The 144,179-nt window shown below is 33.6% G+C and overlaps 4 protein-coding genes across 4 annotated transcripts; 1 reads left to right on the top strand and 3 right to left on the bottom strand.

The window, feature by feature from the left end:
* Positions 1 to 20,649: 20,649 nt before the first annotated feature.
* LOC143238793 (opsin, ultraviolet-sensitive-like) lies at positions 20,650 to 29,844 on the bottom strand. Its single transcript, XM_076479334.1, has 4 exons — positions 29,709 to 29,844; positions 26,120 to 26,391; positions 25,717 to 25,847; positions 20,650 to 21,950 (listed from the first exon to the last, which is right to left on the bottom strand). The coding sequence occupies exons 2-4, from the start codon at positions 26,383 to 26,385 to the stop codon at positions 21,160 to 21,162; spliced, it is 1,188 nt and encodes a 395-aa protein (XP_076335449.1). The 5' UTR covers positions 26,386 to 26,391; positions 29,709 to 29,844; the 3' UTR covers positions 20,650 to 21,159.
* An 18,596-nt stretch (positions 29,845 to 48,440) lies between these two features.
* Positions 48,441 to 87,119, bottom strand: LOC143237223 (mitochondrial inner membrane protein OXA1L-like). The gene is made up of 9 exons (XM_076476231.1): positions 86,930 to 87,119; positions 83,705 to 83,914; positions 81,711 to 81,900; positions 77,010 to 77,153; positions 74,249 to 74,334; positions 73,574 to 73,738; positions 70,499 to 70,603; positions 64,635 to 64,800; positions 48,441 to 48,807 (listed from the first exon to the last, which is right to left on the bottom strand). The coding sequence occupies exons 1-9, from the start codon at positions 87,044 to 87,046 to the stop codon at positions 48,644 to 48,646; spliced, it is 1,347 nt and encodes a 448-aa protein (XP_076332346.1). The 5' UTR covers positions 87,047 to 87,119; the 3' UTR covers positions 48,441 to 48,643.
* Positions 87,120 to 96,830: 9,711 nt separating this feature from the next.
* On the top strand, positions 96,831 to 122,662 carry LOC143236878 (protein NDRG3-like). Its single transcript, XM_076475525.1, has 12 exons — positions 96,831 to 97,163; positions 102,760 to 102,856; positions 109,462 to 109,561; positions 109,869 to 109,989; positions 110,600 to 110,662; positions 111,893 to 111,953; positions 112,931 to 113,095; positions 113,762 to 113,865; positions 115,203 to 115,268; positions 115,961 to 116,060; positions 117,040 to 117,124; positions 119,606 to 122,662. The coding sequence occupies exons 2-12, from the start codon at positions 102,761 to 102,763 to the stop codon at positions 119,752 to 119,754; spliced, it is 1,110 nt and encodes a 369-aa protein (XP_076331640.1). The 5' UTR covers positions 96,831 to 97,163; position 102,760; the 3' UTR covers positions 119,755 to 122,662.
* Positions 122,663 to 132,103: 9,441 nt separating this feature from the next.
* LOC143238294 (uncharacterized) lies at positions 132,104 to 137,209 on the bottom strand. The gene is made up of 5 exons (XM_076478385.1): positions 137,076 to 137,209; positions 135,864 to 135,942; positions 134,644 to 135,009; positions 133,650 to 134,021; positions 132,104 to 132,865 (listed from the first exon to the last, which is right to left on the bottom strand). The coding sequence occupies exons 1-5, from the start codon at positions 137,100 to 137,102 to the stop codon at positions 132,735 to 132,737; spliced, it is 975 nt and encodes a 324-aa protein (XP_076334500.1). The 5' UTR covers positions 137,103 to 137,209; the 3' UTR covers positions 132,104 to 132,734.
* Between the last annotated feature and the right edge of the window lie 6,970 nt (positions 137,210 to 144,179).

Raw genomic sequence — 144,179 nt, 5'->3', positions numbered from 1 at the left:
CGTGGAAATGAATAATCAAAATAATTATAACACAATACAGTAAAGCTTAACACTAGTATAAATGCTTATACTTTGCTGAAAAGAAGTTTACGCATGTTTTACTGTCTGTGTTCTATAGTATAAGTTGTACTGGACTTGTACAGAAATCTTTAAAAGTTTTTCGTACAAAGAATCTCCTTACTCTCTCTAAAAAGATATTTTGCAATTTGTACAACTAAATCTGGAAAGAAATGTATCGAAGTCTATACAAAATTTGACAATCGTTATGTCAAAACCAATCTACAAACAAACAAAAAGGAAAATATCATGAAATACACGTATAGTTTTTACTCGTCACGCATGTGTCATCCAAGTGACTACAGTTCACTCTTACGTTAACGAGGGGATGTCACAATCCAAGCAATCACATTTTGTCATTAGAATAGACTACTACTTGCATCCATAGCACCGTTAGTTGTTTGTTTTTTAATTTCACGCACAGCTACTCTAAGGCTATCTTCGCTAGCCTTCCCTAATTTGGCAGTGCAAGACTAGAGGGAAGGCAGCTAGTCATCAGCACCCACCGCCAACTCTTGGACTACTCTTACCAACAAATAGTGGGATTGACCGTAATATTAAAAGGGCGAGCATGTTTGGTGCGATCGGGATCCGAACCCGCGACCTTAATATTACGAGTCGAACGCCTTAACCCACCTGGCTATGTGGGGCCAGCACCGTTAATACCATGGATATCTTCTAAAAGAAAACGTGACGACTTCAGAGACTCTTGCAATCCGGTAATAACCAAGAAGAAATAACGCGGGTGTACAATTATGAATTGAAAGACGAAAGCCGTTCTTACGTCAAAAGGGAGTTCTTTTCTGATATAGATGTTCATTTAACTATGTTAAATACAACTAATAACTTATATGCAAAGCATACATTTAAAATATAATTTATTAAAGTGACAGTAAATTATAAAACTAGTAGAAAGAAACGCGTTATCTCGTGGGATGGATTCTTTTAAATTAAATAAGTCCAGCCCACATAATAACGAACTACATCCGTTATTAATAAAGGTTTGCTACAGTCGATTTCCAGCTGTAGGCCTAACGAATAAACTTTATAAGCAAAATTACATAATTAGCTGCATGGAGGTTTTCTTAAGGCAGAGGCAACTCCAAAACAAGATTGCCGAATTTGGTAAAATCTTCACGAAATAAAAGATTTAATTTATTGTCTCCTTTACGTGAAATTTGACCTTGTGATAATGCTTTATAAGGGCGTTTTATGTCTTAAATGTTCGAATATGCTTTATAAGGGTTAATTGCGCAGCCGCAAGATAATTTTAGACAGTGATCTACCGGTGGCTCTTTCAGTCTTGTTTTCGTATACTGTAGCTATTGCTACAATTTCGTGAATTGCGACTCGCAAGTGTCAGTATTCGTTTACAGTGCAATGCATTGTTTAATTTTAAATTTGCGTTTTGCTTAATTTTTAATAATTTTAATTTACATTTAACCTAACCCACAAATCATGATGGCTGAGAAAAGGAACAATAAGGATAGTAATTTAGTAGAAAGTCCGTGCAAGAAAGTAAGCCTAGTTACGAACAGAAACTTCACTTCCCACATGAGTGGCTTAATGGTCCCAAGTTTAGTTGTTTTATTCAAAGTTTGAGGGGCCCGGCATGGCCAAGCGTGTTAAGGCGTGCGACTCGTAATCTGAGGGTCGCGGGTTCGCGCCAAACATACTCGCCCTTACAGTTGTGGGGGCGTTATAATGTGACGGTCAATCCCACTATTCGTTGGTAAAAGAGTAGCCCAAGAGTCGGCGGTGGGTGGTGATGACTAACTGCCTTCCCTCTAATTTTACACTGCTAAATTAAGGACGGCTAGCGCAGACAGCCCTCGAGTTGCTTTGTGCGAAATTCAAAAAATAAACAAAGTTTGAAAAACTTAAGTCATTTTGTGAAATATGCAGCGGTAACTTATCTGGGAGTGTCACCATACTTGGTAAACATCTTGACAGTGAAAAACATTTAAAAGTATTAAAGCAAGTGCCCAGATTTCCAATATAACCGATTTCTTGTGGTCTTGTACTTCTTCATATAGTATGTCTCAAGTGGCTTCCACTGAATTGAAAATATGTGCGTTTATGGCATAACACAATCGCCCCATTTCAACACTGGACCATCTTCCAGGATTTCTAACTAATGCATGCCCTGATTCTAAAATTGCTGAGGGAACTAAATGTGGAAGAACAAAAGGAACTAGTTTTCGTAATGTCGTTGGTAAGGAATACCTTGAAATTCTTATAGCACAAGTAAAGAATATTAAATTTTCAATAATTATCGATGAATGTACAGATGTATCTGCAAAAAAAGCAATTTGTTCTAATAGCTAGATTTTATGATATTCACAAAACAGTTGCTGTACTGCCCAAGGCATTTACAATTCTATAGTAAATTTTTTGAAAAACATGGAATACCATTTAAAAATCCGATAGGCTATGCAAGTATAATGATGGGGGTCAAAGAGTGGTGTTCCAAGACTTTGAAAAGTAGAAAGTGCCATATCTCTTTGTACAAGGTTGTGTATCCCATTGAGTGCATCCTATGCACGTTCTGAACTTCAACTTCCTTACAGGAGCTAACTAGAAGTGTGTACTCACATTTGTCAAAAACCTCAAAAGAGATTATCTGAATGTGCAGAATTTCAGAAATTTACCCAGACTGATTCTAAAAAGATTTTACATCATAGCCGTAGTCGATGGTTATCACTCCAGCAAGTAGTAGAAAGACAACTGAATTAATGGCCAGCACTTTTTTTTTTTTTTTTTACTTCAGCAGCATTAGAAGATCAGATGACTTTAGGATCAACAATAGTAGAAGATTCACAGAATCCAATTGTAAAAATATACTTTGTATTTCCCCTCGATGTGGATTCCTGTATGTGGTGAGGGAACCTCCCAGGGAAGGTTCTGTTCTGTCAGTTTACCTCCTCTGGGGTCTAAACAACCACCCACATGTTTGCCGTGTGTAGCGACACGTGAAGGTGAGGAGAGGATTTTGGTGGTTTGAGAGTCCAACCCTAACATATCACTTTGACCTTGAATTCTTGTAGACGGATGGCCCCCCTTGGGTCAATCGGCTGGTCCACTTGGGCTAGGGTCAACCAAGTACCAGTGATAGAAGTTCTCAACAGGCTTTGTTGACATTGTATCTGATGAAAGTGTTTGGATATAGTGCTCACGAAACCCTGGAGATGCTGTAGTGCGTCTCCTCGTAGGGCTCCATGGTGAGTGGGGTCAGTAGGCACCAAAACTTCCCTTTTTATTATGGATCCTCCAAATAAAAACTTAAATAGAATAATGAGAAAACAGTCCATAAGTAAACGACCACGTCTTGAAATTTCTGATAAGCAATCTTCAACATCTATACCACCTGTTGTACCTCATTTTCTTATCCTACATTCTCTGTCAGACAAACCTTTAGGTCAAATGTCTCCCCCTTTTTTTTTTTTTTTTATTCAGAACGGACTGAAAGGACCTGCTTCCTCTCCAAAGTCAGTAAAGAAGCTTTGCTCTGGAAACATCCACATCTCAACACAGTGAACTCCTCTTGCATTAAAAGGAGGTTGTGGATATACCTGTTGAAGCTACGCCTTATGCCAATTTGAATTCATCACGAGAAGATATTGTTGAGAGGGATTTGAAGAACATCCAAGTCAGGAATTCCCGCTGGTTTCTCAACCCAAGGCGTTTCTGCAGCGAGGGGTATATCCACTCGCAAAGATGGAATTACGATGCCGACCAATGTTTTAATTTTGACATTTACATCGCCACATCCACCTACCACCATCAAGGCAGGTTATCTTAATTGCAAGGTACGGCCATACATTCCAAACCCTGTCAGATGTTTCTAGTGTCAGAGGTTTGGTCACTCAAAGACATCATGTCATGTTTCCTTGACGGGTGCTCGTTGAAATGGCAAGAACCACAATGCATACAAGTGTGAAACGGGCCCTCACTGCATCAGTTGCAATGGCTATCAGTTTTATTTTCATTCTTGCCCTAAATGGCTGGAAGTAAAGAAGTGCAACGTTTGAAGACGATTCAAAACATTACTTACCCCGAGGCTCGAAAGTTACGGTCTACTACTTTATCTTACGCATATGCTGAGGCACTTCGTTCTACTACTACAGTGGGAATGCAGATGGATCTCTCTGTGCCTCCAAAAGAATCGTTCTCAAACCAAATGAAAAGTCTTTTGATCTCCATAGTTATAAAACGTTGATGAATCAACTTCAACACCAATCTCTAATATACATTGCAGCAAAGCCAAAGATCCACTTCCTTTGGTTCCAGGTCCGGACATTTCCTCGGGTACATCTTCTCCCACACCAAGATGTAAAACGATCATTCGTCACGTCATCAGTCGCTAGTATGCAGTAAAGACTTGCCCAGTCGACCCAGGGGAGGATCCATGGGGGTCAATAGACCTCCCTCGAATAAAGACAATAAAGAAAACAGACGTGATCGTAAACAGAGTGACTCTCCACTCCATTCGCTTACACATAAATAAAATATCGGAGATGACAGCGAACTCGAAATTTTTAAGTTTGTCGTCGGTTGCATTTATCGGATCTTATGTTTTCACTTACGAAGAGTTCTGCACTTCTACCTAATATCATTACAGAGATAAATTGACTTATTCTCAGTTTGCTCTTGCAGAAGAATATATTAAAGAAAATTAAAACTAAAAGTTATGCAAATCAAATGAAAAGGAAAGACTGCGTTAAAAACGACAGATTCAAACCTCCGAATAATTATTTTAGTTTGTTATAACCTAAAAACAAGCCGAAGCAAAAGTAAATTAAATATAATAACAAACAAATGCTGCACTAACTGAAAAAAATTACAGGATACAAGCTATAATATGGGTATTATAAAATTACCCTAGGCTTTGGAGGTGACTGCGGAAGTAAGACCCACATTGTGGTGGGGATACACCATCTTTCATACTTTACCACCATTCACCAATCTCACATATAAAATAAAAGAGTAGCAATACACATAGAAATAGCAATTGGGAGAGCAAGATGTAGGTGCTCAAGCCCACAGTGTCCCATATCTATATCACCTTTCACTCCCTGCAGCCAGTTGTAGGAAGGTAAAGAAGTAAACATTAATTGAAAATAAAAATACGAAAAAATAAGGTACTACCATTTGGGGGTAAGTAAGTTAAAAACTTACCTCTTGAAGTTAGCATTCCAGCCCCCATTATGGTAGGAAAACATTAATTAGTAACCATGTAAATTAATTATACTAGTATGAAGAGTTCCCACCCACTTATCTAACTAAAGTAACATAGCTCCCACTTTATATCCTAAGTCTAGTGTGATTATTATGCTCTGAACAAGCCTTTATATGCGGCAAGGTGTACATCCACATAAAGTAGTGCCAAGTTGTTAAATTACTTTATTCATAACTAAAAATAGTTATATTTTTAGTAAAATTTCTGTAATTTTTGTTTCTTTATATTTATTTAATACATTCTTATATTTCTTACATGATAATTTAATAATTTTATTTAAAGTTTATTTGTTGAATACATTGACTATTAATTTTTCTTTAAGTAATTCAACATTACTAAGAAAATATTGTAATTTATTACAAATATTATATTATCTGGATAATTACGAAGTTATAATATTTATAACAGACGGGTATGGTACATTACTATCAAAAGAGGGTGAACCATAAGTTGGAAAGGCAAAATATTTTCTTTTATCAAAAATATTTACATTGATATCCTTATCAATTATTTTAATTTCTAAATATAAATACTTCTGTATTAGATGTTCAAGTATTTTCTATTTCTAATTCTGCTGTATAGTGTTAATAACATTATTTATTTCAAAATTACTTATACTAATTAAATCACCTATACATCTGTAAGTTAAAGTAAAAATATTTGTATTTTGTAGTTTTAGTAAATCTATTCTCATAATAGTAAATATATAAATCTGCTATACAAGTACACTAGTTAGCTCCCATTAAAACACCTATTACTTGTTTTAAAAACCTGGTTATTGAAAAATATATAATTATTGTAAATACAATAATTTATATATCTTTTACGTTTTTGGAGCTAATTTTTCTTTCTTTCAAGCCTCCCACTAGTGCAGCAGTAAGTCTATGGATTTACAACGCTAAAACAGGGGTTCGATTTCTCTCGGTGGGCTCAGCAGATAACCCGATGTGGCTTTGCTATAAGAAAAACACACACACTTTTTCTTCCAATTACATGAAAGGATAACAGCACTGTTCTATTTATGAATTTAAAACAAAGATTAAATCTTTTAATAGAATTATGGCGTACAATGTGGTGAAATCAAATGTTTGAATATTATTTGTTCACAATTTTTAGAAATTTTAAAATAGTTTGATTATTTTTTATTATCCAAAAAGTGTGTTTTATTATTAGCACTTACATTTTTAATTTTATCCAGTAAATATTAAGTAATATATTTAATAATATAGCTGGTTGTTTAATAATTGTCCTCATTGAATTAAAAATAAATCTAAATTGGAGATTTATGGATTTTGGTTTTATAAAGAAAGGGTAAATTTACATGAGGATTTTGTTTAGAATAAAGTTTATTGTAAGTTTTAATGAAATTATTAATTATTGTATCTTTGGATTGGTTTATAAGTTTAAGTGTTTATGTACTATTGATTTCTTTTATCATGATTAATGAATAAAATATTTTACAAATTATACCAATATTATAGTTAGCCTTATCAGTGGAAACTGTAATATATTTTTTTTCCAATTCTTGAATCTTATTTCTTTAACTGATGAAACGATAAATCTGTATGATATTTCTTTAATTTTATATTGGATAATTTTATTTTTATTATTTTAAGTACATATAACTTCCATTTCAGAAACCGCCTAGGTGGATAAGATGTAATATAGTTCAATTTTAAAATATATTCATCAGTATTTTTTCTGTAGATTTCAGAAAATTATTTTTATTACATATTGTGGATATTCTGTATTTAGATCCTGTTTTGAATATTTCATGTAATGTTTTATCCTTTATAATTTTCAAGTTACCAGTAACAATATATTTATGAAAAGTATCAATAAATAAACTATTTTCACACTCACAACATAATTATTAACTTCACCTACATTTAAAGTTGTTAAAGAAAAACTTTTATGACTTTGTAGTAATGGCTCAATTGGATCTTTGTATTTATGACAGAAAAGCATTTTAGTATTCAAATGTGTAGGTCGTGAAAACATGAGAATTCAAACAGACAATGCACCGTCAGAAGAACATTACGATGTCAATGTTTCTGCTGTTTGGGACTTTACTCCCATAGGTGCTGAGCATTCACAATTGGAAGAATTGTGCTCTATCATGAATATATCCTTATTAAGCTTCAACACTTTTCAGAAGTGTGAAGAAACGTTGGCAAGGTAAATATTCAGCATGTAAAACTGTGCATGCATTTCATTGGAATTTAATAAAGTTTATATAAACGTATATCAAACCACATAAATTATATTTTAGTATTTATAGCTCTTGTCTATATTATTTTGTTCATAAGCCAAACAATCTAACATCCATGCTTATTTGATGAAGTTTGTTGCACAATATGAGCTTTTATTATTATTTTTTCTGGTTTAGGAATGGAAAGTACTGCTCCATAAGCAAGTTATATCAGTAGATTGTGAAAAACACGTCTTACTATAGAGGCTAGTGATGAGGACATGGATGGAATTCCACATATTACTGTAATTGTTGATGGAGTAAGAGAAGCTATGGACACAAATACACAGTCAACTCAGGAGTAGCAGTTATTACTGGATAAAAGACAAAAACTATTGTTGTACTTAGATGTAAGAAATAAATTTTGTTGTGTATGTACAGCACCAGCAAGGAAAGATCAAGTACATTTGTTGCAAAAACTTGAACAAGTCTTCTAGTGCAGTGGAATTTGACATATTGTAGAAGGGTTTCAAAAGTCAGAAAAGATGCATAAGCTCCGATATAAGAAAAGATTGGTGATGGTGATTCATCTATACATAAAAATGTTATGGAACGTGTGACTTATAGTAGGAATATAGACAAAATGGAATGTGCTAATCATGCTGTAAGGCTATACATAAAAACGTTATTCCAACTAGCAGGAGAAAGTGCAGACAATTGCAAACACTTGAGCAAAGACAAAATATTGAAATTTAAAAAAATATGTTCCTGGAGCTGTTCGCCATAATGCACAAAATAGGGAAGATTTGAAGAATGCACCTATATACTTGGTGATCATAGTAAGTGCAAATTCAAAAACTGTTCCAATAAACACATAACTGACATCAAAACAAACTATTTGAATAACATACCTTATAAAACCATAAACAGAATAATGACTGCTGTTGGTGCATTAGTCAGAAAGGGTCACCGTTTGATAAGCAATTCAACAAGCATCTTAGTAGGGACAAATATGCATCTTGTGATAAGATTTATCGGTGGCAAACAGATCTGTATATCAAATCGAGGATCTTACATTAGAAGAGCATATGCTGCAGGTTAAGCATTTTAACTTGGCCCAGCATGGCACAGTCTGGCCTGGAAGTCCAGCACCACAGAAAGTCCATCTGCACTCTTAAATAAATATACACCCAAAATCCAGACTCAAAAGATGATGGTTCGCAAAAGACTTTTAGTTCCTGGGAAAAAAAAGAAGCGCTGGATATTCAAGAAACTTCTGTTTTAGATAACAATTGGGAAAAAGATTATGGACCTCAGTCAGAAAAACCTGATCTCCCACATTCAGAGCTCATATAACTGAAAAAAAAAAATTTGTTAATAAGCTATAAGTTACAACAAAAGAACAACAAAGTGAAACAAAAAACAACAAACAACCCAAGATCAGTACAACAACTATTCATGGAGGACAGAAAGAAAACAACGACTTACGGCTTCTCACTTTGGAGGAGTTTGTAAGATGATGGATACAACATCATGTGGTTACAAAGAAAAATAATATTATACAACTCTTCTTTCTCTACATCTGTAGAGTATGGTGAAAGTAACGAAAGAAATTCCCTACTTGGTTACTCTATTGAAACGGGTAATCAAGTACAGGAGTGTGGCCTGTTTGAAGACAAAAAGAATGGATACTTTGCAGCCTCCTCAGATGGAATTGTAGGGTCTAATGGTATTATTGAAGTCAATTGCCCACTAAAAGCTAAGAGAATGACTCCTTTACAGGCTGCATTGTCAGATAAAGATTTCTGCTCTACTTTACTTGATATTACTTTGAAACTTAAAGATACAAATACATATTATAACCAAGTGCACGGTCAACTTCATATAACTGGTAAAATATTTTGTGAGTTAGTTATTTCGATATCTCTCGACATAAGTATCGAATGAATCCCTCGAAATTACATTTTTGGAACGAGAAAATGCTCCCTAAATTGGATCGGTTTTATTTTCACGAAATAAATAGATCCAAGAATGACATGAAGCTCGGTTTTACAAGAATCAAACTATGTTTTTGAGGTCTAAAGAAAGATGAAAGTAACGAAACAAAATGAAATATAGACAATCTTCTAGAAGGTTTTTTTTAACCTACATTTCGATATATACCCTTCTGCAAATTAATTGAAACAAATGATCACTTTACAATATTTTCAGCATGGCGGCCAGTGTAGGCTCGCTGATTTCCTTTAATAGTCATTTTGTCACACAGACGGTGTCATTAGCTGTGTTTTGCAGTACGGGTGATCTATTTTTGGGATATATGACAAAATTTTGAGGAAAATTACGTCATACGAGATTACGTTAGAAGGGCAAGGAGACCAGTCAAAAAACAACTTCTTACCAACTCAATGAAGAAAAAACGTTATGAATGGACGCAAGAACAATGGATAAAGGTGTTGTTTAGTGACGAGACTCATTTCTTCGTACAGGGTCAAAGAAGTCTGCATGTTCGCAGATCTCCAGGTGAGAAACTTCGAGAATCTCACATCAATCAGTTCGTAAAATATCCCTTGAAGAAGAGTTTTGGAGCCTTCTCAGCTACTATGGTGTCGGAGTCTTACATATCGTTGAAGGTATGATGCGAGAACCACAGGTACATCGAAGTTTTGCAGAGAAGAGTCGTTCCAGAATTGAAAAAGAGATTTCCAGATGGATTTGGCATTTTTCAGCGAGATCTGGCTCCGTGCCACACATCGAAACTTGTGAAGAATGTTATGACTACAATGCGAATAAAGGTGATGGACTGGCCTGGAAACTCTCCGGACTTAAATCCTATTGGACGTCTTAGGGCGATTTGTAAAGAAAGACTTCGGAGAAAAGACTGTACTACGAAAGATAAGCTAATTGAGGTGTGGTACTGAGATCCAAAAATTAGTAAAGATTGCAGTCAACTCGTAGTCTCGATGCCAAAGTGGATTAATAATCCTCTGAAAAATAAAGACAGTCATATCATGTATTAATTTGTGAGTAATTTTTGGATTCTCAGAAATAAAACGCAAAAAATTGAAAAACAATCGTAATTTTCCGTCCTGTTTCAATTAATTTGCACAAGGGTGTATATGTCTTCTTTTTTTGAGATACAAAGGATCACCGGCCTTGTGATTTCCGTTTGTTTTTGTGCGTGTCTTGAAATAAGTTATATTTTTATGTATTTATATCATGAATCAATCTTTACGTTACGAATGTTTGTTGTTTTCAAATGCAAGTATTTTTTAATGTAAATAAAAATTTAAACAAAATTTGCCTTTTCACTTTATCAGAGTTTACATCACAAAACACATGACTGTGTTGTTTATTCTGAAATTTTTTACAAAGTTACGTAGTTCAACCTCACAAACTATTGAAATTTATGTTAGTTTTCATTGCGTAATATGAAAAAAATTTAAAATAAATTACGAAAATAGTTTATAAATATTTTCAATACCCTGTAGTTATTTAGATTTATTATTACAAATAATATATTTAATTAAAGTATAATCACAAAAATGAAACTTTCGAACTAGTTTGTGAAGTTAGTTGAGCTTTTCTTGAAACTTTTTTATTTACCACATAAATATTCTGAATAACAGATATTTGTAATCCTTCCTTTCGGCATTGTGTTCCGTTGCTCGTGGAGCGACCCCTATAGTTATAGCAGTCACGTGCTAAGTGTTGCAAATCGATTTGAAATTGGCAGAAACGCCTTTTCAAAAGTTACATAATCATACAAACTATTTATATGTAAAGATTTTACACATTTTTCATTTTACATTACTTATCTTCAGTTCAAACATATTGAACATATCTTTTAAATGTTATAACAACTGAAATTCTTACTGAAAACTAGCAAGTGGTTGTATAAAACAACTTATTACATAATAATGTGTTGTTAGTCAAGTTTTATCGATTCTCAAGTAGTCCAGTTTTATGTATCTCTTGGAAATGTATCTTTTTTACGTTAATCTATAATAATTTTAGTTTCCAGTGTTTCACTACTAATCAATGTAGTTGTAACTTACCTCAGGCAGGTTATTTGATCTGATTCTGTGTAGAATGGAGCATATCGTAGAGGTAATACTGTTTCTGTAAAATGTAAAAAGAAACTGATGTTACCATTCACTGTGTTCTCACTATGCAGACAAAGGTGACATTTTTAAATACGTAAATATATAAGCAATATTAAAAAGTTATTTTGTGCTGCACGAGAACTCTAAATTTAGAAAGTAGCATGAATGAATACAGCTAAGAAGGAATTTTGAACGTAGGCCTCGTTTTTTACATAGTAACGAACTCTGTTGATAATTGCTTAACAGGCAATATCTTTAATTAGAAATGAATTGTACACTTTCTGATCTTATGAGTTTTAATATTATAAGGTCCATCTCGAAATACAAGTTTATTATATTCAAAACGTTTGTACAGTATTTTCTGTTCTAGTGAAGTTGTATAAGCTCACATATCGCTGAAAATAATTATTGTTTGTAGTTGTACATCATTTATTTAGTGTACTCAGCTAGAGACTTTGTAATAAGAATTTAGATTCAATACCATAAGTTTATCTTAACTACATAATATTTAATTTGCAAGCGAATTACTTCTATCATAAAGAACAATAAACCCTGCAAAATCTATAAAACCCAAACTTATACTTCAAACACAGCCGGCGCAAGGGTATTTGGCGTCCTAGACGAGCCTTTAGATGTGCGCCCCTGATAAGTTTTGATAAGCTAATGTAGGTTTGTTTGTTTCTTTCCGAATTTCGCGCAAAGCCACACGAGGACTATATGCGCTAATTTAGCAGTGTAAGACTGGAGGGAGGGCAGCTAGTCATCACCACCCACCGCCAACTCATAGGCTACTCTTTTACCAACAAAAAGTGGGATTTACCGTGACATTATAACGCCCTCACGACTGAGAGGACGAGAATGTTTAGTGTGACAGAGATTCAAACCCGCAACTCTCGGATTACGAGTCGAGTGCCTTATCCACCTGGCCATGCAGGGCCTCTCATCTCAGTAACTAACTGATCACGTTTTATCGTATACATCCTGAAAATTTCGAAAATATTATGCCATTTCAAAGCTCTCTATAATGTTTGTTTCAGAACAAAGCCCGTACGCAGGGGGACTCGAACCAAAGATTATAACGTTTGAAATTCGAAAGCTTACGGCTGTCTCATAATTGGACTAGTAAAACATCTAAATCAAAATGTTAAAAAAACATAACCTGCAACAAAAATTACTCAAACTCCCAATACACTGAATTTTGATAATTTTGTGAGTAATGTATTATTATTTAACGAAAAATTTATATTACTGTAAGCAAACGTCAATATTTTTAATTGTGAAAGAATCGCTCCTTTCAAAGAATTATAAGGTAAGCCTTGTTATCAGATGAAAGGTCAAAACGCTGGGCCTATCAGTGAACGTTGTAATCACATGAATAAAATGCTTTCATTGTTATTAAATTAAACAGACTGCATTATATTTCTTACAAAGTAATCCTTAATAATCCACCCACAGTAGAAACCATTATAATAGTTATGTAAAGAGAAATATTAGCTTGGTACGACAAAAGCAATTCAGATCTGACTTTAATGTAACAAAACCTGTTCGAAATAAAATCGAAAAAATTATGGAAATAATAAAACACTGTGAATAAGATAAGTTGTTGTTGTGTTACGGTGAAGCCATCTACGCTCTGTCTACTGCAGGTAATCAAAACCCGAATTTCGGAAGACAATTAAAAAAAAAATAAACAGTTTAAACAGGTTAAGAAGGGCCAGGCATGGCCATGTGGGTAAAGGCGTTCGATTCGTAATACGAGGGTCTTACACTCCTACATTACGGACGGCTAGCGCAGATAGCCTCGAGTAGCTTTGCGCGAAATACAAAAAACAGAAACAGGTTAAGAAGAAAGATACAAAAGATAAGATCAAGAAAAATAAACAGAAAATTACTAGAAGGATGCAGAATTTGATAGAGGGATCAAAATAATGACATACTAGATTTACAAAAAAATTGTGAACCCAAACCTGACACTGTTTGTTTGAATTTCGCGAAAAGCTACATGCGAGCTATCTGTACTTGCCGTCCCTAATTTAGCAGTGTAAGACTAGAGGGAAGGCAGCTAGTCCTCACCACCCGCTGCCAACTCTTGGGCTACTCTTTTACCGACAAATAGTCGAGTGCCTTAACCACCTGGCGATGCCGGGTGGTTACCCGACACTAAAGAAGACAAAATCGAAAATGCACACAAAGGCTGAAAAATCATGTAAAATGTACAAATTGAATTTAGAATATTGTATGAAATGGGTAAAAAGACTTTAAAAAACAATATTGAAGAATTCGTACCCATACATGTTTTAAGTATAATAGAATTTAAATATTTTCAAACCACGGAATTTGTTTTATTTCTCATACAATCTGATTGGTGTACGCAATTCATTTCTATACAATGCCATACTGGAACATCGCATCGTTTACTAATTAAATGGCCCAGCATGGCGAGGTGGGTTAAGACATTCAACTCGTAATCTTAGGGTAGCGGGTTCGAATCCCCGTCACACCAAACATGCTCGCCATTTCAGCCGTGGAAGCGTTATAATGTAATGATCAATCCCACTATTTGTTGGTAAAAGAGTAGCCCAAGAGTTGGCGGTGGGTGGTGATGACTAGCTACCTTCCCTCTAGTCTTACACTGCTAAATTAGGGACGGCTAGCATAGATAGCCCTCGTGTAGCTTTGTGTGAAATTCAAAAAACAAACAAACTAATTAAGAAATAAAATTTCAAAAGACTGTCTCTGTTCTTCTGATAAATATTTTTCTTTGGGGGAAAAATGTACACAGGAAAGAAAAGATCTTCCCCTTTTTAAAAATATTCTGAAGAAGAATAAGCTCGCTGAGCACATAGTATGTCGGACAATAGATCCTTGATTCGATCCCAGTTAATACAAAAAAAGAATAAAAAATACCACTTCATATTTTATGGTGTTAGGTGCGTTATAAGAATGACATTCGAATTCAATGATTCAATTTGACAAGAATATCCTGAGAGATGACGCTAGGTGGTTACTGTTTGTTTTGAATTTCCCTCAAAGCTACTTGAGGGCTATCTGCGCTGGTGGTTACTACTTGTTATCTTGTGGTTTTACCACTTCTAAATTTGGAACGGCTATACTAGACTATCTTTGTACAAAAAAGTCAAAACAAACTCTGAAGATATTCCGATAAAATTGTGTTATTTTACAAGTTCTTGAAGACTAATACGAGCTGGTGGTTAGGGCATTCGGTTCCCTATTTGTGAATCACGGCATCGAATCATGTTACCAAACACGCGGGGTGGTCCGGTATGGCCTGGTAGTTAAGGCACTCGACTCATAATATGAGGGTCACGGGTTCGAATACCCATCACACCAAACATGTTTGCCCTTTCAGACGTGGGGGAGTTATAAAGTGAAGGTTAATCCCAATATTCGTTGGTGAAAGAGTAGCTCAAGAGTTGGCGGTGGGTAGTTATGACAAACTGCCTTCCCTCTTGTCTTACACTGCTAAATTAGGGTTGGCTAACGCAGATATCCCTTGCGTAGCTTTGCGCGAAATTAAAACCGAACACACTCCTTTTTTTCACGGTGACCCTTAATTGTACGAAATTCAAGGTTTCTTTGTTTATCATTTCTTTAGCTCATTTCCACCTGTTTGAATACCTTTCGTACAAGTGTTTTTGTTAAGGGCATCACTAAAATTTTCACAATCAAGTTGGAAGGTAAACTTATTTTAATTTGTCAATAACACAGTATATGGTAACTTGTTGAAAAACACTGGTCTGATCCTTTCGATTTTCCTGGAATGCCTTGGTTTCGACACATCTACTCTTCATCAGTCAAAAGGAACATGACTTGGAGCAGAGCTGAATTTTATCTTATTAATATCTTACGAGTATAACAAAGTTAAAACTACACACACTACAAGGGTAACGATAATCCGGCATTTCAATGTTAATGAACTGCAATTCTCCAAATGTCTGATTGATTGTTCTTGCATCTGTTGATTTGTTAGTGAACAATAATAAAGTATGTTAATACTAGTAACTATTTACCGTATAACATCAAACATGTTATTTTTAAGTTGAACCCTTCAGAGTGAAATAGTTTTTTAATCGATTAGATTTTATTATTTAAACATTTTAAAGCTTTATACTGTCAGTTACGATTTGTATTTTAGTGGAACATTCTCGAAAAAAACTAGTTTGTTAAACGCCATTTCATCAGCAACGTGCATTAATTAACAAAATTTCAAAATACATTGTGATATTTACGAAAACTTTTTATTTTATAAAGGGGCGTACATCCTGGAGGATGGGGTATATATATCCCCCCTTCATTTTAGGTGGGGGTATGGTTCATACAATCATCCCTCCTACAGTTTGGTCTGTTGAATTGTTTTATTGTATCACAGGCCTACAAATTATGTGTTTGTTCTTGTGATTCGCGTGTTCTTACCAATCGAATTACATAATTAGGCCTAGATGTAGGTTTTTCAGTAGCCGAAATCTACATCTTTAATATAGGCGTGCTTCTAAGCTTTTCGATCTAAGCGATAGTTCGTAAGTATCAGTCAGTAGGCCTAAGTATACATGAAGGTATCGTGGCAACAAGATCACTCTGTGATCTTTACAGCTTTCAGGTTCACGTAATCAGAGATTACCAATTTGCAAAGAGTCCACATAAATGGTTGCAAAAATCATCCCTCCCATCGGATGTAAAAAATCTACGCCCCTGTTTATAGATAAATGTCAAACTTAGTATTTTATGGTTAAATTACACATCATGAATATTTGTTTTTAACAAACCTCTATTTAATATAGAAAACTTATGTTTCATCGTAAACCGATTTAAAATGTCTTTTATACGTATGCAAAACCACATATTTGACAAGTTTACTGTAACATTTGTGAACAAAACTTCAAAATATATTAATATGCTATTTTAGAAAACTTATTTCATAAAATAATGACCGATACTTTAGTGTAATAGTATCTGTCATATATTCTTGTTGAAGTAAATTACCACAAATGAAACATAAAGAGGAAGTAATCAAAGTTTATTTATTTTATACAAAACATTGAAAACTAAACTGTCTGTCTTTCCGTTATACCTACCTTCATATACCACTTCCATACAGCTTAAAGTTGACGGAAGTAAAGACTTGTAAAACATAACCAGCACATACGTTTACTGTCTGCCATTACCTTAAAACAGTGTGTCTACCATACGTTAACTCTGACAGTGGTTTTTATCAAAATAAATTTCTACATTTTCACACTTTATGTATCATTACGAAAAGCTAAATGTGTATTCACAATACTTGATGGTTCAATAGGAAATTATTTTTTTTACTTCTAGGTTACTACTTTCTGTTTTTGATCTAGAACTCATACATATGTCGTTTAAATGTAAGTTGTATAGATAGTTTAACTTTTCGAAAGCGTAATCATTTAGGTACGTATAGAAATATCAGTATCGTCCATCTTATAATTTGGACAGTTCTTATCTCAGGGTTAAAGTCCTCTGACAGCATAATAATCTTTGATAATTACGAATAACACAACTTAAATAAGTTTTATATTAAAGAATAAATCTCATCCTTCCCCAGACACACAGCGGAACGTCTGCGAACTTGAAACGCTAGAATTTGGGTTTCTGTACCCGTGGTGGACAGAGCATAGACGTATTTTTAACGGTAAATTGGTGTATGTATTGTAACCACAGTGTTATTTCTCCCGGTTAAGAGAAAGTTAAGCTTCAGGCTAGGTAAAATAACAGACAAATACCGAGATAATCGAAGTTTCCCTTCGTTCAGAACTACAAAAAACCTATATTCAATCTAAATACATGACGACTTTCTAAATTCCAAACATATACATTTATTACCGATGGAGAGCCCAAAAGCACATACTGTAGTTCAACGATCACAAAACTATTGGATTAAAATCCTACACACGATGCTTTTGCTTAAAGCACACAGTGATTTTGTTATTTATAATATAGATCTTTGAACAGTGTCCTTGGTGAACATGTTGACAATTTTAGTTTAAAATCATCATAACAGTAAGGTTTTATTTGTCGCAAAATCCTCACATCACAAAGAACATTTTATAATTCATCTGGATAAAATAACTTTTCATGCAGTTTTCTTATGCAAATGATTTCCAATAGAAGAAATGAATCAATTAGGATAATTGGAGGTGAAAACAAATAAATATAAATCATTTAAACCTTATTGTGGTGCATCATACATCAAAACAAAGATTATTCCACTGGAAGCCTTACAAATCCTTTTGTTTGTGGACTGCTGGGCGATTAGAATAATGTTAAGAAACCGTAGAAATGTCATAACTAATTCGTCTCGTTACTGTAGTAATAGTTGTCTAACAAAATAAATACGATCAGCAGTTGAGAAATACAAGATGTGTAGAACTTAGCTTATTACGGTTTAACCTTTTAATGATTTGTGAGACAAATGCCGTTAATAAACGTAAGGCTAATGTTACGTTTTCTACCTCTTTAAGCAATTTTCCTGAAGGACCTCTTAACCTGAGGGTCGCGGGTTCGAATTTAAGTCACTACAAACATGTCTGCCCTTTCAGTCGTGGGAGCGTTATAATGCTACAGTCAATTCACTATTCGTTGATAAAAAAGTAACCCAAGAGTTGGTGATGATGATTAGCTGCCTTCCCACTCGTCTTACGCTGCCAAGTTAGGAACGGCTATCGCAGATAGCCCTCGTGTAGCTTTCCACAAAATTAAAAAACAAACCAACAAATGGGAAAAAAAAACTTGATTGCTTAACTGTTACTTCTTAGTTACACTGACGACTTATTTTATTTTTAAAAAATCATATACTAAATTGAACGCTTATAAAAATATTATGGAAATAGATTTATGTCTGTATAAGATTTCCTCCTACCGGTGACCTAGTCGTAAGTTTGAGTTCATATAATGAACAAAAATCGAGTTACATATACCCGGCATAACAAAAATAGGCCAATGTATAGTTCTGTACTTAACAACCAACAAAGTCTTTATAACTTAATGCTCCTAGCCCGCCCCTTCCGTTAGTATATATTTAAATGTTTGAGTTGTTACCGTTATTTTTATCTTAGGCCTACATTACTTTTAATAACGCAGCGTTCATTATTTTGTTTTATTGATATGAAAAAAATGAGGAATAAAAAAGCAAAACGTATAATAATGTTGAGGAACTGCACACAGTAAAACCAGCACGTTACTAAAACATCCAAAAAATATCACTAAAAATCAAATAAAATCATAAGATGTTTTCTTTCAATAGGAAGGAATTCAATTAGGCCTGTCATGTCCTGATGGTTAAGGAACTCATACGAATCCCATCCCTTTTAGTCATGGGAGCGTTACAACGTAACAGTCAATCCCATTATTTTTTGGTAAAAGACTAGTCCAAGTGTTGGCACTGGGTGATGTTCATTAGCTGCCTTCCCTTTAGTATATCACTGCTAAATTAGGAACGGTTGACCAAGATAAACAAATCAAACGAACTACATATCACGTGTTTTTAATTGTTGTTGTTGTTTTGAATTAAGCACAAAGCTACACAATGGGCTATCTGTGCTCTGCCCACCGCGGGTATCGAAACCCGGTTTTTAGCGTTGTAAGACCGCAGACATACCGCCAAACCACTGGGGGGCCGTGTTTTTAATATCAATGTAAATGATACATTATTTATAGTTATCTATTTTATAATTTCCCTTTGAAAATTAAATTGGAATAACAATGATAATAACACTTTAAAACTGAAAACCACGACTGGAAATAGTTGTGTTGAATAAAGTACTTTAGATTCAAAAATCGTTAAAATTACCAGCTATAGAACATATTTTCCAATTTCAGTTAAATATTTGTATGGTTTTGTCTCTTTGAATACCAAATACTTGCATGACGATTAATCTCAAACCTCTTAGTAAATTCATAAATACGGCCCGGCATGGCCAAGCGTGTTAAGGCGTGCAACTCGTACTCTGAGGGTCGCGGGTTCGCAACCCCGTCGTGCCAATCATGCTCGTCCTTTCAGCCGTGGGGGTGTTATAAATTACAGTCAATCCCACTATTTGTTGATAAAAGAGTATCCTAACAGTGGGTGGTGACGACTAGCTGCATTCTCTTTATTTAGTCTTACACTGCAAAATTAGGGACGACTAGTGCAGATAGCCCTCGTGTAGTTGAGGGCGAAATTCAAAACACAACAAACCAAACCAATCAATAAAGATAATGGTGCATGTAAACTATCGTAGTGGCCTAAATAATCAAAATGAAGCTCATCGAATAAAATAACAGCAGTTATTTGGACAGTCTGCTAGAGGGCTATAATGAAGCTTTTTTGTTTCATTATTTAAAAGACTTAAAGAAACTTTAGAAGTCACGTGATGGGTACGTGGTTTAAAGTTTGAAAATTTTGAAAGACCAAGAAATGAGTTAAATTAGTGTATGTATTGTGTTTGTGAATTGATGGAATGAGATTATTAGTACGTTTGTCTGGTACTTCACTTTTATGAATATTGCATTTTTGTTGTAATGAAGTACCACGTATGAGTGAAGTTAGTGGGTAAATTAATGAAAGTGTTGTGTTGTTAACTATTCAGATTTACTATCTAATTAGGCCTATCAAAAACATTAGTAGTGATAAAGTTCAAGCGTAGGAAATACTTTTTTAATCTGTTTCATTTAAAGCAGTTAACATTTATATTTCTTAGAGCATATACGATTTTAAATTTAAAGTAACCGGCCCCCGTCACACCAAACATGCTTGCCCTTTGAGCCCTGGGGGCGTTATAATGTTTCAGTCAATCCCACTATTTGGCGGTAAAAGAGTAGCCCAAAAGTTGGCGGTCGGTGGTGATGACTAGATGTCTTCCCTCTTGTCTTACACTGCTATGTAAGGGACGGCTAGCGCAGATAGCCCTCGTGTAGCTTTGCGCGAAATTAAATCCAAACCAAAGTAGCGCCCTCTTCATCATGAACATTTTCTGTCTTAATTCCTTTTTAAATACACATTTCTCATTCTAGAAAAAAATTAGGAAGACTCTTTCAAAACAACTTGAAATATGCTGTTTATTTTTCTACGAAGTTTTAAAATGAAAAAAAAAAACATATACAAGTAAATACAACTGACAAGTTACAAGCAGCTGAACTTATGACTTATGCCCTTCTTTGTCTTACTTAATAATAATACTCCTTCCTTCCTTTTGTGAAATCTATGGTTTCTGTGAGATTGTCTGCTAAACAACTTCATGAATGCTGTTTAATTTTGATCAACGAAGAAATTGTAAGTGAAGGAATCCTATACAGAAGTATAAAGAATCCGTTAAGTCTAACGATACGTCTTATATTTTTATATATATCTTAATAAATATAAATCCCTCCTTCCTTTGTAAGACACATGGTGTCACACGAATGTATGAGCTAGAACCAACAAGGATTTGGTTAGCCTACAGAAGATACTAGAAGCAATTTAAATATTTTCTACATTCGAATTGCTAGGATTTTTGTCGTTGTTGTTTTCATTGTGGGAAGAAAAAAATATAAAATGAGTTAAGTCCGTTTTACTGACCATCGCTATTGATTGTGGGTGTTGTATCGCCTGACATTTGAGTTTTATCGCTACAAGTGGATGCATTATCGGAGTAAGATTCATGGATGCATAACCAAGGTAGTTTCTTTTGTAACTCCAAACGATACTTGGGGTGGTTTATGGCGTATATAAAAGGATCGAAACAGGCAGAAGCTTTCAAAGTAAGAGCCGGAACCATGGACATTAGTGGAGTGATTAGCTTTCGTTCTTTTGGTGAAAAAGCTCCAATGAAAGCGACAAGAATGTAAGGAACCCAAGAAAAGAGAAAAAGCATGATAATTCCAAAGGCAACCTTCGCGATTTGAATCTCTCCTCGTGTATCTTTCTGGTTCTGATTGGTTCTTATGTTCTCTACGTTCATTTTCTTAGCTTGTTCACGCAACTGTTTTTCGTGGTCTCGAACAGCTGCGTAGATTCGGAAATAGCAGCCAAAGATGATGATGACTGGGATGAGCCAAGCACAGAACCAGATGCAGAAAATGAACGATCTGCCATTCAGGTCATGCTGAAGATAATCTGCTGTACAACTCGTCAGGTAGCCCTCGGGAACGTATCGGTTCCATATCTCAAAAGCTGGTAGCAACGCAAATGGACTGACGTACAGAACGATTCCCAGCAACATTGCAAGAGCCTTCTTGCTCGTAAGTTTGGAGGAACTAAAAGGACAGGCAATTACACGATATCTGTCGTAGGAAATGACAGCGTTGCAAAATGCTGACATTAACCCGGAATAGGCTCCAATAGTTCCATAGATGATACATCCTAAATTTAAAAAGACATTGTATTATTTGTGGAACTTGTAAAATGTCAAAACTTTATGAGCTGATGACCTTGCTTTATCTAAGATTCAATTAAAAGTATTACGTAACTGAAAATAGAAACAAGCATATTCCTGTTTCACCATCAATTATTATTATTATCTCAAAACATATATTATTAAAAAATACTTCTTACACTTTACATATTATAAGTTCTTAAAGTAACTGATTTTTTACCAATAATTATTCTATAAATATGCCACGAATTCATTATATGAATGATATAAATTTTATTGGCTCACAAAGTGATTTACCGACTTTTGTGTCTTAACTGCACTTTTCTGCCTCTTTATTGGTGAAACTCAGTTTCTCAAAACCTATTTGTTTTTCTTAGGTATAAAATGTGAGGTATGATTATACTATGGGGTGATTTTGGTAGCATTACCCTCCGTCACTTTTAAGGGGCCATGCATTTGTCTCCAAAATATAACATAACAGTCACTTGTTAACTTTCTCTCACATCCACGGCACACATTCAGCAAGGTCGTACAGCTTTCGCTAACACAGTAATCGATGGATAATATTGTACCTGATTAACTCATTCACACTTTTATACACTTCCTTGTCCACCTCGCGTCCCCCTGATTTCTAGTAAAAACAATACATCATATAAAGTCTAGGCTATCAGGAATTTCTTGGTCTCACCATTATCACTACATCATACTAAAAACTCCGTAGGGAAGCGATACAAAACGTCTAAAATATCTTATTTAAAAATAGCCTACAACGGTATGTTTAAAAGTCGTATCACTTTAGACTATAATGAGACATCCATCCGCTTTAACCCTGAACAGTATTTGAAAAACGTTTCTGCTCAATCTAGAAGTATTCATATATACATAGTTCGCAGGGTCTGAATTTATCTTTATCAAAATTGAGATGGAGGTTCATTAGATCTGCGCGGGGGTACATATAAATTTTCAGTTATACATTTTGCGATTTTTGTGGACGTGTTTGATTTTTGTACCACAACTTCGCCCCCTGTTGATGGATCTTTACCACATTTGACGTGAAGATTTGTTGGGTCCATTGAGAAAAATATGCAAATTTTCAGTTTTGCATTTTTTATGTGCTTTTTTGCGTTTTTACTATTACATATCAGGAAAGCAACTTTTCATATCCAAAGATAATCTTCCATTAGTCGTGAATTGACATAATGTTTATCCAGGGGATGGGTACTTCACCTAGTTTTTAATATTGTTATCTGCATTTTAGCTAGAGGGCGTATGGGGTTAAGGTAGACATAGAATGCCAAGAAAGTTCTAAGTTGACGTTAAGTTTATATTCTATTCAAAGTTAGATTATAAGCACAGGAAGGTTGACAGATAGTCAAAATATAATGAATTAAACTTGCAGTGAAACAGCGAAGCGTGAAGCACAAATTAGAATGAATCAGTCAGTGCGTTAGATATCATGGTTGCTTTGTGCAAGCAAGTTGATTTTATTTTGCGTTAATCCTAGATTGTTAGAAAGGTTTGAATACCATTTATAGCATAGCCATAGTTGGTCTACAACAACTTACGATCAGGTTCGAGTGTTCAAACTTGTAGAAACGTTAAAAGAGAAAATAAAGCAATATATTACCATTACGTTGACCGAATATGGAATTATTTTCAACAAATAATTTCAAAAGGCCTTCTAAAATAAAACAAGATGTCACAGTAATATATATATATATATGCATACACCAGTTATTGTGCATTCATTAAGTATAAACGCACATAAACAGGTCAGCATAGTTATTATTGAAAGAGCGTACAGCCCGTCAATTATGATAGGCTGTAAACCATAACTTCTCCATTGGTTATAAAGGTTTAAGTCATCCCATAAGTAATGTCCGAAAATTTAATACAGAAAGGGCATCATCATTTCTGTTTTTGTAGAAGGTTTTAATGTGTAAAATATGTAGTAGGACGTGTATAAAAATGTTCAGACAAATAAGATATACCATAAAAATGTTAAGCGCCACAGACAATGCAGTTAAACTGGCTAAAGAACAGCCCAAAATGAACCTCCGCCCTAGAAAAGTCTTGTTAAGCGTTTGGTGGGATATTGATGATGTGATTCACTTTGCGTTGCTGCCACTCATTGTAACAATTACATCAGACTTCTATTGTCAACAGCTAGAGCGCTTGAATATTGCACAGAAAGAAAAGAGGACTACTTTGATCAATCGTAAAGGTGTTGTGTTACACCATGATAATACACAGCCCCATACAGCAGGGATCACATCTGCAAAGACTGAAGAGCTAGACTAGGTAAAACTTCACACCCTCCTTATTTTCCAGATCTTGTCCCATCTGATTATCATCTATTCCGAAGTTTGCAGAACTATCTTGATAGAAAAGAGCTTGGAACACATGTCAAAACTACCCTCTCTACATTCTTTTCCTCCAAACCCCAAGAATTTTGTATAAGTGGCATTTAAAAGCTTAAAATCTTTGACAGGAAGTTTGTTTGTTTTGGAATTTCGCACAAACCCGCGACCCTCGGATTACAAGTCGCACGCCTTACGCGCTTGGCCATGCCAGGCCTGACAGGAAGTAATTGATAATAATGGAACGTACATTATTGATTAAATAACATTAAAAGCGTTTGAAATCCTTTCTCTTTTTCTAAACCTAAAATTGGACATTATTTAAGGGATGACCTGATACTTAGTTCTAAGCTAGGTGATCCTACACCACGTCTTTACTTTAGGCTTATTTTACCAACACTCACTACACATATAAGGTTTCCCGACACACCTCTCACGGACCCCTAGCAACCCCGGAACTAAAATCATAAACGACTTAAATTATGTATTAAGTTGCTATGACATCAATACGTGACCGAGAGACAGACAGAGAGGTAAATACACACTGTTTTATACTATTATATACGTAATGATACCAGATTAGAGCAGCAGAACATAATCTTTTGTAAAACGAACTACTTGAGTACTTTTTTTGTAACTGATCAATCACTAGTCGAATGAAAATATAACAGTTTTAATATCCTACTGTTAGTTAATGCTAATTATTCGCTTGTAATTAATACTCCCGGAAATACACTTATTATTTGTTATAGTTTATCTAAACTAGGATGGGAATAATTAAACATCGCTCAAGTATGGAATACTGTAGTGAAATAAATATTTCTGAAACCGTAACCAGATATGTTACTAGATGCTTAAACGATTCGGGACTCGAGCCTAGAACTCGCGGGAATTTTCGAAGTTTTAGTACGATGTTGATCATGGTTTTCTATTCTGAATTTTCAAGAGCACTGACTGGAATCGGGACATGGGCTCCATGTGCCAGCGCCTATCGACGTCTCTGAACGTAAACAATCAGTTTGTTGGAGGAAACACAAACATATTGACTACGTTTTCTTAACACCCCAAACACCGTTGGCTTTGCAGTGAGCCTGTAGGCTTACGACGCTAAAATCGTGTTTCGATACTTGTGGTGGGCTTAATATAGCTCATTTTGGTAGCTTTATTCCAGATAGTTATCAAAATAAAGTTTTTCTTAATTAATTTTGGTTAATATTCTGAAGAGATGACCCTGCATTAGATCAACAACCTTGAAATAAGTATCGGTATACGTTTGTGTCACTACACAGTGAAAAAAACGAGTTACGAACACAGCACAATACTAATAACAAAGTGTGTTAAGCCTTATTTGAATACTGAAATAATGAGACATAAATACTGTGAAAAAGCTCACCAGTGTTTCCGTAAACAGGACCAGCGTGGAAGGAGTTGTAGATAAAAACTGGAGTTTTTAACATCATCAGAAAGTCTGTTACAGCCAGGGCTACAACGAACAAGTTAGCTGGTGTCCGCAGTGTTTTAGACCTGAAAAAAATAAAGAGTTTTAGTTTACTCAGATTGATGTAATAGTTTGTGTGCATTGCCAGTCATCACAAGGTAAATGTTCACATAGTAAAAAAAAAAAAGTTAAAGAATGGTTGGAATTGTTAATTTTATGTAACACGTGCTCTTATTCCCGCGTTGAAGATGTAAACATAGCTAATAAATCTAATAACTGATGTTTTTTTTTAACGTATACAGATATAACTAGTGTTATTCTTCCTGGGTTGAATACATTAAAAATTGTCACAACTCACGTGCTGAAAACGTAGATGACAATGCCGTTCCCAGTGCATGCCACTATCATTAAACCAGTATACAAGATACCCAGCAGGTAGTGCATGAAAGGGTTTGGTGCCTCAAACTGCTTCCAATAAGGATTAATGAACATGTCTTCTGGGGCGTTCCAACCATTCATGTGAATTTCTTGTTGCAATGGCTCCGCCTGGAAGTCGAAATTCAGCTGGTTGTCTCGAAATGTCAAATTTTCAGGGACCATTTTAATGGAAAGAAACTTTGTCATCTGAAACTAAAAATTCCGTTTGTAATACAATGTAATGACAATGAACATTTAAATCAATATTTCTTTGTATTTCCAACACCATTAAATCTGCTTGTCAAAATCACGTTGCAATCAAGCGCAGTCCCTAAATACCATTAATTTATAAACTGAATTAACTACAATCCAATATCTTAAAAACATGTATATTTCTGTCTGAATTAAATACGTTTTCTGTCGTCGTTTTTAACCCTAAATGCCTGTACATAAATTTTGCTGCAGAAGGGAATTACACGTTACGTTTCTGTCGACATTTCACCTCAGTTATGGTATTCACTACATTTCTAACTATAGAAGTTCGGTTGTTGTTGTTTTGGAATTAAGCACAAAGCTACACAATGGGGTATCTGTGCTTTGCCTACCAAAGGTACCGAAACTCGGTTTTTAGTGTTGTGAGTTCGCACATATCGCTATGCCACTGGAGGGCAGAAGTTCAACTAAACACTCGTTTTATTTCAGTACACATTATATCTTAGTTTGCCCTTAGGCCCCCGGTGGATTAAGGCGTTCGACTCGTAATCTTTAGGTCGCGGGTTCGAATCCCCGTCGCACCAAACACGCTCGCCCTTTCAGCCGTAGTGGCGTTATAATGTGACGGCTAATCCCACTATTCGCTGGTAAAAGATTAGCCCAAGAGTTGGCGGTGGGTGCTGATAACTAGCTACCTTCCCTCTAGTCTTACACTGCTAAATTAGGGACGGCTAGCACAGATAGCTCTTGAGTAGCTTTGCGTGAAATTGAAAACAAACAAGTTTGCCCTCTAGTGGCTCAGCGGTAAGTCTCTAAGTTTGAGACGTTAAGGACTGGCTTTGGGTACCCGTGGTAAGCAGAGCACAGATAGCCCCTTTTGTAGTGTTTTTATTTATTAAAGTAATGCTTGCATTTTACTTTACATACATTTAGTGATAGTACACATTACGTTTATGTGAACTGCAGATTACACTTGAACCTAACTTATCTGCACTGGGTAGTCTCTAGTTATTGAGGTAAATAAAATGACGAACACTCATTCTGTACAGATTATGTATTATTGAATTCTCGAAATATGTATAAAGTCAGAATTAATCGTTATGAGCTCGTAAGCTAAAATACCACCAATTCTTTCATGGAGTTTTTGTTATTGGTACATTCTAATTTTCCTTTCATAATCTCCTTTTTTCGAAAGGAAGTACACACTGGCTCAGCGATAAGTTTGAAGGCACATAACACTAAAATCCTTATGTAAATAGCTAGTAGGTATGGGTATAGATTGTTCATTGTGTAGCTTTGCGCTTCACAATAAACAAACAAAAAATCGAAAGGAAAACTAAATTTGCAAATAAAATAACGTAATTCACTAGCTAATTATTATGGAAACAAATGTACCTCTTACCCTGCTTTAATTTATGTTAAATAAAATATCTCAAGGATTAAAAGCATTTAAAAAAATCATTATGTCAGGAATTAAGAGAACGAAAGAAACATTGAGTGATCGTAATTTAACTTTTCGCCAGTAGTTGAGGTTCGATGGTTGACATCAAACTGTTTTCATAAAAATAAAGGCAAGCCTGTAAAATTTCTCACTTCAAATATTTAAATACTTTAACAGTTGTAACGGATTTATCGTTATACGTTTATTTTAGTGCCTACGCTTGTTTCTGTAAATATTTTTTTCTTTTTTGCATGTGACGTTTGTTCTTGACTGTGTTTCGCGCAAGTTCCACCTGTTCTCGGAATTTGTAAAAAATCAACAATATTTGTTTCACGAAAACGCACTAGAATATTGTTGAAATGTCGAGAAACTCACGTGATTCTTATATAAGAATTGACGCGCCGAGAAATACAATACGATTATTACTGGTCAGCTACAGTCAGCATACTATTAGCCTTGGAAGCTATAATTGTGATTAACGTCTATTAATCGGAAAATTGTAGAATTCGACCAAGGAACATTTACAGATTTCGAATATTAAAAACCGTTTAACTTCAGTGAATTACTTCGGACATTATTATTTCTACAAGAACATTAAATATATTCCTCGGTAAAAATTGAACTTCTAATCGGTGTGAGGCTAGTCAAGAAAAACATCATTAGCTTAAGCAAGGTGTGTGACGATATTAACTCATAATTATATAACAAAAATGTTTTGTTAACCTGAAGATGACCTAAAAAGGTCGAAACGTTGTTCTCTGCTTTATTAGTAAGTTAATACCTATACCAGCCGTCCTGAGATACATTGTTACTTCAAGTATAACCGTCACGAATAATCCATAATCAATTTGCTCGTCGTGGACCTAGATCGTCAATAAAATATTCAGTTCTAGGCCGGATATCAGAATCAGTATTGTGTATAAGTTTATAAAACTCTTGTATATAAACCATCATTTGTAATAACTATTAGCAGTAATTATTATTATAAATTGTATATATTTTTTATATTAAAGTATATTTGTATTTAAAAAAAGAAAATAGTGTGTATCAATTTTGTTGATAAAATTGATACATATTAACAATTAGTTAAATTCAGATTTCTGGTTCATTGAAATACTGATACGTTAACATAATAAGTCGGAGACTCGTCTGGGATAAAGTGTAATACATAACATAGTCTGCCATTTCAGTTCCTCATACATGGTAAAGAAACGTTTTACTTTTAACACGACTCATCTTGTTACTCCCCAATGGCACAGTGGCATGTTTACGGGCTTATAGCGTTAGAAGCAGGGTTTTGGTACCCATGATGGCAGAGCATAGATAAGACATTGTTTTGCTTTCTCCTAAACTTAAATTGGTATTTGATAGTTTAAACTAAAAATTATCGTGTTAATTTATACGTCATCTTTCTTACAAAGGCATATCTTTTTAAGAATAGCGATTTTTAATGAAACAATCGTATGTGAGGCCCATATAGGTACACAGTTATAAGTCTTCACCGACACATAATTACCTGATTTGCAAATAAAAGTGACGTCATCTGAAAAGACTATTTATTCGTCATTTCATTTCAAGAAATATATCGCTTTCTCAGTATATAAGAAAATAAAAAACAACAAACTCTTGAGCAAAGTTAACGCTTAGTTGCTTCAGTTCAAAACTGCGTAATGCATTGGCTATCTGCAAGGTGTCACCTGCGGGAATTGTGAATATTAATTGGGAATACACTAAGACTTAAGTTTTGACCCTACTAAAAAAAATATAGGGTTTGAGATTTTGAGAACTTAAGATCAAAAAGAGCTATATTAACTCATAAAGTAACCGGTCAAAAATAGTTTCATTGGGGTATTGCGATTGACAGTAACTGACTTACCTTTAAAACAGAGCGGTAAGCTCACTTGTTTTCAATGCCCAATAAGGACTTTTCAAAGTTAACATCAGTGGTTAACTGAACTGCGGATACAACTGCTTGCACTGAAAAGCCTGTTTTTATAATACACTCTCGCACCTCCTAGATTTCCGGAACACCAGCAACCGGAGTCTGCGTAATAAACAGTTTTGTTTTTTTTCCTAATAAGATTACATATATAACGGGTTTTGACATATAATTTTCTAACAAGATTACGAATTTCGCAGTTTTAAACATGACAGGAAGTATAATGAAATTATCTCTTTGTTTATTACTACATCTTTAAAAAGATGCATTTCTAACACAGTAGATAAGAAATTGCAATAAGTTGCGTAGGTATAAAAATCCAGTAGAATTTATATGTCATGAACGATACCGATTCGAAACTTCTACACAGGATAGAAGAGTAAGTTGCAGAAACTACAAATCACACAAATTGTATAGAAGTAAAAATAATATCTTTTGCCGATTATTGGTTCTTTCTAGACCTGTGAATAGGCTCTAAAAATGTTGTATTTGCTTGTATAAGATATTCCGATATTAAAAGTTAATAAATTCAAACTATGCTAATCTTGTTTTATTCGTTTTAGCTTTGGGGTGATATATAAATATATAACTCCCTGTGATTCGTTTTGTTTATTTTGTTGTTGGCAGTCTTTCCTGTATTTCTTAAACCAACTAAACATGCGCAAAACAAACAAAAACGAACAGTTACATTTCATAAAATTAATTCCAGTATGTGATTTTTGCGTCTCTATACCTCCTCGCCACACCAAACATGCTTACTCTTTCAGCCGTTGGGGCGTTATAACGTGATGGTCAATTCAACTATTCGTTGATAATAGAGTAGCCCAAGAGTTGGCGGTGGGCGGTGATGACAAGGTTCCTTCCTTCTAGTCTTAAACTGCAAAATTAGGGACAGCTAGCGCAGATACTCCACGTGTACCTATACGCGAAATTCAAAAACAAACAAACAAACAAAATCTACCCGGTTTTTCTCTTCTTTGTTTGTTTCTTAAAGGATTGGACGAAAATATTTAACATAATTTGAATGTGTATGTTCAGCTACAGGACATGATTTTTTTAATGCTACGAATAAAGGACGTTGTTACCAGTACGTGGTTTTGTTTCTAGAAAACAGCTAAATAACCATCTTTGTTTGTACTAATATAGAAAACTAGTGCTTAGGGTTAATCACCCAATGCTCCCGATCCTGTTCTGCCCTTTACACATCATCCATATTGATGTAAGTGATTACGAACTATTCTCTGACGCAACATTTTGCAACAAGTTTAGGCGAAGAATGGAGATTAGTTTTGGACCACATGTAAAGGCACCGATCCATATTAGACTAAAGTGTGGTATGGTGCCAGATCTCATTGCTATCCTTTACAATGACAGCATCGTTTTCACTTTCGAAATGTGTGTTCTTTGCCTCTATATCGTTCAATAATATCGCTTTATGAATATTTTCCTTTATAAATAGTTATTTCCCCAAATATAGGCAACATTGTACTATAAAGTGGTCGAAATATTTTCACATGCACCATATCTAACCTCTATAAAATCATTTGTGTCACATCATATCACGCTTGACTTTTCTCGAAATAAAAGGAGTCACAACAGACAAAATATATTTATCCAGATAGAATAGTTCGATTACTGTTTGCCAATTACAATTTTAGTGATGCAGATGCAAAGAGGTCGTTAGGGTGTGGATGCCATGAAACCTTACAAGTGTAGTGAGTGTTGGTACAATAAGCTTAAACTAAAGATGTATAGCTGAGTACATTAAAATTATCATGAAAATAAAAATATCAGTTCAATTTTAAACGTAAATCGTTTATCAATTAAGTTATTTTCTGTTATATCACCAATGTTTTGAATACAAAAACGAATCTTTTTACTAAACGGAGACTCTAACGTAAGAAATCAAGAAATATTTTTACCGTTTTACTGTCTACACATTTAATTTTGTACTTTCATCAGATAAACTAATAACAGTATTAGGTTATACTTTTGTTGCTGAGCGACATGACATAAAAGTCGTTGATAGAACGTAGTGTTACCCAAACACACTAACTTTTCTATATATTAGTTGTTAATCTAACTGATTTCTTTACCAATAATTATTTTATGAATATACCACAAGTTAATTTCATGAATAATCTTCCTTCTGATCATCCCACAGAGGAACTTATTGATGTTTGACTGCCACAACTTCACTTTACTGACTCTTTGTTGTTGAAGCTGGATTTCGCAAAATGGATTCATTTCGGTTACTTAAGAAATGTGAGGTATAGGAGTGGTAGCACTTACCCCATAATTTTTGATGGGCTATACTCGAGAATATATATATATATATATATACATATGCTACATTTTTTTCTTGGCATGCATCTGAAGCTAAATGTCTGTGTATTAGTACACACAAATCTTTCAAAACACTCTTCAATTGTAATTTATAATTTTGTACCACAGGAAAACCTGACTAAGGCGGAATCGCACGGGACCGAGTAAAATTTTCGGTTCAGGCATAGTGAACATGCATTTCCTTAATTATATATAATTGTTGAGCGGAACGTTATACTTGCTTGACTCAAAGAAAGTAAGACGTTTGTGAATAAAATTAATATACTGTTTATGCTATAGTTATTAAAATAAGAACAAAAATATACGTTTCAAATATACATAAGTACACAAAATCTTAATAAAATTTCAATTTCCAAGTGTCCAATTTCAATTGTTTGTGTTTTTTTTAAATAGGCTTTTCATGCAGTTAAAAGAGAACGTCAATTCTACGGTCTTTTCATGAAGTTTATTTTCCTCCTTTATTTTTGTATACAATTTGATAGTGTTAATATAACTTAACAATTGAGATGAAGTAGGAATTTCTGTTTCCTCACTATCTTTTCCACTTTGTTCATCTTCTGAATCTCTCAAACTGTTACCATCTTGCGATTCTATTATACATTTTAAATCAATTTCATCAGTTTCTATTAAAACATTCTTGTCAACGTTCACAAAACTTTCAGAGTTTGAAGAATCATCTGCATCAATCTTCTCAATCAGAGTTTGGATTTCACTAGAATCGTCATAACAAACAGCTCATCCACAATCTCCACCATTACCAAGATTAAATCTACAGTTTCGAAAGCGCTTTATTATGCACTCATCTTTTACGCATTTGATTAAATGAGTTAAAAATGCAATTGTATATAACATGTCCATTTTCATGGTCATTTCAGATGCTCTCTTACAGTCGCCCATGTTTGCAATAATATACTGAAGCATCAATTTTCTGTATTTCAATTTTATACACTGTATAATTCTATTATCTAGTGGCTGTAGAACTGATGTTGTACATAGAGGTAGAAAGACTAAACGAACAATTAAAAGTTGAACTTTTGGTGATAAGTTGAATTATCTAGGAAAAGTAGAATATTCCTATTTTCTTGTTTCATTGTTTTGTTTAAGTTGTTCAAAAAATCCTCCAATACAGCACTTGTCATCCACGCTTTATTATTCGCTTTCCATTCTGCAGGAAGTTGATTCTTCCTTAAATTTTTGAAACAGCGCGGATTTTCACTTTTACCTATTACCCATGATTTCTCTACTTTTCACTAAGAAAATGCGGCTAAAGGTACAGTGTGTTTGTTTTCTTATAGCAAAGCCACATTGGGCTATCTGCCGAGTCGACCGAGAGGAATCGAACCGCTGATTTTAGTATTGTAAATCGAAAGACTTAACACTGTACCAGCGGGGTACTCAAAAGTATAATCAACCGTTCTTTCGAATAACGACCTTCGGAACACTTTTTTTTTCCCTTTAATCTGCAAAGTTTAATAGAGAAGAGCTCTAAAAAACAAAGCTGTTTCGTCTGCATTTGCAATATCCTTTGAATTGTAATGATGAATAATTTGACCCTAACCCTAATCCTAAATTCATTAAAATATTACATGCATATTTAATAGTTTGTTTTTTTTTAAATGAGGGTATGTAGTGGCTTTTTTTCAAAATGACGATATTAAGTAAAATTTCCCTAAATTTTAAAATTGGGGAAGATAAGATTTTATATTTTCGTGAGAATTATGTAAAGAGTAGAATTTTGCACTTAAAAGACAAATATATTTCTACAAGTCATGAATCTAAGTTAACTGCAAAAATATTGACGGCAGGAGCTACCTCAAAGTGATTTTCACAACATTCGTGTAAAATAAAGGTTGTCTGATAGAAAACTCTTAACTTTCAGATTTATAGTTTAATTCAACTCGTTTGTTGTTTAAAAAATAGCGATTAACAGTTATATATAAATTACAAAGAAAGATTCAAATTATTCACCATATTGTAGTTTTATATTCTGTTTTCTCAAGGGCAATATCAAGGGCCCCTTGTTCCAGTGCCTAGCGATGTTATTCACAAATCCAAAAAAAAACTAATAATGGAAAGTAAGTTAAATAACACAACCTCAAAGCTAACGTTCACAATGATACGGCCTTTGTCTCAAGTGTTTTCATTTTATAATTTAACAAAAACGTTTTGAACGTATACTTAAACAGTCGACTCAATTTAAAATACCACAATGAAGTTTTAACGCTCAGATCTCCCCCCTATTCTCTTCCGAATATTTAATGGTTACGTTTCGTACTTCGTAATTTGGGGCTGTATTTCTATAGTAGGAACGAGGCTCAAATCTCACTGTTCGACTACAACAACCAAAGACTTGCTGACGAGCTATTTCCTCTTTATTTTATCAATTAATAAATCTGGAGAGCTCGCTGCTTATGGGTTTTGTATTTTCCGAAGCAGACAAATGTGGTGGGCTTTAAGACTATATATAGGCAACAGAAATACAAACAGTTGGAGAGATTGGAGCACGCCGCATATTGTGTATAATAACTTTAATTAGATATTTCGGGTTAAAAACAAGATTAAATCAATAAGAATAAATTAAACTATAAATTAACAAAAATAAAAGCTGGATAATTTAATTGGTGAACACTTCCAGTTACAGCTGTTTTCAATCAATTTTACGAGCCGAGCGTTGCCCAGTTGATAGCATGCTAGGCTATGGATATCAATATCCTAGGTTTGATTTTTGATAATAATAATAATAACTTCCAGTTATTATAACGATGGCATTCAAGTACATTGTTCGTTAAATGTGTGTGTTATTTCCTTATATGAAAACTACATCGGGCTACCTGCTGTGTCCACCGAGGGCAATCGAATCCCTCTAAATCCGAAGACTTACCGCTGCCCCACGAGGAAAGTTTGTAAGAGTAGCAGCTTATTTCGGAGACGGTGCTGCTGATCAGTTTCTGATTAATAAAGGATGGCTACACCTGAACCTTAGAGGACACAGGCCTGGTCATTTTGACCCTGTACCGCATATGGTACCTTTAAGGGTAAAAATAGTTTTAGTCATGAAATAATAAATATTTAATAATATTAGATTCCAAAATCCACTTGTTCATTATGAACAATTTCAGTGTTTATTTTATCACGGGATACAGCTTTCATAGTAAGAACGAAGTTTTTCAAAACTGTTCCCGACGCGTCAATCACCGGCGCGATCATTTTTAAGTACGCAAATTTTAACCGAAACCGTCAAAACTCGTGTAGCTAAGAATGATTGCACCAGTGATTAAAATGTCATACCAGTTTTCAAAATCTTCATTCTTACAGTGAAAGGCCCGTCATGGCCAGGTGGTTAAGACAGTCCACGTGCAATTTGTGGGTCGCGGGGTTCGAATCCCTGTGATACCAAGTATGCTCGCCCTTTCAGTAGCAGGGGCGTTATATTGCAATGGGTCATCTCACCATTCTTTGGTGAAAGAATAGCCCAAGAGTTGGCGGTGGGTGGTAATGACACTAGCTGCCTTCCATCTAGTCTTACACTACTAAATTAGGGACGGCAAACTTAGTGCAAAAGCTGTAACTTTGATACTTATAATGAGTAAGTAAACGCAAAACGGATACAGTTGATATCAGTGTTTGTTTTCGAAAGTTAGTTAAGTATTGTTATTACAATGAAATATCGTGATGAGCAAGGAATTACACTGTTAAACTATAAAAAATATAGAAATTAATTAACACCATTATCATGATATTTTGCAATTTAATACGTTGTTTCAAAGTGTTATAGTCTTTTTTTTTAACATTCTTTTTTAAAGGCCATTCACACTTGCACAGACCAGCCAGTTATAATCTATTTCTTTTTTTTTAATTTTCGAGCAAACCGTACCCAACCGTAATTTCTTATTGATATGTTACAATTAAGGCAGTCGATCAATAATACCCACAACCAATTTTTCGGCTACTTTCTTTGACCGAATGAAAGGATTTGACTGTCACCCTTATAACGCATAAACAGCTTCCACTTGTGGGCACTTGCATAGATAAAATACGCAAATACTCCTAAAGTAGTAAGAAATCTTATACAATATGTTTGTAGTAGTAGCTGGTTGTTCTGTGCATTATCGCTCTAATCCTCCCTGGCGGTTGCGAACAAAAACTGAAGCCCTACGATTTTGCTTAGGAAGTAAAAAGTTGGTGGCTTGTGCTGACAACACTTACCGCGATGTTTTGATAAGTTTATTTAATTAACAGATTTAATGTGTTCTCTCAAACGTTCCTAATGTTCATGTGTTTCAACTAAAGTGATAGTTCTATCGGATTGATATTTATTACCAGTACAGAGCTGTTTCCAGACTGTCTTCTTTTTGTTGTAGCTACTGATGTATAAATTTAGAGATGTGATATTTGTTTACAACGGTGTATTTTATTGTTTTTTCTTTTTGTTAAAAAAGTCCAATTGGTATTTTGATTTGAACAGAACAATGGATTTCATATATATTTAGCTAAATATGAAAATATATGAAGAGAGTTCATTTGCAAACTAGTTTAATAATCTAATAAAACGTCTTACTTAAATACTGTTTGTGTTCTTTAAATGACCTTTAGAGCTTGAGTAATTCAAAACTGAGCAATACTGATGTAAAACTTTAGACAACAGCAAATTATAAAAATAACATATTATAGATATTGAATGAAAGTTAAAAATATACATTTACATAAAGTTTATGCTTTTTAGAGTAATGCCACACGGAGATTCGAACGTTGTATTTTACTGTTGTGAATCTGTAGACCTACCCCTATTACACTGGAGACTATAGTATTTATTATATCAACACATAAATTTGTGCTCCCTGTCAATGGTACAGAGGTATCTATGCGGACTTACAACGCTAGAAACCAAGTTTTGATACCCGTGGTGGGCAGAGCTCAGATAGCCCATTGTGTAGCTTTGAGCTAACGACAAAAACTACTCTTTTTATCTCCCTCTTTAACCCATTGTTGTTCACCTATTACCAAAATATCATATATTATTTTACCATCAACCCTATTTCATTTCAACGTTCTTTAACACTGACATATTTTTCTTGCCTACATAATTTTGTTATACTTATAATAGTTTTTCAGTTTTATTCTTTGATAATGATAAATGCTTTCTTTATGTTTTAAATTTTTCAAAGTTTTCTCATCTTTTTCTATCAGTACGTAGACCTTGGAACTTTCGGTTTCATCAATTCTTTTAATTCCTCTCTCCCATCTGTTTTTCTTCTTCTTCGAGATTCCGTTCATCATTATCGTTAGGTGTCGCTTTAATCATTGATGTCCCTTCCCCCAGTAACATAGCGGTATGTCTGCGGACTCACACAGCTAAGAGCCGGATTTCGATACCCCTGGTGAGCAGAGTACGGATACCCTATTGTGTAGCTTTGCGTTTAATTCCAATCAATCAACCAATCGTTGCTTTTGTTTCATCTCTTATATTTCCTCATTATATATACATAATTTTCTTCTATCAGTACTTTCACACTCAATCTAACAAACGCCACCACTTGTGATACAATTAAAGGTAAATTCCTGTCTAATTCGACAGTCTGTCATATATTTATAGCTATAGCTAAAATTTTAAAATCACTCTAGAATCAGTCAGTGTTCCTTCGTATAGTTTAAAGAAACTTTTTGAGTAATGCTACGTTGGAAGGCTTCCTGGAAGAATCTAAAAATAACTCGAACCGCATTGAGTTCTTATCTGAGAAGATAAAGAAAGTGGTTTGAAAAATAATGGATTTCACTTCAAATACTACGGCTTTCTGTGCACTTTTGAGATATAATTTTGCGGTTTCTTTGATTAAATTATGTTGAATAAAACACATAACTTGTGTTCATAATATTTTTAATTATTTCTTATTCTCACACTTATAGAGTAGTACAAAACTTTTAGCCATAGCTGTAGTCTGGATCCTTCTTAACTATTTCACTTAAATTTTTAAATGTAATAGCGAATTTCTTTTTTTAATTTCGCACAAAGCTACACGAGGGCTATTTGCGCTAGCTATCCCTAATGTAGCAGTGTAAGACTAGAGGGAAGTACAGTTAGTCATCATCACCTCCCGCCAACTCTTGGGCTTCTCATTTACCAATATATAGTGAGATTGACCGTCACATTATAATGCCCCCATGGCTGAAAGGACGAACATGTTTAGTGTAACGGGGATTCGAACCCGCGACCCCCATATTTTGAGTCGAGTGTCTTAACCACCTGGCCATGCTGAATCAGAATTGTATCTGAAACTCTGTCAAAAGCTGATTCAATTATTTTAGAATCCAATTCACAAGACGAATTATTTTTCTCCACTCTTATCACAAAAGTATTGGAGAATAATTCATTTATGTTACTCCAGTTTTATCTTGAAATTTAACTAATTGTCCCCTTTATTGTCAAAGTCCACACAGTCGGGTTTAAATACTTTAGAACATCCTTTTTTGAGACAAATCATTCCCATTATTCCAGCTAAATTCTGAAACTCACTTTAAGATATCACTGTTAAGCCTAATCACTCACATGCCAGATAACTTCAGGTTTTCTAACTTTTTTTCCTGACTGAACTTCACCTGACATATAGAGACATATATAACTTATAACTTGCTTAGCTGAAACATGGAACTTTCTACAAACTAGGAGACGAATGATGTAACCATACTCACATAACGAGAAAAACTTGGATGTTTGGAAAAAGATAACGTCAAATATACACACAAAATGTGCGACTTTTACCAAGTTACGTAACAAAATTTTTCATAACTAGCACGTTTAAAATGGTTAAGTTTTACACTCTTTAATAAAAGCGAAATAATCATTTAATATTAAATCACTAAATGAGCTCTAAATCTTGCGCTAAACAGTCTTGTATATCCAACACTGGCTATATATCCTATTACATGGCAGTTGAAACGTCTACTTATTTGCTTTACTGCATGTTACTTCTTTCATTTTCATTAAACAATTATTTAATTAATTCTATATTATCTGATGATCCTATAACTTCTAATAGCGTGTTTAGTTATTTGTCCGACACATTACTTAATTCAAGTTTCACTGACGACTGGACTATAACCGTAATGAACATCCAGTGCTAAGTGCACAGTTGTATATAAAATATCGAGTGTTAAATAAAAATATTAATTTTACCTTTATTTCAACAATTATTCAGTCATAAATATTTTATAATTTATATTTTGAAATTCTCTAATATTTAGGTAGTTTGAACTTTGTGTAGCTAGGGCCGAGAAATAAGTATATCGATTTAATAATCCGTGATGACGAGAAAACCCACTTGAAGAGAAAAATACTAAATAAAGAAACAAACATAAACAAACGCAAAATTAAAGAAGCCTTACTTATTCAACAACTCAAGCCCAAAAAAACCAATACAAAGGAACACCTTTATACCTGTATTACTAAATATAATCTAGCATCTAAGCACGCCCTAAACATTCCTACGCTCAATTACACAACCGCCTCCAAACATGTGGTCAGCTCTCAGTCAGTTACTTCTTTTTTTCTTTGTGAACCTAACGATGACCAAAGAAGGTCGAAACTTTGTTCGCTTCTCTACCCATACCAGCAGTTTTTATACACACACACACATATATACATCGATTTTGTTTTCAGGCATTTTCTATCCATCCTAAACTCTAGATTTATAGTTACCCAGACGCTGTCATTCCTTGGAACTTAGTTTATCCAACACTTTATTTTTCTCATGACGTCTCCCTTTGTAAAAAAGGTAAATTGAGGGACTTACAATGCCAGATGCCTGGCATGTCCAGGTGGTTATAACACTCATCTCGTAATCTAAGGGTTGTGGATTCGAATTCCCGTTACACTAAACATGCTCGCCCATTCAGCCGTGAGGGCGTTATAATGGGACAGTCAATTCCACTATTCGTTGGTAAAAGAGTAGTTCAAGAGTTGGCGGTTGGTGATGTTGCTTCCTCTCTGGTACTTACACTGCTAAACTAGGTACGCCTAGCGCAGATTGCCCTCGTGTAGCTTTGCACAAAATCCAAAACTAAGAATGCTAGAATCCACGGTTCGGTTACCCGCGGTGGACACAATATATATAATCAATTTGGTTTTGTTCTAATACAAAGTAACTTTGTGTGACCAGCCTGTTATAAAGTCACAGCAAGTGAGTTGGGCAGTAATTTAAATCTAAGCAGATTGAACCATTAACTGAAAGCATTGTATATAACTGTTTCTGTCTATCTATATCAATGTAAAGTAAATTAAATGATATATGGCTTCTAATAAAATAACTAGTGGAAATTCCCTTTAGACCATAATGCTTCGGGGAATGAAGGATTCTAATACGTAGTCTATAAAACTTACTAAAGCTGTCGCTATTTAAACACAGACAAGTACAATAACAATAAATATTAAAGAGAAATTGCGATTGAACAAAATACAATCGGAAAATATAGTCTTTATCAGTGTTGGCTAAACTTACTATTTCAAGCTATGTTTCTGCTGTTCAACGCTTTTACTTTTTATTGGCGTTTGATGCTATTTTCTTGCTTCAAGACAAGTAATAAATATAAACAGATGATAAACATTAAAAAGTAAGTTTTATTTCTTTCAAATTCTCATACACTTACTTTCGTCGTATGTAAGAGACAGCACAATCAGACAAAAATTCGAATATGTTGCTACTAGAAAAGACACAAACATTATAGCTTTATTGAAAAACAACACTACTGAATAGTTTTTGTTTGTTTGGGAATTTCGTACAAAGCTACTCGAAGGCTATCTGTGCTAGCCGTCCCTAATTTAGCAGTGTAAGACTAGAGGGAAGGCAGCTAGTCATCACCACCCCCGTCAACTCTTGGGCTACTCTTTTACCAACGAATAGTGGGATTGACTGTCACATTATACGCCCCCACAGTTGGGAGGGCGAGCATGTTTAGCGCGACGCGGGCACGAACCCGCAACCCTCGGATTACGAGTCGCACGCCTTACGCGCTAGGCTATGCCGGGCCCTACTGAATAGATTTATAACCTTATAAACACTGTTAGGTATTATAATTTATCTGAGGCGAGTATCCGATTTATTATGTTACGCATTACGATTTTAAATAACCAAATAGTTGAATTTAGAAGTTAAATGAATGTCGATATGGATCAAATTTATGATATTTGTCATCATAAATATATGCACACAAATTTATTTTAACACAAATATATTTTAATATACAAACAACAATACAATTTATAGTAATGGTTACTACAGATAGTAATTTATATACAAACGTTTTACAAACATACAAATAATATTAAGTTCTCTCTCCGATCTGTATTTAAATACTTTCTCGACGGTTCACGAAGCGCAAATTACTTTATGTCAATACACAGATACACTTCACTTAGCGAGAGGTTTTTAAGGCACTCGACTCTTAATCCGAAGGTCGCGGGTTCGAATCCCCGTAACACTAAACATGCTCGCCCTTTCAGCCCTGGGGCATTATAAAGTTACGGTCAATCCCACTATTCGTTGGTAAAAGAGTAGCCCAAGAGTTGGCGGTGGGTGGTGATGACTAGCTGCCTTCCCTCTAGTCTTACACTGCTAAATTAGGGACGGCTAGCGCAGATAGCCCTCTTGTAGCATCATGCAAGTTTCAAAATAAACAAACAACTCTTAACGGGAATTCTAGATAGCTTTATTCTTCGCACGTGAGTTTGTTTAAGACAAAAATATCTAACGTCTTCATAGAAATACTAACGGCCACATTTAATTCTGTGAAGTTTGAAATGTTCGAAATTTATAGTCATTCTTTGTCAAATTTCTGTAGTTTTTTCTGACTAATAAGCGTTTATCACAATTACATCTTCTGAAGTTTATAGTTTACTGACTGTAGCAAACCAAAATATTATTTATCTGTCTCTCGGCGTGTCGATTTATAAACTTTAAGACGACCTTCTCGAAAGTTCACTTGGCAACAATATTCGAAGATACACTAGTGCTTTTGTAAAACATAAATTGTTGATTCTTACACTAGAGAATCTTCTACAAATTTAGAGAACACGCAGAACTTGCCCAGTACACATTTAACATACATTTCTAAATATATATTAAACTGAAACAAACATAGATATTAAAATAATAATAAATCCATTACACCTCACTCCTTAGAGAATTAAAAACTGTCTAACAACAATTTTAACTAGGATATATATGTATAAACATTGATAACAATACATTAAATACAGTACATTGTCAGAGAATTATGCAATTTCTAACATAATGCCAGTACGTAATTCATTTAAAACAAGTAACATAATGAGAATAAAAGTACATAGCACGTGAAAGTGCTTAAACACAAATGTTATATTTTTGGCTTAATAAATGTTTCAATATGCGTGTCCGAGATTTTACTTACATAAAATAAAAATATTACATTCGTCTATAATGAGAAGTGAGTTTCGTATAAGAAAATCATAAAACTCTCTTGAATTTTATACATTTGATAAAGTGTAAATGAAAGTAACTTTTGTCACTACTTCTATGAATCGTTAAGTCTGCATTCACTGTTTCAAACACATTAAATTTGTTATGACGATTACCTAAGAATTTAGCAATGTCAAAGATTGATTGATATGTTATTGAACTCAGTCAAAATTTTATACCTATTTAGTGGTTTTCAGTGACATAGAATTTTGGTTGAAAAGTTTAATGTGTTTTATTTGTGTGATGTGATTTAAAGTAAATAAGCTGTAGAAAATGGTAAATTTTACTGTTTTAAATATCAGTGAACTAATTGTTTAAAAAATAATATGTGACGATCCCCTAAAATAGGGACAACTTATTCTTTCTAACCACTGATGACGTCATTAAGGTGACGATGTCATCATTGTTTGCTGATAGCTTGTTTGTTTGTTTTTGAAATTTCGCACAAAGCTACTCGAGGGCTATCTGTGCTAGCCGTCCCTAATTTAGCAGTGTAAGACTAGAGGGAAGGCAGCTAGTCATCACCACCCACCGCCAATTCTTGGGCTACTCTTTTACCAACGAATAGTGGGATTGACCGTCACATTATAACGCCCCCACGGCTGGGAGGGCGAGCATGTTTAGCGCGACGCGGGCGCGAACCTTACGCGTTAGGCCATGCCGGGCCTTGCTGATAGCATAAATGAGTACATCACATAATCATCTTTGACACAAGTTCAAGATCATATTGTCTCCCCTTTAGTTTCCACTAAACTTTTACGGAACATTGAAACTAGTATGTTTTGTGTGTAACTTTAATAAATCCTGATGGAAGTGTTTACGTAAACGAAACCTTTCTCGAATCTTTGATTTAAAAGTGTGGTAAAATAAACTTATCGCTGATGTTAGATAGATCAAAACTGGCCATTGTTGATTATTTTAAATATGTATAACATATAGCAACAATGTTTCTAAATATCAGACAATTGAATTAACAACGAAATCCCACATATTTATGTAGAATCGATCTTTCATTTTGTTATAAGCCGACTAAATAGTACAAGTAATACAGTCTGACAGTATGTCGGATGCAGTATAGTATAATTGTACGCTAACCGGTCAAACATTGAGAATACATAGTTAGTATTTTGTATGACTACGTAATAGATAGTGGCAATGTTTTATTATTGAAAACTGCATTTTATAAAAGTACAGATTAAATAAATTGTATTTTGATTGACATGCATCACTACATATTCACAGTGAACCATCTGTTTTAAATATATTGTAAATACATAGAGACAGTGTATTATAATTGACTTTTATTTTAATACAAGTTTCCCGTAAATATTAAATATGTTTTAAATACGTAGATAGCGACAATGTGTTACAACTAACTTGTATTTCAATAAAAGTTTCTGTAAATATAGATGTCGCACGTTTAAGTAGAACTTTTATTTTATTCTAAGTGAACAGAAACATTCTGAGAGTTTTCATGATAACTTATGCCGAGTAATAACTTTATCATCTAAACATTTCGGTAATTAAAGTCTAATGTATATATACAGAGAGCTCATTATTGAATATTTTGTGTATTACAATTAGAATCTAATTGAATTCATTTAGCATTATGTAAAAGTGAATATTATCATTATAAAAGTATTATAGTAACTGATGTTAAAAACGTATATGAAAAACACTAAACTGTTATCAGAAACACTAATCACTTGGTCTGTGAACTAACTAGCCAGTTATTGGGAAATAGATTTGGTAGTCCTAATCATTTTTCTAATTTTCTAATTTTGTATATTTTCTTAACTAAAGTGGTATGTGACATTTCAGATTGCCACACTATTTCTTTCACTTCTGCAATACTTCTACAATCCAACACAGTACTTACACAGTTTTAATCTAGCTAAATTTAAATAGACATAAAGTTTGGAAAGATGTAGAAAGAATCCTGTGATGTTCTTTTCAACGTGACTATTGAGCAAGGGTCATTGACTGAAATATCTCAGAGTCCAACAGTATTTGTTTGACTTCCTGACACCTTCCAAAGAATCTTGTCATGACGTCAGTGTCCATACTGATTGTGTCTGTCTGGCCAATGTAATTAGGCCCGGCATGGCCAAGCGTGTTAAGATGTGCGACTCGTAATCTGAGGATCGCGGGTTCGCATTCCCATCGCGCCAAACATCTTCGCCCTCCCAGCTGTGGGGACGTTATAATGTGACGGTCAATCCCACTATTCGTTGGTAAAAGAGTAGCCCAAGAGTTGGCGGTGGGTGGTAATGACTAGCTGCCTTCTCTCTAGTCTTACACTGCTAAATTAGTGACGGCTAGCACAGATAGCCCTCGAGTAGCTTTGTGCGAAATTTAAAAACAAACAAACCAGTGTAATTCTTAAACTTCTGCTTCCACATTATATGCGTACAATTTGCTGTCATTGTCTTAACTTCAGAAAATCTTAAAGTGCTGGTATTTTAAATAATAGCATTGATAATCTTTATGTATGTGTTGATGACGTCAATAGCTTCAAGCTCTACATTTGATCACGTGCTCTCACAAATAACTGTCTATATCATAAACATCTGATACCGATTCGTTAGTTTTATGAACTTAGAAGTGACATGTAGAAATCTGAATGTGTGTTTCATGATAGACAGTTGTGGCATGTTAAATATTAGTAATCAGTAATGAATAGTTCCAGAAATGTATTTAATACTTTCACAAGTTTGAAAAATTGAAATTACGTTTACCATTGATAAATGACTATATAGAAAATGGACGAATACAGCAAGTCATTCATTTATGAATTTTAACATAATGAAAACTATATGTTGACAACTTGTACTATTACGGTATATTTGTTGAAATCCTATGGAGATAATAGTGATTAGCCATATGTGAAAGATCGCCTTTGTAAATATGTGTAAATCATTTTGTCACTAATTAGAATTAACTAATTAACTAGTGCCCTGTTTAGGATAATTAATTGTAAATTAATTAGTGTTAAGTATCTTTTTTATGATAATTTAATTAATAAATTATATTCTTGTTGGGATACGTATTGTATCAGTCATGGGAACCTGTCATGACAGCTTAAAAATACGTTCTATACTTTATAGCACTATTACTTAATCATTCATCATGGCCGCCTATCTGGTATCGAACTATAATTTCAGTCCTTTGTAAAAGAGTTGCACTTTATTGAACTATGACATTATGGGCGCTCTCCCTCTTGTGACAACTTTTGGAACTTTACCGCGTCACCTTTGATAACATCAACCCCTCTCTCCCTCCCCTGAGGCAACCAATCAGCGTGAGCTGACATCCTTTGGATGCTGAAGTTGATATTTGATTCGTTTGGTTTCCTGACTACCATGATAATTTTTCACACCAGGAGGGTTTTGCAAAGGTGTTAGCACTAATGACTGTATGATACCTCTTCACAAGTCCGTTAACCTGGCTTTCGTCAATCACTGATATGTAGTAGCTGTTTTTCTTGATTTTTAATGTTTTTTGACAATGTGGTTTGCTTTAAACATTTGTCTTACATATAGGAGTAGAATTTTGCCTTGGATACAAAATTATTTACATGGGCATATTGTGACAAATTTCAAACATACTCTCTCTTCAGTAAAATCTTTAACCAAAGAAGTCCTTACGGCTCCAAACTGAATAAACTGTGTTTAATTTCATGATTTGTTTTGCATATGGTGTTCTAGGTAAAGTGATAATAGTGCTATATTCGAAGATGACATTTTCATTTGGACATAAGGTCATTGTCTTTATTTCACATCCTAATATTGAAAAGGATTGATTCACAGAGAATTTTCCCTCTCTGCATTGAAGTGCAAGAATACTGTTATTTCAATTAATATTTTATTTTTCATAAATATATACTTCATCACTTTCATCTTTAAATGTATAGCATATTTTTCCTTACACAAATTATAAATGCAACATCGTGAATATTTATTTGAACTTTCATTAAATACTATAATTAGTTCAGTGTTGTAAAGAAATGTCTACCAGCTTGTAAACTCTACCCATTCATCGAACACCTGCCCATATTGACTTAAAATCTGTACTGATTCAACGACTTTAGAACTAACCTGTTCCTGCTCATATTCACTAGCAGAGAATTTGGGATTAGCTTATATCTACTCCTTCTTACTAATGGAGATTTTAGGTTATTATACTCACTAGTATGGAATTTGGAATTAATTAGCCCATATCTACTCATGGTTTGTTTTGAATTTTGCACAAAGCTACCTGCACTAGCCATTTTTATCCTAGCAGTGAAAGACTAAAGTGAAGGCAGCTAATCATCACCGCCCACCATCATCTATTGAGCTATTCGTTTACCAATGAATAATGGGATTGACCATAACATTAGAACACCCACATCTGAAAGGGCAAGCAGTGTTTGGTGGAACAGGGATTTGATCCCATGACCCTCAGATTGCTAGTGCCCTTAGCCACTGGCTATGACAGGCCCCCAATTTAGAAGCAACATTAATGTGGTTTCATGTCTTTGTCCAAGATATTCTAATTTCTTTAGAAGTATGAATAATGCAGGATGTAGAGATGTAAATTTTGTCTTGACTATTCTATCACAATATTAATTATTTCTGTATTTTCTAAGTACTAAGCATAAGTGTGAGTAAATAAGATGACTGTTAATTGAACAAGATCTAACAATAAAAATGTATCTCAGAACGATTAACCTAAAGATGACCTAGGAAGGTCAAAGTATTGTTCTCTGCTCATCAATAAAAGTGTTAATATCCATACCAGCCTTTCTGAAATACATTATTATTTCAAGTGGGTTTCTCGTCATCAAGATCTAACAAGTTTTTTCTTTAAATAAGTTAAAAACGTTATTGAAAGACCCCACTGTATTAACAGGTAAAAGAATTAAACACAACTAAAAGAACATTATTGAGGGTTAATCACACTATATAAACCATGTTTCAGATCCTGTACTCCATCAATGACTATGATGAGCATGATCATGTGGTATTGTCAGATACCACAATTTCCATTGTAACAAACTTTTGTAGAAAACTGCATATTCAATCTTAGATCACACATCTTGACATACTTTCTCTAAAGTCATACCATATTTAAGCAAGACAAATGTAAAAAAATCCATTGAAGAACATTTGAAAAATTTAAAGGTATGTGACTGATTCTTTGGCCATTTTGTTGTCTGAATAAAAACTGCTGTTAACTTTGAGATGGGGCTAGAAACTTAATATTTGGATTGTGCACCTTTGTCAGTTTCAAACCCTGGTTGTACAACAACATATGTGAAGATTCATTGCAATAGACTTTTGGATAAAAAAGGTTCTGTTTTAATAACCATAATACTCACTTTGTGGATGAAGGCATTGTTCCAGATGGATTTAAGGAGTGGCTTCAAAAAAATACTGTGACACATTTCTTTTAATTGGAGGTTTTCAAGACAGCAATGCACTGTTGAATGGTTAGAAATTTGCTATGAATCAAATATACATGTACAATTCCACTGCATTAGTTATGTGCAAATTGTTCTAATACACAATTAAATCCCAGTATTATCTTCATAAGAAAAATATGTTGTTTCTGATAAATTCCAGTTTACATGGCAGTTGAGGGAAACACTTTAGAAACATAAATATATAGTTTGTTTAAAGATCAGCTTTATCAAAAGGACTTCACAATACTTCCACACTTGACATTATGTATCTGAGTGACGTAAGAAATAAACTGAAATTAACACACCAATATTTGTTTTAAACACACATACAGTACTCATTTTCTTTTTATAACAATTTTTAGATTGTTTGTTAGGATACATACTATGAACTTGTGGTTAATATATTATTCACAGTTAAGGGAAACATGAAAGAAATTTTTTTTTCTTTCTTATTTTCCCAAATGTGAAGAATTTATTCTATTGCATCTACATATTTTACATCAGGTTGTTATTAGACAACATTCAACTTATGCAAAAGTCTTCATGGAAAGGCTAAACATCTAATGGTGCAAATTATATTATTTAAAGTCAAATTATCTTTTATTAACTGTCTGTGTCACTCCACTATTAGGTCTCTGCTTGGTAGGATCAAACGGATACGTCTTTTTGATTGGACCTGTTCCAGCCTTACGGAACTGTATCTCATCAAACTGTCTCCGATCTTCCATGTGACGGATGTCTCTAGAAGTTTTTAAGGCTATAGAAAAAGAGAAGAACAGTTTGCTTTGTTTACGTCCATCTTCAAATTACATTTGCAAATTTTCAATGTATCCTAATAAATACCAATTAAGACACAAAAATTATACATTATTAGTTTAAAAACAAATACCAGTTGCTTTTATGTTGACTAATAAGGAAGTAACATAATCAAAACTTGAAATAAGTTTTCAATCACCTTCCCTTGGTTATTTATGGCAATATCTAGTACCGTCTAAAATTAACTTAAATGTCAGGATTTAATAACAAATTTTAAAAGCTATATGTACAAACAACTGTTAATTAAAAATAAAAATAAATATCTGCTAGTATCTAAATTAATGATTTTTTGTTTCCCACTATGACCTTAATCCAAAATAATTTTGGAGTTTGGTGGTATTTTTGAAAGCCAAAAATGTTTATATCCAGATGGTTTGCCCAGTCAGCAACCACATAGGATAAATACAGTATTTTTGAAAGCCAAGAATTTTTACATCAAGGTGGTTGGCCCAATCAGTAACCATACAGGACGTGTATGTATGTATGTATGTATAGCAATTGGGATTCAAACATATGTTCCTCAGATTGTAGTTTAAGTACATTCAACACAAGGTTGTGCCAAGCCAATTGGTGCTGTAGTATGTGTGTGTGTATGTACACACAGCATTAATTTATTGTTTGTATACAGTGTTAAAAAATGAAAATGCATCTTTCCTAAACTATAATCTCAATCATGTTGTTTAAGTACATGGGCAGTGTATGAAAAAATAAATAACCAACAAATTAAAGCAACATCTTGTTAGCTTCTCAAACCATTTTACATCTATAAACACTTTCAATAAAACACAAAACTTTCATAAAATAAAATGGTTGAAACAAATTAAAACTTCTGTGATAAGAAAACTGAAAAACCAATAAAATAAGAAAATATTACAATATTTTGTAAGAACAAAATGGTGTCAACAGAGGATAATTGATGTTAGTGAAATAGATTACCTCTTCTGATTAATACATATACATTTTGTAAAAAAATGCAAAATATAAAAGCTATGTCTCAAAGAATGTATTTGAATTTTATTATGCAAGTTTAAGCAGTTTAATATACTACATACAGGAATAAAAAAATCAATTAATATGTCATGGTAAGGAAGATTTAATTAAAACCAGACATATCTAGAAACATGTACTTTGTAGTGTACTTAGAACTTTTTCAAACAGTTTCTTCAATTTACCAATGTTAGATATAAAACTGTTTAGTGTAATGTTATTAATTTATTTTGTGTTTGTAATTCAATGATGTTGAGGCTACTGAACATTGTGCTTTTAATTCATTGGTGCCAAGGTTGATAAAACTTCTAGAAGGCCTCAGTGACAGATGCATAAACATCCATGAGAGTAAAAGTAAAGTCACATAAAAGAGAAGTTTTGTTAAAGAGTTAGAAAACAAAGTTAACATTCATGGGAGCAAATGGCCTAATGGTTGATGTGCTGGAGTGAGAATACCAGTTTGAAAGAGACAAGGAGAATATTTTATCTTGTTAAAAGGATGTTGTAAACTAATTAAATCCACTTGTGTGGACTTTAACAAAAGCAGACAAGTATTGGAAGTTTGGGATATAACTATAGTAACTTTTTAGGCAGTATGAATTAAAAACTGATATTATTGTAATAAAAATAGAGAAAAGTAGTTTGGTTTGTCAGCTGAATTCTAAAGGAATTGAACTGATCTTAGTGAACTTTTAACAACAAGAACAGAACTGTATAGTGTTTAAAACATAACTATGATCTCCACAGTGTAAAGAATTTTGTACGCATGTTTAATTTCTTTAAATATATATCTTATTCTAAAAACAAGTGTGTTTGTTGTTTGTTTATTGTCAAATTTATCACCAAGATGTCACAGATACTTACTGTTGAAGAGTCTTTATCCCACTGCAACCATATATATACATTGCTATATATGTTTAAAATTTCTGATAGCCAATCTTACTCAGAAATTAGTTTTTGAACAATATATATATTTATTTACTCCTGAATTTTAACTGTTTGCCCATAACAATCCAACATTAGGTTTATTTTAGGTCTTTCTGAATAGTTATCTACAAAAAGAGCTTGTTTTACAACAGAAACAAACAACTGAAGTATATACTATTTGTAGTTCACTAATCAGTTAGCTAATAGTAGGTGTTTGTTTATTAAATACACTTTGATACATGATACTAGATTACAGGCCAGTACATAAAGAGGATAGATAATCATATAACTTCATAGTCTTATGATGGAATATGTTTTTTGAGTATCAAATACATATACATAACTCGATATAATTTTTAAGTAATGTAGAAAATGGGCCTTCAATCATGAATGTAATAGATTTTTTATATATTTTGAGATTAATTAAAAATCATATCTAAATTCACATGTTTAACATAACATGGTGTACAATGGTGTACAAAGACAACATTATGTGACACTAGTTGTCCACCATGTTCAGGATACAATTGTGGTAACTCACGAGAGAGCACAAGTGAATAAAACACTGATACAATTGTTGACAAAATAGAGAGAAGTAGTTAGACTTGTTAACTGAATTCTAAAGCAGTTACATTGGCCTAAGTGAACTTTTGACAATAATAAGAACAGTGTTTAAAATACCTAATGGTCAGCAAGCCAATACGTGTAATTTGGTTGAGGCACAATCAGACCCAAAGATAAGTGCTCACCTCAACTTTTCTAGGCAGACTCTGGCTACAGGAGAAGGGCATGCTAGCTGTGTGAGAGGTGGTCCACACTGCACCAACAGTGTCGTTAATGTTGTCCTTCTTGTAAATGTCATACTGTGCTGAGATTGGTGAAGATTCTTCATGGTCCACCATTCTAGTGGCTAAAATGTGTCATTGACAATGGTCTACTATGCTATATTTGAAGAAGAAGAAGTAGGGAGGTGAATTTGCACTGGTAAGACTAAGAGAAGTAGCCAGATCCCCAGTTGATCACCAGCGAGAAAGGATTTTTACTGGAAGCAATGGGTGACTATATATTTAAAAGTAGGCAAGCCCAAGCCAAAGAATTGGTCATTCATGATGACGAGAAACCAACCTGAAGTAAAAATGTATTTCAGGATGACTGGTATAGGTATTAACACTTTTACTAATAAAGCAGAGAACAATGTTTCAACCCTTTTAGGTCATCTTCAGGTCAACAAAGAGGTTAAAAAATTGGTCATTCACTCACCTAGTGTTGGAATTGGTATGTTCTGGGTGGGACAAATGAGTTTACTGCAACAATACTCTTAAGTGTTTTATAGAACACTCCATCTCATAGTGGGCAATAGTAGGGCAAGGGCAGATAGGCTGAACACTTTCATTATACTGGATCAATGCAGATTTTATGAAAAAAGAATACACTGGGAGGCAACACTAGCCACCTGGAGGAATGTTGTTTGACAGAAAAGAAAACCTACAACTCATTTCAAATATAGTAGGTCAATTAAAGTATTGTGTCTGGTGAAATCCTTTGAGAGACAAAACAGCCATACGGTGAAGATGAAAGGCAACAAATATGTGGGAAATTGTCCACAGGGATGGTGACAATGAGAAGCAAGAGAATAGGAAAAAGTTGGATGCAAAGAAATGTGAAATAGTTTGCAATCATCCCCATCTGTGGAAGAATGTACCAACCAGAGGAGTTGATGGACCCATCCAGTAAGGACATAAAGAGAGAAATCCCTAGAAAAAGAGAAGTCCCAGGATAGGAACAGATGATGGAAGGAATCCCAAAAAGGTGATGACAATGATATGTAACACAAAAAGCCTGAAGAGGACACAGGAGTTGAAACTAGTCAGAACAATCATAAAGTGAGAAATAAAAGGAGAGGAGATAGGAGAGAAAGTATAATTATCACTCTCAAGCAGCAGAAGTCTGGGGAAGGAAAGACTGTTCCAGGTGGAGGACTGTATAAATGAGGTGAAAGAGAGTGCAAGAAGACTCAATAGCATAAACATTCAAAGGAGAGATAATAAGTTATAAGAGAAAAATGGTACAAAGAGCAAAAACCCAACAGATCAAACAGAACTTGCACAAAACCACACAAAACTACAACAAGGATCTAATCAGACAGGGAAATCAGGAAAGGACACTGGTGAGAAAGGGAAGGAATGCAACAGAGTGAAGGACAGCAAAAGAAAAAACTGTGGTACTGGAAGCAATAGTGGAGAACTATGGTTCATGACAGGTCAGCTAGGAAAAAAGGATTGCAGATAGTCCATTGACAGAAGACCCACTACTTTCACCGATAGATAGAGTGAGAGGGCAATAAGAATGTCACAAGACAAAGGCTACATTAATGGAAAGTTCATCCCCACAGGCAATGGACTGGACAAATCTCACCTGTAAAGATGAAGGGGTGACATCCCTTGAGGGAAAGGGGACATATGAGGTTTGAGCAAGAGTAAGTAGATATTGGGTACAGGAAGGAGAGGCCTGTATGCCAAATGTAGAACCAAAGGACACCAAGGATTGGGTGGTGGTTTATAATACAAAGCACAAAAGATATATGTGCCAGATCATTAAAAAAGGGAAAATATATAAACAATCAAAGAAGTAACATGAAACATAAAAAATGCAGAAAAAATAAAAGAGACCAAGCTGTGGAACTGTTTTACTGTAGAACAATGCTACAAAATAAATTAGAAGGAAAATGACCTACAGCTCATAAAAAGCCATAAAAGGGATCAATATGGACACTGCACAACATCCAACAACCTAGAAAAAAATGCCCAAATGGTGCCATCATTCACAGTCACAGCAAGAGCATGAAAGTAAAATGTAGGCAATAGTGATTTGAGTGTCACAAAGGGCACACATTGTTGGATCTGTCTCCTGCAGAATAAAACAATGAGCTATGGAACTATGGTCAACATGTACCTGAGACAAGATAACTTCCTCCTCCTGATCCTTACAAAAACCAGATGGTCAAACAATAACATGCTTTATATGGACAAGCTTGTTATGAAGTTGTTCACTCCAAACTAACTGCCAATTAGAGTGAAGCTGTGTCCTGATCATTGGTTGGTAATCCATATAATGGAGGCAGGGTTGTGCAATGTCAGAGTAGATGGATTTAACTGCAGTGTCAGCAAGTTCATTCCCACAAATACTGATATGGTTAGGAATCCAGAAAAACTGGATAGAAATAGATGGCAAATAGAAGTGGGCCAGTTGTTTCTGAATATTTAAGAAATGGGAAGAGAACTTGTATTAAGTAATTCCAGGATCAGCAGAGAGTTAATACATATATAGTACAATTAGTGTATTGCTTAATTTTTGTGTGATCAAAGGCAAGTAGAAATGCACACAACTTGGGTGAACACAAACCACAGAAAGGATCCTGTGAGCAATCATCAAGTCATAGCAAACCAAAGCAAAGTCTACAGCATGAATTCTCAACTGAGTCCACATGGACCCTAGGGGTCCATGGAATATTTCTGGAGGTCCACAGGCAAAACATAACAAATTGGGGGTTTACAATGATATTTTGGTGGTCCATGAAGAAAACCAACTCAGAATGGTTTTTATTATTAAAAATTCAATTTCTACTGTAATTTTGGTTGGACGTGAAAAAAGCTGAAGTAGACATTCAAACGAATTTGGATGTATTTTCTAGATTTTGAAAAATTTCCAGAAAATTGCCTTGAAAGCAATAAAAAAAAGAAAAAAAAGTGATAAGAGCTGGTTTTAAATATGCACCTCAGGCAGTCGGTTCTTTTCCTATTATATTGTCTGTCTAACCTTCGCCCTCCCATACTAATCTCCTTAGGGAATTTATTCCAGAAATACTTCGATCTGTCAAACCCTTATAGGGGAAAATCTATTAAAATGTTGACTTGACCCAAGCAGTTCACTTCAGTTTAACGTTGAATTCCATCGTGAAAAGGTAAGATACATTAAAAGTTCCTAGTACAGACATTCTTTCATATTTTTTTTTAATTTCTGCATTTCAATAATGAAAAAATTATTTCCCAGTATAAAAGTATAAAAAGACTGAAGAGAAAAATGGCAAATTTTTCCCGTTTTGATACAAATTTCAAATATCAATTCATATCTTGGCAGTTATCTGATATAATTATCAGCTTTGAGGAAGTTAAAAATGTCAATGGTGACCCTAATGATAATAATGAATGACTTGTATAGTTTTTTTTTAACCATTCAAGTTATTTTAACTATAACATTTCTATTTACCAGTTTTACCTCGAACATTTACCATGCATTCTGTTTCTAAAGATGTGTTTTATTTGTCGAAAAATTTCTAAAAATGAACAGCAATATATATAGTTAGATATTATAAAATGCAATAATTGTATTACCAGCTGCATATATATTAATTATATATGTATGTATGTGTGTACGTACGTGTGTATGTATATATATTTTTTTGCAGACATCCCATGGCTGCTCCAAGTAAAAAGAAGTGCCGACAGTACTCCGTTGAATATTTGTCTTACGGATTTATTCCAACACCACATAATGAAACAAAACCAATGTGCCTCATATGTATGGATGTACTTTCAAATGATAGTATGAAACCTTGTAAACTAAAAATCCATCTACAAAAGAAGCACACAGGAGAGAAAGATAAACCAGTAGAATACTTTAAACAACTTCGTGATGATTTCCAAGTTGGAAAAACAGTGTCTCAATTGTTTAATAACAAAGTGTGTAAAATGAGTGATGGTTTACTGGCATCATATGAAATTAGCAAAATAATAGCAAAGGCAGGAAAACCCCATAATGTTGGTGAAACAGTAATTCTACCAGCAGTGTCTGTTATAATTTCGTCAGTTATGAAACAAAATGCAAGTGAAATTACTAATTCCATCCCTTTAAGCAACTCTTCTGTGTCACGACTCATTGATGAAATGGCAGAGGATGTAGAAAAACAATTGATAGCCCATTTGCAAGTAAAACAGTTTGCCCTTCAACTTGATGAATCCACTTTAAGAGATAATGAGGCCATTTTATTAGCATATGTTAGATTTAACAATGATGAAGGACCCAAAGAGGAAATGCTTTTTGCTAGAAGTCTTGTGACAGAACAAAAGGTGAAACAATTTTTAATGAAGTTGTTACTTATTTCCAGGAAAACAATATTCCACTCAAAAATATAATTGCTTGTGCTACTGATGGTGCACCATCTATGACAGGCAGATACAAAGGTTTTATTGCACATTTAAAAAAAGCTGTCCCGGAAGTATTTTGTATTCACTGCGTGATACACCGTCAACACTTAGTTGCAAAGAAAATGAGTGCATGTTTGCATGATGCCCTTACTGTTGTAATACAAGTAGTTAACCATATTAAATTAAATTCTCTCGAGACCACCTTTTCATGAATTATGTAAGCAAAATGGAGAAGAGTTTGAGCGGCTTGTATTACATACAGAGGTGAGATGGCTATCAAAGGGGAATTGTCTTCAGCTTCAGCACTTTGGGATTCTATTGTTTCCTTTCTTGCTAACACACAACTTGGAGAACAGCTGCTTGCAAATAAATGTGATGTGTTTTTCTTATCAGATATATTTGAAAAATTGAATTCACTTAATAAACAGCTCCAAGGAAAAGATTCTGATCTGATATCTAGTAAAAGTGCTATTGCTGCTTTTCTGAGGAAACTACAGTTGTATAAGAATAATATCAGGCGTCGTGCATTTGAACAGTTTCCTTGTTTGGCCTCTGTTAGCAGCGATTTGCAAGATGAAGATCTTGCATTATATGTGAATATATGGAAAATATGCATGAAGATATGCAAACTCGGTTTAGTGATCTACTCATGATGGTTATACCGACTTGGGTTTCAATTCCTTTCGAAGTTAATGTTGCCGATATAGACATATCTTTGCAAGAGCCTCTCATCGAATTACAAAGTGATGAAATAATGCGTGCAAAATTCAAAGATGGAAAGTACAATGTATGGAAGACAAATGATGTTGCTACAAAGTACCCTTTGTTCTGGGATAAAGCACAGCTCTACGTTATTGCTTTTCCAACATCTTATCTTGTTGAATCGGGATTTAGTCGTGTTTCTCAACTGTTATCAAAAGCTCGCAATAGACTTGACATTGTGAAAAGAGGTGATCTTCGACTATCATCGATGGAACCAGATATAAGGAAACTCGCCAAGCAGCATCAACCACAGGGATCTCATTGAATAAATATGCCTATCTCTTTTTATTTTTCTTATCACACACTTAACTTTAACTGGTTTATCAAAAATTTTAACCAGTGTACATAAATAAATGCTGCAGTGAATTCAATTGCCTGAAGAGCTCTGATCTCCATGGGCTTGACCATGGAAGAAACATTATAATATTGTAATACAAGATATTGGTAAAGAATTATTATCACAATAATTTTGATTATTATTATTATTACTAATTATCATTATTATCATTATTATTATAATTGTAGTAGAATACTTTATTTGCATTAAATTAGTTTTCATTTAAAAATGAAGCTTAATTATATACTATTTCTTTGATTATTAAAACCTCAAAATTTATATTAGTGAAAAATAGAATATTGTCTTCTTATGACCAATAGTTATGAAGGGGTCCACCAAGAAAAAAAGAAGGGAAAAGGGGTCCATGGGTAAAAAAAGGTTGAGAACCACTGGTCTACAGAGTCACCTAATTTTCAACCATCTATAAAAATGGGAACAAAAAATGGTTTGAAAGATGTTCAACAAAGGTCACAAGTGAGGATGGTAATGAGCCATGGTAACAAGGCAAGAGTCTGAGGGAGGAGTCAAATGGTAGATGAGGCATATAAAAAAATGCAAGACCAGTTGTGGCTGAGAGTTTCAAGAGCTAGAACCAAAGGACGAGGAACAGGGAATAAGAAGAGTGGAAGTTTGGCAAGGCATCTACAAGGAAGGAACATGCCCAACCAAGAGCAAGTTGTCAACCCAAGAGCCAGTCCACCACAAATTTATAACTCCTGATACATGTTGATTAACAAGACCAATCCAATATGAATGAGCCCAGAAGAGAAGTTCCCATGTATGAAGGTAAAGGGTCCTGAAACAAGTATCATTTCATAGTTGATGTAGGAAATTATCATAGAAATATCAAAGTGGATTCTGACCAACTGATCTAATAAAAGGGGCAAGAAATGAAAACATGCTAGACAAACAGTGGAGTTTCAGCATACTGATGTAGAGTGAATGTTTGACCTGTGACCAAATGTCAGAAGTCATGCCATCTAGAGATGTGCCTTAGCCTGAGAGAAGCATTTGTGAAGAGACTGATATTCAGTTTATGGGTTGGTAAAGGAATGCATGAAGTAGAAGTTGCACAGTCTGGGCACCATGACAATTTCTCCAATTGAGGAGAGGGGAAGTTTATACTTGAGGACAATGACATGTGAGAAAGAATCCACTGGATCTGTAAGGCCCATCTGAAAAGGAACACATCTGTATGCTCCAAAGGAATGAGAAATTACAAGAAAGTTAAGAGTTTCTCAAAAAACAGAAGAATATCCCACACACAATGAGAAGCTCAAATCCTGGTGACCAGATACTTTATAAACTTGCAAGTAAAGAGGAGAAACCGAGCTTGAGTAAGATAAGAAATGAAGAAAACATCTAGATGTACCAAATGTTGAGTAGATATAAGAAGGGATTTGGATATCTTGACAAACCACACCAACCAAGTAACCTCCTGAAAAAGGTGTAAGAAGAGGCTACCTTCTGAAAATGGTCTAAAAAAAGTCAATCCATCAAGAAAAGGAAATACATAACCAGGTCATAAAGGTCCTCATGATACAAATAAATACAAAAGGGGTTGATGCTATGTCAAAAATTAAGCTAAGAAATGAAAGACATAAATCTGATGGCTAGAAGATAGAAACAGGTTGGTTGGTTGGCTATTTGCACCAAGCATCTGGTGTAAAACTAAAGTAAAATTATTGAAATTCATAAAAAGGAATTAAAGTAAAACAAAGCATTTGAATTAAAAACACAGAAAGCGTTAAATCCAATTTTTATATCTAGTTTACAGCAGTAAGAGAAACTACAGTAATACAAGTTGTAAAGTACTTTCTGTAGCATAATTTTAATTATCACAACTCACCAGGATGACTAATGGGTAAGTTCAAACATCAGCATTAGTCACCTGAAGTTTTGGCCATTTTCTAATTTCAAATTGAACCAGTTGTACTTCAATTCTTAAAAAGGAAACATGCTAAAAAAAGTGTCAAATTTATAAATTAAAAACTTAAATAGCATTAAAAAGATTAATGGCCTTTAAAAAAATTAAAAATATTTGTAAGATGGACAGTGCCACCATTGCCAAAGATACCGTATAACGCTAAGGATAAACCTTGGGACGAAACATGTTTAAAATGGTGCCATCATTGAGAGTCATAATGACGGCAAGACAATAAAATGTGGGTTATTGTAACATGAGTGTCACACAGACAACACATCGGTGCATCGGTTCCAGATAAAAGAAAACTACGAGTTAAAAAAACTGTTACCAATGTATAGTCTAGTTAGAACAACTTCTTTCCAATCCTTATGGAAGCAAAACTGCCAAAGTCCAATAGATGGTTTTAATCTGCAAAAACTTATTTTCACTCCAAGTCGACTGCCGACTGGCACAGAGATGAGCCTTGAATACAGGACCATAGTCCATATATGGAACAGGCACAGCAGTGATAGTGCCAGAGAAGACAGATTTAGCTGCAGTGTCAGTGAGCCCATTCCTGCAAATACCAACATGGCCTGGTACCTAGAAAAACTGGATAGGAGATTTTACAGAGAAATGGGCTAGTTTCTTTTGAATATCGGTGAGAACTAATGTAAAGCGATTCCAGGGCCAGAAGAGAACTAAGAGAGTCAGTATAAATAGTGCAGTTTGAGTACTGTTTAGCTTCCATGCAATCCAGGGCAAGAGAAATGGTATATAATTCAGCAATTAACACAGAAACTGTAGAGGGGATTCTGTACACAACCACTGAACCACAACAAACCATGGCAGAACCCACAGAATCACCTGATTTCGAACCATCCATATAAATAGGAAAGTTCGACAGACATTCAGCAAATAACAGATGGTACTGCAAATTGGGAGTATCTGCTTTTCTCAGATGACTTAAAGAAAGGTCACATTTGCATATTGTAAGAAGCTATGGTGGGATGGGCTAACCTCTGGATGCAGCAATGTTATCCAAGGATAGACCCAATTCATCCAACTGTGCCTGGAGACGAAGGCCTAAAGAAACAATGGCAGATCATCTGTTCTGTAAAACATGGCCCACTGAGGAAGGAAAACACAACCCCAGGTGGGATGCTGTGGTAAGGATCGAAGTTTCAAAGCTTAAAGTAAAGACAGTTACAAATGGCAGAGGTGTAGAGGAGGTTCATGAGCATCTGTGTATAAGCTCTGAACTGGGGAAGTGAGGAAAGCCTCAGTGCAGAGCAGAATTCCCTAATGATGAATGGGATCCAGCACCTTCAAGGCTGAGGGCCTCACAGAGCCATAGACCAGTAACCCATTGTCTAGTTTCGATCAAATAAGAGCATGATATGTCTTTAGCATAAAACATCAATCCTCTCTTCAAGAGGTGGAAGAGAGGATGGTTCAGTGCTTTTGTACACTTGATTCGCAGCTGCTTGGTGTGTGGTATAAAGGTCAGCTTACAGTCAGAAATAAGCCCCAAGAATCTCAGGGACCATAGGCAGCACAACTTTACCGATATGGAGTTCAGGATCTGAGGGAATACCCTGTTGGTGGCAAAAGTGTATGCAAATGGTTTTAGAGAGAGAAGAGTTAAAACCATTTGCTGTGGTCCACTTAAGTAAGTGGCTGAGGGCAGTCTGTAGCTGCTGCTCAATATACCTCATGTTCAACAACTACCATGAGATGTGAAAGTCGTCGACATAGAGCCAGTTTGCAACAGTATGAGAAAGTTGTTCAGTGATAGCATTATTTATATTTCAAAACACAGCCCTGGGGACTCCCAAGTTCCTGTAGAAAAGAACGGGAAAGTGTTGAACCCACATGCACTTGGAATTGCTTGTCCATTAAAAAAGTTTTAATAAAAATGGGCAAATGACCACATAATCCATATAAATAGAGGTCTCCCAAAATGCCATACCTCCATGTAGTATCATAAGCCTTCTCACAGTCAAAGAATATTGATACAAGATTATATCACTTGAGAAAGGCTTCTCTGATTGACGTTTCAAGATGAATCAGGTGGTCTATGGTGAAGCACTGTCATTGGAACCTACACAAGGTGAGCGAGAGAAGGTTCTTTGATTTGAGGAACCAAACAAGAGGAGCATTAACCATCCTCTATAAGGTCTTACAGAAACAGCTCATCAAAGCAATGGGATGGTAGTTTGAATGAGTCTTGGGATCCTTCCCAGGCTTAGAAAAAGGTAGGACAATAGCCTGGTGCCAGGCATCAGGAAAAACACTCTCCTGCCAGATCCAGTTAAAAACAATCAGAATAATAGCAAGAGAAGCAGAAGATAAATGGAACAGCATCTCATGGTGTACATCATCACATCCGACTGATGAAGAGGCAGTTTGAGTTCCACAAGTGTAAAGGGGCGATTATAGTCATAGAGACAATCAGCTCAAAAGGAAAGAGGTGATCGCTCTGCCTGAGCCTTGATGGCTAAGAAGGTGGAGGATGAAGCAGAAGTGCTAGATACCCAGCAAAAGCTTTCTCCTAGAGTATTGGTGATGCTCCAGGTATAAGCTATGTCCTGGCTATTAAGGAGAAATATCAAGAGAAGGAAAGAATTATATTACCCATTGACCTTTCAAATATTGTTCCAAAAGGACTTTAGAACTGTTGATAGAAGATATGTTGGTTGTAAATTTAATCCTAGAGTCCTTCTGGCTTTGATGTCTTATCCACCAAGCATTGAGCATGTGCACAAGCCTGCTGGAAAGCAATGTGACATGAGAGCGTGGGACACCTATGAAAAGTATCCAGACCAGGTTTTTAGCCTCCCATGCCATGTAGCAGGCAGGATTCCACCATAGACGAGAATATCATGGAAAATGTGTCAAGGTTTTAGCAATATATTGAGCAGCTACCTGTATAATATAGTCAGTTACTTCTGCCACAAAGTTGTCTATCAATGGCTTACAGACAATGGCAGGATCATGTTCTGCAAGAACAGTGAAAGAGGGCTAGTTTGCTTGATCCAGCTTCCACTGGGGCATATGGGTTGTGTGGCAACGACCATGGCCAGCCTCTCTTAAAATTATATGAAAATGATCACTGCCTCATGGAGTATTTTCAACCCTCCATGAAAAGTGGGAGAATAATAAAGGGAAGCAAACTGAGAGATCAATAGCAGTAAAGGACTGACTAGATACGTGAAAATAAGTAGAAGAACCAGTATTGAAAAGAGAAAGTTTGTGATTAGAGAGCACACGCTTTACGTGACGACCCCTCCTATCAATATCAGCACTTTCACAGAGGGGATGATGTTCATTAAAGTCCCCCAGGATTAAAAAGGGAGACAGCAACTCTTCAGTGAAAGCATTAAGGTCTGACTGATTATAGGTCTCTCTACGTGGTAGGTAGAGAGAACAAACTGTGATGATACGACTCAAGGAAAAACGGATTGCTATGGCCTCCAAAGGTGTGTCGAGTGGCAAGGACAAGGTGAGCACATGCTGATCAGCCAACAGTGCCACCCCTCCTCCATGCACTCGTCCATCACACAGCCTGTCATTTCTGCACAAAGAAAACTGCCAAAAGGTAAATGTATCAGCAGGTTTCAGAAATGTTTCCTCTAAAGAAAGACATACAGGATGGTAGGAAGCAATCACTGTTTGATGTCATCCAGATTAGAATGTAAACCTTGACAATTCCATTGTATCAAGGAGGCCATTTTATTTATGTGTAGGTGAATTGGATGGAGATCCTTTCTGTTTATGACCACGTCTTTTTTCTTTACTATCTTTATTTGAGGGAGGTCTATAAACTGCCATGGATCCTGCCTTGGGTTGAGTGGGCAGGTCTTTGCTGTTGGAAGAGGATTATGGCGACTGAGGATGTGAACAAATGATCGTTTTGCATCTTGGGGTGGGAAAGAAGATGTATTTGAGGAAATGCCTGTACCTGGAACCAAAGGAAGTGGATCTTGGGATTTGCCAGAATGTATGCAAGGTACAGAAATGGGTGTTGAAGTTGATTCATTAACTTGTTTTAACCATGGAGGTCAAAAGACTTTTCATTTGGTTTGAGAACGATTATTTTGGAGTCACTGAGAGATTTGTATGCACTCCCACTGTAGTAGTGGAACAAAGTGCAGCACCATATGTCTGAAAAGAAGTGGTGGACAGCAACTTTCGAACCTCAGGATAAGTGATGTTATCTATCATTTTCAAACACTGCACCTCTTTTTCTTCTAACCATTTAGACCAAGAACAAAAGTAGGACAGGTGAGAGTCATTGCAATTGATGCAATGAAGGTCCATTTCACACTCATAGGCATCGTGGTCCTTGCCACTGCAATGAGCACACATCAAGGAACCACGACACAACGTCTTCGAGTGACCAAACCTCTGATACTGAGAGGGTTTGAAATGTATGACTGTACCCTGCAATTAAGATAACCTGCCTTGATGGTGGCAAGTGGCATGGTTATGTAAATGTCAGAATAGTCAGCATTGTAATTCCATCTTTACAAGTGGAGATACGCCTCACTGTAGAAACTCTTTGGGTGAAAAAACCAACAAGAATCTCTGACTCGGGGATGTTCTTCAAATCCCTCTCAACAATAACACCTTGTGATGAATTGAAAATAGCATGATGTGTCACCTCAATAGATATATCTCCAATTGCCTTTGAATCCACTGTGTTGAGATATGGATGTTTCCACCAATATATCACCAGATCAAAGCTTCTTTACTGACTTTGGAGAGCTAGCAAGTTCCTCTAGTCCCTTCTGAATGAAAAGGGTAGACATATGCCGTAAAGGTTTGTTTGAAAGAGAATGTAGTATGTGAAAATGAGGTACAAGAGGTGTTACAGATGTTGAAGATTGCTGCTCAGAATCTTCAAGACATGGTCGTTTACCTATGGACTGTTTTTTTCATTATTTTATTTAAGTTTTTATTTGGAAGGTCCATTACAGAAAAAGGAATATTTCAGTGTCCACTGACCCCACCCACCATAGAGCCCTCTGAGGGGATGCAGTACAATGCCAAACAAGGACACTGCAGCAACTACAGAGTTTTGTGAGCACCATACCCAAACATCAGCATCAGATACAATGTCCACAACACCTGTTGAGAACATCCAACACTGGTACTTCATTGACCCTAACCCAAGTGGACCAGCTGACTGACCCAAGGGGGGCCACCCCAAGGCTGCCAATTCTAGAGGAATTCAAGGCCAAAGTGGTGTGTTTAGGTTGGACCCCTCAACCATAGGATCCTCTCCTCCCCTTCAGGGGTCACCATGCATGGCAAACACTTGGGTGGATGTTTAGATCCCAGAGGAGGTAACTGACAGAACAGAACCTTTCCTGAAAGGTTCCCTCACCACGTACAGGAATCCACATGGAGGGGTTCTTTAATGAATGCAAATCTCATCAAATTAAACTTGTCTGTTTAATTCTTTATAAGGAAAAGAACTAAAGTTTTAAAAGTGTAGGTGCAAATGGTTCTAACTCCAAATATAACTATATACTCAAAATGTTGAAGGGGAAATTAGTATGTTCTTGTGTTACTAATATGAAACGTAGATTGAACTAAATACACTAATGAAATACAGATTTCAAAACTTAATAGCTTACATTCTTTCAGCCCTTTTACAAAACCTTTCTTCTTCATGGGTAAACTAGCTGGATCATGGTGCACTAACTGAGGAATTTTAAAGAAATCACGAACAGGCCCAATCCTTAGAAGTCCAACTTGTCCAAGTGATATTAGATTACTTGTTGACCAGTAGCACAAGACAGCCTGAAAAACAAGAAATACTAATTTCTCACAATATTAAGAGAAACATTATTAGAATGTGATAAGTGTTCCACAAAAAGCTGATTATTTCCAGCTGTAAAAACTCTAAAAAGTTGTAAAAAAAAGATGGATTTCACTTTATCTGATAACAAATTCAAACTAAATTTATTGTCTTATCACTCAAACCTCTCAGATCTAACGAATTCATTAAGTCTTTTAAATTTGATTAAGAAACAAATTTCATTTTTAACTTTATATGACCAAATTTAATACAACTTCCCTCTTTACAAATAGTCCTGCTGATCTTTCATTTCAGATTTTTTGAAAGAGAACTTTCACTCCTTAAGGAGTAAACAAAGAGGATTTCAAATTGTTCCTACAACTTACTATTACAAACACTTTTTATCCTAAACTGAAACCTACATATTTTTGTTGGGTCACCACTTGATCTGACCTTAGACAGTAGTTTTCTTTTTCACTATGAATGTACATAGCTAAATAATATCTCACTGATTTTAAACCTGTACTTTAATAACACTGGTGACACCTGTCCTTTAATTTGTTCTTACTTCCTTATTTTGTAATTACTTAAACTCCTTCCATGTTAATGCTAACATTCTATGAACTAGAACAAAACTATTCCCTGCTGCCTTTCCTTGAAATTATAATCACACATGGAACTCACAATTTATTCACATCTCTTTACCATAAAATTACTTTTATTGGTTTGTTCTTGCTCTTTGTTAACTTCATATCTGTTAACTGCAAACAAAATATCACACTTTGTGCTATAAAATTACTTACTTCAATCACCAAGCTCTAAACTAAAACTAACTAACTTAGTAATAATTTTGGTTTTATATCCCACAAGCCTGAAGGAGTTTGAGAGATAACAAGGGGGGGTTCAGAAACTGTTGTTTCTCTTTGATCTTGTATGCAAGTTTAGAATTTTAATTCTGCAAAAGAAAGATTGATCAGTGTGTTACATACTGATAGTCAAACTAGTACCTGATTATTGTATACCATGAGAGGTAATGTGAAGTTATTAAAGATTTGACCCTAACTTAAGTGATCTATCTAATTGGGTAGCCAATCAAGCATCTGGAAAAAGCTGTCATTGAAGATCCCTAAGAAAAAAATTGGCAAGGAAGAAAGAACTTGAAGCATGTGATGACAAAACATGGCTAGTCTAGAGAAGGTACGTATTAAAATGTAATCATCACCTGGTATTCCCAGGTTAAAACTCTAAATAAAAGCTTTAAATAAAGAAATAGCTTTAACATAGAATTTTATACAACAGGATGACTTTTGTTTAAAATGTTTTTTCAATTTCTTTCATTGGCAAGTTGTTTAAAATTAACATGAAAATAATTCCATTCCCAGACCATGTAAGGAAAATAAATATCTTTTTCCTTCAACATTTCTACAAATTTGAATAGTTGTATAATGTTGTCAACCACTGTTATATTACAAGTGATATTAACTAATGCAAAAAATATCAACTTGTAGGATGCAACAGTTAAAACACTGACTAGTTCATTTTCTGTTTTGAAAATCACTCTCATATCACCTTAATTTGTAAACATTGAGTAAACACTTTACACCACACCTTAGAGTATTTTAAATATTCCAAGCCTATATTATTAAACCTTTTAACTTGATTTCATTATGAAGACCCATACCTCCCTCTAACTCACATTAAAATTATAACATTTCAAATGCAGCATAATAATTTTATCCTAGGTTAAATTTAACAGTTTCTTTAAACCTACAAAACAATATTTTCATCATGGATAGTTTATGATTACAAGTGTGATAGCTGCCATTCTACTGGTATTTGCAAAACTACTTGCTATCTAATCCTTGAATACAAAAGATTTCCTTATGCAAACTATATTCATGTAGAATCAGTAATTTACTTGCACAGTGATGACCTGAAACACCCTTTCTATAAAAACTTAAAATGTCAATCTGAGTTTGAACTGCAAATTAAATAAATACTCCTAATAAGTGAAAACACCTCAACTTTAAATAACACAGAAAACTCATTCCACTTCATTCTCTTTTAACCTCTTATGTAGCACTTAACTGTATTGTTACATTATCTGTTATTATTCACAAATTCTCTCAAAAAGGTTATTATGTACCAAGAAACATAATGTAATACTTGATTTATTGCTTTGAAATAATTATGTTGATAATGGAATTAACAAGTTCTGAAATATTTGATGATAATAAAAGTGATTTTCAACAAAAATAAAGTTATGGTAATTGCCTGTTTGGTCATCTTACATTTAATAAGCACACAATTTCTGCCTGATGAATCAACTATATAAATTGTTTTACCTTAACTTTACATAAGTTAAGTTCAAAAAGCTGAAAAATTTCTATCAATAAAACTAAGATATGTAAACTGCCTTGCATTAAATTACTATTTTTTAGCACAAAACTACAGTGGACTATCTGTTTTGTCCACCCCAGGTTTTGGTACTGCCCCATCTGGGAGAATCTTTGAAATGAAAATAGCATGGTTTTATGAAGGCTAGCACACTGAATGTTTATTAAATTTCTAACATACAGTCATGTGAAAAAGTTAGGACACCCTATGAAAGCCTGTGTATTTTTTTAACATTTTTGGATATATAGATATTTAATCTCAATTTTAACAATACTGAGAGATTATAGGAATATAACTAAACAATTAAAACTGAAGAAAAGACTTTAAGATCTTCTGTAAATGTAATTTTACAAAAATGCATATTCTAACTGAGGAAAAGTTAGGACACCCCCACATTTATTCCCATTTAAAATGGCTCAACTCACACACAGGTGTATCACACCAGGTGCACATGATTAGGAGATCATTAATCAGCATTTAGAATGAGGCTTGTCCTATTTAAACATCAGACATTTAGTTTGGAGTGCTCCTGACTATTGAAGTGAGAGTGAGCACCATGGTGAGAGCAAAAGAACTATCTGAGGCCTTCAGAAAGAAAATTGTAGCAGCTTATGAGTCTGGTAAGGAATTTAAAAAGATCCCAAAAGATTTTGAAATCAGCCATTCCACTGTCCAGAAAATAGTCAACAAGTGGAGGGCTTTCAAAACAACTGCCAACATGCCCAGGTCTGGTCTTCCAGGCAAGTTCACCCCGAGAGCAGACCGCAAGATGCTAAAAGAGGTCTCCAAACACCCTAACACATCATCACGAGACCTACAGCAGGCTCTGGCTACTGTTGATGTGAAAGTGCATGCCTCTACAATCAGAAAGAGACTGCACAAGTTTAACTTGCATGGGAGGTGTGCAAGGAGGAAACCTTTGCTCTCTAAGAGAAACATCAAGGCCAGACTGAAGTTTGCCAGAGAGAATGTAGACAAAAACCAGGACTTCTGGAATAATGTTTTTTGGACAGATGAGTCCAAAATTGAATTATTTGGACCAGAACAGAGGACATGTTTGGTGTAAACCAAATACAGCATTCCAGGGAAAATACCTCATACCAACTGTGAAGCATGGAGGTGGAGGTGTCATGGTTTGGGGCTGCTTTGCTGCAGCAGGACCTGGACAGCTCACAATCATAGAATCCACCATGAATTCTACTGTGTATCAGAGGGTGCTTGAGGATTATGTGAGACCATCTGAACGAAAATTATAGCTGAAGTGGAACTGGACCCTGCAACATGACAATGACCCAAAACATACCAGTAAATCCACAAAGGACTGGCTGAAAACTAAGAAATGGAGAGTCCTGGAATGGCCGAGTCAAAACCCAGATCTTAATCCCATTGAGATGCTGTGAGGTGACTTGAAACAAGCTGTACATGCAAGAAACCCCTCAAACATTTCACAGCTGAAAGAATTCTGCATTGAGGAGAGGGGCAAACTTTCTTCAGACCAATGTCAGAGACTGGTAGATGGCTACAAGAAGCATCTCACTGCAGTTATTTCAGTCAAAGGGGGTTACACTAGCTATTAAGGGGTAGTGTGTCCTAACTTTCTCCTCAGTTAGAATATGCATTTTTGTAGAATTACATTTGCAGAAGATCTTGAAAAGTCTTTTCTTCAGTTTTAATTGTTTAGTTATATTCCTATAATCTGTCAGTATTGTTGAAATTGAGATTAAATGTCTATATATCCAAAAATGTTACACAAATACACAGACTTTCACAGGGTGTCCTAACTTTTCACATGACTGTACATTATAACATTTTTATTGTGTGGTTATTAATATGGTTTCCTTTATAAAGTTAACTAGTTTTCTTGCTCATTTTGACTTCAATTTCTAAGATAATTCATTAGTTTTAAACTTGTTACATTTCTTCAGAACAAACTATAAGTTGTCTATATAACAGTAGAAAAACTAAATATTAAAACATGAGTTATATTTTTGTATGCAATTGTAATATCATCTAAAAATTAAAAAAAACTCGAGATATTTTGTTTTATGAAATTATGACAAATTTTAAGCAGTTTGATATGAAGTATTATTTCAAGATAACTTTACCACTATTTTTGTTTTTAATCATTTTAACAACAACAGAAGTCAATGTCACAAATGAATAACTTAAAATATTTATTACATTTAACACTATCAAAGCAACTGTTTGTATGAATCTAGCTGCTTACTTGTAAAGTAAACTTTCCTAACAAAATCCCAAGTACCAAAAATATAACAACATAATTTCTGAAAGAATCAGCACATGGTTTGGTTTGGTTTGAATTTTGCACAAAGCTACTTGAGGGCTATCTGTGCTAACTGTCCCTAATTTAGCAGTGTAAGACGAGAGGGAAGGCAGGTAGTTATCACCACCCACTGCCAACTCTAGGGCTACTCCTTTACCAACAAATAGTTGGATTGACTGTCACATTATAATACCCCCAAGGCTGAAAGGGTGAGCATGTTTGGTGTGACAGGGATTCAAATCCACGACCCTTGGATTACGAGTTGAGTGCCTTAACCACCTGGCCATGATGGGTCATTAGAATGTGAAATAAGTTACTAAGTTCTACAGAATTAATGTTGAGCAACTAACAGCATAGCTATATATAAAGCAGCTGAATTTCTTTTTCACTATTTAAAACTAATTCTAACTGAGCACATCTATGGTCTTTACAATTTCCATCCAGTTACAGCTTAAAGGCTATTTTACAGACACTGAATCCTAAGTTTTATATAATTTGTTTGACAAATGAATTTCTAATCTGAAAAGCATTGTAATTCACATAAAAATATACCTGGCTAATCAAATATCATAGTTCATGCTGCAACCAGCTGAAAAGAGCAGTTTTGAACAATGCCAGTCCTTAGCTCATCTAGATTCAAAGTGAGTAATGCCAACAAATGTAGGTTTTTACAGTATTATGTGAAAAAAAATTTATTTATGATCTGTCATTGCAAATTAATGTTTCATACTATTCAGTTTTACCTGTTAAAGATTCAAAATTCTTTGTATTTTAATTATTGTTATAAACAGATTACCTGAAATTACATAACACAACCAAAATTATCTGAATATAAAAATTATATCAATAGGTCATTAAAAAGAATAAATCCCTGCTGGAAATTAAGGCATTTTGGTCAAAATGAGCAGACTCTTAAGGTATTATTTTTTACTGATAAATTATTTCTCTATATCAGGTAAGGTCAAAGGAAGTTAATAATTGAAAATTGTAAAAAATCTTAACAGGAAACTAAAACTTACTGCAGGAAAGTTAATTGAAAATGGTAAAACAATCAATGGCATGGCTCTCAAAAAATATCTCATAAGATGTAAACTGTCACTTCTCAGTCCTCCTTCTGCTCCAAGCTAAAGAACAAAGCAGATTTTCCAATATTATATCAATAATACAAGCTTAATTGCAGTTATTAATGAATATGCTTAAACATTTTAGAAAATCTTTGCTTAAGATTAATGTTTGACAAATACCAAATCAGTATACTTGAATTATGTCAGCATTCAATTAAAAAAAACATGTTTAAAAAAACAGTAATAAAACTATTTATAATATTCACTTTAACTCGTGTTTTTTTTCAGGTCACACCATAACTTTAATCGAAAGTTGTAAAAGATAAAAGATACTCTTAAAAATTTGGAAAGTTTATGACTGGAAATCTTACAAATTACAATCTCACACTTCAAGGATAAGGTGAGAGAAACATCAAAGTACAAACACATTGAAAACAAAGTCACAAAATTAAACCATTTTTAAATAAACCCTTTTGCTATGGCCTCGATATAATAAACACGAGTTCTTGTGCACATTTGCACATGGTAAATACTTATACTGTAACTTCTGATGCAGTGTGTATATCTTTACAAAATTTGGAAGACTTCTAGTAAAGATTGCAAGTATTTTATACATAGATGTTTTTTTTAACAAAGTATTTTCACCAAAGATTAGTTTGTGAAAAGAGTCTGTTTTGTTACTAGTCCAAAAGCAGAGTTATTTCCATGCTATGATAAAAAACTATTCTGCATCCAAAAAAACCTTACATATTATTTGTGTAATCTCTAAAACCTACTAAATGTATTTCAAATGATTATTTTCATTAAGACTTTATGTTTTGTCTGTTATTTTCTCTATCCTAACTATGTGGGTTTCTAAATTTGACTGTAACCACCATAAAAGAAATTAATATAAATTTTGCTTTTTTAATTTTTTTTTTTAAATCTAGAATGACTACAAATGACTTCTCAATAATATGAATGTTTAGACTAAATAGCTTTAATCTCTTAACAATATATATTTAATATTATATTGACCTTTCAGTCGTGTCTGGCTAACATTACAGAATTTACATTGACTTGGCACACTTGCACTCACGTTATCATATCCAACAATATAAAACTGACCTTTTAGTCTTTACAGCATGACCCTTTCTTGAGTGTGTTTTAAGGGAACAGAAATATTTTGTATATATGTATGTATAGATTATTACTATTTAGAAATAAGTTATTAAACGTATTTTTTATTAAAATATAGAACAATAAATAAAAAAATTAAAGCAAACAATTATCTTTACCAGTTATGACCTCTGAACTTGGTTGATGCAGGTTGCTATGCTTTTTAAACTTTCACATGTGAAAGATATGAAACAATTTTTTTTTAGTTTTATATATATACATTCAGTTGAATAACCAAAAAATCATAAATTACTATATCAATAATTATACTGATACCATACAATTCCACCATAATTTATCAAACTTAGTAACTAATTTCTATTATTTAGGTCTTGAAAAAATATGAAATTTCAAGCAGACTTAAGACACAACTCGTCTGCCTGAAATATTGACTTGAAAGAATGAGGTGGTTTCAAAGTACTGTAAAATGGCTGAAAAAACCTCTAGGGTGCCATTCTAAGCTGTTAATTGGTTATTCATATCTCATATATTGAAGTAAGTGTGTATAAGGGATCATTTACAAAAATGCAAAGAGGTGAACTGGGCTATTATGTTTAATTCAAACATAAGCCATATCTCAGCAAAATAAAAAGATATATGGTTCTTATTTTGTATTATAACTTGTCAACATTAATAATTTAAGTTCCTAATTTGTACAAAACTATAGACTCAGTATTTTGACATTACAAATATATAATTTTAACTGGTACTGCATTCAACATACCACGTGATTCACTAAATTCAATATCTAGATGTGTTCTTTTAATATTTATTTTTAAATTAAGAAATTAACTGATGGATAATACTAAAATTCAAATTATAACTAACAACTTGATTCCAAACTTATTAATATAAATTCATAAAATAGTAGTTCAATAAAATTTTGAATGCAAGTCAACAAATGTGATGACATGGCCTTTGACCTGTGACCCATTGCAACAAGATCAAAACTTCAAGTTCTTTTAGAAGATATACCTTCTTCCACAAAATTTAAACAGGAAAATACCCCAAGTCTGAAAATTTCTCAAGTATTTAAAAGCATTTGTTTTGCAAATTTCTCATACTAGCAAAATACAAGTGTTGATGTTGGCATGAAATTTATGAGGAAGTTAACGAACAAAAATAAGCATCAGATGTAAACTAGTTAACACTATAGGAATCAAATATAAAGGAGTTAGTAATACAGAAGTCTAAAGCAAACTGTGGAGAATATTTGAGATCTAAATAAAAGAATTGTGTGTTGCTAAACCCTCAAACAGCCTTTCCATACTGGGCATTATCTGGTACTTGCAAATGCAATGTATATAGATTACTTGTAATTATACTATACATGTGCAAGGGAGAACACAATTATGGGTAAACCAGTATATGTAAACAGCTATTACACAAATTAATAGTTAGTTTCTACTTCAACAAAGGTATAGAAGTGTTTTTCAAATGGAAAGATGTGACCCCAAGTGTATCTCAAGCAAGTTTCCAGGAGAGTCATAAGCTCTCTCTGCCAAGTCACAATTTCTTTTAATCCTTGAGGTGTCTGAGAGGTGCACATATCACCTTTGTTATGAGCTATAACTGCACCAAAAAACATCAAAAAGTTGTTTCATCCTCCCAGAGATAATGGGGGGTCATGAAGACAAACACCTGGAAGCAGGGGCCATCTGGCAAATTCTGCTGAGGAATGCCAGTATAGAATACAACATAAATATGTTAAATTCTACAAAGATAAAAACATATAAAACAAATACAGCCAAAGTTTGACAAAAATGACAACAGAACACATTTCATAAGTAATAAACCATCAACACAACAATTTTCTCTCACACAAGATACAAAGAACATTATTTTATGCAAGTATTTACAGAGTTCACATACCTCAATAATTACAAATAATGTAACACAGGTTATGATTGGTAGCCCATACACTGGGTCAGGAACAGTCAAGTCACTAAACCACAGGGTTCCTCCCGTCTTCATGCTCTCCAGTGGAAGGTTAGCCATTTTTCGGAGAGCCAAGAAAAATGATATAAAGACTGGTGCCTGATAATTAAAAATAAACACTACACAAATAAACTCATCATTTCTACATGTTTATATCCATTACCATAGAACTGCAAGTATCTTTACATAATTATATATATATAATTATGTGTGTGTGTGATGGGGTCAGTACACAATCCTCCTGTTTGTGAAATGTTTTTTTTTCTAATCTGTTTATGAAACAGACTACATGTGCATCTACGACTTCACTGGTTGTAAAGTAATATAAAAAAATACCATCATTATCACAGTTGATATTAATAATTACTACTGGTCTTCTTTATATATTTCACTTACAAAATGAGTGATTTTATCAAATGCCCATGGTCACTCCTTTACATCGAGTATTGTAACAAGCAAAAATATAAAATGACTTGGTATGATGCAATATGTTTACAAAAAAAATCAGTTTTGAAGGTGAACAGCATGATCACTCAAATGTTAGTCTGTTCCTAATATCAACTGTTATTATTATTGTTTATGTGACTTCAACACAAGAAATTATCTTACCTGTACCAATGGAACTAGCATATTCTTCAAAGGATTAATTTTATTTTCCTTCATGAATATCATCAGCTCATTTGAATATTTGGCAGCTAAACAAAGGAGAATTCAAGTTACTTCAAGAGTCTTACATGCTCTAAAAATATGTTCAGATTTAAGGTTAAAAATTATAAATTTACTGTTTTGTGTTACAGTACTTAAACTAAGATATTCATCAACTAATGTTAGCTTTCGGAAAGTAAATTCGAGAAGTTCTAGTTAATAAACATACATAACCCAAAATAAAAATATGCCTATTAAGGTGAATCTAACAATTAAAAAAAAAAAAAGGCAGAGAATATCATACTTGCTGTTAAAAATACTGCCTTCCCAAACAATTAAACCATATATACTTTCCCATAAAACAAGGTTCACTTGTTTGTTACAAACACTTAAGTTTCCATTTTAAGCACTTTAATATAAGTAAGAAAGAAGTTTGAAACTCCAAAAATTTGTACAATTAAAAATTAGAATGAATTCTCAAAAATGTTTAACAGATTTATGAAGACATTAAAATTATAGTTAGACAAACATCAAAGCCAGAAGTATATCTAAACTGTATATTCAATATATAATCATCCCATTTTCCTCAATATACGACTACTTTCCTTTGGGTAAACTACGTATGAAAAATTTTAATTTCATTTCAACAACACAGATCTAACCTTTATAGAATTAACAAGAGATTTAATTAGATATTTATTTGTCAAAAAAAAAGTTAAGTATATGAACGTTAGAAGTTTAAAAATTATGAACATGTTCCATAAATAGAAGATAACTTCCCAAAAAAACACAATGAAAACTGATCATGGAGAGATCAAGATCATAAAGGGAACATGAAAGTTAAGGATCTGCCAGCAAGAAATGGAATAGTTACAGTGTTTAACCCTCTCACCATCAGAGGGTTCTTTTGTGGATTAATTTACTCATTATCTAAAGTACATGAGTAAAGATTAAAATTCAGGAGTGGTTTCAGTAGCAAAACCCTGCCAAATATCCCAAATACAGAAAGCAATGTCTTGGTCAGCAAACTATTTAAAATTACAAATGTGATTAAATAAAAGTAAGAATTTTAAGCATACATATTTACCTCACAATAAAAAAATAATTTATATCTCTCACCTTGGCCTTTTTAATTGTCTAATTTAAAGTTTAAGGAAGGATGAAAAAATACTGCAATTTAGTAAATTAAAACTGAAGTTAGATTATTATGTCCCATTTGTAACTATGTATGAACTCCATAATTATACAATTAAGGAAAAAATAAACTGCAAGTTTCACAAATTATTTCATTTATTAAAGGCTATGGTTTTGCCAGAAAAGGCATTATTAAGTACAAACTATTTGTTAATAAATGAAATATTTTGAAACATACAATACTCTATTTTATTTTCCTCAACTCTATTTTCTATATACATATAGTCTATTTTAGCCCAAGAATTATCAATAGGGTCTTTGTCATCAGTTTTCTAACACACACCATTTCTATAAGCTACTTAGGTACAATATTGCTTTTGGGTTCATGACTTTTATGGTTACACAAATATCAAATTGTGTAGTAACAGTAAGTGTAATAGTTTCAAACATATTTAGAAGTTGCAGATATAGAAGCTCCAAATATCTTGGAAGAAAAGTTTCCTGGTGTACGTGCCACATTAAAAGGTATGATTCAGTATTATCAATGCCCCCTCTGTTTAAATAATAACATCCTTAGTTTATGCACATATTTGTTATCTAAGAATAAATCCTAAAAACGTTTCATTTTTATATAGATATAAATCAGATAACATAGGAGACCTGTTTCCTCCTTCAGGTCTATTCAGATACCTAACTATTCCTATTAGGGAATTGCTTAATGATAATATCATAGCTTAAATCTTAAAATGGTTGGTTTGGGCATTAACACTTTTACTAATAAAGCAGAGAACAATGTTTTAACCTTCTTAGATCATCTTCAGGTTGAAACGTTGTTCTCTGCTTTATTAGTAAAAGTTAATATTCATACCAGCCATCCTGAGATGCATTTTTACTTCAAGTGGATTTCTCATCATTCCCACAGCTTAGTGATATCTAATGAAAACTGTAGAAGTTTTGGTAGTATGAGGCAGAAAGTCTCTTCAACTTAACTGAATTTCAATTGAAAATTACTAGATTAATTACATAAACAGTACTTCTGTTTGCTTTATTTATTTGTTTTTATACAAGCTCATTGCTACAGAATGGGCTATCTGCACTCTGCCCATGAAGGGTATAGAAACCCAATATCTAGCACTGTAAGTCCTCACTTCTGATTAGAAAACCACAAATCAGCAACTGTGGAAAGTGAAAACATTTGGCATATGAGACAGAGTATTTATTAAGGAACTTGTCACAAGTTTATTATCTTTTCCAACTTTCTTGATTCAAAAAGCAACTTTGATAAATAGAAACAAAAATTTCATGACAAACTGTTCAGTTCCAAAAGAAAAAATGCCAAAGTGTAGTTTAAAACAAAGTCACTATTCTTATACAGGGCAATTCAATACAGAATCTGGAATTAAAATTTAATGATACAAACTACTATGCAATCAAGAGAGAGAGAGAAAACTTACATTAGTGCCAATTTAAAACAAAAAAAACTAAAGTAATCTGTGAAATTAATATAAATTCAGATATTTTTCAGGTTTGTAAGCTACTATTCAGTTTTAACTCTATAAGAAATTGTCTATTGTCTGTCAGTATTTCTTACCATCTAATGAATTGCCACTTTTCCTGGCTTCACTTATCTTCAGTTGTAACATTTGCATTTTGGGAAGGTGATTGTTCATTTTGGTAACATTTTGCTGGGCTTTGACTGCCACTGGAAACATCAAGATTCGAACAATCGTTGTGCCTTAAAACATAATGAAAAAATAGTTTAACTTATTAATTAAGTATTATTTTATTACACATTACAACTTTTACAGCATGAAAGATTTGTTTTGTAGAAGAGATATGAAGCTCTGGTGCAACCTTGAGAATGAGAGCAACTGACACCAGTGATCTAAATGTTATGCCTAGTCAATAAACAAATGTGTCTTATTGTAAAAGCTGTGATGTATAACAAAATAAAAAAAATTACAATTATTTTATGCACAGAAAAAAAAAAGAGCTTATATCAACACCCCAAATAAATACCTTTACTGGGTTCAAATTTAAATATAAATTTGTATTTCCCAAGTTGAATACTACCTGGTTCAAGTAAGACAAGACAGTATGTGGGAGTAAATCCTGTGGCCAAGACATTTCACAAAATACACAAAAATGATCAGTAAATAGTTGTAAAGTCATGAAAGTCATGACCATATATACCAGATCTTTGAAAAATTACAAGTGATTCATTATTAGAAAATCTTAACTTGATTAGAAGTGAATAGAGTAACTGATACATAGAATCTATATGAATAAAAGTAATAACAAGTGACTTACCACCAGCATCAACATTTTTGAGAATTCAAGAAATTCATATCACTTGGTTTGAAAACCATGCTTGTATAGCAAAATAGTCCTAAATAAACAGCTTTTACTGACTGACTGCCATTTATTGTTCACAATAAACATGGAATGGTCTATGAAAAACTGCTACTGATTGGTCACTACTCCCATGAGTGGCTAATCACACAGCAAGTTTCATATAGATAGTTTTTCATGTTAATGTAAGCGCTAGAATGCAATAGTTTTATAACAAACTTTTACAGCAGGTTTTAATGCATGAAGTTAAAAAAGACATAGAAATACATAAAATACAGCATATAGTGCTGGGTTTATTTGATAATTTTAAGCATTGGAAATGGATAAAAAACAAGCATGACCAATTAAAATTAGTGTCTTAATAGTACAAAGGACCTAGTAGTTTGATCCATATATATATGTACACACACACATAATAGTGTTTATATGTAATTATATAAATATTATACTACCAGTAAGTTTTAAGACTGCATCTGAGCACCTTGAAATAGGTGTAAGGAAGGTAACTGAGAAATGGTACTTGTGACTGATTGACGAGAATGATGATGTTAACAAATGTAAAATATTTTTCATTTACTAGCTGTGGTTGTATTTCTGTCTAAATTATCATCCATGAATACAGACATACTTAATACCTTAGGCTTAATTTTCTTAGTAACCTGTTGTTCATTGTACTGATCTTTCTGTAGTTGTGTTTCCAAAATTGTATACTATTTCCTTTCACTATAAGAATAACTGTTGTCTATGTACTAAGTTACCAGGGGCCAAAGGACTTTGATACAGGAATATTAATTTTGGAAGCACAGTCTCCAAAATAAATCCTGCAGCACATGCATTTTGTATGCAACTGTTCTGATATAACAGTTATTGTATCATTCTGTGAATTGGCATAATAGTGTAAGTAGCATGGTCATATGGTTTGAGTTGAAACTTGAGTAATAAAAAAAATGACAGTAAATAAACTGGTACTGATACATTCATGTTTTCTTACTTCTCAAGTTACCTTCTGGCACGAGAATTGGTCAACAATGTTTACAGGATCATGGGGCTTGAATTACCTCAGGAACACATGATGCCAGCTTAAACTGACCTTAGAATGCATTGAAACTGGGCAGAGATTTGACTAAACAATTTTTGACAATTCTTTTTTTTTATGTTATCCATTTTGCACAAAACATTACTGATTTCATATTAATTTGATAGCCAGAAACTCTCGTATCAACAAGTTTTTTAAACAGCACCTATCTATCCTATTTAACTGGATTGACATGGTATGATATAAAAGCCTTGTTTTTCTTTTTTCAGGTATTCTTCTGTTTGAAACAAGGTTGTTTTTAATGATGATTGGATATTTGTTAATATAACATGAATGGTGGTGTGGATTATCATTTTGCTGAAAATTCATTTTAATGTGATAATTTCATATTTTCGATAGCTTATGGCATGAAAATTACAACTGTATTGACTTATTTTCATTTAGATATGTTTCATTAATTTTGAAATTTATGATATGCATAATGTAAGTTAAAGATACTGTTATAGATTTACCATCAAATATGTTTTAATATCATCATTTGTTTGAGTTAAATTTATATTTAGAAATGTACATAGCTTGTACTGTTAAATCCATGTTGCAAAACTCCCACCTATTCACTAAACTTGTAGAAACTCTTTTAGTATAAGAATCAACAATACATAAGTATTTAAACACTGATGTATCATTTATATTGCTGTGCAAGCTCAAATTACTAGAGACTCTCTTCCTGCATATAAATATAAACCATGCAATAAGCTAAGAAACAGTATATATATTATTAGTTTGGTGCAGTTGGTATGCTATAAACTTTGAAAGGAAAAACTGTGATTAACACTTATTAATCAGGAACTTCAGATACTTGATCAGAAATGTTTATAAATTTTGAATATTACAAATTATTGAATTTCAGTGGATCCATGTTGGATGTAAGTATTTTTTATGAACACATTATATAACTTTAGTGGCTACCTTGAGCTGTAATCAGCATGTGACCACAAAAGAACACAAAGCTAGCTAGCTCCCTGTTAAGTGAATTGTACCTACACTAATTCAAAAGTAACTTGCTCATTGTGAACACTTAATAAGACATCAAGGAAGTTCTAGACCAGAAAGAATACTCAATATTATTTGCAAGTTTGTAAAACGTTTGTACATACATCATTATTTGTAATAACCATCCTCCCTCAAACAGCTAGTGTATTACTGAAATACAAGTCGAGAATGAGTCGTTTCAGAAGAATCAAGTGAATAATTTAGTGTCTCCACTGGTCAATCAGCATTGAGTGATAAAGATATATCAGAGAAAGGAAGAACAAGATTATAATGAAACTGAAAAAGAACAAGTCTGTATCAAAGCTAAAAGAAAAAAATTAGCATTTCAAGGCCAAAAAAGCCCATACGTATTCTACATCATACTGAGGTGACTCATCATTGCTAGAAGGCATATTGTCTTTGGAGTTGAGTTCTGCCACTGGTGAATCTCTTGTTGTTCAGGGTATTGAGGGTGGCTTTGTTAAAGTTCCTCTCCATAACATTTAGTTAACATCAGACCTAGTTTTGGGACCAGTTGTGATTAGAGTAAGACCAACTTTGGTAATTAAGGGTGTATCATTAGTGTAAGGAATTCTTTTGACTGGGGTAAATGTTGTTGCTAAACACAAAATGGTTAGTGTGCTGATCACTGTTTCATCTAGATGATGATGTTGAGGAGAATCCTGATGTGTTACCCTCAGGCTAAGAAATTAAGTCAAAAACAAATGATAGTCATATATTCAGAGGATGATACAAACTCGTCTCAGACGTTTTTAGATTCAAAACAGATCTTGTGAATGATTGTCCTACAAACAATTCCTCAGTGAGTGACAATGATTGATGTAAGGGATTTGATCAACCCTCTATAAGATATCAAGGAAGTTCCAGAATAGAAAGAATACTCAATATTAATATTGGTGAAGTTCCCTTTACTAAAGGTAAATTAATCACCAAGCAAGGAATGGATCGTCAGATCTCTTCACCATTTAAATACGGACTCTCAAAAGATGAACTGGAAGAAGTTTCAAATTGTTATTCATTCAAAAATGATGTACTTATGAAGAAATGGAGACCACCACATGTGCCAGCTACAGAGGACTGAGCTATAGTTTATCAAATATTGAAATATTGAAAATTGTGGACTGCATTAGATCTTTGCCAAAAATTCAATCTGGGAACCAGTTTTTGTTGAATACCATATGCACATTCACTAGATTCCCTGAAGCCTTTCCTTTTGAGATACATCTCAGCCAAAACATTTCTGAGGCTTTGATTAATTTCTTAACTTTTGTTAAGTTACCCAAATAAATTCAATCTGATCAGGGATCAAATTTTATGTCTGGGTTGTTTTAACAAGTTGTTTATCAACTCAATGCTAATCAGATCAAACCTTGTGCATATATCATCTAGAATCACAAGGTGCTCTTGAGAGTTGCCATTCTATCTTGAAAATTATGATTCAGACTTAATGTCTAAATAATGTTAAGAATTGGAATAAAGGAGCTAATTCATTATTATTTCCTGTTCTGTTGTAATCAAGTATCCAACCAACAAAAAAGAGAAGTTAGCTAAAAAAGGAAATAATTCCCTGTAAAAATAAATAAATCCTATGTAAAATAGTGAAACAAAAAACTACACTAATAACAACTAATAAAATTAAAGAATCATTACTGAAGAGGAGAAACATAAGTTGTGCAAACTGTAAAAAAGCAACTGAAGTACAAAAAATAAGTGATGCCCCCCACAACCAAAAAACAAAGAAAGTAAAAATCTATTATGCAGAAAAATCAGGTGACACTGGAATTCTATACATAGTTCAATAAATAATACAAGTTGTGTGAACTAAAATGCTGGAATTGATTGTATACTTACAAATTACTATTGATAACCACCAGGGGATGTCTAAGCTGACATGACAAAAGTCAAGACAATGTTGAATAATACCAACTGGTGACCATCCTCCTAGCCCAGCATTCAGAATCTCTGATCCTTTCTCTTCAAGTACATTTTCTACATCAGTATTTAACAAAGGTACTTGTGGTGGCTCAGGGATGTAACCAGCCTGAGTAAAACATGCACAAATTAAAAGAGTAAAATATTAATGCTTTAAAGCATTCAGATATACAAAACTTACAGCATAAAGTCTTCAGATTTTAGACACACTCAGTAACTATTATAATGTGACACTGATTTAAAATATTAAACACAAAAGTTACTCTTATAACAAGCAGTAAAAAAAAATCACAATTGGTAAAAACAGATACAAGTTAAATATTGTTACTGGTGTTTAAATCACATATCAACTCAAATGTGTATTTATGAATGTGGTACACAAAAGAAAAAATTCATAACAATGATGTATGAAAACCTACAAAAATCAAACCTATAAAGCTATCTTGTCTGATTCTTTTTGTTATGCAAATTATTTTTGTATTGTAAAAAAAATTATATAAAAAAATAAAATAATGTGAGGTGCTCAAGTTTTGAGCTCTTCCATGAAACACATTGAGAATAATTTCTGAATACATAAAAATTGATGTGCAGCTTCTCGTCATATCTTATGAGGAGAAATACAACATTGCCATAAAAACACAGATAGCAAAAACATTATTGTTGTGTTAACAGATACTGAAATAACAGTATATGCTGAATATGATTTCCAAATGAACCACCTATAGAACAATTTTACTCTCTATTCCAAAGAAGAAAGTCCACTTTAAATTCAACTAATACTACAATAGTTACAAAAATACAAAACTTTGTATGAAAAGAACAGATTCATAATGTTTTGAAAGATGCAGAGTTTAAAGATAAAATTTAAGATAAAGTAGAAAAAGCTAATTTGAGAATTCAAGGTAATTCTAGTAGTTACAAGGGAACCTACACTTACTGTTTTAAAAAATGATTAATGGGCCTAACTAAAGAACCATACATAACAAGTTTATCCTTATCATTACAAAATAAACAATTAGAAATGAGTTTAAAGTTTGTTCACTCTAAAAAATAATCCATAAGAGCTTCTTGGAAGAAATGGATTCACAATTTTCTTAAAAACACTGAAGAATAAAAAGTAATTATCTATACAAGAAATATTTTGACAACAGTAAAATAACACTAAGCACAAAACTGTATTATAACTATATAACTCTACCCATATTGATGAACAAAATGTATAACTAAATGCAAATAACAATTTCAGTTCAGATTTGTAACTCAGAAGATTTCACTTCATTTGGTTGGCTAAATAAACTTTAAAAATAATTTGTACACAACCCTGTATTCAGTGGTTACATATCCAATAGCCAGTAGTGAGCTACAATTACCTTTCACTTAAGAGAATATGACAAGACTAATTTGTCTTCAAGCATGATGAAATAATCTGAATAAAACTTTTGTACTAGAAAAATAAATACTGATGGTCATGCTTGTTTAGTGTTGATTGTCACGTGTTTCCTACAAGCTGTCAGGAAAGGTCTGCAGAACACTAGATACTCAAAATTCCACAATTTCACAATCGTGAATAGTGATAAATTTTATCAATATGATAAAGTTATTTTATTTTATATACATACTGTAATTATATAATTTTTTTGAAAATACTATCATCACTATCATTATTACTTATTGTTACATTGTTCTTGTAGCTCACCATTATGTAAAGTTTTAAACTGCTTGGTACTGAGTATTTGAAAGATTGTTATTTGCTGCTTGGTATGAAGCCACTGCAAAACATACAAGTGACAGTAAAACATCTGGATCTTGTCATTTCTTATGAAGTTTATTTTCCCAAAAATTGCAGTGCAATTAAACACAATACAGATGGATGTTTTATAATCATAACATCAAAACTACTGAAATTATTGTACCTGTAGAGAACTGTTTGGTACTTCCTCTTGGTGATACACTGCTGATGTTGATAAGTAAGCACTTTGACCTCCAAGTTGGAAATGCAGTGGCTGCAGTTTCCATTTGCCACACAACACTAAGTTTGAAAGTGATGCACCTTTTGATATGCAAACATTGTGTGGATGAGTTTTTGTATGCTGAAGTACAGAAACATGGCTGCTAGTGTGTAACTGAAAGAATAAAAAACAATGTCTAAACCATAAAGTAACAATTTTGTCAAATCTAATATAGTATTTAATACATGATACTCAGTCAAAGCTAATTAATTTTTTCACCATTCAATCACATACTTAGGTATGTAGTGAACCTGACAACAGATATTTGCTGCACCAACTTCTTGATTTCCCTAACCTTAAGTTTTAAATTTTTTTTGTCTAAAACAAAGATCTATAGCAACACTGGCTATACAAACTCATAAACTTACAAGTACATTAAAAAATAACTGTGCTCTTGTGTTACAAACATGAACACTAATGTATTAACAGCACAAAAAATTTTCACTACAATAACCTTTTGAAATACCATTCTTGTATACAAGAAATGAAAATCTTTTAATGAAGTTCATTAAAATGAACTTTTTAAAAGTTCTAGATTTAATATAGAGATATTAAGACTCATTGAAAACAATAATTTCTTTCTTCTTAATGATGAAAAACCCACTTGAAATAAAAGTTAGTTAATTTGAAAATATCCTAGGAAGGTTGAAACATTGTTCTCTACTTTATTAGTAAAAGTGTTAATACCCACACTAGTCATTTTAAAATACAATAATTTCTTTCTTTTATGTATATGGTTTGGCATACCTTAAACACAGTTACAAGGTTCTACAATCTGATACAGAATTAGCAAAATGCAGTTGAACAGCCAACCTCACAACAATAAATGATTACAGGACAAACCAGTATAAACATAAATTGTTAAAGATAACTCTCAAGAAACTAAACCATACCATTACAGCATAGCATACAGACAACAAGGGATCATTTACTCCTTAAAAGCTGTCCCTGCATACCCTCCTTTGAGAAAATATAAAAACCTAAACTGATCCTGTATTTTGTGTAAAAGTACTGATTTCACTTTCAAGCTCCTGTAAAGTGTTGTCTCCACAGCTACTGATGATTACTCATTTTATAATAAGTCTGTAGCACAAATAAATAAAACTATCTTAATTTGAAGTCTGCATATTTTTCCCATATAAAACTTTTGCTCTTCAATGTTATTTTCTTCACAATTATTACAAAGAACTCAGACTTTCCTATCAATCCCTTAATTATCTTCTAATATTCAATAATATCACTTCTTGTCCTTGTGTTCTAAAGAGAAAACAAGTTAACATATCTTAATCTATCACCAAGAGATAATATTTTCATCCTTAGAATCACCACAGTAACCCTTCTCTGAACTCTTTTCACAAACATCAATAGTTTCTCACATTAGCAAATAAAAATTGCACACAATCTTCAAAATGAGCTGTAAATGGTGTTTAGTACAGAGAAATCAATATATCTATAAATACACCTTAAACTTCCATTAACTTTGCTACTAGCAACACAGCACTGCCTCTATTAATTTAACAGCTTTATAATGATCTTTGTCTTCAGTCACCTTATTCAGTGTATTAAACATAATCCACATTATGATAGCCAAAATGCATTATCTATCACATATTATAATTAAAGGTCTTTTGCCAAATACCTGTCCATCTAATCAATTTATCTAAGTAATTGTAGTATTCAAACATTCTCAATATGGCTAAAGTATCCAAGACCTAAACATCATCAGCAAATTTTAGTAATATATTTGTTATTCCCTATCAATATTTTTATGAGAAAAAGCCCAAGTACTAATACTGTACTGATAACAAGAGCTAGTACAAAATAAGGCCCAGTTTGAGTGAACATCATTAATAACCATTCTTTTGTTTCCTCTCATACAATAATCTTTCTACAATCCGAAACAACAGTATTTTATTTTGTCTTTTGTAAAACACCTTATAATTTTTGAAAGATAATGTACACCAAGCCAACACCTTTCCTACCTTCTAGATTAGTGTCTCTCAACCTTTTCAATCTCAGAAACCAGTTCCTTGCTTCCCTTGACTGTCACAGACAATTTAAATGCAAGTATGATAAAAAAAAAACATTACATTCTACCCTTGAATATTCTGTCAGTTTTTGTGAAGCTCCATGAGCAGACAAGGTGATTGTAACAGACTGGCACAGGTCTGTAGACTTATGGTTGAGAAACCTTTATTGTAACATGTTTTTTATATTATATAATCATCTACCAAGTACTAGGTTAAAAATAAATTTAACTTAAGCAAATGGCATTATTGACTGGCATTACACATTACACTACTCTAATCACTAAATTAATTTACTAAAATATTTTACTCTGTATTTTGGCATCATTGTTTAGCAAAGTACTAGACCAAAGATTAGAGGAACCTGTCAATATAAACCTTACACAAAACATGATGCCAACTGAAACTTTTACACAGATAATATACATAATAAATTCATATTATAAGTGTTTTACTGCATCACCATTAGTATTACACATATGTAGTCTAACAATTAAAGGTTACTGTAAAATGTCCACATGCATCTCAAAGCTATAGTCTAATACATCAGATAAAACATAATTCAACTGTTCTGCTAATTCTATATGAACTGTGTAACATGCACACTGAGTTCTGGAATGTCAGTAGATAATATTAAATATTTTATTACTTAAATAAGAGAGGTTTACTTCTCCATTTCTTAATATTTGAATGTCATTGTTATAGTCACTATACTCTTCAACCGTTAGTGCAAATTTCCCATTAAGGTATAAACCATTCATCCACAACGTGTCAAACGTGTAACTAATACAGACATAACCATTATGTTCAAAGCTACTGAATCCTGTTAAATGACTAACTTCAAGTTGAACTCTAAAGCATTCCCTCAGATAAAAAAAAAATATGTGTATCATAATATGATTGTTAAACGTTACTATTATATTAAGTTAGTATTAACTATTGCTGTAATGTCCGTTTTCAAGTTCAGTACTAACATGCGTCTTTATCATTTTTAAAGGTTTAGTTAATATTATAGTACGGGCAAACGGTAAAGCTACGAAAAACATTAGTAACGCATGGATTGGACTGCGTTTGTAATCATTTATTGAATAATATAACTTACACTAAAACGTTTAATTTCTGGATAGTTAAGAAAATTAAGGCATCGAACTTTCAAAAGACGGGTATGTTTACTTAAACCCGTTCTTAACAAAACAACATACATGCTCTTTGCTACCATGTTCACCACTTTTATCAGCACCTTCTACTCACTATATATTCAATTATTAAAACCAACGGTTGATTTATAACTGAAGTACTCATTTACACGTTAGTATAGAAATAAAATGTTTGGTCAAACGAGAAAGTAAGGAATTAAAATATTGCGAAAAAGTTGCAAATTTAAGAATAAACAAAAAATATCTTTTCAAACACTTTAAAGGTAAGAAAAATGTTAGGGTGGAAAAAGGACTTTGTAGGGAAAAGGTAATAATTAGTGAATACTGTGACTGGGTTATTAAATTTTATTTGTTTCTGCAGTTTTTACTGATAAAGATTTGAGCAATATTTTCCACCTTGAGAAATTGCCTGTCGGAAACATTACTAAATAACAGGATCACATTAATTTTGAACTTCTTAAAAAACTTGTGGGGTTTAAAGAATGAGTCGAGCGCATGAACCACTTGGCCAAGTCGGGCATTTGAAAGGGGTTAAGGGTTATTTTGATTGTTTGTTTGTTTTTAAATTTCGTACAAAGCTACACGAGGGCTATCTGCGCCAACCCTTTCTAACTTAGTAGTGTAAGACTAGAAAGAAGGCAGCAAGTCATCACCGCCACCTTATGGGCTACTTGTTTACCAACGAATAGTGGGATTGACCGTTACATTATAATGCCACCACGGCTGAAATGACGAGCATGTTTGGTGTGACAGGGAGTTAGGACTGTATATGTGAAACATTTATTATTAGTTTTTTTTTCTAATCTTTCAACAATGTCACTCGCTGGTACAACGGTAAGTCTACGGATTTATAACGCTAAAATCAGGGGTTTGATTCCCTTCGGTGGACTCAGCAGATAGCCTGATGTGGCTTTGCTATAAGGAAAAACACACTTTCAATAATGAGCAGGGTTCGTTGATGTTACTCTTTTTTTCAAAGGAGATGAGAAAAACTTTCTCATTAATTATAGGCCCATTACTTACATCACTGGTGGGAAAAGGTTTTGATAGTCCGATAAAAACCATTTAACAAAGTTTAACATTTTGGTTGGATAGGCAGCATAGTTACACCAGGAGAAAATCTTGTCTTATTTACTTCGTCACATTCTTTGAAAATATTATTGCTTAAATAGATGAGGATGTGGGTGCGGATGTGGTGTATCTGGATATTAGAAAGCATTTTACAAAGTATTATATAAAAGGCTTGTAAAAATAAGTATAAATATGGAGGATAAGTTGGCTCAATGGAAAGAAAAGTGGCTGGCGAGATAGAAGAACACATAGAGTTGTAATAAATTCGGTAAATCTGGATTATTGTCACCACACCGGTTACTCAAAACTCAATTTTTAGGATATTTACTCTTTTTGATTTACATCACTGACATAAAAGAAGAAATGGTTAATAGATTACTTAGATAGATCAGACAAACAGGATAAAACAGGGAATGTTGCTGCTACATAAAACTAATTTGTCAGTAACAGAAACTTAAATGAGCAGCAATAATTAACACAGAACTGCCTGTACCCTGCTAAATAATCGATCAACCGTTACAATAGCAGGAATATATAGCTCGCCTACAAAAAAAAATCGACCTAAATTTACTTAACAATACCTTCTCCCACAATCAAAACACTATTTAATAAACATATCAACATGGGATGCAACTCCACAAATACAAATGGAAGACTCCTACAACAATGCATAGACGAAAATAACATAACATTCCTAAATGACGACATGTATGCCACCAATACCAGTGACATACTAGACATACACTGCTGGCCAAAATCTTAAGGCTAATGCACATAAAGAAAAAATATGCATTTTGCGTTGTTAGACTCAACCACTTATTTGAGTAGAGCTTCGAAAGATGAAAATAAGGAAAGGGAAAATAAAAATAAAAACCTTTTTAGCATTTAATAGGGAAAATGTGAACATTATGAAATTAGCCTAAATACAATTGGTCAAAACTTTAAGACCATACTAAAAAGAAGCCCTAAACAGGGTAGGAAATGCCCAGAAATCTAAGTATTGAGTTGCACGGCCGTCATTGCGAATAACTGCAAACATTCACTTTGGCATGGTCGATGTAAGCGTTTGCAGAAGGCTGGCTGGAATGTCATTCCAAGTGATGAAGATGGCTTCACGAAGATCATGCACTGTTTGGAATTGACGTCCATTTCTATAGACTTCCCTTGCCATCCACCCCCAAATATTTTTAATGGGGTTCAGTTCGGGCGAACACGCTGGATGGTCCAAAATAATCACGTTATTCGCCATGAAAAAGTTCTTTGTCCTGCGGGCATTGTGGATTGCAGCGATGTCCCGTTGAAAGATCCAGTCATTTCCACACAAGCGAGGGTCTTCAGTCAATAAGAATGCTCTTTCCAACATGCCAGTGTAGCCAGCTGCTGTTTGACGCCCCTGTATAACCTGAAGCTCCATTGTTCCATGGAAGGAGAAATCTACCCCAGATCATGACAGAACTTCCTCCACTGTGTCATGTAGAAAATATCTCCGGTGGTATATCCTTATCGTGCCAGTAACGTTGGAAGCCATCTGGACCATCCAGGTTAATTATTTTCTCATCAGAGAACAAAACCTTCTTCCACTTTCCTACGTCCCATGTTTGGTGCTTCTTAGTAAAGTTTAACCGAGCTGTTTTGTTGTGTGGAAGGAGGCGTAGCTTTTGAAGACTTTTACGGTTTTTAAAGCCTTTCTGTCGTGGATGCCGTCTTATTATTCTTGAGCTGCATTCTGCGTCCGTAAGGGCCTTAATCTGGTTCGACGATCGGCTGGTATCTTGCCGGATAACCCGACGAATCCTCCTGCTCAACGCCGGCGAAATTTTCTTGGGCCGTCCACTTGAAATTCTCGTTCCGTATCCCTCAGGGTCTTTTAAGAAATTTGCAACAGCAGTTTCACTACGTCCAATCTCACTAGCGATGGTACGTTGATAGAGACCTTGCTTTTGTAGCTCAACAGTTCTGCCACGTTCAAACTCTGTCAGCTTTTAAGCCTTTGTCATGTTTTTACCCAATGTAACACAGGAGATGTCAGTCGGAAACGTTGACAAAGTTAATGCTTGAACACAAATAACTAAATTTCGTTACGTGTTTACCGATTAACGCTTCGTTTCAGTATGGTCTTAAACTTTTGACCAGCTTGTATTTCGGCTAATTTCATAGTGTTAACATTTTCCCTATTAAATGTTAAAAACGTTTTTATTTTTATTTTCCCCTTTTCTTATTTTCATCTTTCGAAGCTTTACTCAAATAAGTGGTTCAGTCTAACAACACAAAATGTATATTTTTTCTTTATGTTCATTGGCCTTAAGGTTTTGGCCAGCAGTGTATGTCTAAGCTCGTACAATATGAGCCAAAAATTAGTAACATTTAATGTGGGAAAGGATGTAGACAGTAATCATTTACCTGTATGGTGAGATCGAATTGTAGTTGAATTTTTCTTTTTATAGATTGTATATCTATAGAAAAAAAAATCGACAACAAAAATGCAAATTAGAAGGAACACCAAAAAGACCTAAACCATCGGCTACCAAACAAAAGTATGCAAACAGCTAAAAATAAAACAGATATCGATAAATACTGTCAAATAATCACGGAGTGCCTTCAGTTGGTTTGGCTTGTTTTGAATTTCGTGCAAAGCTAACGAGGCCTATCTGCGTCAGCCGTCACTAATTTAACAGTGTAGGACTAGAGGAAAGGCAGCTAGTCATCACCACCCAACGATAACTCTTGGGCTACACTTTTGCCAACGAATAGTTTGACTGACCCTCACGTTATAACGTCCTGATGGCTGAAAGGACGAGCATGTTTAATGTATCGGGAATTCGAACCCACGACTCTCGGATTGCGAGTCAAGTGCCTTATCCACCTGGCCATGCTGGGCTAAGGCCTTCAAACAGCAGCCAATAAAGCAATACCAAAACAACAACATAAATCTACAAATAATGCATGGAAACCGCATAAAAACTAATAACATTAATCGAGTTAAATGAATTAAAAACACAAATAAATTAATAAACCAACTCAGAGCAGAAGTCAAGTTATTAAAACAAAAAAAACTGGACATTTTCTGCTCCCAACTAAATGAAAAAAAAACAAACAGATCCGAAACAATTTGGGATACGTTTAAAAAGACTCAGAAACTGAGACACAGCAATAAGAAAATGCTCAACGCTAGAACACAATAATACCACAGCATATACAAGCAAAGAAAAGCAGAAGCATTAAAACAACAACTTCAAAACACGTTTTAAACACATAACGACCCATATATGAATGCATATTTTTATAACAAAGTAAACAATTATACAATGCATAACAATGAATTATATGGACCACTCTTCTAAGTTAACATAAATGACTATCAAATCAACAACACAAACGAATACACAAACACAATGCTAACAAGTACAATTCCTGTACAAGAAGTCATAGAAGCAATAAAAAAGACATAAAACAAATATCCAAGAGAAGACGACACACAAGCCATCCTCCTTAAAAAAGGCACCCCGAGATTATTTGAACATCTAACAGCAATTTTTAATTTATCATTATACTCTGATTGTATCCCAATTTCTTGGAAGCATGCAAATGTGTTAATGTTTCATAAAGAAGAAAAGCTAGCCAATAAACCAAATAGTTACCGACCGATTAGCCTGACCAGTTGGGTGGGCAGAATTCTTGAACGAATAATCAGTAACACTCTCCACATTCCTGGAGATAACATCAAAATTACCAGAAGAACAAAACGGTTTTAGAAAATCCAGACAAATTACAGATCATTTAGTTAGAGTAACAGAAGTAATAGTAGATAGTTTTGACCAAAGAAAATGCACTGTCACTTGCTTTCTTGACACTGAAAAGGCTTTCGACACTGTTTGGCATCATGGTCTTCGGTTCCAAATGAAAGAACTGGGACTACCACGGGGAATTATTTGCTGGCTATCAAACTTTCTGGTAAATAGAAATGTAGAGTCAATGTTGACTTTCTCAGAGTGTTTTACTCCAGAAGCTGGCGTCTCTCAAGGAGGAGTGTTTTAGGCTAACCAGCCCTATCTTATTCATCATGTGCGGGAACAATATGCTTCTGAAATATCTAAATCATGAATACTCCTCACAGTTCAATGATAATGAGGTAGTCTGGAAAAGTGCACCAACACCAACAATAGCAGCCACAAATTACAACCACAATTAAGTAGAATAAGTGAATATTGTCAAAAATATAGAATCAAAATAAACACAACACGTAGTATTCACTAAACACAAAAAGTACAACCAGAGATCTATGTGAATGGAGCACTCCTTCAGACTGCTACATTTGCAAAATTCTTAGAACTAACATTCGACTCTAAATTAACATGGATAATCTATCTAAATAATATTAAAACAAAATTTGGCGAAGAACAAGCTATGCTTGGAGTCTAAGTGGTAAAAATACTGGAGCAATAGCAGACAATATTTTAAAAATATATATGACTTACATTAGACCCGTAATTGACTTTGCAATTCCTGCATGGATAAATGTAAGTAAAAAACTATTACAAGCCAAACTACAAGCAATACAAAATACACTACTTAGAACAGTTTATAAAGTACCCAGAACAACATCATCAGAATTCATGCATAAATACGCACACATAGCAACAATAGCAGATGGACTCCTACATAGTACAATAAATTATTTTGACAAAAATTGGAGAAAAAACGAACTAGTAAGCGAACTAAACAGATACTGCATACATAATGAGGATTGTCCTGAACACCTTTCCCCAGTAAATATATATATTCAAATAAAACAAAAAGGCCACCTATAAACTAGACTGCCAAGCGTGTTAAGGCGTGCGACTCGTAATCTGAGGGTCGCGGGTTCGCATCCCCATCGCGCCAAACATGCTCTCTCTTTCAGCCGTGGGACGTTATAATGTGACGAGCAATCCCGCTATTCATTGGTAAATGAGTGAGCCCTAAAGAGTCGGCCGTATAATGTGACGGATGGTGATGGCTAGCTGCCTGCCTTCCCTATAGTCTTACACTGCTAAATTAGGGACGGCTAGCACAGATAGCCCTCGAGTAGCTTTGTGCGAAATTCCAAAACAAACAAACAAACAAAAGCTTTGTGCGAAATTAAAAAAACAACAACAACAATAAACTAGACTCCACATTTGTTTAGGGATTAACAAATAAACATTGAAAGAGGATTTATGTAAATGTTTTATGGTTAAGGCCTATTTAGCGATAGTGCAAATTGTTATGGAACTTTTGAGAGAAATGATATATTTGCACTTAGTGTACATATGTAGATAGTGCATGGACACTGCCTGGGTAGGGGCCTGAGTAAGTGCGAGTTACTTTGCCCTTCGTGTAACATTTATAAATACACTTGACAGTTGCGAATACCAATGCAAAGAAAGAGGAAAAGGTCGACGAAACCTGACTCTCCCGGGTATACAAGCGCAAATACTCAAATAACGATAAAAGAGAGAGAGAGAGAGAGAGATTAAAGTTCTGTCAACATACAACAGTTTTGTTGTCAGTGGAACGAAATTATGATGTTTATACTTTCAAGGGTTCTAAAAATGAAACTGGAGGAAACAGAAGAACCTGGTTTATTCCGAAACTAATTAGCTTACTTAGTCTCATATAAATGCACTATTTAAGCGACTTGAATAATTTTCACAACATAAATCCGAATAGTTTTATCTGTACACCAAACATAATCATTTCATTTTTTATTTGTGTTGAGATGATTACTGTAGTTAAATAACGGAAGCTCCACTAAGAGACGTGAAAAAAAGTTTAAAATACTTAGACAATGGACGTTGATTTTGGTCTTTTTGTCTTACGAAAACTGTCATTGGAATTCAGATAATGGGTAAAACACCGACGATAATTGCACAAAAAAGAATAAAAATTCAGGATAAATGTTCATGTTTACTTTCTGATAAGGAGCTCATTGATGATTACAGAAAGAAGCACAATGAAGACATTACAGACATTTCGTATACGTAAACAAACATACCATTTAAACTAATAAATACAACAAAGAATTTAACTGAGATAGCAGCATCATAAAAATTTGAATTTTTCTGACTCTGATTATCATACCACAGAAGAAACTACTTGTTCTGATGCAGATTCAGAATTCTCACAAAATGTCTACAGATTGAAGAACTCCACATATTTCAAATCGTAACATTTATTTAAGTTGCAATAGATATTTGGAAACCACGAATTGAGATGACGAACACTTAATAGTGAAATTTACACAGTTGCTGCATTTGCTTAGTGATTTGACGTTCATTCTGAGTAGAAAGGAAACATTGCCAACTCAGATGCTTACCACATTGTTTATATTAGCATCCTGAGAGCCAAACACTGCTAGCTTTGTGAGAACTTTACCGACGTGAATTCAAGACGAAATAAACATATTTCCTCTTCAGTATGAAGAAAATTCGAAAGTATGTCTCACGGCAGTTGATCAACTTTCTGACAGCTGTACTATACCTATCGCTCTATAGCGTATTACCTGAAAATGTGGTACTGTGATACTTGAATAGACTATGGATTTCTATCTTTTTGTAATATTATAACAATATTATTTTTAATATTATGGCTAAACAACTCTTAATATCTGAGCTAATAAGTGACTTTTCTGAGGAGCAGCATCCGAGATCTTTTATAAGACATATTCACTTGATCTACAGAGTATACAAAACTTTATGGAAAATGTAGTGAGAAACAAATATATCAAAGTGGAGACTGTGTGTAACTTTGGTATCTGACGTAACATGGAAGCCTCTTGGCCTGGTAATTAGGTACGTAACTCATAATCTGCAGGTCGTGGGTCCCAATCTCAATCATATGGAACATTTTCCCCTTTCAACTGTGGGGTATTGTAATGTTACAGTCAATCTCACCATTCTTTGATAAAAGAGTAGATAAAGAGTCGTCAGCGGCTAGTGTTGACTTGCTGCTTTCCCTCTAAACTGGACTGGCATGTCCAGGTGGTAAAGGCGTTCGACTCTTAATTTGAGGGTCGCGTGTTCGAATCTCAGCCACACCAAATATGCTCTCCCTTTCAGCCATGGCAGCATTATAATGTTACGATCAATGCCACTATTCGTTGGTAAGAGAGTAGACAAAGAGTTGGCGTTAAGTGGTAATAACCAGCTGTCTTCCTTCCAGACTGAGCCCGGCATGGCCAGGTGTGTTAAGGCATTCGATTCGTTATCTGAGGGGCGCGGGTTCAAATCCATGTCGCACAAAACATGTTGCCATTTCAGCCATGGGGCGTTATAATGTTAAATTAATCCCACTATTTGTTGGTAAAAAAGTAGCCCAAGAGTTGGCGGTGTGTGGTGATGACTAGCTGCCTCCCCTCTAGTCTTACACTGCTAAATTAGGGACGGCTAGCGCAGATAGCCCTCGTGTAGCTTTGCGCGAAATTCAAAAACAAACCTTCCAAGCTTACACTGCTAAATAGGAAATGTAAAAGCAAATAATCCTCGTGCAGCTTTGCGAGAAATTCAAAAACAAACCTTCCAATCTATGACTGTTAAATTAGAGATGGCTGTAGCAGATTACCCTCGAGTAGCTTTTCATAAAATTCAAAATAGGTCAGACCAAACTCTCTAGAGAGGACCTCATCTCGTGTTTCAATGAGTCGATTTATTAACATACGAATTACAACAGTTAATGTGTGCATGAAAGCACAAGTATGTGTAAATAAGCTGCAACTGACTTGATTAAGAGTGAGAGTAGGAGCTGTGTGAATTCGGATGAAGATGAAATTGTTGTTTTATACCACTCTAACTGGTAAGATGAAATAATGTATTTATATAAATGTTAAGGATATTTTAGGTGAGGAAGTTCAGAACTAGAAGTAAGACTCAGCTATGGTGATCCACAGAACTGATAACAATGATCTGTCGATCAGTAAAGCTGGAATTAAACCTGATCTGAACAGCTAGGACAATATCTTTAATAGTATAGCAAACACAAACTTGGTTTAGCAATATTTGGTTGTGATGAAATCCTGCAGTTTTAAGTACTTAGAAAATTACAGAAGTTTCTAAATGTGTGTTTAATATTATTTCGGTACTAAAATGTAGATTGCATCTACACTAAGTCGAGACAGAAGGTTACATTCAAGTGGTTAAGCTTTGAAAACAACGCCTTGCTTTCAGAAAAAATATGAAACTGAAATAATGTCTCTAAAGAAAAACTGTGAAAAAGTGTTAATGTATCATACAGTCAAAAGTAAAGGTTAGTATTCCCTAATCCGAGTCAGAATACAAGTGTAGGATCCAGTTTTACAGTACTGTCCCACTATTCGTTGGTAAAAGAGTAGCCCAAGAGTTGGCGGTGGGTGGTGATGACTAGCTGCCTTCCCTCTAGTCTTACACTGCTAAATTAGGGACGGCTAGCACAGATAGCCCTCGAGTAGCTTTGTGCGAAATTCCAAAACAAACAAACAAACAAACTTATAGCTGTAAATCGTTTTCATATAGAATTATTCACTGATCGTGAAAACTGAATAATAATATGAATTATATTATGTAAAGAAAGCATGTTTATACTTGTCTCTCAGCAGTTCTGTTTTTATTTGTAAAATTATTTATCAAAGTTCGTTAACCCATCAACTTTCATTGGTCTTAGTTGCACACCCAGCCTATGAAATTATACATAAATAACAAGTATTGTTTTTTAACAACTAATTAAACTGAATGTTTTATTTGTTGACTTTTTATTTTAAATCATGAATTGATTAATAAAATATGTATATTAAGAAAAAAAAACTGTCGCTTCACGACGTCAAATGCAGCATTTACTGCAAAAACAGTCACATTATTTATATATAATAGGGAAAATGTTTGAAAATTTTCTTACCGTAATCTAACAGCCTTGAGTTAGAAAAGTATATTTATAGTTTTACGTGATTTTTTCTTTCTTTATAATAATTTATAAGGTTGGTACGCCACACCCTAAGTATCTGCGTTAAAGTTAGCTGCAAGTTTTCACAGTATGCTTTAGGAGAGTTGGAAGCTGTGTGATCAGTGTTCTGCGTTGTATATTTTCTGACAACAAGAATAACAGCGTGGATTTTTGGAGAATGTAAGATATCATTTAAGGATTTATATTTTAGTCCATAATTAAAACATTTTTAATTAGTATTAATTAAAGTTGTATTCAAATTATAAATTCCATACTTGTAGTTGTACGTCTTGGTAACTAGATAAGGGAGTGAAATAACAGTAAAATTAAACTGAACGTTCAATAGAACATACAGTGACTAAACTTCCAATTTGTAGTTATGTATGGACAAGTCACTAATAATTCTATTTATGAGATATTTCTTAGTGCTAGTACTTACCATTTTTCATTGAACTTGAACATGTTGACTTGTGATAATGATATACGTGTAGTTGCTAAGTGTTTACTTGACAACCCTTCATATTAAGAGGTTATCCTTAACTGGAAATTCAGGTATTTTATAGGATAGAATGCCGCATGAAAACAAGTGAAGACATTGACAAAGTTAAGAACAGATTAGCTAGCTCATCAGTTAAGTTTAACTCCAGTTTGTTCTGAATACTGTTAATAGGTATATCAATATTTAAAGTGGCTTTATGGCTAAAATATTTAGTTGTTAATAGATTATGGAACTTTTAAAAAAAGAGTCTTAGCATTGCTTTTTGTAATTAGGTGTTAGTTATGAGGTATTTTAACTTTGGAAACGGTAACTGGGTTTATATAAAGTTAGAAATTGAAGGTGATAATTTCTTAAAAAGAAAAACAAGTAAACAAAACAAAAAAATATACCATGCAGGCTTAACAGCCTTTTGATTTGAGGCTCCTTTCTAAAATGAGATGCTATTAGCAAAGAATGATTACAAGTACAGAGAAATCATTTTTCAGGTTGAAGGGGTCAAACTTAAAATTTAAGAACACCAAGGGACTTGTAGGTTTGTACATTTTATATATTTAACTTAATTTTAAAAAAAGAAAGCAAAGATGTAAAATCTTATTTAGGTTTTAATATGTACCTACATCTCTTGTATAGGGGGTGTTTCATTGATTGTAAAAACTGTAGTACATGAATAACAATATGTAAAGAAAGCATGTCCATGTTTGCCTTTTGAGCAGCTTTATATCTCCTTGTTGGAGAAGTAAAAGTATCTTCCCTAAAGATGTCTACTATTCTATAACAATAGGTATAACTTTGTTACACCATTATTAACATTAAATATGACAAGGTGTTTGCATCAACGTAATTAATTACCTTAATCTTGAATGCCGTAACAACATTCTCTCTACTTTTATCGTGAGAAAAATAAATAAAAATGCAACTCTTAATCTGTTCCTATATGACAACCATTCCATACCAGATATCAACCTAGTAGCCTTTCTCTGAACCATTTTCAACTATTCAATGCCATTCCTAAGGTAAGGTGTTCAAGACTTAAAACAATACTTAAATTGGCTTGTCACTAGCAACAGTGTGTTACTTGGATGGCATAAGAGCAGTAGGATTTTCTTCCATAACTGTTGGTTATTTCCATCAAAATTATAATTCAAATTATGATAGCCTTCATGCAATACCTTGCACTTTTTATAATTAAAAGCTGTTTTTTTATTTACTTCCTAAACTCTGCAATGATCTAAATTATTTTATAAAGCAGCAGTGTCATTCTTGCAACGAGAAACAATAAAGACCTTTATCAAAAGCTAGTATAAGCACTTTATTGATTATCCATTCCTCTCTCTTTTATGCAAGTCAAAAAAGAGGTAAGGTCCTACACTGAGCCTGAAATTACTTCTTGTACTTTAATCTGGTTTGATTGAGCTTCAATAATAACAACTATCTGTATTTTTCCATCTAGCCACTTAACTATCCAAAGGTCCAACCCATCCCACACACCTTTTGTGGTACTTTGTCAGATGCTTTCTAAAAATCCAGTTGCACCAGATCCATACCTCTACTTTCATCTGCATAAAGAGTAACCTTTTCTAACAATGTCAAAAGATTTGTAAGGCAAGATCTCTTAGTAACTATGCTAAACTTTGTTAAATGACTTTTCAAAACCTAAATAATCACTTTCAAAAACTTTTACCACAACTGATGTTAGGCTAATAGGCCTGTAATTAGTTGTCTGATTTTTATCAGCTCGTTTGAAAAGAGGAGTAACTTGTAATCTTCTGGTACTTACTTGTCAAGAACTTACTAACAATAGTTGTAATTGGCTTGCATATTCATTTCTTAACCTTCTTCAAATTACTTTGGAAAATATCAGAGTTTGGAAGTGTTTCACCTTGACATTTCCCAAGTTTGTTTTTATTAACAAATTATTAGCATAAATTGAAGTGGAATTTAATATGCCAGCCATCCTTCAGTTATCAAATATGACCCCCTGTTTTTATTATCTCTCAAAGGCTCTGTCTGATCATCACATTTTGCTTGCCATTAATGTATTTAAAGAAGTCCTTTGTTAATTTTTACATATACCATCAATATTTTTTCATATCCATTTTTCAGTTTTTAACTTTCTATTGTAGCAGTCAATTCAGATTTCTACTTTTATAATTATTTTCTGTAATTTGTTTCTTGGGTGTGAATCAGTGTTTCTTAAATTGAGATTTGCCCTTTTTTATATGCTCATTTTAAGTATTCAAACTAGCTTTAAAACAAAAGCACTTGGTTAGTATCTCTTATCAGTTCAATGGTGACCTTTGTAATATTAAAATGGTACAGTAGTGTCAGCTTCTTAGAATTTTAAGCACTTCAAGGTTTATTTAAGCAACTCTTCAATAATATTTTAAATGCCAGTATTTTCTTGTATATATTTAATAATTTTCACATTAAATTTTTAAAGTGAAACATGAATAATACTACTCTTCAAGTGTAATATATCTGTGTAAATAATTAGTAGTTGTATCATTATGCTGAAATTACTAGTATATCTATGTTGTTCTGGAGCTAAGAGTTGATTTTTGTTTTGAAGTGGAAATTTATTTGGTTAAACTTCATAAAATAAAGTGAATTGGATGTGGTTGACATTTATTTTTGGAGAAGTTAATTATGTTTGTTTTTATAAAGTTTCTGTTATAAGCTAATGAATACTACTGCAAAAAATGTAATAAAAAATGGGTGATTTAATTTGGCAAGTGCTACTAGAAGCACTGATACAGAATATTTTTAGTTTTTGACTATTTTTCATTGTATTAATTTTCTAAAGTACCGTATTTTCTGCCTAATAAGCCAAATTTCAGGCCCTAAATTTTGGACCTGATTTTTGGGGGTCGGCTTATTGGCCCATCACTCCTTTCGGAAATTTCTTCTTCTTAGGAAATTTTTTTTTTTTTGAAAATTACCATAGGCAGTAATTTTGTCCCATCAGCAAAGCACTTTAAGACTACAGTGAAACATTGTTTCTGGAATTTCATTGGTTACCTAATTACAGTGAGTGGAGCCAATAACGAATGACATATTGATTCCATCTCTGTCTCAATACGACACGTTCTGCTTTACTACAGAACGCCAATGATCACACACAACATGCATGCTGACGCTGAAATGAGACTAAGAAATCATTTTGAAGAAACTTGTCACTTCTTAAAAATGTCTTCGTTTATTACGGTAATAAGCAAAAACCCTCATTTTCAGAGCTGAAAATTGGCCTCGGCTTATTCGGCGATTTGGCTTATTAACCGGAAAATACGGTACATTCACCAAATAAATACTGTTGGTGAATGTTTTGATAGAAATACAACCAGCAAAAACATCATTGCCTATAGGTAAAATTTAATTTGCTTTAGTAATTTGAAATACCTTATTTGCAGTAATATGAAGTACTAATATGGCTGGGTACTTGTTAGTGATTGGATATTGGCTGAGAAAAATTTTGTTGATCTCTATGTAATAAGCAAATGCAAGTTTTAAGTTTTGCTTCTCTTCAATTTTTTGACTTTGGTTACAAATTATCATTCTATTTGATTAGATACCTTATTACTTTCACTCAAAATTGTGTATTAATGTAAAGGTTATTTATATCTGGGGATGACTGAGAGTAGCTTTTGTTTTACTACATTATTCTCTTGTCTGTTTTGCATTTTTAATTAGAAAATTATTACAGTTGTTTCTGAACTGATATTTGTAATAACAGAACTGCACTATTTAGTTTGAGCACTTTTATTCACTTCATAATACAATCTGGTTATCATTGACAGGTGAGAAAGTAAGTCATGAACTATTAGACTGTTTCCTTTTTCTTCATTGTAGAAACAGGTTTAGTAGCTGGAAGTATACTTTATCATTAAGTAAATTGTTATTTGTAGTTTAACTGCATGTAGTTTACAAGTACATGTACTAGGAAACACAAACTATTTTTATATAAATGTTTTTTGTGGTAATAGTAAGATGGATTAAATAACAAATGGGAACTGTGTATGAAGTCTTAGCTCATGATGTCAATAATAATAATAATAATAAAACAAACGGGGAGTAAGCTAAATATTTGGCATTTGTTCTTGTTTAATATTCAATGGTTTATGTGGGGTGTGTCTAAGCAACTAGTAAAGACATAACGTGTTTTACTGATTAATAAGGTGATACACGTGTGACATCGATTGACTTTTTTTTGTGCTTAGTTTATTTTCTTCTGCATTATCAATAGTCAGTAATAAAGTAATGTAAATATTAAATAGGTGAGAATTTTTGTATTGCTTTTTAAAACTGTAGGTTATATATTTGAAATGTCTTAATTTTGAAATGTATTTAACTAGATCTAAATAAACTCTTCTAAATATGGTTATTACAGTAGGTTAAACCTGCAATATCTTTTGGTATCTTTCATTTTTGTGAAGTTAATGGTTACAATCACTAATTCCTGAAATAATGAACTAACAAAAAAAATACTTTTAATGTGTCAAGTGTATTGTCTTTGTTACATAATTTCCTTAGATTCCCTTTTTTTTTTGTGAGCAACATACACTAATTTGGTTTACATGCTACCCTGTAACTATGCTGTTTACAGCTGCTGACACCATAGTTAACTAATTCATATATGCAGCATGTTTACTTAGACTTGTTCAGTTTAAATACACTGAAATAATTCATAATGTTATTCTGTTTTGACAATTTTAAAGTCAATGGACATTTGTAACTTAATGTTGTCAAGGGATAAAGATGTGTAACTCTGTAAATGTTATTTGTAGTTTATGAATGAATCTGTTTACATTAAATTTCTTCTGATAGTGTTCATATTGTACTTTTGTTGCAGTAGTTAATGGTGTTTTATTAATGATAAAAGTAAACTAATTGAAGCCCCCTCCCAAAAGAAGACATTTTATCTCTATTGTTGTGAAAATGTACCATATTACAATTGTTTGAAAATTTCTAGTTGATTGTGTTCTCTTCTGAGAATTTGCTTAATGACTTTTGAATGATTCCTGGGGTTATAGACTTTACAAGTATTCTAAGATAATCATAAAATTTTATTTGCATAACAACTGCTCTAATTTACATGCATGTGAAGTTGGTTTTATAAATGGTTCTATAATTTGTGTTCTAGATCACTGAGGAAACTTGTATTTTAGTTTTCATTATTTAATTAATTTCTTTTTTATAAATGTTGGTTTGCTGATTTGTTTCAAGTACTGTTAGTTTGTAGTAAGTTTTTTTATTTTTTATTTTTATTGTTTTTATATTTAGTATGCCAACTCCCATGATGGATGATATAGAACTAAGAAATGTTGAGCTGCAGATACCAATAATGAGAAGTTCATCAAAGACTGAAACCTACAATCAGGTAGGAAACATTTAAAAAGTAATTCTTTATCAGTAAATCATTTTTAAACCCAGTGGAAAGTATGAAACTGCATTCATTGTTTCTGTAAAGTGATTTCAAAAACTTTTGTTTTTCTTACTGAAGATAACTTGTCTTATCTTTATTTTCATCCTTTTTTTTGACTATTAACTTACTAACTTCAATTTTATCTGAAGACTGCTTAATTTTGTTTTTTCCAGTTCCTTGTTAATGTATACTATTGAAAATAATTATGGAAGCTATGAGCAAAAGAGTTACCATGTGATTTGGTTGTCACCCAACTATTTAAAGTGTCTTCTAAGCATAAAGCCTATAAAATGCAACCAGTTATACCATACATGGTGTTAGTGGTAATACCACTTATTATACTACAGGCTCTTAGTATATAGACATCAGTTTTTGTCTATAGACAGGGACACTTAATTCCTGCAATAACAAACAAACCATGTTTCTGTTTGTAACCTAAATGGAGGTATAAAAACCAGAACTTTGTAAAACTAAAGGTAAATACCTCTGGGTATGTTCTTTAAGATATGTGAAAACTCAGTACCTGTCTTGCCAATGGAAAGGTACACATTAACATGACCCCACCCCTTCAGTGTGGTTTCCTGTACGTGGTGAGAGGACCTCTAAGGGAAGGTTCTGTTTTTTCAGTTTACCTTCTTTACCGGAAGGTTCTGTTTTTTCAGTTTACCTACTCTGTATCTAAACATCCATCTGTGTTTGCCATTCATGATGACCTGTGAAGGAGAGGAGAGAATTCTGGTGTTTGAGGGTTCCATCCCTAACACACCACTTTGGCCTTGAATTCCTGTAGATGATTGGTCTTGGGGTGGCCTCCAGGGTCAATCAGATGGTCTACTTGGTCTAGGGTCAATTAAGTACCAGTGTTGGATGTTTTCAATGTGTGTTGAGGATTGTATCTGATGCTAGTGTTTGGGTATAGTGTTTACGAAGCCCTGGCATTGCTGCAGTGTCCTTGTTTGGCACTCTAGTGCGTCCCCTTGTAGGGTTTCATGATGGGTGAGGTCTGTGGGCACTGAAAATTTTTTTTTTTTTATTATGGATCCTCCAAATAAAATAGTGAAATAGTCTATAGATAAACCATCATATCTCGGATTCTTAGCACCAATCTTCAACATCTGTAACACCTGTACCTCATTTTCTTATACTACATTCTTTTTCAGACAAACCTTTAGAACAAATGTCTCACTTTTTCATTCAGAAGGTACTAGAGGGACTTGCTAGCTCTCCAAATTCAGTAAAGAAGCTTTGTTCTGGTGACATATTGGTGGAAACATCCACATCACAGTGAACTCTTGCTTTCAAATGCAGTTGGGGATATACCCATTGAGGTTACATCTCATGCTACTTCGAATTCGTCATGAGGAGTTATTGTTGAGAGGGATTTGAAGAGAATCTCTGAGTCTGAGATTCTTGCTGGTTTCTCAACTCAAGGAGTTACTGCAGTAGGGCTGTTATCTTCACTTGCAAAGATGGAATTATGATGCAGACCAATGTCCTCATTCTGACATTTCCATCACCATGTCCACCTGCCACCAATAAGGGAGGTTATTTCAATTGCAAGGTATGCCCATACGTTCCAAACCTTCTCAGATGTTTCCAGTGTCAGCAGTTTGATCACTCAAAGACATTGTGTCATGGTTCCTTGAGAATTGTGGTTGCAAGAACCACAATGCCTCTGAGTGTGAAACGGGCCCCTCATTGTAATGTTCTCACCTGTCCTATTTTTGTTCTTGCCATAAATAGTTGAAAGAAAAGAGGTGCAGTATTTGAAGACGATTCAAAACATTACATACCTTGAGGATCAAAAGTTGCTGTCTATCACTTCATCTCGGATGTAAGCTGCTGCAATTTGTTCCCTTACTACAGTGGGAGTACAGACAGATCTCTGTGGCTCTAAAAGAATTATTTTCAAACCAAATAGTCTTTTGACTTCAATGGTTGAAGTTGATGAATCAAATTCAACACCCATCTCTGTCCCTAACACACATTCCATGAACCTTCCCAAAATCCACTTTCTTTGGTTCCAGGTATGGTCATCTCCTCATGTACATCTTCTCCCACCACAAGATGGAAAACAATCATTTGTTAATGTCCTCATTCCCTGGAATCCTCTTCCAACAGCAAAGACCTGTCCATTTGACCTAGGGTAGGATCCATGGAGGTCGAAAGACCTCCCTCAAATAAAGACAATAAAGAAAAGACATGGTTGTAAACAGAAGGGCTCTCCACCCAATTTGCCTACACATGAATAAATGTCCTTGATACAATTGAACTGTTGAGGTTTATGCTCTAATCTGGATGATACCAAGCACTGATTGCTTCCTACCATTTGTCTTTCCTCACAGGAAACATTTTTGAAACATGCTGAGACAGTCACCTTTCTCTGACTTGTTTCCTTGGGCATACCATTACTGTTTGTTTTCTTTACCTGTTGTCTGGAGAGACGTGATCAATCAGACCTTGATGCTCTCATTGAACACTTGCTGTCTCCCTTTTTAATCCTGGGGGACTTTAATGGACATCATCCCCTCTGGGGAAGTGCTGGTATTGATGGGAATTGTTGTTGTTTGGAGCATATGCTTTCTGATCACAACCTTCCTCTTTTCAATTGCAGTTCTTATACTTATTTTCATGCACCTAGTTAGTCTTTAATGCTATTGATCTGTTTCCTCCCCTTCACTATTCTCCCACTTTTAATGGAGGGTTGACAGTAATCCACGAGGCAGCAATCATTTTCCTATAATTTTGAGAGAATGGCCATGGTCGATGCCACCTGACTTGCATGCCCTAGTGAAAGCTGGATCAAGAAAACTGGCCCTCTTTCACTGCTTTTGCAAAACTTGATCATGCCATTGTCTGTAAGCCATCAATAAAAGATTACATAGCACCAGTAACTGACTATTATACAAGCAGCTGCTCAATGTATTTCTAAAACCTCTACATGTTTTCCATGATATCCTTGTCTGTGGCAGAATCCTGTCTGACATATGGCACAGAAGGCCCAAAAACGGGCCTGGGATGCTTTTCTTGGGTATCTCACACTCTTGTACTGGATCGCTTTCCAGCAGGCCCATGCATATGCTCAGTGGGTAAGACATCAAAGCCAGAAGGAATCTTGGATTAACTTCACAACCAGCATATCTTCTACCACCAGTTCCAAAGTCATATGGGTCCAGATTTGAAAGGTCAGTGGGCAAATTAATTCTGTCCCACTCTTGATCTTGCTCTCTGATGGCCAGGAAGTAGCTGATACTCAGAGCATTGCCAAAACTCTAGGAGAAAGCTTTTGCTGGGTATCTGGTGCTTCTGCTTCTTCCTCCACCTTCTTAGCCATCAAGACTTTGGGCAGAGTGATCACCTCTTTCTTTTCGAGTTGATTGTCTCTATGACTAACTTTTTTTTCTTAATACTTAACTGGCCCTTCATTGGTGTGGCAGTATGTTGGTGGGATCTGATGTACACTATAAAATGCTGCACCATATGTTTCCTGCTTCTCTTGCTATTCTTATTGTTTTTAACTGGATCTGACAAGAGAATATTTTCCTGATACCTGGCACCAGGCTATTGTCCTATCTTTCTTTAAGTCTGAGAAGGATCCCAAGATTCCTTCAAACTACTGTCCAATTGCTTTGACTAGCTGTCTTTGTAAGAGCTTAGAGAGGATAGTTAATGCTTGTCTTGTTTTCTTCCTCTAATCAACCTCCTCTTGCTCACAGTGTGGGTTCTTACGACAGTGCTCCACTGTGGGCCACCTGATTTGACTTGAAATGTCAATCAGAGAGGACTTCTCAAAACATAATCTTGTATCAATATTCTTTGACATTGAGAAGGCTTATGATGCAACATGGAGGTATGGCTTTTTGCAAAATCTCCATACACATGGATTGTGGCCATTTGCCCATTTTTATTAAACTTTTTAATGGACAGGCAATTCAAAGTTCTTGTGGGTTTTACACTTTTCCATTCTTTTCTACAGAAACTTGGGAGTCCCCAGGGCTGTGAATGTTACACTTTACAGTATAAAGATTAATGCCAAATGGGCTCTATGTCCACAACTTTTACATTTCATGTCAGTTGTTGAACATAAGATATATTTCTCAGCAGCTACAAACTGCTCTAACTTGTTTATTGAAGTGGACCACAACAAATGGCTTTAACTTCTCTCTATAAAAGCATTTGCACACATTTTCTGCCAACAGGATATTCACCCTACTCCTGAACTCCATATTGATGAATTAGTGTTGCCTGTGGTCCTCGAGACAAAGTTCTTGGGGCTTATCTTTGACTGTAAGTTGATTTGTTAAACCACACATCAAGCAGCTATGGGTCAAATGTACAAGAGCACTGAACATCCTCTGTGTTCTCTCTTCCAACACATGGAGGAGTGGATTGATGTTCTATGCTAAAGATATTGTGCTCTTAATTGATCGAAATGTGACTGTGGATCATTGGTCTATGGCTCTGCCAGGACCTTGGCCTTAAAGATGCTAGACCCCAATTAGCATCAAGTACTTTAGCTCTGCACTGGGGCTTTCTGCACTTCCCTACTTCAGAGCTTATACGCAGTCTCATGAACCTTTGTTGCACCTCTGCTGTTTGCAGCTGTCTTTACTATATGCTTCAAAACTTCTTTCCTTACCAAAGCATCCTACCTGGAGTTGTTTTCCTTCCTCAGTGGGCCATACTTATTCAGAACAGAAGATTTGCCATGCTCCTTTTGGCCTTTGTATTCAGACACAGTTGAATGAATTGGGTCTGTCTTTGGATAACATTGCTGTATCCACTGGTCAGCCCATCTCACCATATATTATTAGTCCCCAAATATGACCTATCTTTACGTCATCTGAGGAAAGCAGACGCAGATGGTTTGAAATCAAATGACTGTGGGCTCTACCATGGCTTGTTGTAGTTCAGTGGTTGCATGTAGAATCCCCTCTACAGTTTCTGTGTTCACTGCTGAACTGTACACCACTTCTCTTGCCCTGGATCATATAGAAGTTAAGCATTACTCAAACTGCCCTATTTATACTGACTCGCTTAGTTTTCTACCGGTCCTGGAACTGCTTCATGTTAGTTCATGCCCTGTTCTTGCCAATATTCAAAACTGACTGGCCCATTTCTCTATCACATCTACTTCTATCCAGTTTTTCTGGATACTGGGCCACGTTGTTATGTGTGGGAATGAGCTCTCCAATATCACAGCTAAATCAATCTGATCTGGCACTATCACTACTGTGCCTGTTCCATACATGGACTATGGTCCTGTATTTCAGGCTTGGCTCTGTGCCTGTTGGCAATAGACTTGGAGTGAGCAGTGTGGAAACAAGCTCTTCCAAATAAAACCCTCTATTAGGCTTTGGCAGTTTTGCTGCCATAAGGATCAGAAAGAGGAAGTTCTAGCTAGACTATGCATTGGTCACAGTTTTTTAACACGTTGTTTTCTCTTATCTGGAACTGATGCACCAATGTGTTGTCTGCGTAACGTTCAGGTAAACATGAACCTGTCCCATGGTTTATCTGTAATGTTAGTGTTATTGGCAATGGTTACACTGTCCACCTTGGAAACGTTTTTTGTATTTTAAAGGCCATTAATATTTTTAATGCTATTTAAGTTTTTTAATTTATAAGTTAGACTTTTTTTTAATGTGATTCCCGAGCTTGATTTGAAATTAGAAAATAGCTGTAATGTCAAATAACTCTGAACCAGGACTGGAAAGGCCAACTTCAGGTGGCTAATGGTGGTTTTTGAACTTACCTTTTATTCTTCCTGGTGACTTAATTACAGTTATGCTACAGAAAGTCTTACAACTTGTATTACTGTAGCTTCTCTTACTGCTGTAGACTAGATGTAAAAATTGGTTTTAATACTATTTGTTTTTTAAACTTTTTGTTTCACTGTAATTTCCTTTTATGAATTTTACTAATTTTACTTTTAATTTTAACTTTTTGCTGGATGTTTGGCACAGATAGCTTAGTTGCTTTGTGCCATAAAATGCCAAACCAACCAACTGCAATAACATAAAGTGGTCTCAGTGTACTTGTAATGCTCGAAAGTGCTACTAAGAAGAGATAATAAAAAAAACAACAAAAAACAACAACATTTGTTTATCTTATTATCTAGGGAAAGCTGTAAATAATTTATTTTGGTAATAAACCATACAATGTACAGAAAAACATTAAATTGTATCATGATGCCATTGGAGGAAGTGTTAGTGGTATGCAGTCAACATTTTTAATAAATACAAAGCCAGTATAAACCTAAAATGTTTTAACCCTAACAGATTTAACATTTTAGATGTTGGACATCAAGAGATATAACATTAATCTCTTACACTATCTGAAGAACTGAACATACAGTTATGAGAAATGTAACCTTCTCTAACTAAGGTGATATTTTTATTGTAAGTTTATTACATTAAAATTCAACTTTAAAATTATGAAGTGTTTTACTGATTTGTGAAAGTTTTGAAAACATTTACCTTTGTTATTAATGTCATTTCTATATAATGCTAACATTTAATAACTTTTAAATCAAATGATAAATAAGAAACTTGTTACAGGAGGAAATGATTGAAACAGATTTTGGAAGAATGTTTGTTGCTGTTCAGGGGGAGCGAAACAAACAAGCAATAATTACTTGCCATGACTTAGGCCTGAATAGTAAGCATTCTCACTCTAGTTACAATCTCTAAGTCCACTTTTGTTTTTTGTTTTCTTGTCTTGAATACAAACTTTTAACAGTTAACTTCTGTAATACTTTGTTGCAAGAAATTACTCTTGCCTATTATTATTTAGTCATTTTTATTAAGAAGAAACTATTCATAGCCTTGTCAGTTCTTGTTGCTTTCATGCTATCTGAGTTTAAAATTGAGTTCTCATGTTTGCTGCAGTTAGTCACAATACGTGTGGTGAATGTTAATCTTTTATGTAATTCTATATTCTTTTCATTTAACCTTTATCTTTGCAGATATATCTAACTTTCAAGCATTTTTCAACTATGTCGATATGCGTGTACTGTTGCAGAGCTTTTGTGTTTACCACCTTAATGCTCCAGGACAGGAGGAAGGAGCACAGACACTTCCAGAAGGGTAATGTTTATCTTAGTTTTTTAAAATTGTCTTTATATTCCTTTAATCTACCAATAAACAAACTTTGTGTAAATATGGTTTTTGTGAATTATTTTTATTTGTATGTATTTGGAGAATTTTATTTGTTTTGACAGTCTGTTTACCAAATACTGTGTACAAATATCTTTTCTGCTATTAGTGATTTATAGTACTTAAGGTTTATGTTGCAGAATAATTAAAACCTATGTAACAAAACTCTTGTTACTGTTGGTGAACTTTTAAGTGCCTTTTTTATTTGAAGCAAAAGTTTAATTATGTATATATATGTGTGTGTGTGTGTGTGTGTGTGTGGTAAGATTAAAAGAGGATCTGCATTGAAAGTGTTTTTATACAAATTTTTATTACAAATTGTGAACCATTCACTGCCATGGTAGGCATTGTTCGTAAATGAACTACAAAAGCACACTTTCAAGTTTTAAGATCTCTTAAAATAATATCTTCCTATATCTGATATGTGGTGCATGGATACCTTAACTAATCAGTAAATTTTAAATAGCAGTATAAAATAAGTGGAATAAAATCAGTTTAATGATACTGACTATTAAGCTAATTGGATTGTTTTTATATACAGGTATGTGTATCCTACAATGGACCAGCTTGCTGAAATGGTCCTATGTGCTGTTAAGTTTTTCAAGTAAGTAATTTCCCCTTTATTGTTTATTCTTAAAATTAACCTTATTTAATCATGATGAGCTTGGTATAACATACATGAGTTAAGTATTTATACAATGTTTGCATTATGAGTTTGGTACACTTTTAGTAAAGGTTGGAAGTTTTGTTTTTGTACAGACAAATTCAGTTTATGATAAAATATTTTTCCTAAAGATTTTTTTTTACTGGCTAAATTCCAATAATTATGAACCAAGTGTTCAGTTCTTGAATGGTATAGCATAGTTTATTTGCCAAACTCAATGAAATGTTTAAGGAAATATAAATTTTTTCACACGTTCTGAACTGTAGGAACACTTTCTTCTCCTCCTATTTTTGGTTTTGTTTATAAACACTTTATTTGTCATTTAATTTAAATAATTTATGTAGGTGTGTGTTAGTATAATATTTATAATATATCACACTTCTATTAGCTTACTCATGATACTTTTTTAAGTAGTGAGCAAAAAACCAATCAGAATGCAGGGGGTACAAACACTTTCTGTCGTAACTGTATTTAAGTGTGTTCTTTAAATATCTACTTTTCAGTTTAAAGCAATTAACTAACGTATACTATAAAATTTGATTTATCTAAAATTTTATACCGAATCTATTGACAAACTTATAGTAATTCAATTAATTTGATGCAAGTCAACAACTTTAATGATATGACCTTTGACCTGTCACAAGGTTTTAAAGTTTTTAACTTTAATATTTTCATATGTAGGATATATCAAACAGTATTTATATGTACATTAATTGTAACTTGAGTTGAACAGTACTTAAATGTATAAATAAATTATAATTTACTTCAGTGCATTAAAACTAGTTATTTCAGATTTAATATTATGTTTAAATGACCAAAACAAATTTAATATCAGCTTTATGGTAGATATCCTATAGTTTTGAACACCTAAAAGAAGTGTTGAAGCTATACTCATGAAGCAACAATATTTTGAAAAAAATCTTTAATTTCTTCTCCCCTAATAATTATAATTCATATTTCATGTAACATTATTGTTTTTGTATTTACAGTAAAGAATTGCCACTTTTTAAAGTATGTTGGGTATTTTAATTCAACAAACACATTGTTGACAATCACTATTAAACGTTGAATTTGTAACTGTTACTAACCTTAGTGTCAGAAGAAATGTTTTTAATAGATCAGAAGTATTGATTCAAATCATTTCAGAGTTACTGTTTTTTATTTATATAGCTTGAAGCACTTTGTGGGCTTTGGTGTGGGAGCTGGTGCAAACATATTGGCAAGATTTGCTGTAAGTTTGTTTCAGTGGAATTTATTTTTTTGGAAAAAATAAACTGTGAGCTTGTAACTTCAAATTTTTTTTTTTTTTCTCATTAAATGTGTAATATCAAATGTTTACAAACTTAGAGCAATAAAATCTCGCTTTTATCAGATGTATAAAATTTAAATTGCCAATTAAAAATTGAACTTTGTTCATTTCTTTTGTATTGGTAGTTCATAGTTTTCAAACAAAATGTGGTAAATGTTTTCTGAAGGTTAATGCTAATTTTGGAGTTCATTCCAAGCCTGTAGTAAAACAACTGTTTCCACAATATTTCAATAAAACTTCTGTTATCCTGAAATAATTTCTAGAACAGCAAGAATGCTTTCAGCATTTAACTAATAATAACCAAGGATGGAAAGTTATGAAACTTCAGCTCAACTAACTGGATCACTTGAACATTAACAACTTGTTTCAGCACTTACACTTATTTTTATTAAAAAGATTCTGATTTGTAGACTTGTTTAAAAAGTATTTATAGTTTTAATGGATACACATGTTGACTTTAAAAGAAAATAAAAAAAAAAGTTATAACTATGTTTGAAACTATTCAGTGTTACTTTTGACCAGAAGCAAAAGAAAAAAGGAACTCAACTATTTGTCTAAACTTTGGTCTTTTGTGGTGGTATGCAAGTACATATTTGAATACTGCTATTTAAAATATTTTGAATTTTGTATTCACCAGAAACTTTTATTGTGTGAAAAATGAATGAATAAGTACTTGTGAAACTTAAAATCTGAAATTGTGACATTTTACACTAAAATATTGAACTATATAAGTATATTATAAAACAAGAACTAGATCACTTAAATAAAAAACAAAAAAACTTAAATATTTTGACTATTATATTACATAATAATGTATTATAATTTTTAAGTAAAACATCTTGATTTGAAAACCTTGTTTAATTAAAATAAATGTGCCTTTCTTTGTTTTTTTTCTTTAGCTTCAATACCCAGATCTTGTGGATGGACTTTTCTTTATCAACTGTACTTCTACAGTAGCTGGCTGGACTGAGTGGGGTTACCAGAAGCTGAATTCCATGTGTCTTCGTTCTTCAGGAATGACTTCCTCTCCACTAGAGTATTTGTTGTGGCATCACTTTGGGAATGTTTGTACTCATTCCTATTATACTTTGAATTACAAATTTGTGATAGTTTTATTGTGGAAAATGTTAGTGTAAACAGTCTATTCAAGTTTGATCCAACTCTAGTACAACACTGTTTTATCAGAAGCTCTCGTATGGAGAAAAAAACCAAACCTTTACTACAACAGTTCTTTCCTGTTTTACAGTTGTAAATAATTTTCATTTGTATAAAAGGGTGTTTTTTTTATGAGAGAACTGACTGATTATAATATCTGTATCAAATCTGAGGTTAAACGGAAAGGGGTGTTTAAAAGGGTTGTAATATTAACTGAAACTGCCCTCCTCCCTCACCTTAAGTGTAACGACTTTTATAAATTTCTTACTGGAATATATTAAACACACATTTGTCCTTGTACACATTAGGAACTTTGTACATTTTTGATTTTCAGAATATGCTAGAAGTTGAACATATCTTTTCAAACATATTTTAGATTTTTAATTTCTGTAAAATGATTTAAAACTGCTTTTGCTCACTTACAGCTCTTAAGGCCTATGTTAGTATAGGAAGTAATTTTAATATATTGGAGTAACTTTTTTACATACTGACTGCATGAAAGAATAATCTTAACATCTCTGAGACATCTGTCACAAGTTAATGAAGTTTTTTTTTTTTTCTTTCTAATATTCTAGATAACGGAGGATAATAATTATGACCTGGTCCAAGCATACAGTCAGTATTTCACAAAAGTTGTCAATCCCTACAACCTCTCATTATTTATAGATTCCTATATCAGGTATGGCTTATTGGACATAATGTGTGAAAGAACACAAATGCTTGAGTTTGCGAACTTAAGCATTAATATTTCTTGTAATGCAATTTTATCAGTACAGTCTCTCATGTTACTTTCATTTTTATGTAAGTAAACACAAGTTTTTCAGAGAATTATTTTTTTGACAACTTTATATGGTAATTAGTTTAAAATCTTTCATCTCGATGAATAACAACTTTTGAATAATACATGTTTTTTCTAGGGGTTAGATTCTTGTTTGTAGAATGAATGCTTCACTTCAGCACTTATTATAATAAAATTCATCCTTATCTATTGCTCAAGTTTTCCACTATGTAAAAGTCTAAGATAAAGTTACAAGCACATGATACTGAATCAGTAAGTATAGAACTGTGTAAGTTGGTATGTTACTATTGTGATAAATTCTGAATAATGCAATTAAATATGAATCCTTAACAAGAACTGGAAGCTATGCTCATTTTGATGTTAAGATATGTACGTGGCAGCTACTCCAGTTGTATAATCATCGTTATTGGGAAAGAAGTATCAGAGCTATATGGGCATAACAGATTTGCTGTAACTATACATTGAAGGAAACCATCTGTCTTGTACAAGTTAAAGTTATGGTCAATCCCACTATTTGTTGGTAACAGAGTAGCCCAAGAGTTGGCAGTTGGTGGTAATGACTAACTGCCTTCCCTCTAGTCTTGCACTACTAAATTAGGGATGGCTAGCTCAGATAGTCCTCATGTAGCTTTGCACAAGATTTAAAACAAACCAAACCACTCTCTAAGTCCTAATCGTACAAAATCTGCCATGCTTTGGTGGGAACTTTGAATGAAAGATTTCATTAAACAATTGACTTATTTATCATAGAAAACTTTTTCAAGATTAAAGTTCAGTCTTTTGCTTTGATGTTGATAAATTTTTTTTTTAAAGCCACAATAATTTTGTTTTAAGGCCATTCAGTTTAATATTGACTTGGTGAGATGATAAATGCACATTCATCATAGAAGCAAGTGACTTTAATAGAAAATTTTCTTCTTGATCAAGTTAAATTTGATCTTGTAACTTGTGTAAGACTGATACCCATTACCCAAGTTTTAGTTTTATTCTTCTGGGTTTCTTTTCAAACAGTTCTTGCTTGTTGATGTTTCAGAGCTATTTAATTTCACTCTATGGGGAAATTAAAAGTATAATTACTTCATTGGTTGTAAGTGTATATCTAACACAACATAAATTTGATCTGTCATGTATTGTGGTACTGTTAGGTAAAGAACCTGTTTTTATTTAAAAAAAAAAAAAAAAGGGATTTTCTAGTGGTGTTTTTATAATGGTTTCAGGCGTACTGACTTGCAGATACAGCGGGAATTGGATAATACAAAGAGAAAGTCTGAAAGAAGATTCAAGTGAGTTTCATATGGTTCACAAACATGTGAAAGAATTATCTACTTTTTGAAACTTTGGAAAAATAATTCCTTGTTTAAAATATTTAATATGTAAATATATCCTGTACTTCATATGCAGTGTAATATTTGGTACTATATTTTTCTTTCACTATTTAATGAGTGGAAGGAATATAGATATTAATTCTGCTGACATTTTATTACATTCCAGTGTTACAAAAATTATTTGTGCCAATTGTTAAGTTATTAGTTCAGCTGTGCCTTCCACAGAGAACAAGAATTGTTGAAATAACTCATTCTTTCTATATTGGTAGAGTATATATTTGAAGGAAATAAGAAACTGTAATGCAGAACTAAATAGTCAACACAACTAGTGCCAGCCATGTTACATTGTATAAAAGTTTGTATAAAGTTTGTGGTATGTTTAAAGAAACAGTTTATTTTGATATTCTTTTATTCTCAATATTTAATTAACAGAGGAGCAGTGTGGATATTGAAAGTAAGAGCATTTGAAAATGTACTTCATCAGAATTTCTTTATCTTGAGCACCAAAATTATTCTATTGACTTGGTTATTTGCAGAATGGGGGGGAAGGAAATCAAGTTCACTTTAAGCTTGTTTTCATTTATCTTTATTCACTTGCATTATCGGCACGTGTTTTCTTCAGTAAAACCTGATTTTTCTTTCATTGACAGAAGTGGAGTGTTACTGATGTCAGGTGCATTGTCACCTCATTTGGATGATACTATTGAGATGAATGGAAGACTTGATCCTTCTAATTCTACTTGGATGAAGGTAATTACTTCCTATTTGGGTTTTATACATCATTTATCATTGATCACCCTTTTGTTAAATATGCCCTGCTGGTTGCAATAGCCTTAACCACATGTTAATGTTCAAAGTGAATACATTTATGGAAAAACAAATATTCAGCAACAAATTTGTTTATTGTAGAGCTCTGGAATATCTGAACTTAAGTTTTAATTAAATATTTGTCCTTAAGTCACTACAGCTAGTTGAAGAAACAGGTTAATTTACTTACTACAAACGTGTTTCTGTTTTACTCCTATCACCCTTGGATCACCAGTTTGTATTTCTGTCTTTCACTGTTATGCCAGTGAGAGCAGTTAAAATTTATCCATTTTCAAACAGATGGTGTAAACTTGAAGTAAGATGAGCACAGTTGTATTTACTCCAGTAAATAATAAATATTTAGATACCTTCAAACAAATTTAAAATTTAGTCCTCCATTGTTATTGGCTCCAGAACTGAAAGTGATTGAGGATAGTTTTCACCCTCTGCATGTGCAAGCAAGATTTCTGAAATGGCTAAATGGATTTTAGGAAAGTTTGTAGTCACCTGAACTATGACCCAACTTAGAAGTAATTAGTTTTGGAGGATGGTTGCAAAAATCCTAATTTTCTAACTGTTTTTCTTTTTTCTATTAATTAGTCAAAAGTGACTAGATTTTAACAAAACTTTGAGCATGTGTAAATATTCCTTGTTATCCTACCAAATAAATGGTCTGTGTCCATTGATAGAGATGGACATATGGATGATTTTCTGTTCTAAGATGGACTGGTATGATTATCACTATGGTAATGGTATGTACTCTCTTGAATTTCCTTTCTAGTTTATTATTCAAATCCAGCTATGTGTCATTATTATGATCACATGTCATTTTAAGAGTTACAACATACCTTTTGTCCTGTTGCATGTTCAGTGGCTAATTTCAAGTTATAAAGTAACATACTATCTGAGGTTTTTTCAATAGATATCAGATTGTGGAATGGTTATGGAAGAACAGCCAGGAAAAGTGGCAGAGGTTTTAAGACTATTTCTACAAGGCCTAGGATTTGGTAAGATTAAAAGGATACCATTGTTGTAAAACCAGTTTTTTATTCATGTTTTTTTTTTTTTTGGGGGGGATATACTTACTATAAAACAGAGATAAGGTATTTTGTATTTTGACAACTAATTTAAATTTTCTGTAAATTTAGATTGTTTTTTTTAAAGGAAATCTTAAAACTCAACACATACCCAGGTCTTAATGTTTTGAAAACAGGATTAACTTTATGTACAAAATAAGCTATCCTCATTTGTCCACAATGAGGAATCTAATCCCATTTCAGCATAGCCACTAACCAACTGGAGGTTATTCTATTTGAACTTATAAAACCTGAAATGCATGTTTGGGAATGTTCCTAAAGAATTAGTCAGTTCATGATGATTAGAATATTTTGTACATACACTGTTAGTCTTCTGCCACTATGGAAATACTTTAGTATGAAGTCTGTTAGAATAACTTAATTTTTTTTGATCTACCACTTCCTTGAATATGTTCTTGTACAAAATGGAAATGTAATCTAATTGTTAGGTATGATAAAATGACCATAAATTTCAGAAAAATTCTTTACTATACTTAGTACTTAAAGAATTGTTGTAACCAAACCAGTTGTTTATTACAGTTCTTTGGCTTGCCAAAAGACCATTACTAAGTTGCATGCCTTTTGATCAACAGTATTTACCTGTGAATCTGCTATAGTCTTCCTTAATCAGGAACAATCCACTGACTATAATAATGTGATCCAGCTCATCTGAGCAACATAAATGATTTTATATTGTGGAATTGTTGTGGGAAATGTCATTACTTGTTTTTGCTGTAATGTTCATGCACTTGTTATAAAAAAATGTTATAATATATTTTAGTACAATATACATGAGTTAAACATTTATACTAACTTTTGATGTAGTATGTGTATCTTCATAAAATATTGAAATTTATTTTCTTGCACACATTTTATTATGAAATATTTTTACTTAAATTTATTTGTTTAGTGGTCAAATCTGTCTAATTATTAGTCCAAGGGCAAAGTGAGTTTTGTGTTATGATTGAAAAAAAACAAACAAAACTCCAAAAACTATTTGTTCCTAAAAATTTTCTTGTAATCTCAACTTTTGTAAATACATTGAAAACATTTGTTTTCAGTAAGACTATTTTGGCTGTTATTTTTGTCTGCCCTAACTCTGTGGGGTCTGTAAATTTGACCCACCTCATAATTATCATAAGACACAATTATAAATGCAAATTATGTATTTTTTGTTCTAAAATGACAACATTGTAACACAAATACAGATGTCTTTAGTCTAAATAGCTTTGATTTGTAAAATATTTATTTACTTTTTATTATATTAAATTTCCAATTGTGCATAGTTAACATTACAGAACTTGTCTTGGCTGTCCTTTAGTGGAATAGTATTTATTAAAATAGTTGCATGTCAGTTATTATACATTGTATATCTATATAGATAATTAAATCTAACAAATAAGTTTAACTTATCTTAATGTAGAACACCAAATAAATAAACAATTATATATTGTATTTGTGACAACCTTTGGACTTGTTTGTTGCTTGTAAGTTGCTAAGACTTTATGAATTTTGCATGTGGAGGATTTGAAAATACTCCCCCCCTTTTTTTTTTTTTTTTTTTTTAGGTTCTATATCCACATTTAAAATAACCAAAATATCGCTAACTACATCAGTGCCATGTCCCTAATTTATCAAGCTTATTTTGACCAATGTGTTAACCATCATATAACCATGAAACTATATCATAACGTTAAATGTAATTTATTTTCACAAAATGCAGCAAGCTTTTAGTACATATTTAAAACCCTTGAATTATGCCTAACTACTAAACAAGTACAATGAAGCAACAAGTTCTTGTTCAACAAATGAAATGGCCCAAGTTGCATAAAATAAGGAATTGAACTGTGTAGTAATGCATGGGTCACTCAGTCCACACTTTGTTGAAAATTTGTTTTTGTTTTTCTGCAGCTTAAATTAATTCTTATTTTACTTGCTTTTATGATGTGTAATAAAATGGTATTAAGATGTTTGACACATGTGACTTAGTCTGCAGATTCAAAATTTGCTTTAACAAAACGAGCTGGCATTCCGTGTAATTCAGTAAATTAAGATCTTTTTTTCACTAACTGGATAAAACGTTTGTTGATACTTCTCTAACATTTGTTTTTGGTAACTTGTACGAAAACTCTTGATCTTCAACAGATGAAGGGTTAAGCAAGGTTGACAAATTGGAGTGAAGAAATGTCAACTGAGGATTAAGTTAAGACTTCCTTTAAGAATTTGATCTAAGCTCATGTCAGGTTTACTTGTATATATTCATAATTGAGTACAATTAAATATAATTGTGTATAAAAGTTGTGATGTGCACTTTTATCTACCCATGTCAATGGTCTTAAGAAACAGTTTATCTGGATTTTGTTTAAAATCAGTAGAAGTTAATCTGGTAATTTTTAAGTTTGTTTCTTGTAGCACCAACCATATCAACAAGGGGTGCGATCTTGACTCGAAAGCGACCATTAGAAGAGGAGAATGTTGGTGTAGGGGACCAAGTGTCAAACTTTCATCAGGAAGTTCATATTGTGGAAAATCCAATTGACCAACATACCCTGATCTGCTGAATGTGCTCAATTAGTTTGTAGACCACATGATTTGTAGTTTCAATTATCAAAGAGTGTAGGGTAGAATAAATAGTTCCAGTTGTTGCAACACATGTTAGAGTTATTGTAACCTATTCCTATAGACCACCTTAAGAAAAGATTAGTGCTCTAACACTAACTGCCATAATGCTTCCACACACATGCCTGATTTATAAAGACAACGATTCCAAGCTCATGGCCTTTAGTTGTCCAAGGTATAGAAACAAACCTGTATTAATGCATGTGCATGTTTGCATTACAAATGTAGTTAGGGTTAAACAAAAGAATATCTGCCTTGACTGTAAGCCCATTATTGCAAATGCTTTGGTGTATTTATAGAAACAAAGTAATAGTCAAGAAGCATTATTAAGGGAAAAGTAGTGATGTACAGTGATTGGTCCTGAAACATTTATCAAACTACTGGTGCTTTTCTGTGTGTTTATCAAATGATTGGTGCTTTGAAAGAAACTCTACTTTTAAGCGTGGTAGTATTTAACCTAACATAGCTGTATCTATTCAGTTACCCTAACAATTTGTAAGTCATAAGTCTTCTGAGTAATTTATGAAATGATAAGATGCTACATTGTTTGTTATATTTTGTAAAAACAACAAATATTTATAGCTATTTTGTTGACATTTATAGATTTTTTAATTTATCAATAAACTTTTCATATTTGCAATATTTCTTTTAAACACTTTTCAAAGTATATTATTCTAAATGCCCTTTTTCAGTTAATTAAACTTTGCATAAACTGTGAAAATAGGTTTTAGATTATAATTTTTCAATTTCCCTATCATATTTTCTAATTAATTTAGTGCAGGAAAAAAAGTGCAAAGTTATTAAAGATGTACAAGTCAAGTTATTTGAAAGTAGGGTTGTATTTTTTACATATTTTATTCAGTAACTAATTGGAACTAGTCATCTCTAGGTCAACTTTACTAAGTCATTTTAAAGTTCTCCATTTCTATTGTTAAATGAAGTTTGAACTGTTAAAGTTGTAGTTAATTAATGATGCAATCTAACATGATTCTGAAAGAACTTTGGTTTTATTCATTATTTATGTTAGAAACATAATTCTTAACGTGAAGGTTCAATCTTTGTTAATCCATAACATTTTATCTCCAAATTGAAAACTTAAAGGTGTCATATTAAAGGCACTTGGTGCTGTAATGGAATTGTCAAGACTTGATCTGTGTTCTCCAGAGAAATTAAAATTTCAGTATAAGTACTTTTAATATAATGAAAAAAACAAACTATTTTAAATGAGACAAAGGTGTATGGTTCTTGAATTTTTTAACTTTATATTTCCAGTAAGTTTCTTTTATTATAATGTATACTGTTGATGCTGCTTAGTTTAAATTTGGATTTTTTTTTTGTCTTTTAACATGTGAATAAACAAAGGTGAATCTCTCATTTAAAGATATCTTTGTTATAAATTAAAAATGTTTTCCAGAACAGTTGTTTAATCTTACATTTATCTTTCATTAGTGTGAATGTTTGTGCAGTTTTTTGTTCTATTGTTGTGCATTTCCCAAAGATTCCAATTTTATCTGTTCTTGCTGTAGCGAGTATAATACAATACAAAATATAAAGTACTTCTCAGTTTGAGTCATGGAAATGAGTACGTCTATCTCTAGAATAAGTTTACAAAGATCAGACATTACTGTTTTTGCCATACCTAGTAACTGTTCATGGTGTTCTAATAAATTCTATACAACAAACACTCCATCAGCTTACCATTTCAAAAAAAATTAATTTGCAGAAGACAAGACTAAAAGTTAATACAGTTCTTAAATTATTTTAATATATTGGAAAGTTATGAAAACAAGTAAACCTACTCCTTCACTTGTGAATCTTTGTACAATTATTGAAGAAAGAATGATCTAATTTTGAGATACTCACAAGAATCATTTTGAGTGTTTTTGTTTTTTTATGCAATTTTGTTGTACTTCAAACTATCATAATGTACACTGGAGGAAAAAATATACAGGCAAACCACAGATGAAAGTAGTTTCTTTAAGGCTCTGTACATAAATTAAAACCATGATGTTTGTACAGTTGATAAATGTTTACAGGTTATTGTTAATAGAAATAAATTGTGTATCTGCATATGATCTTAATGTTATATTGCTCTGAGATTTATGGTGAAAGGGGAAGGAAAACTGCACCTAATATACATGGAAAACTATATTGCACAGCAAAAACTTTTGTACCATTTTTGTGTATATATAATTCTTATCACAAAGAGCTTATTTGTTATAGTGAAAGATTATAAATGAAAGATTAGATTTGGAAATTTTAACTATCTTTGGAAGAGTAATGAATAAGAAACCATTTCATAACTGAAATGGTGTCTACTCCCACAAGAAATGCACTTTTTGTGATACATGTATTTAAGGTATTTATAAAAATGTTTATATTTTGGAGTGTATGTTTCCTTTTTGTATATTTGTTATTTAAGGTAACTATTTTTAAACTTGTGTAAAAAAAATAATTCTGTGTTGTAAAAAATATTTTAATTATTGACTTTTAATTGTTTGAATATATAAAAAAAGGAAAACTTGCATGTTAAAATGTATTTCAACTTTTCTGCAATTAATTTACTATATTTTGTGCATTATTCTCTGTTTTTGTCATCTAATTTAATAAATAACAAAAATAGGGCTTTGTACATTCTCCAAAGTCTTTAACTAATACCAAGCTTATTTCCTCAAAGTCAAAGAAGTTCTGGACTTGATCTTTTGAGGGCTATTACTTCATTATGTACAACTTTCATACTTTGAGCAATATCTTGTACAAAGTTTTAGATGTATAGGAGGTGTCTGTAGTAAACACTAAGGGATGCCCTTTGCAAGCACAATGTTCTAAAAAATAAAATCAATGGATGAACATTTGTGGCGTTGTGTTAATTAAAATACAGTATCTACAACATATAAAATCTCTTTTTATGTAAAAAAAAGTTCTGTACTAGTACTATTGGCACTGTAAGTAAATATGCATTTCTGTACTGAGTAACCCGTACATTAAATATGTTAATCTCAGTGTGAGAGAAATTGTTTATCATCCTGGTCTGACAAGGCCAGGTGGTTAAGGCACTTGACTTGTAACCTGAGGGTCGTAAGTTCGAATCCTTGTCGCACCAAACATGATCCGCCTTTCAGCGATGGAGCCATTATAATGTTACGGTCAATCCTACTATTCGTTAGTAGGAGTAGCCAAAGAGTTGGCGGTGGGTGGTGATGACTAGTTTACTTCCCCTCTGGTTTTACACTACGTAAGTAGGGATGGCTGAGGCAGATGGCCCTCAAGTAGCTTTGCACGAATTTCAAACCAAACCACACACAATAACCAGGAAATTGTTCAACAGGTTTCTCGTTAGTTTTACCTGAAACATGTTTATTACATCTTTGACCTTTTTTATTTGAAATACAGAACAAAAATCTGAACTTGATACTCCTTATGAAGTTCGTAGTGAAATAAAGTTCATTAATTTATAAAAATACTGGCATAGTGGTATGTCTGCAGACTTGTGTTATTAAAAACTGGGTTTCGATACCCATGGTGGCTAAAGCACAAATAACCTATCGTGTAACTTTGATTTAATAACAAGCAAAAAGTTTAAAATAATTTGAACGAGCCTTTGCAAAACATTGCTTATTTGAACCAGTATGGAAAAATTGGGAATTTGTGAGAAAATAAAGTTAGGAAAAGTATAACAAACACCGAAAATTCTCTTCCTCTTCATTATAGAACCTGCACATTTCGTCAAATCATTCCATTTAACTGTGGTATATTTAAACCAATAATCCACTTTGTGATAATTATGTAACTTGATGTTTGAGTTCGTATATTTTCTTGCAAAAAGATAGAGACACTTTAAGTCCACTAGTAGTTTACTGTGGACTTACTTGATGGAACACATTACCTTCTCTGAACAGATATTAACCAAACGTATAGCAAACAGCGTAGAGTTGCAAAGAAAGTTTTGAAATGTTAAGTTTTCGTGTACCACGAAATGTGGCCACTTTGTGTTGGTGATGGCACTAGTCTCATTGTGCTCGTGTGGTAATTTCATAACATATATTTTGGTTTACAATCATCTCCTTCAATTAAAGTTTAAGTTGAGAAATAACTAGTGGTTTTTAGAAATTTAATATATTTTCATCCTGCTAGCAAATGTATTTTATTTTGCTCATTGAGTAAATACTCTGGTGGACTATTACAGAATTGAAAATAATAAAAATATTGGAATTTTTACTAGCAGTTTTTGACTTTCACTTCATTGTGTTTCTATTGGATTTATTTTCTTACTGTCACTAAATAGCTCGTGCCTTAATTACGGTCTTTTGGGGTTTGTCTCGAATGAAGCACAAAGATGCACAATGGACTATCTGTGCTCAGCCTTCTACAGGTATCGAAACCTGGATTCTAACGTTGTAAGTCCGCGGTGCCACTGGGGGGCATCTTTCGAGTAGGCGGGGATCTGTAAATCCTACGCCTTTGTTTCAATGATTTCCCACACAAAGCTCCTTGATGAATAACACAATGAAATGTTGGACAAGTTACTCCATTTTTCCCTAAGAAAACCAACGAAGCCTAATTTTTTTTCCCAATCATCGTGGCCCGGCATGGCCAAGCGTGTTAAGGCGTGCGACTCGTAATCCGAGGGTCGTGGGTTCGCGCCCGCGTCGCGCTAAACATGCTCGCCCTCCCAGCCGTGGGGGTGTATAATGTGACGGTCAATCCCACTATTCATTGGTAAAAGAGTAGCCCAAGAGTTGGCGGTGGGTGGTGATTACTAGCTGCCTTCCCTCTAGTCTTACACTCCTAAATTACGGACGGCAAGCACAGATAGCCTTCGAGTAGCTTTGTGCGAAATTCAAAAACAAACAAACAAACAAACATCCCAATCATCGCAGGTGCGCCATCTGTCACTATTGCTGAACACTTATTGAAACCTCCGATTTTATCAACTGAATTTTTCACTGCCACGAAGATATCCTTTACTTTTGTGATCCCATAAAGAGCACAAACATTCAATAATTCCTCTTTCGTTGAAAAATTTTCATGAATAATGCGTACAAATATTGACAGATGACTTATATCTGCTTGATTAGTACTTTCGTCAAGACAAAGCGATAAATAAATACTTTTTTCATCTAATGCAACAAATAAGTTTTTCTAATTGTTCTTCCATATCAGTGACCCTTCTTTATATGGTTTGGTTGGAAAACTGCACTGATTCAACTTTCTCAGCAATTCTGACATCCCCAAACGTCTTTGCCATTTCAACAGCACATTTCTTAACTAAACTGCCATTAATAAAAGGTTTCTTCACTCTTGCAAATTCAAGAGAAACGATGTTCGAATCATTTAAAGCAGATGTCTGGTTTTCTCACAACTTGCTAAACATACTCATTTGTTGTTTTAATTTCTTGTTGAAATCCACAATTTGAACTTCTCGAGTTTCTTCTTCATATTTTTGTACTTTTCTTCACACATTGTTGAATAATGACTTTTTACATTAAATTTTTTTGGCACTGATATAATTTGTATACAAACCAAACGCTGCAACTTACCGTTATTGTTTGTAATTAGATAATAAACTTCCCAACGTTACTGGTACACTTTATTTTCACTGTCAATCTTACATTTCTTAAAAACTTTGCTGATGTTTATATTTACCACGGAACTGAACAGTGATAATTTACAATACCTCAACCTCCACAACAGCAAACGGACAGACTGGCAACAACCATCAGCCAGGCGAGTTCACTTCGTCTAGCAGAAAGGAGGGGATATATAGCTGAGCGAGTCCACTTTGTTTATCAGGGGAAATGATGGTATAATAAGCAGAGGTGTATGTGATATAACTTAAAAGCTATTACTGTAAAATTATAGAGACATAAATAATAAACACATAGGTGCACATAAAATAAATTTTAAAATTTTATTAGTGAATGTCAGTTGGAGCTTTCATGCATTTTTAACTCGCAAGTCAGAATTTTTTTCATTTTTTCACAACACAAAAAATTATAAAAGTAGAATATTTTTCCATAGATCTTCGCGGACCACACAAAACCATGCAGCCCGCGTGCCTCATTTTGGAAATCCCTGATATATATGCTATATAAACGTTTTATGGTGGCGTTTTGTAAAGCTGTTTCTTCCGTCATACAGTTCAGTAATGTTACGTAATTGGTATTGATGGAGCAAGGGTTAGTTGTTTCTACTTCTTGAGTAGCGTGTCATAAAAGTTTGATACTTTCTGGTTATAAAATTATTTGTGGTGCGAAACGATACCATGTATTATTTCCTTACATGATGTATGAATATAATGAAATTTGTGTTTTAGTTTACCTTCATTTTAGACAGAGTCAGCTGAGTAAACAACTCAATTTTTCTTAATCAATGAACGCGAGTCTCGAATCTGCTAACTAATCGTCAGACGTTTTATTACTTTCACGATTGCTATTGCGGTTGTCTTGTCTCTCGTTGAATTTGGTAATGACCCAGGACTTCACCATCCCATTGGCCTGGATCTGAAATGTGTGTTTTTTGTATTATCATTTTTAAACGGATCAACATTTTGTTCAGACAATTTCTCTGTACTTGGTGTAGATGCCTTGTCACCTGCCAAAACTACTGCTCGACTGTCCAGAAATGGTACGGATCAAACAGAAATAGCCAAAACCGGAGCATTAAGGTACCCCAGAGTACTATATCTACAATTCTGAAACGCTATTGGATTACAAGAACCATTAATCCAAGAAAATCTAGTGCTAGACACCAAAACACTACGACCAGAGACAACTATGTTAACATGTCAAGATCGAAAGAAGTACTGCAACACTTTACAACATGAATGACATGAACAGATTAATTCTAGAATTTACAAATGAACAGTAAATAGGACATTAATTAAACAAGGTTATTTTGTAAGAAGGGCTATCTGCAACGTGATATTAACCACAATTCACCACCATCAACGTGATACTTGGATAATACGGCGTGCCAGCTTACAGTTTGGACACTGACAACATGCCATGCTTTCAGACAGTCGTGTTTACGGCTTATTAAAACCGATGGTTAGATTCACGTTCGTCACTTGTCTGTAAAACAGATGAAGGAAGACTGTCTCCCCACAGAGAACATACAGGAGATGGTGCAGTATATGTTTTGACAGCTATTCATCATGGTAAAAAACTACTCTTCGTTTCTTTCACGGAAACGTCAATGGAATGGTGTCTTCTACATCCAGGGGCGTAGATTTTTTACACCCGATGGAAGGATGATTTTTTCAACCACTTATATGGACTGTTCAATTTGCAAATTGGTAATCTCTGATTACGTGAACCTGAAAGCTGTAAACGTGCAGTCACAGAGTAATCTTGTTGCCACGATACTTCAAAGTTTCCATGTAGGTTTGTATAAGTGAGGTGTTGTCAACAGTTTTCAAAATGTTAATAGAATAAAGACAAATGTGTCACAAATTAACTGCCCCATGAATTTATTCCTGCACACTGTACAGTATAAAAGATGGTCATTATACTTGATAAGGTTACTAATAACTATCATTGTATAAATTACGTTTTCAAACATTAATAAAATTAATAATTACCCTTCATAAGTTTATATCTACTGAAAAACTGTTCATGTTGTTTGATAAAAATAATTAAAATGTCTTTGCAAACTCTTGAGAATTACACATCAATACAATGTAGCACATAATTATTCATACTTTTCATTGAAGTAAGATTCATTTAGTCCTCTAGTCTACAGGTTCCTAAACGTAGACCTCCTTTGTGATGATCTGTTTATGAATTCTTTCATAAGGTTTTCTATATTTATCTTGTCGACTTCATCTTTGTGAGTGTGACAAACTGCCACATGGTTGAGGCGGCACTAGGACATAGTTGACCTTAACCGCGTCTTCAACCGTCTTGATGCAGAAAAGCTGCGTTCACATTCGCAGTTGGGTACTGCACATAAAAGCAAAATTTTCATGAGAAGAAACACTTCACTAAACATCAGCTGTCTTGTTTCATGCATTTTACAGTAAGCATCCTTCGCACCTTTCAGAGATACTGCTTTTATTGTTCCTTTAAACATGGGCAACTGAAACTCGAGCTGTTGTGCAGAGATTTCTGGATAGAAGTTTATAACCAAGTTGTCAATTTTGCCAGATGTGATCATGTTCTCAAGAACCAGATATTGCCTCAAGTCATTGTTATCTGCATTGAATATAGTGGCCAGATGTTCTATGACTGTGTCCACAAATTCAAAATGATGGCTTCTGTAGTAATCTCTAGCTGTTGCAGAATGGTGTTCTGAGCCATCACCTGTGATCCTTCTTGAGGGTCTGCGAATGCGTGGTAGTTCAATAGGCACCAGATCTAGGGAAGTTACCTTTTTCTCAGCTTCATCAAATATCTTGTAATTCTCCTCTGTTTGCAATACCCGCAACTGCTCAACTGTCATTGCAGATGCTTTAATCATGCCAGATAATGTTGACTGATTTTCCATGGAATGCATGGTTTAGTTCCTTTAATGCAGCTAATGGATGCTGAGCCATCAACAAACCTAAAACTGTCTTTCCTTTGCAAATCTGTCCAGCAGACCTCATGCTTTCACTGCTACATCTGATTTTTCATTTGTTAATTCAGATAAAGAATCAACAATGTAACTGTAGTGATCATTAGCACATGCAATTGCAGATAGGCGACACAACCAGCATGTTGGACACAGTGGGCGGATGTATTTAACTGGACCGTTGTGGCTGTCTGACGATGCAATATTTTCAAAGATTGGCTTGTATTTGCCTGACCTCTGAAGCAAGACACCAAGTTCGTGTACCCACTGGATAGAATCTCGAACACATTCACAAGCTTCAACTGCATGTTGCATTATTAAATTAGTCTTGTGTGCTCCGCAGTGAAAAAACAAAGCTGACGGTTGCTTTTCTTTTATTTTTGCCTGGCATCCACTGTACGGACCACTTATGTCAGCGGCTCCATCATAAGTTTGTGCTCTTAATCCTGACAATGGTAAATTGAGTCTAGTTAGTACATCAAGTATAGTTGATATTGTTTCACCAGCTGTATTGGAAACACTGTACAAACTAAGAGATGTCTCATAGACGTCAAGGTTCTCATCTACGTATCGTACACATATTGCTTCCTGTTCGGGACCTGTAACATCTTGAGTGCCATCAACCATTAATGCAAAGATTTTATTTTGCTGCACTTCGTGTGCTATGTTCCTCAGTATTTGATGGCTGAACATCTCCATTTTTTCACTCTGAGCCTGGAATGATGTGAATGTGGTTTTCTTTGACAAGTAGGCCGTCAACTCAGGATCTTTCTCTTCCAGGAGCTTCATTAACTGCAGGAAGTTCCCCTCCGTATCAGTATGTCCACGTAATGCTAGACCTTGACGCAGTAAGAAACGTAAACTTCTGAATATTTTGGCTAGACTTCTTTTGTATTCTTCCTGCTGCTTCTTTTTTCCATCATGTAGCTGGACAGTCACTGGAGTTACATCACGTGAACCTTCTGGAGATATAACGAATCTGTGCTGAGAGGAGGATTGGTGTTCGTTGAATTTCTGTTTTGCCTTTTTCCAGTTGCAAAAACCGGTGGATATGAAGGTATACTCCACTGGCCTCTCCAATTTCCCTGTAAAAAGTCCTCTATTTTCCACCTTGGCACAATGAAAGCATATGACTTTCTGAGTCTAATTGTCGAAGTGCAGCCATGGGAACTCATCAAACCACTTGCACTGGAAGTTGATATTTTGAGATTTTTCTTTCTGTCGTGGTATTAGTTGTGCGTTGAAATCGCTCCTTTTGTGTTCTAATTATACAAGAAAATACAATATTTTTACTATCTATGATAAGAGAATATATTGTTCCTTTACCATAAAGCACCAGCAATTTATTAGAGGTCGGTGATAATCTGAAATTTCATGGATTAATGAGGGCCACAAACATGGCTCTAATGAGCCCTGTTGTAAATTTGAGGCTCAGACTAAAGGGATCGGAGGGGGTTGATGTAGGGCGCGTCTGGATCCGAGCGGCTCAAACCTGTTGTTAACTGTACACTAAACGTACACTATGGTCAGCGACTTTGGCAGCTAAGGAGAGTAAGGCGTTCGACAATAAAACCGGCTAGACATGCATGAGAACAAATGGTGTAGGAAATTCACACAATATACACATAAGATTGATGCAGCTACAAGCTACAAATGGCCTACCAGATCTAGATCACAGGAGTTTACGTTTGGGAGTAATATTTTCGAATTTCATGATCTGTCCAATCTGTTGTGATGAAAATTTTAATTAATCTTACACTACGTACAAGACGTAGGTATATTCTGTGATAGTGCTTGCAAGCCTTGCATGTATACTTAGGCCTACTGACTGATACTTACGAACTATCGCTTAGATCGAAAAGCTTAGAAGAACGCCGATATTAAAGATGTACATTTCGGCTACTGAAAAAACCTACATCTAGGCCTAATTATGTAATTCGATTGGTAAGAACACGAGAATCACAATAACAAACCATCAATTTGTAGGTCTGTGATGTAATAAAACAATTCAACAGACCAAACTGTAGGTGGGATGATTGTATGCACCATACCGCCCACCTAAAATGAAGGGGGGATGTATCTCCCCAACTCCCCAGGATCTACGCCCCTGTCTGCAGCCATCAAACGGAGACAATATTTTTAGCATATGCTTGGGCACGAGTTGGTAATAACTTTTTTGTTTCAGGATGACAATGCCACTGTCCATAGTGTATGTATTGGACAAGGTTATCTCGACCAGAAGAACATCAGAACATTGCCATGGCCTGAGAAAACTCAAGAGATTTGTAATCCAATTATAAGTGTTGGGAAGAACTGACCTGTAAAATTTTTAACCACGACCCTAAACCAGCTACTGTTGCTGAGGTGCAGTGCCGTCTAGTGGCATGTTCAGGTGAGGTCACAGCGTAATTGATCAATATCCTCATCGACAGCATTCCACATACAGAGGTTATTATAGTACTAGGAGAACTATCTAAGTACTTAATATTTAATATGAACTGATATAAAATTTTAGATGCTAGTCATAATAATTTGATGTTATATTTTGCTATTATACATATCTTTTGGTGAGGTTTGTTATGATAGGTGAAATTCTGAATTACACATCTTTCTACAGGTGTTTGATGAAATTGTTTTCTCTTTGTTTATGATCTCTATAATACCGTGTTAGGATACAAATTACTCTAGTAGATGGTTAATATAACTTACATTTCCCAGTTTGATAGGGCTAATTGCATTTGTGTTCAACCTTAATAATAACGATTTCATTTGTTTGAAGTTAATCACTGATCTACACAATGGGTTATTTGTACTCTGCTCACCACGGGTATCAAAACCTGGTTTCTACTATTGTACGTCCGCAGGCATACCGCTGTGCCACTGGTGCTCTTTTCATTTACAAACAGCAATTTATTTAATCAATAATTGTACATCGATACCAAATAATTAATGTGATTTTTCTATTGATTATTTTCTTTTGAACAACTTTCTTATTATTTCAGGTTATAGATTAACTGATTTAATTAAGAGAAAACCGTTTTTGTACCCAGTGGAAACAAAAAATACAAACTAAGTAAAAGATAGTGCCACCACATTGTGTTTTTTATGCTGCTGTTTTGTATTCAAATAATATGATTGAAGATTAGATAATCACAGCTAAACTGTAATTAATGATGTTAAATAAGAAAGCAAGGTTATCAAAGTTAGGGGTAAGATATACAATTAAAACTTTAAGTGATACTAGAACCAAAGGGATTTAATTGATTAAAAACTCGTACTACAGTAATTTAGCTCCTTGAAACTTAGTGGTTCCTTGACCAAACACAAAAAGTCTTTAATACAATCTCGATTAAAACACGAATATGCCTCACGAGTGAAAAACATAAATAATCATTCATAATAAATAAATAAAAAACCAGGTATTCATTCTCGTACAAGGTCCGGCATGGCCAAGCGTGTTAAGGCGTGCAACTTGTAATCTGAGGATCGCGGGTTCGCATCTCCGTCGCGCTAAACATGCTCGCCCTTTCAGCCGTGGGGGCGTTATAATGTGACGGTCAATCCCATTATTCGTTGGTTAAAGAGTAGCCCAAGAGTTGGCGGTGGGTGGTGATGACTAGCTGCCTTCCTTCTTGTCTTACACTACTAAATTAGGGACGGCTAGCACAGATAGCCCTCGAGTAGCTTTGTGCGAAATTCAAAAACAAACAAACAAAGAATTATTGTCGTACAAAATAATGAGTTTTAAAATGCTTTTATTCAACATTAAAAGCTCACAGTTAATTCCATATCTCCAGAGAAGAAAAATAGATTTTTTTGACGTCTTTAAACCGTCTTTTATTCGTTCAGTTGATAGTTTATTGTCTCCAGATTAAAGTATGAACGTGAACTTCAGCGATTACATGACTGGCATGCATAAAACGTTGTAAAAATAAATACATGGAAAACTAAATATATATTTATCATGCAAGATGTCATTATTACATTTTGTAATATTACATCAAAACATGAAATTTCCAATTTCAACATTAAAAATACGTTGGCTGGAAATTAGAATTATTAAATTAGATGAAAAAAAAAAGACAAATGAAACAAATATCCAAATAAATCGTGTTTACTATTAACAAAACTCTACTCTCATGCTATTTCTAACAAATAAGACTAAAATGTTTTGTGAAATAAGTGCTTCGAATTTCATGAAGCAACGTTGTTTTTTTTATTTTATAACTGCTTAATATTTAACTTTATTGTAATGTTCGTCCTAAAATATAGAAAATTATAATCACCACCTTAATGTCTTTATAACACAGAGTATATACGTATAAAAATATTTATCAAATTATTTGAATATTTTGCTATTTTCTCCATCTTAGTCATCATCATCATCATCATCATCATCATCATCCTCATCGCTGTCACTGCTATCGTCATCGTCGTCGTCGTCATCATCGTAAGCATATACAACAAGTTTGTCTTCTGTAAATGTGATAATACTTGGACCTGCAATGGATAATCAATTGTTATATCTGGTCTATAGTTTTACATTTAGCCAGCTCCGAAATATACAAGAGAACATTGTGTCCCCCCGCTGGTACAGGGGTAAGTCTACGGATTAAAAACCCTAAAACCAGGGGTTCGATTCCTCTCGGTGGACTAAACAGATAGCCTGATGTGATATAGTTTAAAACCTGAACTATTTTTTTACGAGCACTTCAGTTAAACAGTCAGTTGTCTATTTACTTGTTTTAGCATCAATCTAACTTTGTGATAAAAATCAAGTAAACTGCAGGTAGTTTGTATATCTGAAATTCTATTTTTACGCGACTTATTTGGAACACTAGAGGGACAATTAAGAGAAAGGTGTTGTTGGTGACTTTCTTTTGTTGATACCAAAACAGACTTCTTATAATATATTTAATTTTATTATTATTTGTTTCGTATTTTGTATATTCATTTACACTTTTATCCTATCACTTTTCTTTTCAGCAGTTTTATCACGCACCCTTTCGTTTAGTTGTATAAAGCATACTTTTTTATGTAATTTTACTTCAGTTTCACGTACATATATTGATTGAAACGTAAGGAACAATCAAGTAACAAGCCTTTTCGAAAAATTTGTCCTGCTTGAATGAGATTTAAAATAAATTCAATAATTATCACGATACGATGTTTAATTAAAACTATAAAGTCATAAGTAGTGATTGGTTTTAATATAAGTCGAAGTAACTTATGCCATTAGAATAGCAATACTTTTAGAAATCGAATCATTCAACCTAACTCTTACCTGAGGATGGACCCTCGCACAGAGGATACTGAAACTTTTCAGCACAGTATCCTGGGTAAAGTTCACCTGATTTTAACATAACACACGTCTGATAGATGCTAAAATTTCCTTCCTTGAAAGGCCACTCATCACGACAACCGATTACAATTTGGTTGATGTCCAGTAGAATTGTATCGTTCAAATAAATCCCGGTCCTTATCTGTAACGGACACTTAGAAAAAAACAAAGCCAACTCTTTAGCCAGTTCAGGGGTTTGTGGTACAGCGATCGTCTTCCCTGCAAGTTCACAGAATTTATGAACGGCGTTTTCACCCTGGATTCTTGTTGGATATAGAGTATAACATGTGCCGTTGACGCAGTACGTAAGTTTGGCTGTAATATATTAAAATAAATAGATAAATAAAATGAATTATTTTAATCCATGTTCGAGTAATTGCCACAATAATTAAATTACGTTTAATAAAATTCTGTAATTAATAATGATTTCGGGACCATCAAACCTAAACTGTAGTAACAGGTAATAACAAACAGTTTTGATTCAGTTCATTATAAAGTAATTCGTAATGACGAGAAACCCACTCGAAGTAAAAACGTATATCAGGACGGCTGGTTTGAGTATTAACACTTTTACTAAAAGAGCAGAGAAGAACTTCGACCTTCTTAGGTCATCTTCAGGTTAACAGGTTCTCTGAGATACAGTTCTAAGTTTCTTTTTCTCACGTGAACCATGAACTCTAAAATAACAATGAACTAACAAATTGCCGTTGTTGGACTGGTCGTACTTTTAAGTTACGAACACAATGTAAATAGTACGGGTACGTAAAACTCATGTATAAAACTAACAGTGTAAGTTAGAACAATACAGTATGCAACAAAAGTATTAATGAAACAATGAATTACTCTAAAAGACTGTATAGAATTATCTAAGTATGTTATCAGGTCTGTTTCCACTCGGACCACGTAAAGATACCTTAAGTATATCAGGAGATAATACCTTTGGGAATTTCGCAGAGCGTCCAACCATTGGTTTCCGGATCGGCTATTTCCCATCTGAAACCGTCTTCATTGCTCATTCTGACCACTCCACGTTCTACTGTTTGTGGTTGGGACTCACGCCAAAGATTACTAAAAGCTGACGAATTTACTGTCTCTTCTTGAGACAGACCAAGCCATACTGAGTTGTTATTCGTTATCGTCCTGTTGGCCAAGTCCATTAGGAACTTTGCTGTTTCTTCGTCTGACGGTTTGGCTGGTGTCATTCCATAACGAAGACATGAGGAGTTTATATATTCATACCACGACACTAAATCATCTTCATCAGTTTTTATGTTGTAGCACGTAGTGTTGGTACAGTCCAAAGCTGTTTGTGGAAAACAAATAAGTCTGTAGCACAATGTAATATTTTCAATTAAGTATTTTTATAATTTTATAAACACCAACAGAGGGATCTGAATACCGAAAGACTGATTTTATTAAGCGTTTTATCAGTAAATAATTTTAACTAATAGTGTAGTTCTTTGGAGTTTAGAATATCTGTAGATGTTTTTACTGTTTAAATATCGCTGTAATATTTTTTGCTGTTTCTTTTGTTTTATTATCACAACTCATTTACCTTCTGTTTATGTGATGTTAAACACAAAGTATCACAATAGACAATCTGTACTGTGCCGCTACGAGAGGCGTAGCTTAGTTTAAGTTCTGTGAGATCTCAGACTTCCAACTGATACACTGGATGGGGAAGATAGGGTAGAATAGCCTAATCTCTCTCGTCTAGTTCATAGAATGTTATACAGTTTTTATATGCGTCATAATCAGCTTCTGTTTAAAGCTATAACTATTCTTTTAGCTTTACTGAAGATGTGATGTTTCAATAAAAAGTTTTACTACTAGAACAACTAACACCTATTATTAAGAGTCAATAAGTTTTATCAGTTGTTTGCAGGGAATGTCTCTTTATTAAATTAGGCCCAAATCCTGCCCAGCGATGTGTCTTAGGGATTGCAACTCTAAAGTATGGTTTTCAATAACTGTAATGAAAGGAACACAGATAACCAATTGTGTAAGTTTGTGGTTAGAAACAAACATAACCATTGAAGTACAGCACTCAGTACAGTAACAATTAGAAAATGAAACAAACATAGTTAGAAATTAGATTACTGTATATCTAAACCATTATAAATATTTATATTTGTCTTTGAAAACATACAGACCTACCTTCTAAACGTTCTTTGATAACTGCATCACTATCTTCTGGTGCCTCCAGTGCCCTGTATACGAGCGGACACAATAGTAACTATGGAAAAATTGAAAGAATTAGGTATTTCCAGAATTTGTGTATGTGTGTGTGAAAAGTGGTGCATTTGAACAATTATAATCAATACAAAGAAATACTATAATTTACTACACATTAAAAAGAGTTTGTTTGTTTGTGAATTTTGCGCGAGGGCTATCTCCGTTAGTTTTCCCATAGTTTAGCAGTGTAAGACTAAAGTGAAGGCAGATAGCTATCACCACCCACCACCTACGCTTGGGTTCCTCTTTTACCAACAACGAGTGTGATTGACCGTCGCATTATAACAGCTGACAGGGGGACGATAGTTGGTGTGACCCTTGGATTACGGGTCAAGTACCTTAACCACCTAACCATGCCGTTCTAATTAAAAGTATAATGTATCTTATAATATAGAGGTAGATAGATATCTGTATAGTTGGATTAATACGACGGCGAGGATATACTCTTTTACAAATCTTAGATATCAAACAAATTTAAGTATAAATTTATATGCAAAAACGGCTCGTTTGGGTTGAGAAAATATTTTGCATTTTCTCAACCCAAACGAGCCGTTTTTGCATATAAATTTCTCAACAAGTGGGTTTCTCGACATCACTGAAATTTAAGTATAATTTAATGTTATGGTCAGGTTTGTATGCGCCAAACCTAAAACGTTCAACATCTATACTAGCCGCCACTAACTAAAGCCAGTTAAAGGTAAGTAACCAGTGCGCACGACGATAATATGAAGTAAAATTAATAAGTGGTAATCGGGATAGATATTTTTCGGCGCTGGACTAAAACTAGAAGAATGATAGTTAAAAGTAAAAAAAACATATTCTGACGTCGGCGCACCTTATTTTGTAATCATCGTCTGGAACATAAGACGTGATTCCAATAAACATATCTTGTGTTGTTGACAAGGTGATAATTCAAACACTTAAAAGTTTAAATTGAGAATAATTTAAAGTTTATCTTTCTGCTATGTTTAAAAGTTAAAATTCAAGTAACTTGTGTAAATATTTAAAGTAAGCATTTTGTAGCATAATAATATAATGTTTTCCAGAAATTTTGCAGACTATAGCGGTTTAAACAAATATAAGTTGTTTTCCAAAATTCTACCTAAATATCAAAACTTTCAGTGGTACACTTACACATAAAGTCACACAGTAACGCATCATCTGCTCGAGCTCAACTGAGGTTAAGGTTTCTTTCCTGCAATAATTTCAGTCGACTTTTCTAAACTGGATCGTTTTTGACTTCACTTGTGTTTATATAATGTGGAAAAACGCACTGATACCTATTCATAGTTTAGGCCCTCTTGGTTGGGAACAGCTGTTAGAAGCTAGCGTATCGAGAGATACCTATCCATGGTTAGGTTTCTTGAAGTTAAAAACAGCTGTTAAAGGGTAATATATCTGGGATATAATTACGGAAATTCAAGTACCGCCATAATATACTTTTATGACGTGTTATTTTGGTTAGAGAGCCAGTAACATGGAGTAGGATGTACCAAAACTGGCTGAACATTGCCAAAGGAAATGAGAGCATTAGTCATCTGGTTTTCAGCCATTGCAGAATGTCTATCAAGAAACGGCTACTATCCTGTTCGATAGAGCATAAAACCTTTTATTGTTTAATAGTAAAGTGAACAATAGTGGGAACATTGTTATTGATTATAAAATTTACTTTGTTTCAAACCCACATGTCTAGAAGATTTTCTATCCAGTGACTTAAATAGCTGTCCTCACTCAAGAAGTGTTAATCTAAGATAATGATAAATCTTAAAAAAATATTTTTAATTACAAACGTTTCGGAATAGTTTCAAATACCAGCATCAGCAAAAAAACTGAAAAAAGCTAGTCCACGGTGTTCTGATAGTCCACGGCATGAGATATTAAGCGAATGACATAGTTATTTAATCGAAAGTTAATAACGAACAGATTTAAACGGTAACAACGTAACGGTGTTTCTGATAAAACTTGCAGCACAAATGTGATAACATTATGAAAAGAAACCGTTTTGAAGAAAAGTTTAATTAAATATAAGAACAAACACAACATCTTAAAAAAATCAAAACACTGAGAATCCGGAATTGATTAATCCATTAACAACATGGAGAGTTGATCTTATTATTTGGTGTTAGGTGATCATTGAAACGAATGAAGGCTAATGTCGGATCTAGAAGAAAACCGGTTGAAAAGATATAACATATTTTATTATCAATAGTGTGAATAGAACCAGTTTCATAACTCTCAGAACGAGCAGTCCAAGAATAAAATGATGTTTGTTTATCTTTACTAATTATGAAAAAAGCTTTTGATAAAGTGCAACATGAAAAACGTTTTGAAATATTACAAAATTTAGACATGGATGAACGTGGAAGTTTTCTGATAACAAAGCCACATCAAGTTATCAGCTGTATCCACCGAGAGGAATCAAACCCTTGATTTTACCATTATAAATCCAAAGACTTACCGCTGTTGCACTAGGGGACGGCACGAATGGAAAGACCTCCGAAAAATCAGAACTCTATAATGGGAAGAAACAGTAACTGTGAGAATAGAAAATAAAATGAGTGAATACACCAAGATACAATGAGGGGTTAGACAAGAAAGTGTGTTTTCACCAGATCTGTTCAACCTATACAATGAAATGACACTCTGTGACATATAACACCTTCATGGTTGATGGTTGGTGGGAGGTATGTAACACTTTAAAATCTTCAGATGATACTGAAAAGATAAAGGAGTTTCATAACACATATCATGAGAAAGGAGAGATTGAAAACATTATTATGACAGCAAATATCCAAGGAAAAAAACTATCAACAGTTACCAAGGAACTCAGATTACCACTATAGCAACATGATACAGGAATCAGTTGAAAATTATGGCCACCAACACCCTAGATGGGCATAGTATTTAGAGAGAGACATATTATTGAAAATGTTTAGGCTTCTTTAATAATGAGGTTTTAATCTGTGGTTCCGTAATCGAAAATTTTAAAGTTTTTCAGAAGTATATGCTGGTTGTTCTTGTCACTGTGCGATTGGAGACAAGATTCAGGTGGATTAATGGGCTTATATCAATTTCTAGCTGAAACTCTCATGCTCTTGTGTGTGCCTGTTTGAAGATGACATACGTTTTACGAATATAGTCAGTTTCACAAAAAAACACAAGTGTTTGTTACGAGCCGTGAGTGCTTATGGATGAATACAATGTCTTTGATTTTAAACAAGTTTCTAATTCTAAATGTCATGAAAGAGTGGAAAAACCATAACCAAAATCTCTTTAGTACAATAACGGATTGTAATAAAGGAGTCTTGCTTGTAAGCTGTGAAATAAACAAATATATTGTTTATTATCAAGAATGTACAATGTTAATGGTAAAGAACTAATATCGCTTTTCAATAGATTGTTTCAAATAGCGCAGATTGTGTGTTTCTAGAAACTTTCTGTGATCACGTATATTCTTCTTCGTCAGTTTCTCTGTTTAAAGCATTCTTTGTGTATAAAATAAGTAGTGTATATGTGATGGTTCTGTGCCACTTAAAGGTGAACGAATTCAGAAACATGCAAAACATCGAAAACACAAAAAAGACCAAAATCATAAAAATGTGATTAAAAATGGCCAATAATCATTAAAAAATAGCTCAAAATCATTACAGAAACGTCGAAAACTGATAAGTATAAATACTTTTTCTCTTTAATCTGCCCTCCAGATCTGAGATGCTTGTCTCCCTACTTATAAGATGTGATGGGTGTAGGCTACATTAGATACTGCATACTACTAAAAATTGTTAAAAACACAATAAAAATAGCCAATATTTTTATTTATCTCCAGTTGTAAGACAATTAGTGGGAACAAATATATATCGAAAAAATACGCTAAAGTTATTATAAAATTCTCACGCAAATAAACCAGACCAGTTTTATATGAAATAGCATGTTGTGACTTGTACCTTCATCACTGTACTACCCGTTTACAGTATATCAAAACATGCTGTAAAGATTGGTTGAAACAATTTACGTCTATAATACTGTATACCTACTCGTGTGTTACATAAACCTACCTTGACTGATGTAGCAAAACTTTTATATCTTTTCACCACTATATAACGCTTGTGAGTAAAGTAGCCTCACACGCTGTTATAAATTTGCCAAGGTTGTACGTCTGTAAGATCTTATATTACTTTTGTGTTATATAATCTAAGTTGTTCTTTTAGCAATAGGAGCTGTACCTCTATAATTTATAGTACTTCTTACGTGTGAAATAATCCTGTAATACCTCATACTACTTGTGTGTTATGTAACATTCCATACAGTTGTTTAAGCCAAAAGAGGCTGTACATGCTATTTGTATGTGATATAAACCAACTTGCAGTTATTTTAGCCAAAGGAGATATATATATCTCTAAAACTTTATTTGTCTGTTATATAACTTACCTTGTTGTTCTTTTAGTCAAAGCTATACGTCTATAATAACATATAGTACTTACGTGTTACATAAACAGCTGGCTTTTCTTTTAGTCAAACGAGTGTACATATTCAATGTCTTATATTACTTATGTGTCATATAATATATCTTCCTATTCTATCAGCTAATGAAACTCTACATATTTAAAATGACATACTATCTGTGTGTTACATAATCTAACTTGCTGTTCTCTAAATCAAAGCAGTGTATCTCTAATACCTTATACTGCTTGTAAGTGTTATATAACCTAACTTGTTTGATAAAACTTTATTTCATCATGTTTCACAATGTTACGAAGAAAGCCATATTGTTAAGAACTAAGCTCCATTGGTATTAATCACTGCAGGTGTCGATGGTAATGCCAGTGGTAGACAATACCTGGAATCTGGTTCTTATAAAATACAACAGATGCTATCTGACCGAAAGTTAAAAAAAATAAGCTACACTATAGAGAAGTATATAATGAGTACTGACTTATTTATAATTACTGACCTATTGGTAATACTACCTTAATTATAATTACTGACTTGTTGGTAAGTACTACCTTAATTATAATTACTGACTTGTTGGTAAGTACTACCTTAATTATAATTACTGACCTATTGGTAAGTACTACCTTAATTATAATTACTGACTTGTTGGTAAGTACTGCCTTAATTATAATTACTGACCTATTGGTAATACTACCTTAATTATAATTACTGACTTGTTGGTAAGTACTGCCTTAATTATAATTACTGACTTGTTGGTAAGCACTACCTTATTTATAATTACTGACTTGTTGGTAAGCACTACCTTATTTATAATTACTGACCTATTGGTAATACTACCTTAATTATAATTACTGACTTGTTGGTAAGCACTACCTTAATTATAATTACTGACTTGTTGGTAAGCACTGCCTTAATTATAATTATTAACCTATTGGTAAGTACTACCTTAATTATAATTACTGACCTATTGGTAAGTACTACCTTAATTATAATTACTGACCTATTGGTAAGTACTACCTTAATTATAATTAATGACTTGTTGGTAAGTACTGCCTTAATTATAATTACTGACTTGTTGGTAAGTACTACCTTAATTATAATTACTGACTTGTTGGTAAGTACTACCTTAATTATAATTACTGACCTATTGGTAAGTACTACCTTAATTATAATTACTGACTTGTTGGTAAGTACTGCCTTAATTATAATTACTGACTTGTTGGTAAGTACTGCCTTAATTATAATTACTGACTTGTTGGTAAGTACTACCTTAATTATAATTACTGACTTGTTGATAAGTACTGACTTATTTATAATTACTGACCTATTGGTAATACTACCTTAATTATAATTACTGACTTGTTGGTAATACTACCTTAATTATAATTACTGACTTGTTGGTAATACTACCTTAATTATAATTACTGACTTGTTGATAAGTACTGACTTAATTATAATTACTGACTTGTTGGTAAGTACTACCTTAATTATAATTACTGACTTGTTGGTAAGCACTACCTTAATTATAATTACTGACTTGTTGGTAAGTACTACCTTAATTATAATTACTGACTTGTTGGTAAGTACTACCTTAATTATAATTACTGACTTGTTGGTAAGTACTACCTTAATTATAATTACTGACTTGTTGGTAAGCACTGCCTTAATTATAATTATTAACCTATTGGTAAGTACTACCTTAATTATAATTACTGACTTGTTGGTAAGCACTGCCTTAATTATAATTACTGACTTGTTGGTAAGTACTACCTTAATTATAATTACTGACTTGTTGGTAAGCACTGCCTTAATTATAATTATTAACCTATTGGTAAGTACTACCTTAATTATAATTACTGACTTGTTGGTAAGCACTGCCTTAATTATAATTATTAACCTATTGGTAAGTACTACCTTAATTATAATTACTGACTTGTTGGTAAGCACTGCCTTAATTATAATTATTAACCTATTGGTAAGTACTACCTTAATTATAATTACTGACTTGTTGGTAAGCACTGCCTTAATTATAATTACTGACTTGTTGGTAAGTACTGCCTTAATTATAATTACTGACTGTTGACTTGTTGAAACGTACAGCATTATTTACAAATACTGATTTGTTGGTAAGTACTACGTTATTTATAATTAGTGACTTATTGGTTATTACTAGTTTATTGATAAGTACTGTCTTATTTATAATTAGTGACTTTATTGATAAGTATTGTCTTATTTATAATTAGTGACTTATTGATAAGTGCTGCTTTATTTATAAATACTGATTTGTTGGTAAGTACTACGTTATTTATAATTAGTGACTTATTGGTTATTACTAGTTTATTGATAAGTACTGTCTTATTTATAATTAGTGACTTTATTGATAAGTACTGTCTTATTTATAATTAGTGACTTATTGATAAGTGCTGCTTTATTTATAAATACTGACTTGTTGGTAAGTACTACGTTATTTATAATTAGTGAGTTATTGGTAATTACTACTTTATTTTTAATTAGTGACTTATTGGTAATTACTGACTTATTGATAAGTACTGTCTTATTTATAATTAGTGACTTATTGATAAGTGCTGCTTTATTTATAAATACTGATTTGTTGGTAAGTACTACGTTATTAATAATTAGTGACTTATTGGTAATTAGTACTTTATTTTTAATTAGTGACTTATTGATTTTTGCACTTTAAACATTTAAACAGTCTAAGCTACTCAAGTGACGTAATTATAACAACGAGACATTCCTATCACAAACAGTTTTCTATATGCGTACAGTTTCAGATGAGGCCTGAGCCTATATCTCTTGCACAACCTTTCTTTGGTGAACAAAACCTATTACATGTGTAAAGCATAACCGCAAAACTAAAGTTGGTAAAGTTTGTAACATTTGTCACAAATGAAACACGCAGTCCTACAGCTGCTAGAATGAAAGTTTCGGTATGTACAGTTCTTAGCTAAGTGATCCAGGTTGCTTACTTTCTTTTGGATAACTAACGTCAGCTAATAATGTAATGTACTGTAGTCCAACAATTATTTGTTTTGTGTAGAATTTCGTGTAGTTTTCACGTAACCATCTGAAGGCTCTTTATTTCAGGTGGTCCAAAATGGCGTTTCTTAAAATTGCCTCGATTTCTTCTCTTTTGATAGTGTTCAACTCTACTTTTTTTCTTATTCTTTTAATACCCGTTTCGTCATGCGTGACTACGGATCTGTGTGGAAGTAAAACCTATATTCTAGTAACAAGAGTTTGCACTACGAAGCTAGCGACAAACTACGTTACTGTGGATGCTGGTTTTATATATATATATATAAAAAGATAACAACTACAGTTACTCTGATACCAATTAAAAATTCCAACATATTTAAAAATACATTTATTTTATTTCTCCCAATGAAGTACTCTGATGGGTCAACGGAAATTTGTGGTTTTAAAGCAATAAAATTCGGGTTCGATTTCTCGTAGTGGACAGAACACAGATAGCACATGATATAGCTTTGCACTAGAATCATCATAGTTGTTCCTGTTGGCTCTTGTCAAGGTCAGTGTTAAAACGTAAAAAAAAAGGAATCGAGTTTTGATATCATTGTGGACAAAGGACAAAAAGCTAACATCGAGGACCATTAACGTTTGATGAATAATAAAGACATACAGTTAGTTTATATTACATTACTGATTGCAATCTTGAAGATGTTTCATATCCACACTCTGGAATGGCGCCAGCGGTATAAAACAGCGGTATAATTGTAAAACAAATGTTTTAAATACCTCACGTAT

Source organism: Tachypleus tridentatus, chromosome 13 (genome assembly GCF_004210375.1).
Source record: "Tachypleus tridentatus isolate NWPU-2018 chromosome 13, ASM421037v1, whole genome shotgun sequence".
Classification (NCBI taxonomy): domain Eukaryota; kingdom Metazoa; phylum Arthropoda; class Merostomata; order Xiphosura; family Limulidae; genus Tachypleus; species Tachypleus tridentatus.
Note: the sequence above shows the minus strand (reverse complement) of the source record. Positions and strands in the feature narration are given on the sequence as shown.

Bases quoted from the DNA above. Each gene is read 5' to 3' on its own strand.
- LOC143236878 (XM_076475525.1), top strand. From the start codon at position 102,761: ATGCCAACTCCCATGATGGATGATATAGAACTAAGAAATGTTGAGCTG. The intron at 113,096-113,761 runs GTTTGTACTCAT...CTAATATTCTAG, and splicing joins TGTGGCATCACTTTGGGAAT to ATAACGGAGGATAATAATTA. The intron at 115,269-115,960 runs GTGAGTTTCATA...TTTCATTGACAG, and splicing joins AAGTCTGAAAGAAGATTCAA to AAGTGGAGTGTTACTGATGT.
- LOC143238793 (XM_076479334.1), bottom strand. From the start codon at position 26,385: ATGACAAAGTTTCTTTCCATTAAAATGGTCCCTGAAAATTTGACATTT. The intron at 25,848-26,119 runs GTGAGTTGTGAC...TATTTTTTTCAG, and splicing joins GTCATCTACGTTTTCAGCAC to GTCTAAAACACTGCGGACAC. The intron at 21,951-25,716 runs GTGAGCTTTTTC...TTTTAAATTTAG, and splicing joins TCCTGTTTACGGAAACACTG to GATGTATCATCTATGGAACT.
- LOC143237223 (XM_076476231.1), bottom strand. From the start codon at position 87,046: ATGGTAGCAAAGAGCATGTATGTTGTTTTGTTAAGAACGGGTTTAAGT. The intron at 81,901-83,704 runs GTACAATAATTT...TGTTTTACTCAG, and splicing joins TACCAAACAGTTCTCTACAG to GCTGGTTACATCCCTGAGCC. The intron at 73,739-74,248 runs GTAAGATAATTT...TTTAATTATCAG, and splicing joins TGCTAGTTCCATTGGTACAG to GCACCAGTCTTTATATCATT.
- LOC143238294 (XM_076478385.1), bottom strand. From the start codon at position 137,102: ATGATGCGTTACTGTGTGACTTTATGT. The intron at 135,010-135,863 runs GTAGGTCTGTAT...TTCCACAAACAG, and splicing joins TATCAAAGAACGTTTAGAAG to CTTTGGACTGTACCAACACT. The intron at 132,866-133,649 runs GTAAGAGTTAGG...TATCCATTGCAG, and splicing joins GTGCGAGGGTCCATCCTCAG to GTCCAAGTATTATCACATTT.